General features: G+C 38.6%; 7 protein-coding genes, 2 long non-coding RNA genes and 1 other non-coding gene across 16 annotated transcripts in view; 3 read left to right on the top strand and 7 right to left on the bottom strand.

Moving 5' to 3' along the window:
- dhx38 (DEAH (Asp-Glu-Ala-His) box polypeptide 38) overlaps positions 1–9,166 on the bottom strand; it is a 17,684-nt gene extending 8,518 nt beyond the window's left edge. Inside the window, exons 1-20 of the mRNA XM_014987629.2 lie at positions 8,916–9,166; positions 7,690–8,021; positions 7,396–7,583; positions 7,009–7,170; positions 6,756–6,918; positions 6,414–6,532; positions 6,256–6,326; positions 5,995–6,150; positions 5,171–5,332; positions 4,801–4,908; positions 4,293–4,414; positions 4,061–4,198; positions 3,732–3,918; positions 2,717–2,902; positions 2,463–2,603; positions 2,031–2,141; positions 1,721–1,837; positions 1,528–1,635; positions 1,298–1,410; positions 1–204 (exon numbers count right to left, since the gene is read on the bottom strand). The exon at positions 1–204 is cut by the window's left edge and continues 5 nt beyond it. Coding sequence (XP_014843115.2) covers positions 1–204; positions 1,298–1,410; positions 1,528–1,635; positions 1,721–1,837; positions 2,031–2,141; positions 2,463–2,603; positions 2,717–2,902; positions 3,732–3,918; positions 4,061–4,198; positions 4,293–4,414; positions 4,801–4,908; positions 5,171–5,332; positions 5,995–6,150; positions 6,256–6,326; positions 6,414–6,532; positions 6,756–6,918; positions 7,009–7,170; positions 7,396–7,583; positions 7,690–8,018 — 2,885 coding nt within the window. The 5' untranslated portion in view covers positions 8,019–8,021; positions 8,916–9,166. The remainder of the gene's footprint in view (positions 205–1,297; positions 1,411–1,527; positions 1,636–1,720; positions 1,838–2,030; positions 2,142–2,462; positions 2,604–2,716; positions 2,903–3,731; positions 3,919–4,060; positions 4,199–4,292; positions 4,415–4,800; positions 4,909–5,170; positions 5,333–5,994; positions 6,151–6,255; positions 6,327–6,413; positions 6,533–6,755; positions 6,919–7,008; positions 7,171–7,395; positions 7,584–7,689; positions 8,022–8,915) is intronic.
- Positions 9,167–10,621: 1,455 nt separating this feature from the next.
- cyb5b (cytochrome b5 type B) lies at positions 10,622–13,732 on the top strand. 2 transcript variants are annotated; one of them, XM_014987630.2, is made up of 5 exons: positions 10,622–11,130; positions 11,963–12,091; positions 12,956–12,982; positions 13,071–13,102; positions 13,231–13,732. In XM_014987630.2, the coding sequence occupies exons 1-5, from the start codon at positions 10,939–10,941 to the stop codon at positions 13,325–13,327; spliced, it is 477 nt and encodes a 158-aa protein (XP_014843116.2). In that variant the 5' UTR covers positions 10,622–10,938; the 3' UTR covers positions 13,328–13,732. The 2 variants fall into 2 exon arrangements, with proteins under 2 accessions (XP_014843116.2, XP_014843117.2); XM_014987631.2 differs by having other exon boundaries at positions 10,624–11,130; positions 13,234–13,732.
- A 13,260-nt stretch (positions 13,733–26,992) lies between these two features.
- On the bottom strand, positions 26,993–31,864 carry LOC106918128 (histamine H2 receptor). Of its 4 annotated transcripts, none has more exons than XM_014987625.2 (3): positions 31,548–31,864; positions 31,013–31,400; positions 26,993–28,305 (listed from the first exon to the last, which is right to left on the bottom strand). In XM_014987625.2, the coding sequence occupies exons 1-3, from the start codon at positions 31,812–31,814 to the stop codon at positions 28,010–28,012; spliced, it is 951 nt and encodes a 316-aa protein (XP_014843111.2). In that variant the 5' UTR covers positions 31,815–31,864; the 3' UTR covers positions 26,993–28,009. The 4 variants fall into 4 exon arrangements, with proteins under 4 accessions (XP_014843111.2, XP_014843109.2, XP_014843110.2 ...); XM_014987626.2 differs by adding an exon at positions 28,397–28,496 and having other exon boundaries at positions 28,234–28,305; positions 31,013–31,864; XM_014987623.2 differs by having other exon boundaries at positions 31,013–31,864.
- Positions 31,865–62,210: 30,346 nt separating this feature from the next.
- On the bottom strand, positions 62,211–126,769 carry cpne7 (copine VII). Its single transcript, XM_088004296.1, has 15 exons — positions 126,055–126,769; positions 117,346–117,528; positions 117,013–117,087; positions 111,543–111,617; positions 106,097–106,180; positions 105,441–105,530; positions 104,271–104,369; positions 103,974–104,060; positions 103,566–103,625; positions 102,050–102,183; positions 94,494–94,548; positions 91,837–91,888; positions 90,910–91,043; positions 89,698–89,934; positions 62,211–63,166 (listed from the first exon to the last, which is right to left on the bottom strand). Exons 1-15 carry the CDS (start codon positions 126,226–126,228, stop codon positions 63,014–63,016), a joined length of 1,692 nt encoding a protein of 563 aa, XP_087860422.1. The 5' UTR covers positions 126,229–126,769; the 3' UTR covers positions 62,211–63,013.
- LOC148160214 (uncharacterized) lies at positions 66,453–88,947 on the bottom strand. Of its 3 annotated transcripts, XR_015762513.1 has the most exons (6): positions 84,416–88,947; positions 71,352–71,421; positions 70,889–70,960; positions 68,241–68,312; positions 67,234–67,295; positions 66,453–66,599 (listed from the first exon to the last, which is right to left on the bottom strand). It is a non-coding gene; the product is annotated as an uncharacterized LOC148160214 (long non-coding RNA). The 3 variants fall into 3 exon arrangements; XR_015762512.1 differs by having other exon boundaries at positions 67,234–68,312; XR_015762511.1 differs by lacking the exon at positions 66,453–66,599 and having other exon boundaries at positions 67,075–68,312.
- Positions 71,889–73,207, top strand: LOC106912893 (uncharacterized). The gene is made up of 2 exons (XR_015762514.1): positions 71,889–72,104; positions 72,815–73,207. It is a non-coding gene; the product is annotated as an uncharacterized LOC106912893 (long non-coding RNA).
- On the top strand, positions 78,796–81,132 carry LOC148160215 (uncharacterized). Its single transcript, XM_088004295.1, has 2 exons — positions 78,796–80,027; positions 80,738–81,132. The coding sequence occupies exon 1, from the start codon at positions 79,049–79,051 to the stop codon at positions 79,814–79,816; it is 768 nt and encodes a 255-aa protein (XP_087860421.1). The 5' UTR covers positions 78,796–79,048; the 3' UTR covers positions 79,817–80,027; positions 80,738–81,132.
- A 7,987-nt stretch (positions 126,770–134,756) lies between the features above and the next one.
- rpl13 (ribosomal protein L13) lies at positions 134,757–137,982 on the bottom strand. The gene is made up of 6 exons (XM_014987621.2): positions 137,919–137,982; positions 137,352–137,469; positions 136,656–136,797; positions 135,506–135,679; positions 135,237–135,293; positions 134,757–134,959 (listed from the first exon to the last, which is right to left on the bottom strand). Exons 2-6 carry the CDS (start codon positions 137,453–137,455, stop codon positions 134,801–134,803), a joined length of 636 nt encoding a protein of 211 aa, XP_014843107.1. The 5' UTR covers positions 137,456–137,469; positions 137,919–137,982; the 3' UTR covers positions 134,757–134,800.
- LOC148160213 (small nucleolar RNA MBII-202) lies at positions 135,034–135,113 on the bottom strand. The gene has a single exon (XR_015762610.1). It is a non-coding gene; the product is annotated as a small nucleolar RNA MBII-202 (small nucleolar RNA).
- Positions 137,983–141,337: 3,355 nt separating the features above from the next.
- gcshb (glycine cleavage system protein H (aminomethyl carrier), b) overlaps positions 141,338–144,179 on the bottom strand; it is a 2,934-nt gene continuing 92 nt past the window's right edge. Inside the window, exons 1-5 of the mRNA XM_014987620.2 lie at positions 143,950–144,179; positions 142,957–143,036; positions 142,129–142,192; positions 141,905–142,036; positions 141,338–141,759 (exon numbers count right to left, since the gene is read on the bottom strand). The exon at positions 143,950–144,179 is cut by the window's right edge and continues 92 nt beyond it. Coding sequence (XP_014843106.2) covers positions 141,662–141,759; positions 141,905–142,036; positions 142,129–142,192; positions 142,957–143,036; positions 143,950–144,100 — 525 coding nt within the window. The 5' untranslated portion in view covers positions 144,101–144,179 and the 3' untranslated portion in view covers positions 141,338–141,661. The remainder of the gene's footprint in view (positions 141,760–141,904; positions 142,037–142,128; positions 142,193–142,956; positions 143,037–143,949) is intronic.

Below are 144,179 nucleotides of genomic sequence, written 5' to 3'. Positions count from 1 at the left end.
TTGTCCAGAGCTCCCAGGATCCACAGCTGGTACATGGAGTTGAGCATGTTGTCCTCAGGCGGTGGGTCCATGAAGTGGAACAGGAGCAGGTCCTGGACCCCCAGAGACTTCAGCAGCAGCACCACGTTGGCCAGGTTGGTTCTCTGGATCTCTGGGATGGTGGTGGTCAGCATCTCATTCTTATAGGCGCTCTGAGTGTAAAGCCTTTGTGGAGAAGAAAACCACCAAATAAACTTTACCACGGCGGAGGACACCGTACTGTTACGTATAAACCTGCATCGTGATCATTATACCAGAGCAACAGATTTCAAATTAGATCTAATGCAACGTCAGATTCATAAAGCTGCAATTTATTAAAAGTCACACAATAACGTTTACATCTCTGCTATTCTTTTCACCGATTTTTTTTTTTTTTTTTTTTTAGCAAATAATGTGTTTTTGTACAAATATACAAAAACACATTATTGGTTAGTTTTTCTATTATATAACTTGTACAGTTTGAAAAATCTGCTTACAGCTGTTTCGTAACTGTACAGTTTTCTTACACTGTATTCTGTATATTCTGTTTTTGTTTTTATAATTATTACCAATTTGAAGGCGTATCTGTGTACTTTCTCTTTGGTGATTATACACTGGATTCCCCCACTGATGTTCTATTCTAATGATAAGTTATAAGGTGTGAATGTTTCATGTGTGAATCCCCACCCAGAATGTGTGTGATGGCTCGCAGCATCACACACATTCACAGCAACTCAACAACACATCAGATGTGCTTAAAGACAATCAGACTGAGGTTGTTAGCTTTCTGGAAGAATAAGGGGATGAGATTTATTATAAAATATGAACTTTCAAAAGCAAAATACATGATATCAGTGTCACTTAGTCTTTTCTGTAGGCAAAAGAGATAAAACCCCTCCGACATATTTGCCCAGTTTAAATGGATAAAAATCCTCAGGGAATCAATGTCCTCTCTCTTCTCTGCATTTACATCAAACAATCCTATAGGGAACCAAATACTTACATTTGATTCACACTTCTTAGTAAGAAAATAAATCGCAATTAAACCCCATTCCCTACATTATTTACAAATCAATTCGTTCTACAAGATTAGAACAAATAACATTTACATTTATACGCTTAAAACGCTTCAACAAGTCCTACTAGGGAAAAAAAAAAAAAAAAAAAAAAAAGGGTTCAACTTTAAAAAACATGAATTGAAAAGCTAAGCAGCAATTTCAGCTCAATGGCTACACGAGTTGCATGTCCCCTTTAAGAGCTGGCGAAGTGTTAGAGTCACCTGTAACACTGTCCTGGTCCAGTACGTCCGGCTCGGCCGGCGCGCTGGTTGGCATTAGCCTGGCTGATGGGGTAAACCTGGAGAGCATCCATACCGATCCGAGGGTTGAAAACCTGTCAAATTTAAAAAGATTTCAAAAAGAGGCGAGAGAGTCATTCATGCTGAACATTGTCTCCATTAATACTGTACACAAAAGGAGCAAAAAAAAATGACATCCAGGCTGTACGGACCTTAAGTTTGCAATAGCCTGAATCCACAACGAACATGATCCCATCCACAGTGAGCGACGTCTCTGCGATGTTTGTGGCAACAATGCATTTTCTAACCCCATCTGGAGCCTTGCGCCGCAAGAGCAAAATAAAGTCAATACAAAGAGAAAGCGGCACACAATAAAACTAATCGGCTGTGGTGATTGGTGCGAACCTTCTGGAAGATCTTCGCTTGGAGGTCAGAAGGAAGTTGTGAGTAAATGGGCAGCACAGCCAGAGCGGGAGCGTTCTCCAAGTCTTCCAGGCGTTCCACGATCTGATCCGATGTCACCTGCAGGAACGACGAGATCACACGCAAGCTGCAGATACGACTACACCGAAACGTACGTGTAAAACAGCCGCTTTTAAAGTCAGAGTTTGAAGAAGTTAAAAATGCGTTTGAGACCTCTTAACTTGTCAGTAACAAAAAGGGTGTAATTAATAGGTAATGGCATCCGACACATCGCAGCTGCCAGATAATTTACCTCGATATCCTCCTGTCCAGGCATAAAGATCAAGATGTCTCCCACCATCCCACTGAGGTGGATCTGCAGAGCCTGCTTCACTGCAGCCTCAACATAGTCCTCCTGTGGGGTCTATGCAACGCCAAATAAAGTCAAAATAAATCATAAAAACAAATTAAGAGCCAACTCAAACATTCTTCTAATTCACACCCTAACAAAAGGTCATTTTCTAAATTGAAATATTTTCCACTTTTCACCAACGAAAAGATGAAGATAAATCAGGCATGCCGACCAATGCGAAACATTTCAAATGGAAGAACAATGTTTTCTGTGCTAAAGTTAGAAGTTCTAACTTTTTTTTTCTTTTCAGAAAATTACAAATGAACAGGAATTTCTGCTCTTGATTACAGTCAGTAAAAATGCATTGCGTGAAAACTTGTGATTTTAACATACCTTGCTGAACAATATGTCAACTGGAAATGTTCTCCCTGGAATATGGAAAATAGGCACATTGCCAAAAAACGCTGCAAATTTGTCTGAGTCCATAGTAGCAGAGGTCACGATGAGCTTCAAGTCGGTTCGTCGAGATACAACCTGTCGTAAAACAGCGAACATGACTGGAATTAGAGCTGAACATTTCAAAAGAAAGTTTTTTTTTTTTTAATCTGCACATTTTATGGTTTTTTTGCGACATTAACAGTGCTGACCTCCCGCAGCAGGCCAAACAGCACATCTGTATTGAGGGAGCGTTCGTGAGCCTCGTCCATAATAACTGCACTGTAGTGGTCCAGGTCCGACTCCCGCAGAGACTCCCTGAGCAGAATCCCGTCAGTCATGTACTTTATCATCGTTTTCTCCGAAGTGCAGTCCTCAAAGCGGATTGCGTATCCAACCTATAAGGAAGGAGTATTCAAGATGTTTGTTTTTTTTCCTTCACCAAATCAGATGATTCCACAAGGTAAGTATTGAAAATTGTGTGATGTTTGTATTTAAATAATAAGAATAACATACTATTTCCATGTTTCCCATCATTCCATAATTTTTCTTACTATGATCTTCATTCTGTTCACATGTCAAGTTTCCCTTTCCCCCACTAGATGGCAGTATTGCATTACAGTAACTACTTAAAAAAGTGGCTCAAATTTATGAGACAAATTATAAAATGAACATATTTTGAGAAGCTAAATTGTTGCTTTGTAATGCAAATATCTATGAATGGCTGTCGCTTTCATTTCTAATAGAATATATCACAATTATTGAACACAGATTGAGGCCTGACTAAAAAGAAATAATAAAACAGTTTCCAGGAACAATGTCTAACTTCATAATACTAGATATTATTCTCTAAATATTTTTACTTATTATAAAGAAAAGGTTAATTGAGAAAGCTGTGTAGCCATCTAAAACATAAATGGAAGCAGGTATTTTAAGTGCAGCTTCTGAAGAAGCGTAAATTCTCCAAACTCTGATGATATCCTGCACCTAGATTCTTTTAGCTGCTTATTTTTTCTTTCTTCATCAGTAGAAATGCTGGTACTTTCATCTGAAGGCCCGACAGAAACAACCTGCATTCAAGTCTAAACTTGGAAAAAAAAAATTGGTTCCTGGTTATTTAAAACCAACTTCCTGTTCCCACGACAAGCCCAACCCACTCTGCATCCTGTGAGAAAGCAGCATGAGGGAAACGTCAGTGTGATGACGTAGAGCCAGGTTCCGTCTCACCTCCTCTCCGAGGTTGGTGCCGATCTCCTCGCTGACTCTTTTGGCCACACTCATGGCGGCCACTCGTCGGGGCTGAGTGCAACCCACCATCCCGTAGCGAGTGTAGCCGTCTTCATGCAGGTACTGCGTCAGCTGGGTGGTCTTACCGCTACCCGTTTCCCCGACAACAATGACGATGCTGTTGTCCCTGTAGGTTGCAGTACATGTAATGGTGAAACGGTCGCGATAACAGGAAAGATCTGATTTGATTTAAGACAACTTTTCATAAAGACCGTGGATGAAACACGACAAAAGGAGAGCAACAAGATTATATCCTTGAGTATTGATACCTTATGATATTGAGAAGTTGCTGCCTGACGGCAAAGATAGGCAAGTACTGCCTCTGCTCCAGAATGCTCTTCTTCTTAGCAAAGTCACTGCTGGCTTCGCTCTTCTCCTTCATGTGCTCAGCAAATTTCTGATCAGCCCTGTGCAATATGAAAAAGATCATTTCTTAACATGAGAATTTTAAGAAGTTCACACAAAAATATGTTTGAAAACTAAAACCGACAGTCCATTCACCTGTAGTCTACTTTGCCGTCCTCTCCCACCACTTTGCCTCCAGGCTCTTCATCCTCTTTCTTCTTGATACCCATTATATCGCCTAACTTGGTGCCTGCCAACTCCCAGTGTTTGTGCTGTGCCTGGAAAAAGATGGAAGTTTGATAAAATATTAGTGGAGCCTCTAATCAAAGAAAGAATTACATTTTCATAAAAACTCTTGGGACACAGACAGGAAAGCATCAAATGTTAAGAAAAACGTTTAACAAATATGGAAATCACAAAAAGTGTAGCAAATATTATCCAGTAATATCAATTGGTAAGAAAAGACATGAATTTAGCAAACCTTTATTTTGACATAAAAAATCAACATGACAGGCAGTTCACCTACAATTAAAGGTAACAAAAAAACAAACTAATAATCTGGGGTTCATTTCTTTTCTGAACTGCTGCTATGTATGTTGGTACACTCCTAAAAACAATCGCCTACAAAGTGACGTGCCTTTTCCTCGCTGTACACCCAAATTACCTTTTTGCGCTCCTTTTGCTCACGATGTTTACGGACAAGCTGGCTCCCCTTTCGAGAGATGATGGCCATGTCAGAGGTGGGATCTTTCACAGGGACGATGGGCTCTGGCTGCATAACAAAGAAAAGAATACAAATGTGATTCAACAAAAACAAAACGCCATGCAGAAAACTTTTTTTTTTTTTTTAATAAAAACACATTGCACATCAGAATATTTTCAAAATTAGGTACATTCAAAAACTTTGCTGTAAATGTGACAACTTTGTTAAGCTTGTTGAGTTGCCTTTTCCCCCCAGAAGAAGCAAGTCTGAAATAGATTTTAGAAATCTCTATATGTTGAAATCTATAGAAAGTGATCTAATTGTTGGTTACCTGCTTAGTGAAAACTATTCTTCCATCCAGGAAAGGAGGAACCAGATTGTGAACCAGCAGGTGGACTTTAGCAGCGTTGTCTTCCTCAAAGTCTTCATCCACCTCCAGCCTTTGCACAACACCACTGGTCAGCATGCGGTTCGTCTCCCAGCGTTCGTTATCCTAAAGAAAGAAATGAAGCGAATCTACAAATTAACTCAGAGTTCCTGCAAAGTGTTAATGTCAAAACTTAATATATTGTCCAGACTCAGATTTTCAGATTATTCCATCTGTTTTAGTTGGACTTTATTATCACTACAACTCATGAAACAATATAAAACTGAAGCTGACTTTATATTCAGTTTCAAAGTAAAAAACTGTTTTACTGCCTTAAATTATGACAGTATAAATAAAATCTGTACTAAGTATAAATAAAATCTGTACTAAGTAGACATACACAATCTGGCATGGGTTATCATACTTTGTATACTGATCCCTGGGCTCAAATCTTTAGATCCTTTTATGGCATGTCAGTGCTTTCTTTAGCATATAAAATCAAACCAAGTTCAAGAAACACAAATTCTAAGAGTGTCTAGAGGGAAAAAGAAAACAGAATTTTGAATAAGTGTGCTTTTATCTTTGGTCTGAATTAGTATGGAAGCATTTTATTAAAAAAAAAAAAAAAAGGGAAGGAAGCCAGGTTACACAGGCCCTCTTCCAAATTTGTACTGAAATCGAAGGAAATTAGATGTTTTGTCATTCTCAATTTTGCCATATCTATTCAAACTTGGAAAATTTTCAAATTCAAATTTAGCCCAAGTTTATCTGAAAATGTGTGGTTTTACCTCGTTGATCTGTCGCTTCTGCGCTGATATTCTTTTCTGAGTCTGCTTCTGGAGGATCTGCTCTCTCTTTTTCACATATTCTTCAGAGGTGGAGGTGAAAGGGTTGTGAAACTCATCATAGCCCTCGTCCATCATGTACCAGTCTCGGTCAGCTTGCTTTAATTCAAAGCCACAATAATCGATTAAGCTTTATTATTGGCAAACAAGAAATATGTTCAGTACTATAACTAATTTAATTAATAATAGCGGTATAAATGTCACCTTTTGGTCCTCCTCCCACTGTTCTTTCTCGTCCTCGTTATCAAAATCTATTCCTCCCTCACCTTTTTTGCCTAAAGGAAACACAAATAATATTGTATAATGTTCTGTCACCACATATTGCACTGGAATACAAAACAACTGAACTTGGAGAATAATACCTTTCCCTTGTGACAAACGAGGTGTGGAGCCTAAATGTTTCCTATCATTGGCCCACTCGTTGTACTTGTAGGACGGGGTGGGCAGGGGTGTGTCATCAGTGTAACGGCCTCTGACTGATCTGAAAAGTCACAGAAGGCAAATGTTCCTGAGCAGCTCCACATTGCACAGGATCGCAATTAATGATCATTTTAATTTTGAAAACTAAGAAAAACTGTGAATCATGAGGAGGAAAAAAACAACGGGACGAAGATTTTCAGTCAACTGAAAAACAACTGGCCAGTGTGAAATTAAAATAACAGTAAATGCTCAGGGTCATGCGAAATGAAGTGAATGACAGTTACCTGTCCCTCCTCTCACTCTCTCGCCCAGAACGGTGGCTTCTTTCAGAGCGATCGGACTCTCTGTGAGACGGGGCCGGAGATGGAGACTCCCACTGGGAATGCCGCGAGCTGCCATAACCGCTATCGTCCTCATCCCAGTTAGATCGGGAAGGTGTGAAGCCATCTACGTAAAGACAAAATGAGTCGAGTCAAACGACTAAACAGGAATGTTTTACATTTTATTTTTGTACGAAGACAAAGAAAACGAACTAACCTCGGGGGCGATTCTGCGGTGTCGCGGGTTCGTCTCTCTTACTCCCTCTGCTGATGCGTTCGGACGAGCCGTCTCGCTGCGAGCGCTCGCTCCTCTCACCGCGTTCCAAGCGCTCCGACCGGCTGCTGCTGTTGCCCCGACTGTGTCTACCGTCTCGATCATCTGTCAGAGAAAAGGGAAATTCAAGGTAAATGCGAGCAAGAAATTAAACTTTTGGATAATGTTGATCATGCAGCACAATCAACAAGTAAGCAGCACAAAATGCACAAAGCACACAGATTAAATAGGCTTTAACCAACAAATGTTTGAACTTTTTTCTCATGTTCCACACTAGACTGTAATCCATTGGCTGTTCTCATTAAAAACATAAGTGGTTTTAGGAATCACCTCTCTCACTCCGTCGCTCCCTTCCTTTATCTTTGCTCCTTTCTCTGTCTCTGGTCTTGTCCTCCTTGGAGGAGGCAAATACTCCCTGCTCACGCCTGTCTTTCTCCCGCTGCTCATGCCGGCGTCTGAACTCTTCGCTGACGCCTCCAGGATTGGAGGGAGTCTCAGAGCCTGTAACACGGTACTTCCTGCAGGCAAAAAAAAAACATACATCAAAAGTAGTTACTCTGCAATATACGCAAGACTTAATCAAAACAAAACAGACATTCCTCAAAATGTTTTGCTATATCTTACCTCTCCTTCTTTGTGGCACTACTTGTGTCATCATCCTCCTCATCAGACCCAGAGTCACTTTTACTTTCCTCCCAGTCTTTGTAGGAGGAAACCTTTGACTTCTTCCTGTTTCTTTCATTGCCATTAGACTCTTCTTGCTCTTTAATCTCCCGCTCCTTCCTTTTCTGCGCAGCCAGCAGGTCCAAGCCCAGCAAAGAGGTGCGTGGTGTAGGGGCCCGAAAAACATGTGGCTCTGAAGCAGCGCTCTTCTTCTTTACTATCAGACCTCCAACTTGAGCACCTGACTGAGTCCCTTCCAGCCTATGCATGGACACATCATCGTCATCCATAATCTATGGGAAAATATCAACATACAGATCAGGTGAAAATCTGCCATCCTATTTAACTTTTGTTCGTTAAAATAAAAGTGCTGCAAATTCATTTTTGGAACATAAATGTAGTTAATACACATTAACATTAGGTGTGGAGCGACTTGAGATTGGCATGACCCAATAAACTTTAGTAGTAATACCACAATCTAATGAAATCTTTATACTTGCATAAAAACGGAAAACAAGTTAAGTTTCTCACCATCCAACAGAAAGTGAGACTCTAAAGGTTGGTTCTCCAAGAAACTATGGTTCTGATTTTGTAAGAGTTAAATGTCGCATGTATTTATTCTTTTGTACTTTTCTTTTTACACAAAGAATTAAATCTAGACGCCAAAATAAGTACAAGCGCAAACACACAAACAAAACTCTCCTTCCCCCCCAAAAAAAATACTAAAGACTCACATAGCTATATCAAATCACTAGTTAGCTTTGGGTCAGTTATTAAAAAAAAAGTCAGAATGAAGCACTGGTTTAATAACTTTATGAAATAAAATGTGTTGCCCTGCAGTTTTTCTCAAAAACATGCCACTTAACTTCTTAAACTCAAATAAATTACATTTATTCTGCAAATTCAGCTTTTAATTGAGCATGTAATCACTATAATTCATTATAGTATTATTATTATATCACATTACTATAATTTACCTATTCCTGCTAACCACATCATTTTAAAGTAAAACCATCTGCCTCAATTCAGCCTGTTTCTGAGTAATAATGAATACACCAAGGCCACGTCTTAATAAGATGATGTAAATTCCCAGTGTCATACAAAATATAAGCATTTAGATCTACATATTAATGTTTAAAGTATTCCCTATAGCCCAGGAAAATTGCAGATGAATCGATATATCTTACCTTAGTTCGAGAAGCTAATGTTAGCTTGCCACAATAAAAGCAACAACACAGAAATAGCTACGTATTCCCTTGAGCATAAAAATCCAAAACCTCTTAAATAAAAGTCATTACTTCGTAGTACTCTAATGACAAGAACGTACAGTGGAAATACAGAATTAATGTCGTCCTGGAAAATAACTAAATCGCTTTCGTAAACCCAATGCGTATGTTTACAGTCAGGGAAGCAGCCATATTTCTCACTTTTCTTCTGCCGCGGCAGTAAGAAGAAAAGACGCGCTACTGCCACCTACCGGGCATTAGAATAAGTTGCCTAGTTGTGATACATTTAATCAGTGCTTTAAAATTTGTTTTATGGATTAATTGAATTAATGAATTGAATTAATTAGTTGGTGGATATGCCACATCTTTGATAAAATGGGTTAAGACTGCGAAAAAAAATATGACTTATGAATTTTCGTGTTGGCCCACTTCTGCTATGCATGTCCATTTCCTGTAAACCTGTAGGGATCAAAAAAGTTGTTTCTCGACATTAATAATCAATTATTCACTTCGAACTGATTAACCCTAACACCCCGCAGATCCGCCTTTTGGAATGCACTGAAAGATAAGGGAGACAAGATTCTGCCTTATCTTGTGGTTGCTTATCTGACCTATCACCAGAAGCCATATGGCTTTAACCACAGCCAGAGAACTGGAAGCTTCATTTTTGTGTAATTTCATGTAATTCCTGTTGGGTTCTTTGATCAGTAGTTAAAAAAACAAACATGCTAACTAAACCGTTGCATAAGCCCAAAATAAGCCAACATTTTGCACTTTGATTATACCAACGCACTCAATGAACCTCAAGGAGTCAGTGTACATAATCCTTAGCGGTTAGCCGGTGGTTAAGCCGGTGTGTTACTTATGCTTGTATGAAGAGGACGAACTGGAGAGATTTTCAACGACACGATAAACAGGAGAAACCGGTCCGAGTTTACTCTTTGTCAATATAAATTGACAACCATAAAGCATACCAGACACACACTACGATATAGTTACTGACTATGTTCAGCATAAGACATTTTGGGGTTAGAAAATAATTATTTCTGTTTTTATTATTGACCAACATTTTTGCTTGAATTCCAAGGCTTTGAAGTTGAAAAGCCTCCTTACCATCACCCTAATCTTTAGATTCCTCCCAAGATTCTCCATACACAGTTTAGTTACAAAAAATTGTTTTGATGTTAAATCTACTAGGATTTAACTTTGGACTTAAACCGATATACATTACTGCGCTGAACCTTTGTGTGTGTAAGCAATTTACCCTCAGTAAACCTCTCCAAGTGTCATTTAATCACCCGTTGCTTCAGTTTCCACTAAGTGATATTCAATATATTTTAGTGCAGTTTTAAAATAATACTTCAACATTGCATGCTTTGCTGTTTGCACTCCTTAGTCCCAGACACATAAGACATTTTTTTTCAGATAAAAGCAAAAAAAAAAAAAAAAAAAAAAAAAAAAAAAGTCGGATTTGTTCGTATAAGTCATGAACTCACATCTGAGTCACTAATATTCTTTTTAAAATGCTGTACGTCACCAATTAACACCGGCGCGCCAACTACCGAACCGGCTAAAAAATGATGCGCACCCAGAAAAGGTGACATGTCATGATCTGAAAAGACTCAATTTGATTGGCTACAACTGAAAAAGTCACTCCGCTATTGGCCAGTCTTGATGTGTTGGGCGTTAGGGTGAAATGACATAAACGTCATTGGTCTGTTTCACATGTCTGCTGATGTACCCGGTGTAAATGTTCGATAATCTTACTAAATACATCGGTCACCCGCTCTAGGTTCGTTTTCGTATCTGTTTTATATCGCCTTTGTTTGTTTATTTATGTTGTTATATCCTTGGACTCTTCTTTTATACCTTTGAACTCTTACCAAAAGGAAGAAAAGGCTCGTCTTGTTGGCTAGCCTAATACCGTGGTAACAGACGGTAACAAGAGCTATAGTCTAGCTGTTTTTTCTACCCAAACGTAAGAATGGGAGAGGAAATAAATGAACATACGGGCAGCGGATCTGTTAACACCAACAGTAATGAGAACAACGGAGAAACTGCGGACGGGGGAACAAAATATTACACGTTAGAGGAGGTCCGAGTGCATAATATGAGCAATGACACATGGCTAATCATCCATAATAAGATATACGACATTACAAGTTTTCTAGAGGAGGTAAGAAACACTCTATTTACATACACTGGTTGTATTTATTTTTACATCAATGTTCTATGAGGATATTTTACGCTACTTGTAGCCATGTGACGTTGTGTAAGCTTACTTCCTGAATCGCTCTTTGATAATGTCCTGCATTGATGTGTAAAGTTTGTTTCTTGTTCATTAATGCTGTTAACAGAGACAGAATGCAAAGTACTAAGTCTAACTTTTAAGTTTCCATCGAGTTTAATGAGATAGCTTTAAGCTATCTCTGTAAAATTGACTAGCACGAAGACATTTTAACTGCTAGCACTCAGTATAATAGCTTTAAAGAGACAGTACCGTAGTAACACGTTTATATAACTGTCACTCACAGGTAACTGTGCATATTCTAGCATTAAAAGACTGGATGTTGTCCGTTCAGAAATGAAGCAGATTTCTTAAAAACCGTTTGGTTATGAGTGTACCTCCATTGTGTAGAGGTACGCTCTACACAGTGGAGTATGTTCTTAATTACCTACCAGAAAGTATGTTCTTACATAATTACCTAGGGGAGGCACCTTCCTGTATTGCAGTGTTTGGGCAACATTCAAAATGCAACCAGTTCACCCAAACAACTTTCTTTGATTTTGACATCACTGTTCATAATTTACATTATGAAAGCATAATCTTATATAGCAATGTTTTTTTTTAGATTGTTTTTTTTTTTTTAAGGTATTATTTCTCATGACATACCCCTGCAAGGTTGGGATAATTGGCCCCATCCTGGTCCTCAGGACCCACTGTCCTGCAAGTTTTCGATATGTCCCACCACATTTAAATGGTCCCCGTTTGCTGCTCTTTGAATTAGCATCCTGGAGGTGAGGAGGTTTTGCTGGAGCAGGGAGGATCAGATGCCACAGAGAGCTTTGAAGATGTCGGTCATTCTACAGATGCCAGGGAGATGCTCCAGCAGTTCTACATTGGAGAGCTTCACATGGTAAGAAGACAGGTAGTTTCTTACCTTCTTTTTAGCTGTGCTTTGGTTATACTCATGGAGTTCTACGAGTTTTCTGTACAGTCATGAAAAGTATGAAACATAATTTGCGATGGATTCAGATTAAATGCCAAACAAAGCATTTAAATTGTATTTGGGGAAAGAATGGCATTCCTGATCACACTGTGAGTTAAGATCTGAATTTAATCCAGGATAGGTACAGTAAATATATTTGTAGTTACTATAGATTTGGAGTGATCAAAATTTATCCAGATGCCACAAAATCCGGACTGTGTTGTTTCATGATCTGTGGAATAAAACTGATTTTAGAGGAAGGCGAATGCTTTGCATTCATGTCCGTATTATCATAAGAAGCTTCCAGAAAAATGTAAAGAATCGGGTCAGGAAAACTAGGGATTATTAAAATGCAAATTTCACAAAAAACGAGCCTTTTCTATTAGATTATTTTCACAGCATCAAACTACCAGTCAATAAAAGCAAACAATTGGTCTTTGCATCACCTTAATAAAATGGCAACAATTTGTCATGCATATAGATTGTGTCATGCATGATATCAGGTTTTATAAGCTTTTTAAATGTTGATTTGTCACACTCCCTCACAAGTTTATCTTGTGAGCCGCAGTTTTTGATCCTGTGAGGGACAGCAAGTTGTTTAGCAAATTTTTGATTAAATTTAACGCATCACATATCAGTTTGTAGGGGATGCATGACTGAAACTTCAACTTTCTGAATTTACGTGTATATTGAATTATTAAACAAATGATCTTAACTGCACTTTCTTATGTTAACATGATGCTTGTGTGCTGCAACATTAAAAACATTAACAGTGAATTTATGTGTTTATAGTCGGACCGGAAGAAGGAGAACACAAAGGTAGGCACCAGTCCACTCTGATCAACCAACTTTTACATAATTTCAATTTTCGTTTTCAAAGCTTTTGTTTGAATTTCTTTTGCTTTAGGTAGCAGACGCTAAAGGTGCTGGAGAATCCAGGTGAGATCGTGTGTTTTATCAGACTTTTTACAAGTCTTATTTTGAGAAGTTATAAATACTATGATTAGAAATCTTTGTAAATATACGACAGATTGTAATACTTAGATGTAATTGTGCCTTTTTCTCAGCAGCAGCTCCTGGGCCATGTGGTTGATACCCACAGTAGCTGCAGCTGCTGTTGGTGTCCTGTATCGTTTCTTTATGTTTGAACACAAGTCTTCTTGAGAGCTTTATCTCAATCTTCTTATCTGGAGGCCTTGATTCTTTTTTTTTTTTTTTTTTTTTTTTTTTTTGACCAAACCCATCTCATGGTGAAACCCCCACCTCCCACAATTAACTGCATCTTCTGCTACAAGAAGAGAGAAGGAGCCATTTCATAAATATTTGTCCTTGTTTTGCTACATAGTGTGCATGAAACACAACGTTAAAAAGATTTATTAAAAGATATGCCTTATCCTTTTTATGTAATTATGGCGTTTTTCATAAATAAATGAAAATGTGGTCCACAAGCTAAACTTTGAAATTAATACCAACTCATTTCGTACTCAAGCGAAAGATTTTTTTTACATGTCCACAGCAAGAGACAACATGACCAGCATTATAGAGTGAAGATAGACAGCTTGACACAAACGCAAATTAAAAGCAGACGCACATGCATTTTATTCTGGATAACTACCATATTTACTAGTCCATTTCCATTCAGTGAGAAAAGTTACAGAATTTAATTTGGAAGGATGTGATTTTTCCTCAATGTCCGGTGTGCTGTCTAAGCCATGTCTGATTGCATCCGTCACTTTTCTTGCAAATACAATCTGTCCAAAATATATATGTCAGGTGTTAAATTTTGTTTGTTCCTTTTTTTAAATCATGGTGAAGTATACTATGTGATTATTTAAGACAGAACGTGCTTTCCTTAGTCTTGTTACATAAAATCACTAAGTAATAATATTGTTTTAGTTCCCTTATATATATTGAATATTAGTAAATTCCTGAGATGACTCTCTTGAAAAAAAAAGTGTTATTTGAGTTTATCCAGCACTATGCTGTTTAACTGATGTGTTTTTTTATTTCTTTATCATTCAATCCATTTTCTAAACTGGGTTACAGATAAAAATTTAATGAAGAGAAAATAGTTCATTAAGTTTAGCTTGAAAACTGGGGAACTTTCTCCTAACATCTGAATCATAAATGCGGGTCTTGCAGCCTACAGCTGTTTACCACAGATCATCATAATCATCTGTTTTCAGGTCATACATTCTGCATAGCATTTAGTTCAAGACGTCTTGAATTTGTTTTTGGTTTTTTTTTCACAAAAACTTCTTTAAGGATTGTGGTACTATATTTTAGCCTTTCATTAAACAACAGTAGTAGCATTTATCCTCAATTCATACTTGAAGATGTCCAATGAACATTTGCCAAGATAAGAGGTAAATTTTTGTCATTTTGTGCTCTTTGTCATTACTGAACATCTGTTTGAACCTAGTAGAAACTTAATTACTACATTCAAATTTGTAAACAAACAAATGTATGTTGAAATGGCATGATGTGATTAAAGACATTTTCAAAAAAAGGCTTCATTATTGACTAAACTATTATACATTATTTCTGCCTGTAGAGTGGAGGAACCTTTGTAAAATAATTTTTACACTTTTTTTTGCAAAATCAGTTCTTTTGCAGTTCACCTTTTCAAGAAAATCAAATACTATCATAATAGAAAACTACAAACCTTAGATTAATCACTTGTGGATTTTAATCAGCAATGCCTTGAATGTCTCGTCATCTTCACATGAATTAAACTCCACTTTAAATATTTTCTTAATCAAAATTTCACCCTTTTAATTGCTGTAACAATTGTTGACAACCCTGTGGCTGCTCTCTATATGCACAAAAGTATTTCCAAAATGGATCATCCCATAAGCTAAATTTTTGTTACTAAATTTACAGGTAGATCAAAATTATTCATAGCCCTGTCTTTAAATTATTTTCAGTCAACCAAAAAGTTTGTGTCCGATAAGAAATAGGACAGGAATCTATCAACAGTTGTTAAAGTAATGTAAAAAGTAGCATGGGGTTAGAAAATAATTATTTCTGTTTTTATTGTTGACCAACATTTTTGCTTGAATTCCAAGGCTTTGAAGTTGAAAAGCCTCCTTACCATCACCCTAATCTTTAGATTCCTCCCAAGATTCTCCATACACAGCTTAGTTACAAAAAATTGTTTTGATGTTAAATCTACTAGGATTTAACTTTGGACTTAAGAATATGAAACCGATACATATTACCGCGCTGAACTTTTGTGTGTGTAAGCAATTTACCCTCAGTCAACCTCTCCAAGTGTCATTTAATCACCCGTTGCTTCAGTTTCCACTAAGTGATATTCAATGTATTTTAGTGCACAGTTTTAAAATAATACTTCAACATTGCATGCTTTGCTGTTTTCACTCCTTAGTCCCAGACACAAAGGGAAAGATCCAGGTCAGTTGCATACGATGTGAAATAGTTTATTATGTACTGAAGTTGCTTTCCTAATTTAAGTGGGTAGTTTTAGCTGAAAATCCTCAACAGCAGATGTTCAAACATTGATAAAGAGACAGTTCATGTAGGGCCTTTGTTCTGTCAAAGCTGGTAAACACAAGCACATCTGAAGATAACTAGAGGTGTTAATTCATGAATATGTCTACATTGATAACACAGCTCGTTATAAAACTCCCAACTTTGTATACAAGTAAGATGTTAAATGATTCTACAATGAGAATTTTAATAGTTCTATTCCTTGGAATAATAGACTTAACTATAAACAGATTAAAAAAATAAAGTTGCAACACAGAATTTGATCAACTATTACTTTGCACTACAAGCAGAGTTAATCTACACTTTATTTCAAATGTCATTGCTAAAAAGTTCTTGTATCCTGCATTGTGTGAAGATTACATTACAACAATATAACCTTTTTATAGTCCAGCCCTTCTAAAAGCAAATAACATTGTGTCCTAGAGTATGTCTGTCTGCTCCTGTGAGCTACTTTCCTGGCATGTAAGTGGACTAGAGCAGGGAAAAACTCATTATTGAAATAAAAGCCTCTCCATCTGCACCCTCAACAAGAGCCCTCACAGGCTGGAGTTGCTATGGCTGATAACATCCACAGTAGATGTTCACACCCAGTGATTCACCCTTTTTGTGGCTTAAAGTCACAAAAAGGGCGACTGCATGTTTTATCATTGATTCTCTGGAATATTGAACACCCAAATACAACAAACACTCATAATACTTGTAATAAAATCGAGTCTTTCAGGAATTCTCTAACAATTCTGACATAATTGTTGAATTTCGCGTGTCTGATTTGCATTATTTCATGTAACCGCAAGATGGCAGTGTAAACCCAGGGTCTGAATGTTGCTGTTGCTTCCGTGAAAAACTACTGTATTCTCTACTGAAATGGCCAATTCCGCCACTGTGTGTTTATCTGCAGGTTTTCAGTGAAAATAATGAATCCATCATTGTCACACATGGTCTTTAAAACACTTAAGGATTAAAACAGCAACTCGCAAAATTGTGACTGGTATGCAACACAGAAAAAGACCAAACACGAGTTACTGTCATTATTTTATTTTTTTTAAAATGACAATCCACTGAAAAAGCTGGACTTTTTTTTAAACCTGTTTGGGAGTCTACTGTATGACAAACAAGCAAAATGAATTTTACTTTAGAAATGTACTTTTTTTCTACACTATAATATACAACCAATGCATTAGTTCTTGCTGCCTATAATTCCAGTCTTTCATAAGGCCATTAGGTATTTGATGGCCTTGATGCAACACTAAGATGACAGGCTCAGTAAAACAGCATGTTGCATCTGCAGGAACATCAGATAAACATTACTTGCCATGACTGAATCGCCTGTCATCTATTAGCAGCAATCCTCAAGGAGAACAGAGGGTGCTAATGGGCAACACTTCACCGTCCTCTTCAGAGACCTGCTTGGCAACAAACACAGGACAGCTAAAAAAAATAAAAAATACCACATTTGGATGCAACAAGAGCAAATACTCTGTCTATATTTGATGAAGAAGAGGGCTTGAAATGTCATGTCAACCTGTTCTTATCCAGTTGAAATTAAGCTTTGATAAATTGCTTTTGTCAAATATAGACAGACGTTTAGCAGAGACCAACAGTGTAATATTGCGTTTGCCAGGCTTGGAGTCTGCAGTTTTGTGAGTCTCCTAAAAGCCTTTCAAAAACACTATTTTGTCTGAAGGACAAGGATGCAGCTGTTGCTGGATTTCTGAGGTTAAGTTTTTAAAGTATTTTGCAGCTATTTAATTCTTACAATTTGTTTAAAATGCATGCACTGGAAAGGAACTGATTAACAGAGCCACAAAATTTTGTTACATTATAGCCATAAGCAGCTTGTTTTTCGGGCTTTTAGTGCCTGTTAATATTCCTTTCAATCCTCATACATTGTAAACACCTTCTGCAGTATCATTACCTGAAAGCCAAAGCAAAATATTACAAATAGAATATCAGTTTCAAATTATTTTGGACGTGTTTTTACTTAAAACTTGTGGCTTAACCTGTTATCTAACATGTTTCTGGTGGGCGTAAATTAGCATAATTCAATTCAGTACTCATCATTGTTCAATATGTTATGACACAAAGCACACTATGAATAAAACAAACAAATTGCATTATTTTTTTTCCCACATTTTAGCACAGAGGTGAGTATGCAGTTCTCATGAAGCAGCAGTTCGGTGTTCGTTCTGGTTTAGACGTTTCTCAAGTATGGTGGTAGTAGGTTATTGGGGTGTTTGAATCACTCTTTACAAGCCCTCTGCACTTCAGCACATTTGAAGTACGACTGTTGTAAGTTCACATGGTTCTAATGCTGCAGCATGAGAAAGCAATGGACTGATCTGAGGGGGAAAAAAGCAAGGTTTTAGACAATCCTTGATTGTTACTACCAGATATTTGGTCTGTTATTCACAGCATTCTACATCTCCAAATATGAAGACATGCTTCCCGAGCAGCAGTGAAACACATTCCTATCAGAAAGGAAAACATAAAAGGGGTTACTGAAAAAAAAAAAGTATTTGCTTATTATAGGACCAAAATAATAGTTTACCAGTAAACATGCAGCCAGAAAATAGGAACTTAAAAACCCCTCAAAACACACTCAAAGGTATCATACTTTATTTTGCATATCTTCCTCAAATCAGTCTTTGTCTTTATAAGTGTACAAACTAATATAGCAACATACATACAAAAGTCATTAACAGTTATTTTTTTCCCCCCATTTTTCCCCTTTTATAACAAGCAGCAATTTAAAAGTGTATAAAAAATGTCAACTCAAAAATCAACCTTTACCATGACAAAACTTTATTTAAAGACAAAAATGCTTATTGCGATGTTGAATACAAACACACTAAGCTGTTCATTCCTCCTGATTATTTATAGATTCTGAGCCCAAGTTCCTCCAAATACAAGTCGTCTCTTCCCGCCACGAACGTTGTGACCTTTCTGCGGTCCAGGTGCTTAATTACTTTTCTCCTTGCATGCGCTGAAATGCTGCGACTTAAAGGTTAACCTCTCTTCGTTGGTATATGTCAAATAGTTTAAAATGAACAAAGGTTGTGTAGTGGTATAGAAATGTATGTAATTCTACAAATAGTTTCCAGGTGAGGAGTTCCGGTTCTTAGGTGGGCGTGGTGTATATAAGGGAGCTGCAGCGCTCATTCAGCATGTGTCGTCTTTGTGCTCCCACTGTGTGGTTTGTGTCCGGTGGAATCTGGCAGCGGAAAGCAACAAATTGCTGGCTGGTGCATGTTGTGCTGACGATCTGGTGGTAGGTGTTCTCTCTCCCTGCACTTTAGCTGATCGTGGTCAGAAAATCTAAATTAAAGTGTGATTATAGGTAAAACGCCTCAGCGCTGCGCTCCTCTTCCTCGGTCTGCGAGTGTGTGTGTGTGTGTGCGTGTTTGTGGATCGGCAGGTAAGAAATTAACACCCATCTAGGCTCCGCTTTCTTTTAGTTTTAGTGACTAATCTGTTTGTAGTCCCCACAGTTGGACCATTGCTGCTCTGTCTACGTTCGTTTCCCGGATCTGCTCTGTCTACGTTCGTTTCCCGGATCTGCTCTGTCTACGTTCGTTTCCCGGATCTGCTCTGTCTACGTTCGTTTCCCGGATCTGCTCTGTCTACGTTCGTTTCCCGGATCTGCTCTGTCTACGTTCGTTTCCCGGATCTGCTCTGTCTACGTTCGTTTCCCGGATCTGCTCTGTCTACGTTCGTTTCCCGGATCTGCTCTGTCTACGTTCGTTTCCCGGATCTGCTCTGTCTACGTTCGTTTCCCGGATCTGCTCTGTCTACGTTCGTTTCCCGGATCTGCTCTGTCTACGTTCGTTTCCCGGATCTGCTCTGTCTACGTTCGTTTCCCGGATCTGCTCTGTCTACGTTCGTTTCCCGGATCTGCTCTGTCTACGTTCGTTTCCCGGATCTGCTCTGTCTGCATCCGTTTTCCGGACCTGCTCTGCTCCTGTCTACGTTTATCTCCCGGATTTCGGCACAATTGTTTTTAAAGTTGGACTGTGGCGTTATCCGCCCTCATTAAAGCGGTGTTTGGGGTGTGGCGTCAGCGCGCCCATTTCACCTCTCGCTGCGGTGCGGCAAGAGGACCACGCCTGGGCCTGATGTTTTAACTTGTATTATCTGTTTTCTATTTCTTTTACTTATTTTGTCTACAGCCTTTTTTTTTTTTTGTTCTTTATTTAGTCAGGGCTGATATTATTCTTTTTGAGATTATTATATTGGTTAACTGTCTGTTTTTGTTTGCAGTTGCTGAGGCCCGGTGGCGGTGTTGGTGTGGTGACGGTGTCCTCCTCGTCTGTGTGCTGTGATTTTTGAGTTTGGGGTGTCTCACTGCGTCTGGTGTTAAAAGGTTTTTTTTTTGGTTTGCTGTGTTTGGTGGAGGTCGTCCCCATAGCGCCCCCTCCGGCCGGTAACCTCAGCTGCTGCAGTTTTTTTATTTTCTTTTGACTTATTTTGATTTATTGTGTCATTTTTAAAAACATTTTTTAAAAAAGAGAATTTAATAAAACTACTTTTATAACTGTGAACTGTCTCAGATGTTTTAAATCCCTGCATAACCGAACCTGTGTGCCTCCGACGAGAGGTAATATTCCCTGGGTGAAATTCCCAGGGTGGCGTTGTTGAGCAACCTATTAGAACTAAAATCCCACAAAACCCGAACTACCATCTAGTGTCGCCACATTTTTGGCGTTGTCGGCAGGATTATGCTTTTTATGAACATCTGAGACCAGTGTTTGTGTTTTTCAATATTTGTGTTTGTGTATTTTTTTTTCTTTTTTTTCCCTTTTTTTCTTTTTGTGCAGATTGACCGATCCAGAAACAGAGCAGCAGTGGTTCCATGTAGAGCTTCAAAGTGGTGGGTGAGGTCTTAATAGTTTAACCTTAGGTTGTTTTTTTTTTTTTGCACTGCAGTAATCATAAGCTTGCTATAATGGAAGAAGAAATTCAGGAACTTAAGGACCTGGTAGCAAGCTTAAGAGCTGACAACGAGCAGTTGCGACAGGGTCAGGCTAGCTTGGGTGCTCAACCGTCCACTTCTTCGGCATCGGCTAATGCCCCTCCTACGCCTAGTCTCCCTGTAGCAGAGAGACTGATTTTTGTGCCTAGGGATAGGAAATGTCCCATCTTTAGAGGAAGGACAGGCATAGGATTGAGTGAGTGGATGGAGGAAGCAAAGGTGTGTATGAGAGCGCGACATCTATCTGTTGCTGACCAAGCATTTTTCCTGTTCGATCATTTGGATGGAGAGGCTAGGAATGAAATAAAGTATCGCTCTAGTGCAGAGAGAGAGGACCCTGCTAAAGTGTTTGAAATCTTACAAGAATTGTATGGCTGCTCAGAGTCATATGTTGCTCTCCAAGAGGCCTTCTTTTCCAGAGGACAACAAGAGGGGGAGAGTCTTCAGGAGTTCTCCCTCGCATTAATGGGTCTTATGGAGAAGGTAAAGCAACGCGCACCTGCTGGTATGTTGAATTCTGAGACGCTGCTAAGAGATCAGTTTGTTGAGCAGGTGTTGGATGGTTCCCTGCGTCGTGAGCTGAAGCAGCTGGTGCGCGCGAGGCCGGACAGCACTTTGCTTGATGTTAGGACTGCAGCAATACAGTGGGAGCGCGAAGGGGTACCTCATCCTGTGAGAAGCCGTAGTCAGTCGGTTCCTTCAGTTTATGGTGTCCAGTATGGGGTTCATGGTGGTCCTCAGGTAGCTTCTTTGACATCAGCAACAGAAATGAGTCAGATGAGGGAAATGCTAAAGCGTCAGCAAGAGCAGCTCCAACAGCTTAGTGAGAGCATTTCTCAGTTGCAGAATTTCCGTCGTACTAACCGTCCACCCTTTGCTGGTCCAGTTATCTGTAGGCGGTGTAATCAGCCTGGTCATTTTGCACGAGAGTGTGATGGGGTGCGTGCCCCTCGTCGAACCCAAGTTCAGTCAGATTCAGCTACTCGGCCCCATTCTGCTTCAGCGGCGGAAAACTAGTTCCCACCGAACTGCAGAGCCACAGTTTAGGTGGGGGTGCTACTGGCTCACAAGCCGTTATTGGGAGTTTGGGTGCTTCTAAATTGATCTCAGCTTGTCCTCATGCAGATGTAATCATGGGTGGTGTAACAGTCGCATGTTTAGTGGATACTGGTTCAATGGTGTCCACGGTCTCTGAAAGCTTTTTTCGTCAGCATATGGAGTCTTGGGGTTTGGAGCGTCTCCATTCGTGTCATTGGTTGGAGCTTAGAGCTGCCAATGGTCTTAAGATTCCTTATATTGGCTATTTAGAACTTGATGTACAACTCTGTGGCAAATTGATTCCCCACTGTGGTGTTTTGGTTGTTCAGGACCCTTGTGGTGAGCTCCCAACTAAGGTCCCAGGTGTTTTGGGGATGAATGTGATCAGGAAGTGTTATCAGGAACTGTTTGGGCTGCATGGTGTAGCTTGGTCTTCTGTGCCTGGTGTTTCTGAGACCCCTCAGTCCGTCATGCAGGCACTGCAGCAGTGTCAGTCTGCCTCCTTACAAGAGCCTCATAGTCCTGGAAGGGTTAAGGTCAGGGGTAAAAAGGGCTGTCGGATTCCTGGTGGAGTCATGAAAATTGTGGCTGCCACATGTTCTGATGGGTACTCAGGCTCTACTGCTCTGTTTGAACCCTTAGAGTCCGGATTGCCTTCTGGTTTGCTTGCTTCCCCTGCCTTGGTTCCAGTAATCAGGGGTACAGCTTATGTGCCCATTATTAATGTTGGTTTGACTGAAGTGGTGTTATACCCTCGCACTGTTGTTGGCACACTGAATGTTGTTAATGTGGTGAGTCTCCCGGCAGGAATTACTGAAGTCCCAGCAAAAGTAGCCAGGATGGGGTGCCAGACGGCTTCAGTTGGTGTGCAACAGCAGGTGAAGGACTTGGATTTGTCGTCTTTGTCTGTGGAAGAACAAGGTCAGGTGAGATCATTGCTCCATCAGTACATGACAGTTTTCTCATCTCATGATGGTGACCTGGGCTGTACTAGTCTGATAGCTCATGACATTCCTTTGGTTGACGATGTCCCAGTTAAACAACGCTATAGGCGTATTCCCCCTTCTGATTATGAGGTGGTGAAGGACCATATCAACCAATTGCTGACTTCACAGATCATTAGAGAGAGTAGCAGCCCGTATGCTTCTCCAATAGTATTAGTGAGAAAGAAAGATGGAAGTATTCGGATGTGTGTTGACTATAGACAGTTAAATAGCAAGACCCGAAAAGACTCTTTTCCTCTCCCACGAATAGAAGAGTCATTGGATGCCTTGTCTGGTGCATGTTGGTTTTCCACCCTTGATTTGGCTAGTGGGTATAATCAGGTTCCAGTTGTGGAGGCAGATCGTCCAAAAACTGCCTTTTGTACTCCCTTTGGGCTGTTTGAATGGAACCGGATGCCTTTTGGGCTCTGCAATGCGCCTAGTACCTTCCAACGGTTAATGCAGCGGATTTTTGGGGATCAACAGTGCCAGTCTGTTTTGTTATATCTTGATGACATTGTTGTTTTCTCTTCAAGTGTGGATCAACATCTGGAGCGCTTGAAGGTGGTGCTGGATCGACTTCTACAGCAGGGGCTCAAAGCAAAGCTCAGTAAATGTTCGTTCTTTCAAAAAGAGGTACGTTATTTAGGACATGTGATCTCTGGTGAAGGGGTTGCCACAGATCCTAGTAAAGTTGAAGTTGTAGCCAACTGGCCAACTCCCATTAAAGTTTCAGAACTTCGGTCGTTCCTTGGCTTTGCTAGTTATTACCGTCGTTTTGTGGAAGGTTTTGCAAAACTGGCAGCTCCTTTGCATAGAGCTGTGGCTCAGTGTGCTGGTGCCAAGGCTGGCAAGAAATCAGATTGTGGACTTACTGTATGTTGGACTGATGAGTGTCAAAAGAGCTTTGAAATCCTCAAGGCTAAGCTAACAACAACACCAGTGTTAGCCTATGCAGATTTCACTCAGCCATTTATCCTGGAGGTTGATGCCAGCCATGGTGGCCTGGGAGCAGTCCTCTCTCAGATGCAAGGAGGCAAGGTGAGACCGATTGCTTATGCCAGTCGAGGCTTGAGACCCACAGAGCGAAACATGGCAAATTACAGCTCCATGAAGCTTGAGTTTCTGGCCCTTAAGTGGGCCATGACTGACAAGTTTAGAGAGTATCTGTTGGGGAACAAATGTATTGTCTACACTGATAACAACCCTCTCAGTCATCTGTCCACCGCTAAATTGGCTGCCACTGAACAGAGGTGGGCTGCTCAGCTAGCATCTTTTGATTTTGAGATCAAGTACCGGTCAGGTCGGAGTAACACCAATGCTGATGCGCTTTCTCGCCAGCATCCACCTGACCTACCAGATGTGAAAGTCATGCTTCCGGGTACAGCTATGCCTAGAGCATTGCAGGAAGCTTTGGGGTTTGAAACAGTTGAGGCAACCCAAGCAGTCGTTGCAGTTTTGCCACAGCATACTACAGCTGAACTTTGTGCTTTGCAGCAGGCGGATCCTGTTTTACAGGACGTGTTGGTGTTTTGGAAGAAAGGACAGCATCCTAGTCGAGAGGAGCGAGCCCAGCTGTCTTCATCCACGTTGGTTCTGCTTCGACAGTGGAACCGGTTTGTCGAGAGAGATGGAGTTCTCTATCGAAAGGTATTTAGGTCCGACGGTGGTGATGTTGTGTTTCAGTTGGTGTTACCAAGTGTGCTAATTAAGGATGTTCTGACCCAAGTTCATGAAGAACATGGTCACCAGGGAGTGGAGCGAACTTTGGCGCTCTTACGGTCCCGGTGTTACTGGCCTCATATGGCCTCTGATGTGGCCCAATGGTGCCAGGCTTGTGAGAGGTGCCAGGTGGCAAAGGATGTCCACCCTAAAGCTTATGGTAACATGGGACATTTATTAGCATCACGTCCTAATGAAATTTTGGCTATTGATTATACCACCTTAGAGCCCACTCAGAATGGCTTAGAAAATGTTTTGGTCTTGACAGATGTTTTTAGTAAATATACTGTTGCTGTCCCCACACGGGATCAGCGAGCGGCCACTGTGGCTAAGGTTTTGGTGTCTGAATGGTTTTATAAGTTTGGTGTTCCAGCTCGGTTGCACTCCGACCAGGGTCGTAACTTTGAGAGCTCACTTATCCAGCAGCTGTGTAGCTTGTATGGTATTGTAAAATCACGCACCACTCCATATCACCCAGAAGGAAATGGCCAATGTGAGCGTTTTAATCGGACGCTGCACAATCTGTTAAGGACGCTGCCTGTGTCTCGGAAGAGAGATTGGCATGCCTGTTTGCCCCAGGTTCTTTATTGTTATAATACAACTCCTCACCAATCTACTGGAGAGTCACCTTTCCTTTTAATGTTTGGTCAGGAACCTAGACTGCCCCTAGATTTCCTGTTGGGTAGAGTTGAGAGTCCAGTTGGTGGTTCTGTCCATGAGTGGGTTCAAGAGCATCAAGCTCGTTTGCAGGTAGCCTTTGATGGGGCTAGAGAGCACCTGAAACATGCTGCAGATCGCCGAAGGCAGGCCCATGAGACTCAGGTGAAACATCTGCCATTAAAAGAAGGTCAATTTGTGTTTTTGCGTGACTTTACTGCTAGGGGGCCTCATAAGACCAGGGACCGATGGAGCTCTGTCAAGTATAAAGTGTTGAGGGCACCAAAGGACGATGGCTCTGTTTATACCATTGCACCTATGAATGACCAGACTAAAGTAAGACAGGTACACCGTACCATGCTGAAGCCTGTGGTTGGTGTTGTTCCTCCTGATCACATTCCTCCTCACAACTTGCCTTCTGTAGAAGAAGGACTGTCTGAGGATAATGGCCCATTTGATTATGATCTGTTTGTTTGTGAACAGCAACCCCTGGTGGTTGCTTCTGACTTACCTTCTAGTAGATCACAGCCTCAAGCTGCATCCCAGGAACCAGGGTCACCATGTGAACCAGTTGTATCCGCTGAACCCTCTACATCTGTGACTGTTCCACCTGTCAGCTGTCCTGAGCCAGTGGCCTTACGTCGTTCCAAACGACAAACTGCTGGACAACATTCTAATGTGTACCATCTCCCACGGCCAGCAGGAGATGCTCTTCCTGGAGGCTCTTCTGCATCCATGTCAAGTGTATCAGCTTTTAGACCTTGGATCTGATAGTTCCAGTTTTGAATTGGCCATCGTCGGGTCGACGATGCAAGAAGGGGGGGTAGAATGTAGTGGTATAGAAATGTATGTAATTCTACAAATAGTTTCCAGGTGAGGAGTTCCGGTTCTTAGGTGGGCGTGGTGTATATAAGGGAGCTGCAGCGCTCATTCAGCATGTGTCGTCTTTGTGCTCCCACTGTGTGGTTTGTGTCCGGTGGAATCTGGCAGCGGAAAGCAACAAATTGCTGGCTGGTGCATGTTGTGCTGACGATCTGGTGGTAGGTGTTCTCTCTCCCTGCACTTTAGCTGATCGTGGTCAGAAAATCTAAATTAAAGTGTGATTATAGGTAAAACGCCTCAGCGCTGCGCTCCTCTTCCTCGGTCTGCGAGTGTGTGTGTGTGTGTGCGTGTTTGTGGATCGGCAGGTAAGAAATTAACACCCATCTAGGCTCCGCTTTCTTTTAGTTTTAGTGACTAATCTGTTTGTAGTCCCCACAGTTGGACCATTGCTGCTCTGTCTACGTTCGTTTCCCGGATCTGCTCTGTCTACGTTCGTTTCCCGGATCTGCTCTGTCTACGTTCGTTTCCCGGATCTGCTCTGTCTACGTTCGTTTCCCGGATCTGCTCTGTCTACGTTCGTTTCCCGGATCTGCTCTGTCTACGTTCGTTTCCCGGATCTGCTCTGTCTACGTTCGTTTCCCGGATCTGCTCTGTCTACGTTCGTTTCCCGGATCTGCTCTGTCTACGTTCGTTTCCCGGATCTGCTCTGTCTACGTTCGTTTCCCGGATCTGCTCTGTCTACGTTCGTTTCCCGGATCTGCTCTGTCTACGTTCGTTTCCCGGATCTGCTCTGTCTACGTTCGTTTCCCGGATCTGCTCTGTCTACGTTCGTTTCCCGGATCTGCTCTGTCTGCATCCGTTTTCCGGACCTGCTCTGCTCCTGTCTACGTTTATCTCCCGGATTTCGGCACAATTGTTTTTAAAGTTGGACTGTGGCGTTATCCGCCCTCATTAAAGCGGTGTTTGGGGTGTGGCGTCAGCGCGCCCATTTCACCTCTCGCTGCGGTGCGGCAAGAGGACCACGCCTGGGCCTGATGTTTTAACTTGTATTATCTGTTTTCTATTTCTTTTACTTATTTTGTCTACAGCCTTTTTTTTTTTTTGTTCTTTATTTAGTCAGGGCTGATATTATTCTTTTTGAGATTATTATATTGGTTAACTGTCTGTTTTTGTTTGCAGTTGCTGAGGCCCGGTGGCGGTGTTGGTGTGGTGACGGTGTCCTCCTCGTCTGTGTGCTGTGATTTTTGAGTTTGGGGTGTCTCACTGCGTCTGGTGTTAAAAGGTTTTTTTTTTGGTTTGCTGTGTTTGGTGGAGGTCGTCCCCATAGCGCCCCCTCCGGCCGGTAACCTCAGCTGCTGCAGTTTTTTTATTTTCTTTTGACTTATTTTGATTTATTGTGTCATTTTTAAAAACATTTTTTAAAAAAGAGAATTTAATAAAACTACTTTTATAACTGTGAACTGTCTCAGATGTTTTAAATCCCTGCATAACCGAACCTGTGTGCCTCCGACGAGAGGTAATATTCCCTGGGTGAAATTCCCAGGGTGGCGTTGTTGAGCAACCTATTAGAACTAAAATCCCACAAAACCCGAACTACCATCTAGTGTCGCCACAGTTGATAGCCTCAGTAGTTCAAAGTGTTTGAAACCGGGTTGCAGCCTTCACAAAAATCTCACATGAGAGGGAGCCTAAATATCACTTTCTTCTGATGAGCTAAATGACAGATTGTGAACGACTGAAAGGTGTTGAGATAAGTTTCAGGTTGACGCATTTAAAAAAGAAAAAAAAAAAGGTGTATGCAGAATAATGACAGGCCTATCCGTGGCACAGCCAAAATCGATGGCTAGCTGTAAAAAATAACTAAAAAGGTGATTTAGGATGCCACCTTGGACTGAAAATTAAATCCCGACAATGGTGCATCTGTTTTCAGTTGGAAATAATAGTTTTAAAAAATAATGTAATTCATACTGATGCTGACTCACCATTACAGTCTCTCAGAATTTTAAACCATTTGCACTGCAGACAAGTTGATCGTTTATTTTTGCTCTCGTTTGTTAAAACACCAATAGCTGGGCAAGGATTTTAAAAGTACGCAGGTCACTGACCATGTCCTTTACGCTCTTGTTGTTTCTGGGTTCAGAGGCTTTAAGCCAAGCTGAGCAGGGTGCAGGTGGAGGACACGCTGGAGGTACGCTCATGAACCACGTTGTTGTTGTCAAAGATTCCCGAGACGAACTGCGCTGATGATGTGCTGCTCCACCCAAAGGTGTCTGCCAGTTTAGGACAGATGGCCAGAGCCAGCCTCTGCAGAATAAGATGGAACTTCCTGCGAAAGTTTTTGTTGATCCAGAAGTAAAAGATGCAGTTGAGGAAACCATTGGAGGTTGGGAGCCACACCACAACGAACTCAATCCACTCTGGTACTGTGCTCCCGGAGACTGCTGTGGGACAGAAAATGTTGAATAAATATGAATCAGCCTAGTGACAGAAGCAACAAGTGTGCACGGCTCTCGAATAAAAATATTGTCTCACTTTTGATCGTGTTATAATCGATGGCGGTTTTTGGATATGTGGGAAAAATGCCTCATTACCCAGGACGTCATCTCTGCGTGGGCAGCGTGAGGGTCATGCACTACTAAGAAATACGGCTAATGCTGCAGGAATCTGATATGAATATTCAGATTCTGCTCTAAATTAAAATTCTCTCTCAGTTTTTTCCACCTTCTGGGCTGCACTTTCTTGCCTCTACTTAAAATAATAGCGATAATTAAAAAAAAAAAAAAAGAGCATATTGTATGCATTTTTGGCACTGATACAACCTATAACTTAAGCATAAAAAACTCAGTATGTACACAGGTCAAGCGTGGAGAGAGATATTGTGCACCAATTACAAATGCCGGGGTTAGCAGTATGGAAGTGCATCCCCGCAACATTGTAAACGGCGTGTCTGGACATGGCGCAAACTAACTGCTTAACTGTCAAAGTGTCCTCTTTTAAGGCCTTAAAGGACATCAGGAAAATTATTTTAAAGGGCTGTTCTGTTTTTATCGGAACAGCCCTGAAAGAAATGGGGCCGTTTTATCAGGATGTATCATCCTTCAGCCGACCATCTACCAAATATCCATCATCTCTTTGAAAATTATTTCTAATGCCATTTTAGTGCTGTAAATTGCATGTACATTTTATACTGCACAATTTTTAACAAGTATGTTGTCGAGCTTCGCTTTTGTCAAGAAATACAGTTTTATGTAATATCTGCTTAGACCTCTTCTCTCCGATCAGTGGCAACATTTTTATTCGCAGGAACACAAATCAACCTCATTGTTGTGAAATTTGTCTCTATTATTATTATTATTATTATTATTATTATATACACAAAGTGCTTATTTAAAAAAAGAAACATTTTGGAAAGGCCTAAATCTCAATGCTCATTAAATCATCAATCAGAAACTGATGAACAAGTGACAAAGTATTATTTACATTTTCAGACACCTAGCATACCTCACCTGTTTCTAGTAATGACACCTACTATGAATAATTTAGAGCTTTACAGTAAATTAGCTCATGATCAAGTAGCTGAGACTTAGTGGAACCAAGCAAAGTGCTTTACTGTTAGGCTTGTGATCATTTAGACGAGTGCACACTTGCAGTTTAAATTAAGACTCTCGGCTTCACTCTGCAAGGATTTTCATCTGTATCTGATAGATTAGAGGCCTGCTTGAAAAAGAGGGGGGGAAAAAAAGGTCTTTACTTCTAAAAATATTCTGCCACAACTCCACTTTCACACTGATTACTCCAAACCCGCACATGATCAGGTTAAATTAGAAAGTCAAAAATAAATAAATAAATAAAAAAAGGAAGTCTGAGTCATCGCCAGCCTTTAAAAAAGTACATCATGCCCATGATTACATGAATAACTTTGACAGCTATTCCTCCCACAATCTTGGCAGAAACTGACAGATTTGATGGGGGAAATGATAAGATGTTTAATTTTGAAAGACAGATGTCTGTCTTACTTTGAAGCAACAAAGAATAAAATATTTTCTCATATGAAGTTGATATAATATGCAAAGAGCACATATATACACATGATCAATATCTGAAATAACTGTAACAAAAGCAGAAATCTGTTTTGTATTGTTCAATACATGCAGCCAAAAATGGCATATTTGATTCTACATGCTATGGATGTCTCAAGTCGTCACTGTGATACGCAGCACAACAACTCTGTTGGAGGAGTTACTGATGCAAGAGCAATAAGTGACATAAAGGTGCAACTCAATTTATTAGAATATCAACAAAATGTTATTTCAGTACTTCAATTCAAGATATGAAACTCATTATGTTGATTCGTTTCAAACAGAGCAATATGTTTCAGTTGTTTTTTTCTGTAGAGTTTTATAACCTTTGATTGCAGCTAATGAAAACCCAAATATAGGTTTCTTTGGAAAATGGGCTGTAACGGAATGGGGGATTTTCAACATTTGTTATGGAAATGTTTTGTCCTACGAAACCCTAAAGAAGACCACTGACTAGAAAGTAGCCTAGCAGACAGCGGGTGACCCATACATGAGAAGGGTAGTAAGGCACAATCACGGAAAGTTTAGCTGAAGGTAAGTGTGGGTAGAATAAGGGACACAGGCAACAGAGATTGCCACAGCTTTGAGAGGAACATAAGGTAAAGTCCATTCAAGCAAGTGAGGAAGATTCTCCGGGTATGAAATGTGGCTGAAGTTGGAGCTTCAAGTGTTCAAGTGCCATCACACACAGATGCAGCCATGATGTGGGTTGTTACTGATGTATTTCTTGTGTTAAGCCACACCTGAAACTGTGGTATTATCTGAAATATTTTGGATGTGACAAAAAAAAAAAAAAAAAAAAAAAAAAAACCGAGAGGACAGTGCCTAATTTTGATAAATCTAAAAGTCTAAAGAGCAAAGAGGCACACAAAATCTAAACTGCTTTTCCATCAGAAGTGGTGGAATTTAGTAAATACGTAAGACAAAGCTAAAATAGTGAAATAAAATATACAAAAATATGCTTTCTATAAATTTTAGTGAATGAGAGATGTGTGGGCAACATGTTTAGAATAAAAGTCTGTTCATATTTCCACATTAAACGCTGTTTAAGTTGTGATGCTTTGCTCACCGCTGTAGATCATAACCGCCACGCAGGGAGTCCAACACGTGTAGTACGCCGCCATCACAGGTACGAGCACTCTTGCGGCAACGTTGTGCCTGTTGCGCAGTGCACAGCCGTATTTGCGCAGTTTCAGCGTCTGTCTCTTGGCCGCGCACCACACCCTCAAGTTTGCATACGTCATGACAATGGAGCAGGGGAAAAATATCAAACAGGTCAAGCTGAAGGTGTAGGCAACGTTGGTAGAGTAGGACGGGTTGCAGACCAGCGACGCGGTGGAGAAGTGGACCTCGATGATGCCATCTGGGAACGTGATCGGCGACAGCAGGAAGAGAGGGAAGCACCAGGTGAAGGCGATGAGAAGCAGGGTCCTTTTTCTGGTCATAAGAGTGGAGTACTGCAGGGGGTAAAACACCGCGATGTACCTCTCCAGGCTGATGGTGGCCAGCGTGTACATGCAAGTGGAGTAGACGGTGGCGTTGCAAAACGCCACCACATGACAGAGAGCGTCGGGGCCCTCACTGTAATCCTTCAACAGACTCACCCAGAGGTTCAGGGGCATTACCAGCAACCCGAACGCAGAGTCCGCTGCGGTGAGAGACAGCAGGAAATACCGGGAGTTTCTGGACCAGCCTGCCACGGAGGAAGTGATGACCAGGAGAACTGCTATGTTTCCCAAAGTGACCATCACCCCCAGGATAATGATGATGCTTATTTTGACGGAGCGGTGGGTCAGTTCCTGCAGTGTCAGAGAGCCTGCATCCGACAGGTTGGAGTAGTTAGAGGTGGAGAAGTTAAATGTTAGGTACATTGTTCCTTATCTAACTGTAAGTAAATCATACATGGGGGGGGGGGGGGTGGAAAGTGTTGACAGGCGAGAAAAAGGAAACAAAACTATGAGTATAGATTGAGTTACACTGAAGAGAAAAAAACCTGCAGGTTTTTTTTTCAGAGGTGGGGCAAAATATCAGCTGCACACCTGCTGCAATCAGTGACGGGAAGCTAACAGCCACTGCAGCAGCGCGCAACCTGCAAAGTGCTTCATCTGCAGCGGTTCAGTCTGAGAAACGCTGTATGCAGGAGTTCAGCAAGTAAAAATATTTGCTGAATATTTTACTTATTCAGCAATATGTAAAATATTTAATTTCTGTTCAGGCTGAAGAGGAATGTTCCTCTTCAGCCTGAGAAATCCCTCAGCCACTGCAGCACATTTATGCAGAACCATAAATTATCATATATCCATGAGACTGTCTTTGGCCAGCCAGAAATATATCATATATAAATATTTCACGGTATTCATTTTTTTTTTAAAAAAAAGGACACAAAGAGAATAGTTTAGTTGGAACATTTATGAATATAACCTGTTTTTCTCCTTCATACTGTGCTCATTTTGAATGTCCATCACTGACTGAGCCATCATCTCACTCTGCTAACAATGAGATCTGCCACCCCAGTAATAAAAGTGGGTCCAATATGGTCACCCATTCGAAAACGTTCTTGAAGCACTGCCATACAAAATCCAGGTAAGAGTGTGCTAAATATCTTTTTTTAGCGGACACAAATGTGTTTCATTCAACTACCTTAAATGTTAAAGTTCTGACACCATTTTGCACAGAACTATGTAAACCTAATTCATCACTATTTTAAGCAGAATCTTGTCTAAATTGTTGAAGGATTACATATTGTAAACTTTTCAAATTTTGACATAGACTGTATGTGACAGCTTGTTTGCAGTGCATCTGTCCTCTGCTAAGTAAGCACGGAGATATTTCTGTAACAGCCCCACAGCAAAATACCAGGAAATGGCTTGACTAGAATCATTTACTAATGGTACCGATGGGCCTCTTCTCATTAGGAGGCATGGAGAATTGGTGTGATTTCCTTGGTACAAGCCTGCATTTTTTCCACACATCGTTAAAGATTTGTTCTATAATTTATTCAGGCAGCAAATATTGTGTTGGTGAGACAAAATTCACTCAAATTTTGTTAATAAAAAAATAAGTATTTATTTGGAAACTCCAAGCAAAAGGGAAATTTTACAGGAACTTGTCAGAAAGGAAATTTGCTTCAACAAACAACTTTTGTTTGAAAAACAATGACACACACACACACACACACACACACACACACACACACACAAAGAAAAGTCAAGCTCATTAAATGAACTAAAAATCATTCCACTTTGGATTAAATTAGACAGCAGGAGGTTACTGCTTATATCTTCTGTTAATGTTTTTGTCAGTGAAATCTTAAAAAAAATGTTGACTTTTAACACAGTTGTGTCTGGAAACATAATAGACCAGCTGCTTCGCCTTGAAAGTTTGGAGAATTTATCCACTCAGTATTTGTGTTTTCATCCTTTTGTTTTGTGAAACTGAAAGTGCAGTTGATGGCTGACAGAGAACAGCTTTTAACATTGTCAGTTCGGCTTTAAATGGTGCAATCTGTGATTTGTTGATGTTTGGAATGGTCCTGTGAAGGACATTTGGCATATGTTGTACCAGATACTACAAGTGTAATTCATCAATATTAACGCCTACAGAGATGTGCAAATGTTATGCTATGCAGCGTAACAGATTTCCGTCCTTCCGTCATCTTTACCCATTTGTCTATTCACGTTCACAGGGAGTGGCTGGTGCCGACCTTCATCTGTCTTTGGGCAAGAAGTGGAGCACAACATGAACAGGTCTATCGCACACAAACAGGACAAACAACCACTCACCCACACATTCAGAGAAATCAATTGGCTTAATGTCTTTGAACCCGTGTATGCACTGGGAGAACATGCAAACACCACAGAGAAAGAGCTCCACTCAGAATTTCAACCCAGGACAATAATAGTCAGAACTACTGAAAATCATGTGTTTGTCATACTGTTGCAAGTGCAAACTGAAGTCAGTTGGAGCAGTTGTTTAGGACTATATTTACACACCTTTCTTCAAAAGGTCCCACAGAAATTGCAGTCTGATGTCTCACAACCAATCATGCTTCAATTTCTGCAGTCAAACACCATCAGTGTGTTGTGTCTTCAGAGCTGAGAGGCAGCTGCTAGTGTGAATCTGTCTAAAAGACTTTATGGCTCCAGGGAACAACAAAAGGTTATCGCTGACCTTTTTCATATATTGTAATCTACCCATCTCCAGATATACGGAGATGTGTATTTGTGTATGTGTGTGTATTTGTATATTAGTGACATCAGATCAAAGTGTCATGTCTACATGAATTCTTTAGATTTTTTGAAATTATGCTCTGTGAAGTTATCAGTTACCTTCTTGAAGTAAACAGAAATGAAATCTCCTTGAGTTTGAAGGCAATTAATAGAGTGGCTGATACCAAGCAGCTAACATGTCTGTCATTTTACCTATTTAAGACAAATCAAACTTAAATGTTGAGAAATGATAGCGAATGCTAATTGTTTTCACTCTCACAACAGTCCACTGTTGTGTTTTCTCACCCTCACAACTTCCATGTTACTCCACTACTTTTACATTGGCAGAAGCTGCCAACTGTGTCAGTCCACCTGCTCAGCTGATCCTGAGTCCGTTTGGATAATTTCAAAATTACTGTAAAACCTGGACGGGGATAAAATGTGCCATCTTTGATTCCATTTCACAAATGACAGCCTGTAGCAACACCCAAACGTTAACTTCTCACATGGCAGCTCTAGGACAGGTGAAGTCATAGCTGATAAGGTTGATAAACACGGCTCACAGCTTTAACCGTAGCCACTTTGTCAGAGTAACACCAACATTTTTCTGTTGAGACAACAGGAGCAAACTTGATTGCAGTCTGTTGTGAAAGTGTAAATCGTTAAGAAAATCATGTTGAATCCAGTGCATATGAACACTTTCATTTAGATGGTTTATATGTCTGAAATCAAGCTTTCCAGTGCACAGTGGATTTTCTAGCATTTCTACAAATTCAGAGTCATATATTGGTGAGAAAAATGAATCATGACTTTACAGAACATGTCTTAAATAAAAAACCTTTATCAGTGATGGGTATTTGCTGTGATTTAATCTGATAATTACAGATTCTGGTATAGGTTTCATGAAACTTTATTCAATGTCCTAAATGAACCTGTTTTCTTCCCTTTGCATTTCTGCTGAAAAATGCATGTTGGATTTATGGGTGACAGTGGTAGGAGTTCGTCCTGTAATCGTGGGTTGCCAGTTTGAGCCCCCGCTCCATCTGCCTCTGTCATTGTGTCGTTGGGCAAGACGGTTCACCCGCCTTGCCTGCTATTGGTGGTCAGATGGCCCGGTTGTGTGAATGTGTGTGAAAGGGTGAATGACTGAATGAAGAGCTTTGGGAGTCCCCGGGACTTCATAAAGCTATAAGTGCAGTCTATTTACCATAAGATAATTTCTTTCTTCTTACACACTTTGATATTTGATTTATTTTTTCACATATCAACAGAAAAGAGAGAAAATAGATATCCTTCCTCTTTTAGCAGGAAGAATTGCTCATTCTGTGTCTATAAAGGATCTGTAATGTAGAAAGCAAACACAAAGTATAACATGTTTTCTTATAAATCTAATGAAGAAGTGAAAACGGCCTTATTAAAGTTTAAAGCCATACAGAACAATTTCAATGTATGCTTTTAGTATAGCTATAAAACCCACATTTTCTTTGCTGTTGTTAACCTCAGACACAAGCCCTGGAGGAGAGGACTGACTCATCTTAAATCCTCTTTAATCACTGGCAGTGATAAGATGTTACATAAAGTCAAGCTAAATATCCCAATTCCAATTATAGTCCCTCGATTTATGGTAGAAGTGCTGGTAATTTCAGTCAGTTTATTGGCTTTTAGGAGAAGAAAACACAATAAAAGATCTTAATTCATTTGTGAATTTTGTCTTATATAATTGAGAGTGAATTCTTCATACCACTGAGAGATTGTAAATTTCAAGAAATCCTTTAATTTTACCAATGTGTTCTATCTTACTGGAAGTAATATTAACATTTTGGAGTGCAACAAAGTCAGTAAAGTAAAAGTAGCAACTTGGTTAACACTAAAGCAGATGGGTAAAAACATTTATTAAATAATCAAACATTCATCTCTCCACACCCTTGTTTCAGCAACTGAATTTCTGTTGTGCATTCAGATGAACATGCGCCCAAAGACCCCAAAATTCATATATCCTACATAACAACACACTTAAAGGTCACATTTCCACATTCCCTGATTCACACTGTAATGATATGTTAAAGAGGCTTTGCTCATTTTGCATCTTCTTGTAAACAAATGTGGACAAAACTGAAGTTTTTACACCTGAAATGTAGATGAGTGGGAGTGCAAAGTCTCCACAGGAGAAAATCACTTTTAGTTGTTATCCCTACTCTGTTCATTGTAAATTTAATAATTGAATACACGTTGTGCTTCATAACAATGTTTCTTTCTTCCCACTCACTTGACATTTAATTGATTTTCAAACTGTTAAACCCAAAAGACAGATTGACAGAGAAAGTGTGTTCACTTAAACCCTTCCTTCTACATAGCAGAATCTATAAACAGCAAAGTTTGAAATATAGAAAATGTGAAATCTACGATTTTCTAAAAAATAAAAAATCTAATGGATAGGGATGGAAAAATGGATCTGCATGAGCTAAACTTGGGAGCATATTTTGGAAAGTCGCTATACAAAATCCAAATTAAAAAGTGGACAGGGTAGATTACAACAGATTTAATTTCTCTCTGTGCCGTTCACTTTAAAGCTCAATGTTTTATAGTGTTAAAATGGTTTGTGTGTTGAATCTTTTGAGGGCAAGAAGTGCACTGCAAACCATTTTCATTCATAAAACCAAAGACTTCGTAATAAACGCGAGGCAGCACTAATCCTGAGATATTTCATGCGACAGAGGGAGTGTGTTTTAATCTGTTTTTGTTTCTATGTTGGGTCTGCATGAGTGGGTGCCAAAGCCAAAGCCCCGCTTGCCCAAAGGTGCATGTTTAAATGTGGTTGATCCCAAGCGAACACGAGAGAGATGAAGAGAGAGGATGAATTCATACATGCTTGCAATTGAATATCCTGTGAGTGGGCAGCCTCCTCCTCTGGCCACCTACTGCGCAGCACTTCCTGATGTGGAGGAAGGTAGCCATCGATTTGATCTGTGCATGTGTGCTTGTGTGTGAGAGGGGCTGTGTGGGCAGTAATGCTATCTAATTCTACCAGCGAAAGATGATGCATGATGTTTGGTTGCGATAATGCAGCAGGGAGGGTTTGATGGGTGATTGCGTAAAAACTTGGAAGTCGGTGTTGACAGTACGCCTGAAAGACAACAAGACTGCTGGTGGAGACAAAACTCAACCCGACAGGCTCCAAAGTTATGTATGTGTTGTCTGTCTATACAGTGCTTTATTATATGGAATCAATACTGAATTCAATTACTTCGGCCTGGTCACAAATCAACCAGAGAGAATCCGAGTGAAGGGGAGAAAGCCCAGTGTGCTGGAAGTGAGAATTTCTTTCAAGCATAATTGCGCAGGAAGGAAATGGCAATGCTAGGTTAAAAAAACCAGACTATTTTAATTTGTTTTATTTATGAAAGTAAAGATTTTGATGTTTGGGATCTTTGTCATGTTGACGACTAATTGTGTGCCTTTTAAAGCCTCCCATTTGAGTCTAGAATGAAAGCGAAGCGCCCATATGTTTCATGACACCGTGTTTGTCAAACATGGTGTCATGCATTATGCACCAACATTGACTATCTGCCCACAGGACATTGTTCAAAGGCTTGCAATGATAAAGAGAGAGAAAAAAAAACTTTAAGTAATTTACTACAATTCTTTTCATTATTTTTAAATTACATACATTACAAATTGTTTTGTTTTATAAAGTTTCCTTTTGTGCAGTTTGCCAACATTAAAATATGTTTTTTTTTTACCTGCAGATGCTTAAAACATGGAACAATTACTCTATCAAAAATTTTCAGTCTGATTATGAGTCATCACTGATGGTAACAATCACTAGCTCTAATTGTCAAAAAGGGCACCAGTAACCTTGCTTATTTCCTGTTATTTCTTACATCACACATCCTGCATCTAGCTCATTTTGTAAGTATGCCAGATTTCAGTCAGAAGGTTGCCAGAAGGAGAATAAAATCTTTCTCTATAGCACTACTCTTACACCAACCAGTAAGGTATCCCCTAAACAGGAAATGATGGAGAATATGAACTGAGCATGCTTGTCTTTTTCTCGGCTAGATAATCAGTTCCAGGCTAAGCTCACAGAAAACCTGATATTAGTCCGCTTTAATCAAAGTGTCCTTTAAGCCCTGTCTGCAGATATGGCTGTGTCTTTTATCAGCTTGCTCCTGATGGATGTGCAGAGAAATGTTTATTGTGTGACGTCACTCATGTGTGCGTCAAACCTTTTGATGCCGAGTGGCCTGCAGTGAATATCAATGAGTCCACTGAGTGAAAACTGTGCCTGAAAAGCCAGACTGTTGCAATTATACCAATAATTTTCTCCTCTGTCTGCCACTTTCTCTACCTCGGAAAATACACCAGTCCCTTAGCATGCCTGCAGTTAACACCAATATGCAGCTAAACAGTTTTAGGCAATCAGGCGGTCATCACCAAGCATTCATATTTTCAGAATTGCTCTCTTGGATGCCGTGCACCGGGTTTTTCTGTTTCCTTCTGAACTACAGCCTGGAGATACACGGTGAAACTGTTACTCACTCACACCAATGCAATTGATATTTCTATGTAGCGACAGCTAATATTGCAGTTCCTACCAAAATCAAACCTTCGTGGAAGTCAGACTAGCTTGTACATATATATTAAAATTGGTACATGGGGAAAAAACATAACTTCAGATACAGAAATAATTGGAAAAAAGAAATACTTTCAACAAGAAATTTGATCCTCCGGTGCCATCAGCTAAATTCTCATCACAAAATAATTGTTGACTTTGGTTACAAATCAGTGCTCTGGATTAAAAAAAAAAGGACATCATATGGACATTTAAAGAAATGGCAACCAAATTCAGTTCCTTTGTAAAACTTCCAGCAAAAGGCCACGATGTTTGGCTCAGAAGGAGTATTTTATTTTAAGATATGGTGTAGAAATGTCAGAAATAAACTCCATAGAAATAAACCTTTTGAAGGACCTTTTCTGGGATTTCTAACTTGTTTTCTTCCTTGTGCTCTCTCTCCTTCCCTCTCTCTCTCTTGCTCTCTCTCTCTCCCTGGATTCAATTAAATGGTGTTAAAAGAATGAGACGGGTTATGAACAACTGTTGATGTTTTATTTAGAAAAAAAATCAATGTCTTCTTTCATGTAACAGGTTATGAAATTCATCCTGAAATGGAACATGTTGGCAACAATTGTGGTGCAGTGAAAACCAAGGAATATTCTGGAAGCAGTAAAACAAAATTACAGGTAAGTGATGTGCTAAAAGGTGGCAACAATGTGGTAGTCAAGAAAAAAGCCCTTTACATCTTCTCCTACAGATGGTAGAAGAAGAAGGTAGAACAAAATAGAATAAACAATATATAATGAACATACTATCATGCTACAATATACAGCAATCTATTTATCACATGTGAAATTTCCAACAGTACTCGATCATATTTTGGTAAGATTTCTTATAATGTTTCTGAAAAGCAATTTACGAAGATCTTATTGCATTTGGGTTCTCAATAGATACCAGCAGATAAGTTCAGGCTAAAATTGAGATGAGTATGATGGAGAAAGTTGTTTCTAGAAACTCAGAAAAAAACAACCACTACACCTCCTTCTCTACTCGATCTCCATGAAGAGTTAATATAAATACAATCAGATGACAAAAGCACTGAAAAAACAGTAGACTCATCAATATTAAACAAAAATACTTCGAGTTTGTCGTCTTAGGAAAGTTAAACTAAATATTTTTTATAGCTTATAGTGGACTGGTTTTTCTGTGCTTTCTTTGAGATGTCACCAGCTTGATTGTTACAGAAATTCATTCTTCAACCTTTATTTATCCAGGATAAAACTCACTGAGATCAAAGAGTTTCCTGCCAGCAATACGGCAGTTTTTGTTTGAGTGGAATGAATCATGAATTGTATTTTAAAGAGCAAAAAGAAACACAAGAATTAACGCATCTACTGTCAATCTTTAGTCGAAACATTACAGTATATCAAAGGAGGAAGAACTCGATAGATTTATCTTCACTCATAAAACAAAGCCAAATCTAATTTTAGGTGCCACAGATGCAATCTTACTAAAGCAAGGTCGATCGCATAAACACGTTCAACTTCCAAATTTATGACGAGCAGCAGATAGAGATGAGCAACGTCTTCCGCCTTCATCCATGGGCTCAGATGGACCAGCCTTATCTATCACAGGAGAATATGTTGTTTCAGGAACCCGCAGCATAGCCTCTCAAAGACCGTTCCACCTGCTACCAACCTACCGACAGCTGTACTACATCATAGAGGCAGCCATATTGTTTGAGGGAGTTGCAAATGCAGAAAAGACAGATGAACTATACACAGATATTCCCTGGAATGCTGGAACTAAAACATGAAGATGAAACTAAAAGAGTCAAACAAGCATGAGTAAAAAAATCAGATCTTCAATATTTAAAAATAAAAGAGTAACGATGAGTTGTCAGCAGCTGTCTTTACCAGAAGGCCACTAACACTCACTAGTGACATTATAAAGCAGCCCCCACTCCACCAGCTTCGCTCCCTAAGTCCTCGCGTCCCTTCAGTCTACACAGCCTCCTGTTCTGGATTCACTGTTGCATTTCTTTAAGTGAGCTGGGGGAGTTGTATGCATTAGGATTTTCTGGGATTTTATCCCCAAATGAAGCTTATTTACTTTTTCTGATATTAGTGTTTGGTCTATTCCCACAGTGGAAGTGAAAAATAAAAGGGCACAAGACGGATATCTTTCATCTAAATATTACAAAACACAGCTACCACTCAGACAATATTGCATAAAAGACTGACAGAAGAAAGAAAAAAACCCCTCCATGAACAGCTTGACAGCATAGCATTGTTGTTCCCTTGTTTGATAAAATTGTTTAGTTTATTTACTTTATTTAAAGCACCAACAGAACCGATCTCTCTGGTTGCACAAAGGCACATGCATGTGATGCGTGTGTCAGATTTGTTGAGAACAGACTGTCCTGTATTTCTTAGTTTTCTCCTGAGTCAGAGAATAGAAGAGTCTTTTATTTGTGCCTTAGAGGGGAATATTCACAGTTTATTAGCAACAAAGTGATAGGCAAAGAGAACACATCAAGATACTCCTTAAAATAGTACAAAAATAAATACAAATAATAACAGAAATATTTTTTCTAAATAATGGAAGTGAGGTAACCTGTTTTATTTTGCGTTGTTTTCCCAATGTTTGTGGAAAAAAAGAAGAGACCGAGGTTGCTGACTAGTGCTGCTAGAATACAGTATCAGGGAGTTGTGGTTAAAAATTATGGTAATACAGTTTTATGAAGAAATGTGCAACAGATAAAATATTTTAAACTATTTTCCAAACTCACACATAAAGACACATGCTAGCCTTCTGTTAGTGTCAACAGAGCTCTTTGTGTATTCATTATTTATACATGAATTTAACAACTTAATTAGGCATCTTGATAATCAAGCTTTCATATAAACACTTAAAATAATCAATTTATCCAATTGTTTTTTTAAGAAAATAAATAAGAAAAATGATTCTATAACAAACCCAAAGTTGCTATCACACTGTTCCCCATCTTATCATGCATGCTGCATTAAAAAAACAAAACAAAACAAAAAAAAAACACCTGTTGCAAAGGTTTAAACATGAGTAAATGAAAAACATTTTGTTGAACATCAAGAGATATCTCTGACATATGTGTGTTGCTTTTCATGCACCCCTACTGTGAAATGCTCATGTAAACAGGAATTATACTGGTGGAGTTCACAGCGTCCTGCTGCATCACGACTGGGTGTATAACTTTACTATGATGTCACTGTGACTATGTTCGACTAGTATTTATCTCATTATAAATAGCAAGATTGAAGAAAACTAACTATGAGTGTTCCCAAGAGGACAAATAATTATTAACTGAACTAATCAGACAGCTGAGATGGCTTAAGGAAAGTAAAGCCTCTACATACTGTGGTGTATGAATAGATGGTGCTATTACTGGGTCACTGCTGTAACATTTGAGTCATACTGTAGTTGCATTGAGTCTGCAGCAGTGATATGATCCCATGCAATAATGTGCGGTTTATGTGGCGTGTGAGTGTCTTTCCAACGCATTGAAATGAAAGGCTGTTGCTCAATAGTGTGACGAGAGTATAAGCTTTACAAGATCAATAATGGTGTTTATTATATTTTGAATGCAGCGTTCTGTATTTCAAAAAAACAAAAACTGATTTTTTTTTCTTAAAAAAATGTAGATTAAGCTTAATTTAAAGAAACAATTAGGAGGAATTAGAATGTGATATTTAAAGAAAAATTGATTTAAGTCAACCGTATATACCTCCCCTTTTCTTTCAAAAACTAGTCGGAGCATGTATGAATCCAACACATTTTTGTGTTCTCTTTTTTCTTTATCAGTTCTTCCTTTATGAGAAATCACAGGTTCTGGGTGAGTGGAAATGACAGTAAATGGAGCGAATAAAAGAGTGCTGTCAAGTCTGTGACACATGCGACGCAGGAACACCAGCCAGAAAACACATTCGTCTCTTTCTGCCAGCATGCCCATACCGATGCTTCCATTTGACAGAAGGGCTGCTGCCAACATCTAAACTTATCACTGCCAAGTTAATCATTCATGGACGGACTCATTGTCATGGTATCCGCTTAATGTTACTGCAAAAACACAAAAAAATGCAAAGTAAAAAGCAGAAAGAAATTAGTTCCAGAGTGTTTATCTTTGTTAGCTAGCTTAGAACTGTGTCAAACAAAGTTTTGAGAAAAACAGCAAAGCCCACAAACACTTCTTAGAGTATTCTTTTGATTTAGCTTCATTTATTCTCTACACAACATGAAGTTAAAATAACTTCTGCATGTGCAATTTGATTCTCTTGTGTAGCTTCACAAAAGATGTGCTGACTGACAGACGGGACAGCTCACCTTTCATCAGAAATGTTTCTGCGTGCATTCTGTGTTGTGTTAATCTGCTTTGCCTTTATTATGTTTTCTTGTTGGTTTTAGAAATTCAGTTTTTCCTCCTCTTTTCATATTGCAATAAATAGGTTTAAATGATGCCTCCAGCAAAACATTTGCACATAAAACAGTTTTAATCAATTACTGTGTGACAGCAAATAAGGGGATCATCACACAACTTGTTTTTGTGTCTTGGTATATTAATTATTTTCCTGCGTAAAAAAACAACAACATTTGAATAAATATTAGATTAATGCCTAAGAGAGATGGGTGTTATCGGTGCTGCAACTTTTAACATACCTGTGAAGATGAAAATAAACCATCTCATGAATAGCTCAATGCTGGGAGCACAGCTTACATTTGTTCGAAGCGCTCCTTTTGCTCGGGCTTTCATGAACTTTCCAGACATTTACATGTCAAAGCAAACTGAGTAGCCCTTTTCAGCTTGGTTAATAAAAATTTCATATGAAATAGTCCATATTCTAACTGTCGGACAATAAAACGACACAGATGTTCTTTAGGAAATAATTACTGATGAAACAAACAGAAGGAAGAAGGAAAACAGCAGCCTAAAATGAAGATGGAAGTAGCTGTGAATGGGAATGAGGCTATAATGAGAGACAGAGTTGTCTTCCACTGACCAATGGGTGTTTATCTCGTTACCCTAAATATGACAGCTCATTTAGCCTGACGGAGTGATTCACAGCTACGGGGAAACATATCTGCTGTAACTGCAGTGAAAGTCAATCTCACACGCACACAAGCTTAACACGTGTCAATAATTGTAACTATAAAAAGTCGACAGTAGGTTCACATTTCCTTCATGAGGCTCCATTTTTGATTGCCAATGTCTCCTTAGAACATTTCTAATAAGGAATTGCAAAGATGAATCATATTTGAAACTAGAATTTTACATTCGGTTTAACTAAAATAACCCAAACTTTGCAATTTGTTCATAGACCATGTCTCAGAGGGGGGATCTGACCTTTTGTGGCATTATTATCATTAAGCAAGTCCCCACTGTTTACCATCTAATGAAAGCGTTTCAGTACCAAAACTACCCATTTCTGACATTTAAGCCTAAACTGACTTTGCAGTCAACAGAAGGATATTTGTGAGGTTACGGTTGCTTGAGCTCAATATTTTAAACTTTGAAACATGAAAAGTAAAGTACTGTTTGACACAGACTAAAGGTCTGTGAAGATAGATGATAAAGACTAAATGTACCAAACAGACTTTTAGATACTTAAGTCGCTTCAAACAAATGTAAAGTGACCTTTAGTCACTTTATTTTAACATAAATAATATGATATAATGTGAAATCCAAAAGCACTGGGACACGTTTCTCTTCAGGAGAGAAATCCTCACCTCACAGTTAACTTGGGCAGGAACTAACACTAAAGCTTAAGCCAAATGTTACATTTTGAGTCATTTTCATTCAACTTCTATATGTCCCAAGATGCATTTTGCAGACAATAATGCCAAATAACACTGCAGAAAATAGCAGCAGTGCAATTACACTGGTGGTACTTTTCAGCTTTTATATTGCATTTTATTAATATTATTCATATTTTACACTTTGGATTTGATATACTCAATTGTAAACAATGGACCATTGGTGACTAAGCTTAGCTGACATTGAAACAGGTCAGATTTGCAATGAGAGTCTTTAAAGCTGCTGCATCTTACATGACATTCAGCTTATGGATGCAACAAGAATAAATATTTTAGTTCTTAATGTTGTTGTTGTTTTCCCCCCGCAATTTAACACAATCTATTTCCTTTCATATGCTTTGTGTATATGAAAGGCAAAGTGCAAAAAGGCAAAGTCTAAATATATTGCAGATCTTGGTGTCCTGGTTGAAGATGGGAGATTGGCATAATCTTGATGCCTTCCCTCCAGACAGAATCTGTGGCAGCGATAAAGCATCAGTCAAACCCTGCCAAAATGTCAGGCAAACTGATATGAGGGAAGGCGTAGGTGGAGCTCTGTTTGTACCACAGAGCGAATATAATAGGTGGAAGTTCAGGGATCGATTTTCCTACTGGAGACGCATTAAAATGCCTCTTAACACAATGCCCTGGCAACTCTGTCTGACACAGTTCAAAAACAAACAAGACCACATTGTGATGTTTTCTTTCCGTTTTTCTTCTTCCTGCCTCTCAAGCTGTGATGCTACTAAAATACTTTGTTTTATTAATAAATCGTAAACTGATTATTTTTGCGCTTTGCTTCAGTTCTAGATAAGACAGGGCATTTTTTGTCGCTGAAAATAAAAATTGAATTTCAGTCTTTTGTTTTGCTCTTTGCGTTGGTTCTCAACATAACATTTTAAGACTTCATGCCACCCTATCCTTTCTAGTATTTCTGGGTTTCCCATCAACATTTTTAAAACTAAAGGACACATTGCTACCATTCCTGCTTATCATGTCCTCCATGTTTAGTTAAGTGACTCAGAAGAGCACTCAGTGAGCATAATACCCACCTAATCCTATGCCTTATTTCACAATTTAAAAATGGAGCAGTGATGACCTACACCATGATTTTATAGATTGTTTTCATGCCTATCCTTTCATGAGACTCAGTCTTTTGCATAATCTCTGAGCTAAGCAGACATTCATTCATGAAGGAAAACAATCACCCCCATTTCAGCTCTCCCTTTCATGCATTATGGCTTTAGTGGCATGCCATGGGCAAAAATTGCATCTAAATTGTGTTTTCTCCCATGTTTACATACAGTTTTATCTCATCTCTCAGTATTTAATATAATCCTTTGTGTTTTACCCTTTTATTGCAGTAAATAGCGTCTGTGGAAAACATCAAATATAGCTGCCACACTAGTGTGGCCACAAAGTTGAGCAACATAAGAATTAGATGATAAAGTCGTTGCTGCAAGTTATGAAATCTGCTCAGTACCGAAAATAATGAGCAGCTCCAGGAGGTTTTTAATCACACACCGAACCGATATGACGTCATTGAATTTTTGTTTTATCCTGGATAAAATTATATTCGTATTCCACTTTGTCTTGCAGTTGAGTCTGACGAATGGTTATCAAAATACAATGTTGTAACCAGAGATCAACAGGCCTCTATATGTATTCGCCTGTTGGTCTTTCTGCCTCCCGTTGAACCTATTGAGTTCAACAACTTCCCTAAACATTTCACATTTTATCAAAGTGATGCTCCCCATTTTAACAACAAAATGCTGTTTGCTCACATCACAAAAATCTAAATCCTTATTTGACCTTGAGTTAAACTGTCTATTTTACTTCAAGTCACTTGGAATAACGTCATCGTATCCTTTTTGTGTATGTAGATGACTTCTTCGACACAGACGTTGACAGGAGCACGACCAAATAGACAGCAACCCCTAGAAAATGTTGGAGGATGCAAAAGATATGAAATCAAGTCAACAATATTCAGCCAGATCTACAATGGAATGGTTTAGATCTGGAAATATTAATTGTGTTAGGATTTGTCAAATAAAAGCCTAGACCTTAAACTAGTGGAGAATCCATGGCAAAACTTTAAAATCATAGCTAGCCAAAGGAAATGACGTTTTATAGTAGTATGTAAGTATGTGGAAAAATGGCCTTTAAATATATATTTAAAAACATGTTTATTGTTTTTGTCCCTTTACAATTATGCACTACTTCATGGCGTTATCACATGACACCCCAATAAACAACAGTACATTGTACTTTTTGCTGTGATGTAACAATGTGTAAAAATGTTCGATATGAATACTTTTGCAAAGCACTGTACATGCCTCAAAAGCCCAAACAAAGTAATTTTTCATGAACAAAATATACTGCTCAAAAAAATAAAGGGAACACTTAAACAACACAATATAACTCAACTATGACTTGCTGGAGGTCATTTTTGTTTGATTTTGTTGTCAGCACATTCAACTTTGTACAGAACAAAGTATTCAATGAGAATATTTCATTCATTCAGATCTAGGATGTGTTATTTGAGTGTTCCCTTTATTTTTTTGAGCAGTGTATATAGGTCTGTTTAAAATTGGTAAGGTATTCAAAGCCTTTCATGACAGTTTACATCAGGAATAAAAATCCGCCTACAACCAGCAACTACTTTGGTGGAAATAAAGCCGGAGAGTGAAGTGTTAGTATTCACAGCAGGTTGCTAAGTGTGTGAGCTGGTGATCTTTAAGACTGAGGGGTCACCCTTCTCCCAGATGGCTGCGTTTTGTCATTGTGACTTCCTTGACCTTACAAAACCTGCCTGTCAAAATGTGAATATTAAATACTTGCTAACTCAAATGGTTATATAAGCTTTCTTGTTGGCACTAGCTAATATAAGTCCCAGCTGGAAAAAAAAAAAATTGTTGTCCAAAACTTTGTAATTATTGAAGTGAAAGAAATAGTATCTGGCACAATCCGTATTCCTGGGGAAAGACATTATTGACTGCACAAATCCCTGAAGACTGTTTCTCTGCAGGAGCCTTGACTTCATGAAGCTGTTTGAACAGCCCACCGAAATTCACTAAAGAGCCTTTACTTTGCTAAAAAAATGTCTGTTTAGTTCATGGACTTTGTTCAAATGTAGTGCTGACATTTTTGCATTACATTTTGCTGTTTATTCAGAATAAGTTCGCTTGCTCACTGGCAAACACCTCAAAGCAAACAAAGAAACAAAAATCAAACAGTCTGTACAACAGATTGTAAAAGTATTGCTGCACACTAATTATGAAACATTATATCTTCCATGTTTAATATTGAATATATATGTATAGCACATGATTGGTCTCAGATAAATGTTTACTTACCACAGAAACAAATGCTAAGATCTTGTATGGCTGATGAAGGACAGCTACATTCAGAATGTAAAACTCACAAGCTTTTGTAACAATGATCAGTAATGAAGTTTATGTTTTAAAGAGATTTCCAGCTGGAAGAAAAGTCCCAGTTTAATCAAAGAAATACAGTATAAAAAACAAATATTGCCCTTGCGTTTCTAAAACTTTTAGTTTTATGAACAGATCTAGTTTAATAAAAATCTGAAAGCCCGAAGATCCACGTGCTAATCTGGATTTATTTTTACTTCTACTTCTAGATACATTGATTGAGTTTACAGCTGGTTTGCTTTTAGAGTTTGAAATCACAGCATTTTTTTGTATTATTTTTCTTTCTGTGCTTTGTTGCTCAGATTATTATAGAAAGGATAAAAAAAAATCTATATTTTATGCACCCAGCTGGTCTCCTTCAAAAACAATCGAAAGGGCACAACACACACTATGCATGTGCAGAAGCTGGAAGACGTTGCCTCTAAAGTTTCAGTCGATAATATCACCTCTTACGTTCTGCCGCTGATGTCTCAGGTCTCCCTACAACTGAAACACAACCCAGTTTATGCAAACTAACATTATGTCTTTATGCATCAGAATGTTTTTGGCTTTTTTTTTTTTTTTTGCTATTTATCATTTCTTTAAAGTTTTTATATTGGTATTTGTTGATGATAACACCACTAAAACCTTGATATTAAAACTGACATTTATGCTATCAGTGCCATTTTACTTACTGTAGCACCAGCTGTGCTACGTGTGGGACAAGTAAGGTAGAAATAAATGTTGGTGTTCATTTCTCTTTTTGGTCTTTTTCTTTCATTTATTCAACTGTGCTGTATGTGCATAGCTTAAATATAAATAAAGACACAATAAAACATGATCAATGCTTCTTAATTGCACATAAAACTTCAAACAATTAGGAATCTTGAAATATTGTCAGTGAGAGGAACAGACTGTTTTAATGTGCTCGAATAAAGACATAAAGCACAAAAATGTACATATACATTCAATTTAACTTAGTTAAGCTTGACACAACACATGCAACTTTTTTTTTTATTTTGTTGAGCTTATAACTTCTCAGTTCAATGCTCCTAAGAATGATTGGAAATGGTATGGATCCACAGAACATTTTTGTGATGAAGAAGTGCCAGAAAAATGTAGAGTTTCTTAAAGACATCCAAGGCCAGATCCAAGCCTACAAATTGCAAAGTCAATTTTTTATTAGGTTAAATTTGATATATACAGCATTTTTACGATAACTGAAGCTAACATTGTTACTTGGCTTTGCTATGAAATGTCTCTATGTGCCTGGAGAATACGTAATGCCCTTTAACAACTGACTTGAACCAGTGCTTTCTGACACACGACTATATGGCAAGTCACGTTCAAAAGAAGTTCAAAACGGCACTATAATTAATTTTAATTACTGGCTGATATCATGGACAGCAGCTGCCAGCAATTGATGCTGTTTATTCTGGGATAAATACACTCATTAATTGACTATTTTATTATATACACCATGCCTTTTGCTTTCAGAACTGCATTAATTCATTGTTACGTTCACTGAAACATTCCTCAGAGAATTTGATCCATTTTGCCATGAAAGCATCACACAGTTCCTACAGATTTGTCAGCTGCATGTCAAATATGTGTATCTCTCCTCACATCACATCACAAAGGTGCTCTGTTCGATTAAGATCTAGTTGTTGTGGAGACCACTGGACAAAAGCCATTATTTGTTGTTTGTCATTTGGGGACTGTTCTGCTGGAAGCAGCTATCAAAAGATGTGATAAGGAAGGAACGCACATGGTCAGCCAATGCTAAAATGGGACCACTGTGTACCAAGACAATATTTACCACAACACCCTTTGCTGTATATTATTTTGTGAAGTTTGATGTGTAAATGTGTTACACCTCATTTCCAAAGACTTTGGTTTTCATCCTGATTTGGGTCAGCTGACTCTTTTCTGAGTTTCTGGAGCCCTGACAAAATCAAAATAAGTTTGAACGACAAACTTTTTATGAGTTCTTTGAAAGCGTAAGTAGAAGCATGGTATTGGCTTGAAAGTCCTGTGGCAAACATCTCCTTTTTTTAACCAAAAAAAAAAGTGCAAAACGGCACAGAGGCAAGACAACCAGGTTTAACCAACTTCCATTCACATTATAGTTTGAATTAATTATAAGTCCACAACAAGTAGGTCTAGATATAGACTACTAGCACTGAGCCTTTCTCCTTGATCTGTTTCTAAACTCTAATACAAAAAAAATTACAGAGGCCAAAATAGTATTTGATCACCATGTAATTCTAATTATGCATGTTCCTTATAATTACTTTAATTACAGAGAACCCCCGGTATTCACAGGGGTTATGGAGCACATCCGCCCTCCAACAGCTGAAATTAGCTGGAAATGCTGCCAGCCAGTAGCATGTCAAGTAGCATTGTGCTTTGGTATTTCAGCTCCCCAAGTTGCATTTTCTTTCAGAGATTTCAGATATGCTCTATGGAAATATCCATGAATAGATTAATCCACAGATACTGGACTACGAATATGCAGCGTACTATTGTTCCCTCATTTAACTAATAGAACAATACCAAACTGTAAACCACAAAGCCATACAAGAGGTTCATTTTAAAATGATTTGTAAATAAAAAAAGAGAAGACTGATACACAGAGACACATAAAAAAATGTTTTGCCAGATGTGCTACCAGTTCCAGTATGGCTCCTTTATCACAGACTTTATTGTTACCATTAGCAGTCATTCAGACATGAGACATCTTACTTTGAATTTCCTCTCACACATTGATCAAGGACATTGGCTGAAAAGTGTTAAATGCATTGCTCCCACAATGAATGTGTTCGGGGTTTGCAGACCACTCCATCTTACAGACAGCACTGAATAAATACTACCAGACTTCTGTTTGGGATCATTTGTCTCCCAAGTGTTTTGCTTGTGTCCTTTTGATAACTGGATCTAAAAAAAAATGCAGCACTGACAACAAACTGCCCGCTGACTTAACAGATAAACAAAAAGTGTTTAATCATGAAAGTTATGACATTCATTGTGTGTACCTTAAGTCCTCTAAATCGCCTGTCCCTTCCTCCTCTCAGTAATGAGTAGTGAGGTTAAATGTTTTGCTGGTGCCTCATTGCACTGAGCAAACTCACCGCTTTACAGCAAATAGTAAACAATTGGCTAAGAGCGCAGGGTTTCACAAAGGTGACTTGAATGCACAGTAGTCTTTAAATTCACAAATTTATGCTAACGGGTATTTTGGGAAAAGCAAAGGAAAGTAGCAATAACGGAAACAGCCTTTGTTGGCTTTATACTATTAAAAGCATCTGCATATACTGTGTTGGTTGTATAAAAGGCTTCTCATTTTATGAAAAATCTGTCATGTTTTAATTGTTAGTATTTAATACTTCAAAGAAGTTCTTATATCAGGTCTTCTGGTGGTCTGTGAAGCATTTTCGCCCATCTCATTGAATTCCACATACTTGACTTCTTTATGCAAGTGACATTTCTCTCTCTTTTTTTTTTTTTTTACTACTCCTCATCCTGGACATCTGACACCAAGACAAGTAGTAAAAGAGAACTAGGGTCATTTATTTTTTACAACAAAAAGAAAAAAGGTCAGAGGAACAATAAGAAACCTCTGCATGAGCTCTCATAATAAAGTTTAATTACTTTTCGTACACTTCTGTGGAAACCCTGGTGAAATCTCTCTCTTTTTTTCCATGTAATTATCAGAGCTTGTTCCTCAGTCATTTTAGCACCTAACTGCCTCAGTTTTATGTTTGATCAAATCAGAGATGCAATTAGGAAATATCAATTAGTTTTATAGCATTTTGGTCTAATCTAATCAACATCAATATAATTCTCTATCTTCCATCTTGTTGGCAAGACTGGAATGCATCACCTCCAACAAAAGGAGAACTCCCAGTTCAACCAGAAGGTTCATGTGAAGATGGTTTCTTTCTCCATCATCGTTTGCTCACAAGACAAAACCTTAGCAAACCGTCTCAAATGTTTTCTTTCACTTCGAACCTGGGGGCACTTAGGGCTGATGGAGAAAAATAAATTTCCTGTTTCATATGATTTTATCATCTATTCTTGATCTATGACACCGCAGCGGATAATAATATGGGAAATAAATCCATTTATAGCTTTGCATTATTCATGATGCTTTTCGATCGCGCCTGCGAGAGGATAGAGAAATCCTGGTACCCCTGTGTAACAGAACTGCTTAGGCATTCTTATAAATGCAGTTATTAGTGTTTGTTTGTACGTTTTGCTTTGGTTCTCTGTTGGTTGGGAGTTAGAGCCATGCAGGCTTTGCACTGTGCAAAATTAAGCCCATCTATCCCCCACAGAGACAGTGATCCAAACAGAGTTTCATAATTTTCTCCTTAAAGTACACAGAGAACTCGTTACATAGTTATGTAGTTTTTTTGTGTATTGCGTTAGACTGTGTTACATTGCTACATACATATGTCGCCTCATACCTTTGTAGTAAATTAAGTGCCAGGACATGCTTTGCGTCACCCACTTTTTTCCTCTTCAGAAGGAGCTTCACTAAACAATTGTGATCAATTACAGCTCAGATTTTTACATACTGCTTTCTAGTTGGTCCCTAATTAGAAGCTCAACGGAGAAGAAAAAAAAGTGTCCACAGAGATGAGCAATTTTTCATCAAGGTAGATAGAAAAGATAACATTGTTTTCTTTTCTTAATTGCAGACAAATATGTTTATAAACGAGCTGCTTTTAATGTAGCTTAAAGAAAAAAAATGAACGAACACTGAGAGACACAGGAGGCGGCTGCCAATAAAACGGTTGAGCAGAAATCGGTGAAGTGGACTGTGGTTTTAGACCACGAAAACTACTTATCAGTTCAGAAAGCCATTACGAGCCACCAACTTTAAATTACAAGCGATCACAATTAAGAGTGCAAAAAGAAACCCCTGGATAAAGACAGAAGAAGAGAAGGGATGGAAGATTTTTAAGACATCACAAATCATATATAGAAAGGCACATTTAATGACTTGCCCCCAAATGAGCCATTGTTAAACAATAATAAAGAGCTTCATTAATGTCATTACAAATCAGTAATAAGTTCCTCCTGGGTAAGGTTTGATAGCCAATTTTTCGGAGTGGGTGGCAGTTTTTTTTTGTTTTTTTCTTGACTAGCTAAATGAAGTCACCAATCACCACAGAATCCTCATCAAGCCAATTACACAGACCATTGTATTTCTTTTCCATTTTTTTAAAGACTAATTTTAACTCCTGTAAATTTAACCTCAAATCAATGAAAGTGGAAGATCTTAATTGGAAATGCTGGCTTAGGGTCATTACAGACCCTCAAGAGGAGAAAGGACAGAAATCATTGAGGAAGCAGATGGGGGTTCAGTTTATTTTTTTTACTTTTAATTTCACAGAGGCTGCATATATACTCAGCCTCCTGCTTTTGGCAGAGGGACGCCAAAAGCAGCCTTTTGATTCCATCGCCAGTGTTTTAAAAAATATGTGTACATTTCATGTACAAACAGCGTTCTTGTGTCAGTTCTCTGTGGTTATGAAAAAAAAAAATGGTGAACAGAAAGTTAGAGCTGCCTCTCTGATGGGAAGGCCTAAACTGAGCTGAACGTTCTGGATTAATGCTGTTAACCAGCCTCTCGAAGTCAGAAAAAGCTACATTTTAGTAGTAAAATGTGTTAAAAGAGAAACATCACTACAATATTTAGTGTTTAATTGCTCATTTGTGCCGTGGCATATGTTTAACAAAAAGCCTCCACATAATATTTGAGTCCCCAGCTGGTTTTCCATTGATAAGTCACACTATAATGACCTACAACATTGTTTTCATTGCAAGCAGACACAGTCACATTTTCAGTCAAAATGCATACATCACCACTTGCCTACAAATTACTCACAACTGGCTGGACTTAAATGAAAGCACTATTGTAAAGATATTTGACATTATTTAACCCGACCTTTACATTTTTAGTGCCAGATTGCATCAGTTAATGATGTCTACGCCTTTGCAGAGTCATTCCTTTGAGTTTGAAGTCATTATTATTTAATATCACTTGGTATCATCTGTTTCATTAGCCTGCAGAGATTAGCTGTGTTATCACAAGTATTTTCCCTTCTGCAAGATTTGTCCCTGAATGAACATTAAATGCCACACAGCAAAAATAGTGAGCATGGGATAAAACAGTTCATGCCTATTCAAACAAAACTCACAGTGGTTATAAAAAGATAACTAATCTCCAGAGTGGCAGAAAATGTTAGGCATTTTGGGAATATCCACAGTAAAAGTCAGAAGATTACATTAATTTCCTTTATCAGAATATTCAGACCTTCGACATCAGAATATGAGGTGATACTAACGTGGAGCACTGAGCGAAAGCTGCACATACACTTTAACCGCAAAAAGATAAAGACCGAACCGCACCGCAATTAATGTAAAACGTTTACAAATGTGCACACTCCCATAACCGATTAGCACAATAGTGCTGAGACGAGTCCATTCAACCTGGCTATCTCATAACTGCCAATTATCACCGTGCAGCAGAAAATCAGTCGTGACTCCAAAGGCTCATTGTTGCCCCTGTTTTGTATTAGCTCAGTCTTTCAGTGTTCCCATGACAGTTGTTGCGTAATTTTATTGCTTGATATCATATCATTGCAGTATGTATTTCTTTTTTCTTTTTTTTTGTTCTTCAATAAATCAATTTTGTTAGAAAGAAATTCATGAATAGTTGAGAATCTGCAAGGCAGAACGGACATTTGGCTACAGAATATTTGTCTTTATATTAGTAATTTATAATAACTTCTCAGGAATAATTTGGTATCAGTTATGCAGTAATGTATACAATGGAAAACAGCAAGCTGTACAAATATATATTGGGGAAAAAATCATCACAAAGACACGGGGATGCTGTAAAAGGAAGTACATCTATAGATTGTCCTTCTAGAATTAGTGAAAATCTTTGTGGAAACAAAGCGTCTAAAAAACAATTTATAAATGTTCACTATTTTCACTGATGCAGTTTTTTTTTTTTTTGTAAGATCAACCAAAATGGCAAATTGTTGAGTTGAGCAGTCGGGGACTCAACAGCCTGAAACAAACTATGAATTACTTCAGAGTGTCAAAGAAAAAAATATCATGTATTGACAATTGAATGACAGGAAGATGTTGATTAGTTTTATTAGATTTTATTGAGACCACACCAAACCACTTATGGTGGAATATTGTGACCAAGAATTAGAAAAAAATATTTACATTTTAGTTTTGCTTTTCCAGACTTTTCCAACCTTCTTCTAAGTAGTAAAAATAGTTGTTTAAAAAAATAAAAAACTTCAAAGAATTTTGCAGCAACACTCAGCAAAGCACATGATAAAAAGTTACAGTTTTCCCTCAAACGTTTTGCCACCTTGTTATATGTTGCATCTTGATTGTTGTTGCTTTGTTCCGCTGGATGCAATCTCATCTTAATCTCTGCACTGATTACTCCAAGGCTCCAGCCAAATCTAGTCCAGCTGGTTCAGCAGGCCCTCTGGAGCTTAATCAAATTACAGTTTGTCTGTGGGTGTCAGAGGCATAAACAGGAGAGAATTAGGGTGGGAGGGATGCAGAGTCTGTGATGACTGAGCCATCTAAATGTAGACAGAAGAAGGAAAACATTTCCCAGTTATCTGGGGCTGATTGTAACTCTACTAGTTCATACTTTTTTTTCTTCTTCTTCTTTTTTAAATCTGGTGCACTCATCTGATCAAGAGTTCAACATAACATCATTCCTGTTGTCTGACATCAAGGCTCAAAGAGTCATAAAAACATAAGTTTTGGGATCATGCATAATAACTTGTTTTTTCATCTGATTTGAATAATGAATTTCAAAACCTTCATTAGGCAAATTTACCAGAGAAAAATATAGTGCAACAAGGAAGTGTTTGAATTAATTGACACATAGTTATTTTTTAAAAAAAGATCTACAAGAAGAACTGCATAAGGATACAAAATTATTTTTAAAATATGTGCAGTTTTTGTTATGTAATGGTCAGATTGATGTTTGGGTTTGTCGGAAACACACAGGTTCACAGAGTGATGAGGGAGTGTTCTTACAAGAACTTATCTTGTAAGGCTTTGTTCTTGTTTTCTATTCTGCACCTACAACAATAGCCGATGAGTCACTTTATAAGTGCTTAAACTTTAATGAAAAGAAAAAAAAACCTAGCAGGGATTTATATGAGGGTCCAGGAAATTAAGATGCCAAATGAATCACAGCTCAAGTCATTCGCTGTGCATCATTTTTATTAGGGTTAAACCAACTAAAAATCACCAGTGTGCCAAACTTGTCACTCTGCCTTCTTCTTGCTCTTATCAAAGGTGTGTGAATCTTTACTCTAGATGACTCATTTATTTACACCCAGTTCAATCAAGCTGCCTGCATGCATGACAGACCAAGGGTGCAAAGAAAGGATCTGCTGACAGGAAACACATTTCCTGAAAACAACACGATGTACTGGTTGTTACAAGACTGTGTCTCTTTTTTAGCAGCAAAAAAAAAAGAGCCCCTGATGAAAGCAGCATCTGTTCAAAATCTGCAGATACAGACAAAATCTCATAAATTAAGTACATTATTATCAAGAAGTTAGTTTTTCATCAATTCAGTTCAAAAAGAGAAACGTATACATTACACAGATTAATGTAGACTCCAGATCAAAACCTTAAGATTGGGGAAGAAATTATAACAATTTGCATTTTGCGCTTACAGATACTTACAGATACTTACAGATACGGCCTGCAGTCCAATAACCATAATATGGAAACATCATCTAAGGTCACCTCTGCCCCTACACCAAAACCTCCAAGAAAAAGCCAAAGATTGGAGAGAAGAGGGTCAAAAGAAAGCTTTATTTTCTCACAAAAAATAATCTGGACCATCCTGATGACTTCCCATTGTGTTGTAGTCAAGACTCCCTAAATTAAGACCAAACTCAGACAATGTGAATACCAAACTGATGAGAGGCCATTGTCAAGAGCGTTGTTGTAATTGAACTGTAATGTTCCTGCAGGAGCTTATTTGGAAGCTAACTAGTTGCAGTGGTGCATCAGTGTTTTTTTTTTTTTTTTCTTTTTCTTTTTTTCGGGCGTATGCATATCCTCAGCTACACTTACTCCATAAATCTGACTAGTTGGTAACAAGCCAAATAGACAAACCAGACAGCTGTTAAATGTGCATATGTCCAGCTAAACTAGTTCAAGTAACTAGCTTAGTATTTGTTGCAGGACTTTTTTAAGCACACTTATTCACAGCATACTATACTGCATTTGTTGCACAGAGAGAAAAAATAGAAACAAGTATATGCACAGGAAAATGTTTCTGTCTTTTATTTTCTCATCCCTCTCGTCTTCTTATCCTCTACATGCTGGAGCACCAGTGAAAAAAAAAAAAAAAAAAAAAAAAAAAAAGGCAGGCGAGCGACAATTAAGGCCAAAACCTTAAGATCATGGAAGTTCAGGCATATATATAAAATATTTATTTTTCCAACATCCTCTTTTTTTTATTTGTCCTTATGCAATATATCAGTGTTCAGAGAAAAATAATTGAAATACGTCACTCAACGTGTAATGAATTTATCTGATATATAAATTTCACTTTTTCTATTAAATTACTGAAATAAATCACTGTTTCAATGATATTCTGATTTACACACATGAGTGCAGCAGCTTGTGCACAGTCTAGCAAACGAGGTAGCTGGAATCATTTCAAACATGTGAGCTCATTTCACTGAGGCACTGGAGTGGAGATGGCTAATTACAACTGAGATATGCTGCGCTTCCTCTCTCACAAGGAATTTACTTATTAGACTCAGTCGTGGAGTATAAACTCAACAAGTCTTCCTTCTGGTTTTACATGACCCCAGCCATACCAGCACCAGGAAAGCGAAGCTGAGTTTAAACACTTTTAAATTGATCTGGTAATATAAAGGCAATCATGTGATTTTGCTAACCCGCAGGCTCTTGTCCCAGGGTAAAACCCAGCTGCGGAGGTTATTGCTTGTGAGTTTTAAGTGGTGGTGAATGTTCTTCAATTGCGTCTTTAAATCTGAAAGCTGGGCATGGAATGTTTTTTACAGAAAGAGAGCTAAACGGTGTATTTAACACAGAAACTCTTAGTCCCTCTGGACATTTAGTAGCCCTGCTAAACGCAGCAGTCAACAGAATCAAAACATCCTCTCTTTGTAATCATGTGCAGATGACCTCTTCTCTCAGCTCCCAGTGCATCCTGCAGATTCGTCCCTGATTCAAACAAAAAACCGAAGGTCTCTGTCTTCCCGCAAGTAGGTGTCACCATGGAAACAACCATCTTTCAGCGCGCTCAACAATAGCCGTTAAATGAAAGGAACTGTCTGATGGAATTAGTGTGTTTCGTCTCTCTTTTTCATGCAAAGTATGCACACTGTCAGCAAACGGCACAATGCAAATGCGTATATGATAACATAACCTACATTTGAAGATGGATTCTGTTTTCTTGTCCTGTGAAGTGTGAGTAACAAGAAGTTGGTGAGAGCTGACCGCTAAAAAAACAAACAAACAAACAAACTTAAAAACAGTTGGATCTGTTCATATGAAAGGAAATATTTTAAATTTTAAATCAGGTAGCAGACTTATAATAAAACATGAATTTAAACAGGAATGACTGTACAGTACGACTTTAGAATAATAGGAAGCATGTAATTAAATCAGATTTTTATTTTTATTTTTATTTTTTTGGCTTGAAAAAACTTGAAACCTGTATGACCTTCTTCCTGACTACACAGTCTGCAGTTCTGCCAAGTGTATAAAGTGGTTATGGACAGAAAAACCTTGTGGTTACCAATGAAGAGGTGAAAGTCAGAATGAAAGCGACAGGGAGAAACATTATCTGAATGGAAAACCTCAAATAAACTCATGTGGCATAAACTTCTCACATTCTAAATTTTGCCTGACTTCAGTGCACAAGTAGACAGTATCCATCACTGTCTACAGTTTTTTGCTTTTATCTGTGGTGCAAGACGATTTAGCAAACTGTGATCTTATTGTCTCCCATGTTTTATTGCACTATATTTATCCTTTTAGCAAAAATAGCCTTTTGCATGACTTTACAATCTAGATATTTCTGCATAAATAACCTAGACTAGATATTTTCCCACAGAGATGTTGTTTTTAGACGTGAGTGCACCATCTTGCACCATAAACAGGGTCGATCCATGGTGCTCCCCCATCGCCACCGTGGTCCATCATCCCATACCTCAGGACTCTGATGTTTGTTGTTTCATTCAAATTCTAATTTAATTCACAAATACTTTATTGATCTCTAAGGGAAATTAAATGTTCTCGTAACACATTTAATTGAAGATATGTTAGGGACTCAGATTTTTGTGTTTTTCATCTACACTTTAGACATTTGTTGTCTCAGCTGTTTTTAAAGTAAATCCTTATATCCAATATAGTTCGTAATTCAAGGTTGGTGGCACCAAAACATCCAACATCCAACAGAATAAATAAATCTTAATCTAGAGAAATATAAAGAAAACCGATTGCTCCTTTTGTAATATAGATGACTCAATGCAAAGGTCAAAAATTCATCCTTCAGACGGATTGCTGATCGATTGTGAGATTAATTGGTTTGTAATCTCAAAATAATTGAACATGACATGTTCTTGCTATGTCACGCACTTTTCTTATTTTTTTTATAAACAAGCCTGTGATTCGTTGCGTGCTCCTGCAGAGTATCATCTAATTTTGGCATCATTCCTACACTGCATTAAGCTAACCACATGGGGCTCAGCTTCAGTTGTAAGTCCAACCTCCCTCCAGGGATTTTCACATGCGAGTAACTGGAGATGGCTCCAACACCGGGTCTGCTGAATCAATGGGCCTCCTGCTGCGCTCCACAGCGACAGAGAAATCCTCATTATTTGATCTTTAAAAGAAGTTCAGACAACAGAAGCAGCTGTGTTTCAGTGAATTCAGAAAGAGTCAATAGCACATGTGTGTCTGGGATGGCCGGAGAGGACAAATCAAAGACAGATAAATGTTTTGTTCTTGGGGAGGATATTTGTAAGATAGCACAGCTGAAAACATGTTTTGCAAGTTGTTCTCTGCAGCTATTGGCAGTGACAGCTTAATTGTTAACTTTTACCTATTTCTGGATACAGTCTAAAGAATGTAACACTTTATTCAAACTTTAACACTGTGTGGTATCATTATATGTTTTTTAAAGCACTCTTTTTATGAAGAACTTTTTTTTTAAATAAGCCACATTATGTCAAACTATCTCTGATTAATTTAAGCCTGGGCTTTGACTAGACCAGTCCAGAATTTGAATTACATTTTTATTTCCTGAGGTGAACCTTGTATGATTTTAAGACTCTGAAATATGAAATAGTAGTCTTGAAAAGATAACCTCACAAAAAAAAAGAAGGGGCAAATACTTCTACATAGCACTGTAGACACGCAAAAAAAAAGAACAAGTGACAAAATAAAGCAAATAAAACCCAGCCTCTGTCCCTTTGATAGTTTAACGTACTTCAATAACAAAGGTAGCTGTGGTTTTCAGAGGCCAGAATCCTGTCTGTTTCAGGTGAGTCCCTGCTCAAACACACCTGAATAAAAAGGGTGAAATCAGGACTGAGATTTTAACACCTTTTCAGGTGACACTGATGGACACGCTGTGGTCTGGTTGGTGTCACTAATGCACCTAAAGTTCATTTACCAGAAGATGGATAGGATGTATCGAATACCATAAGTTGCTTCTGCACTAAGAGGTTTTTTTTTTTTTTTTTTTTTTTTCATAGACTCTGTGTATTAGCTCTAGCTTTAATGTCTTTTGAAAGTCACAATTTCTCATGAGACCCTGAACATTACATTATGTCACTCAGCCCTTACTGGAAAAGTACAGCTGAAGGTTAAATCTTTTTTTTTTTTCAAATGATGAGCTCAACAGAATAAAACAATCAAGGTTGCCTATTTCTCACTTCGGGTCAGAGTTAATTGGAAATTGAATTAATGGATTAAGAGAGCAAATTGCTCTTGGGAAGCACTCGTTTTATGGCAAGAAACACTAAAAGGAAATTGGTAACATTAATTTTCAAGAATTTATTATTCTGATGTAAATGAACTCAATATTAACATGTTACAGCATTAGCTGAGGATTGGCTTTTGTGCTTTGCTTTTGATTCAAACTTCTCACATCTTGAATGTTTTATTAAACATCTTGTAGAGTTACATTGCATATAAAAGCAGCAAAAAAGGTAAATCGAGTGTCTCTGCAAGACTAAACATACAGCAGATACATAAAGGGTTACTACCTGTACGGTGGCTCGCTAAGGGATGACAACAATACAATGGTTCAGAGATAACCTGCCATGGAGCGTGATTTTAACTGCTTACTGTGGCCACTTCACAACAAACCAAAAACTGATTCACTCTTGCAAAAAAAGAAAAAAAAATCAATCTTGGTTGTATTTTTTTTTTATGTTTATCTTTCAGCTCACAATCTTAAAGGGAAAAACTCACATAACTAGCCAAAGCTATAGTACATGCTGCAGATTTGTAAAGTTATACAGTTTCTTAAGGTGACACTTATAATCTACAAACATAAAAAGTAGCTGGTTGTTGGTTCCATATTATTTACAAATAGCCTGATTCAAAAAGTTCTATGAATTTTATGCAACTGAACAGGAATTTATGGTAACACTTTATTTGAAGGGGGGTGAATAAGACTGTCATGACACTTTCATAAACATGACGTAACACCTGTCATGAACATGAATAAGCCTTCATGAATATTTATGACTGTTGTCATAAAGCGTCATTCGGTAAATTATGACACTTTTAATACAAAGTTGACATTATTCAAAATGTCTTTGTTATGACAACTTGACATTAACCAGGAAATCATTACTGTTTAAACTTTACCTTTAATAACATAAAGTTACCTAATTTTTAAAGTGCAATCAGTAATACTTTTATAACAAATTTATATCAGTAATGATTTCTTGGTTAATGTCAAGTTGTCATAACAAAGACATTTTGAATAATGTCAACTTTGTATTAAAAGTGTCATAATTTACCGAATGACGCTTTACGACAACAGTCATAAATATTCATGGCTTATTCATGTTCATGACAGGTGTTATGTCATGTTTATGACAGTGTCATGACAGTCTTATTCAACCCCCTTCAAATAAAGTGTTACCGAATTGATCTTTTTTGCTTTTCTGTCTGGTGTTCAGAGATGACCTCTGTTAGGATTTGGTGCAATATAAATAGACACTGAATTCATCAGCACTGTTCGTCTTTTCGTTTGTGTCAGACGCATGTTTCGTAAAGCAGGTTCTGATTTGTTGTCAGTGGCTGGTGCACATTCAAACAGAGCTTTTATCGATATATTACATCAAGAAGTACACTTAAATAGAAAAATGAGACATTTACAGTGCATATTGACGTTCGTTCCCGTGGTGGAAATTGAAATTATGATCTATGAGCAGTTAGAGATGTTGGAATTAAAAAATAAGGCCAATTTTGCTGCCATACCCACCCTTAAACATACAGACACATCATGAGTCCCGCAATAAACTGGAGCACTTCTTACAATTCTTTTATCTTGATTAAATATTGTCTGATTGCATTAGAACTAATTCAAAGTTCTAAAGGGAGAGAAACCTGGTGAGAAATTGGCGCGAGGATAAAAAGGAAAAAAAAAAAACAAGCTTGTCTGATCACTAATCATTGTCACGGTCTCGGCCTGCATGCATAAACATTATGATGAGAAAACTTTACCCCTCAGGTTTTGTGTTGCTAAAAAAAAGCTGGATGGTCAGTTCGCACAGCCAGGGAGACTGTCCAACCCACACAGAGCACGGAAATATAACCCACAATCTCTTGTATTTCAGTCTTTGTGTAAACAATTTGTTTAAAATAAATAAGTAACAACACATTAAGAAGGATTTCCTCTTCAGTTCTCAGCTAGAGACATGCATCTTCTTCCCCTCTTCCTGTGCCAGACTGGTGCTGCTCTCCAAGTTGGGTTGCAGGTACGGAGCAGCTGGTTATTCTGTCGGGGTGGTGGCCACTGGGCTGAGGATAGGAGTCAGTAACTCCCTCATTGGGCTCATGGGTGAAATGGCCTTATGGCTGAAATACTCAACCACTTGACCAGGTACTTCTGCAAGAACGCACTTGGCCAAAGCTGCAGGAGAAGCCTGTAACAGAGAGTAGAGAACAGGTGGAGGTGTCAAAAGCGGTGAAGAATTGCTTAATCTATTTTCAAAGTATTTCAAGTAAAGCTCTGGGGTATGTGGGCACTGGCTGGAAGCAGAGCTATTTCTCTGCTTCAAGCTAATTACAAAAGATAAGTCAGGGTTTGACATCGTCGAAACTGCTGTGGGCAGTAGTCCAGAGTAAGCTTCTCATGTATTGATCCCAAAAGCTAAAATCACATTAAGTGTTTGCAGTACAGTGTTTTGTTGGAGTTAAATATCTATATTTCCTTTATTACACCAATATCATTCTGTAATAATTGGGTTAGAGTCTCTTGATTTTGTGTGCAAAGTAGGTTTTATTTTGCATGCATTTTTCATGTAAACAGCAAACTTAACCATGAAAGAAAAATGACAAGTTGAAGCTCATAAACATTTCAAGCATTTGTCTTGAAATAAAACAGGCCAGTGTTAGCTTCATACTTACAAAACTTAATTTTGTAAGCATGAAGATAATACTTGTAGGATATGACACTATCCATATTCAAGTTTTGTAGCTGTGCTCTTCTAAATTTGGCAGACAGCTTCATTGTATTTTGTGATAATGGGTTTGTGGAATTATGGCTTAAAAAAACCTTTAGTTAAAAAAAAAAAGTATTCCCAAGTAGGAGAGTGCTAAAGAGTTACTGGCAGAGTATATAACAGCAATTGTTTCAACAACAGGACAGAAAATAGTACAATGGAGGTAGAAATATGGAGAGCGGTTGAGTGGCTTCACAGCAGCTGATAGTAATATGCATGCGTGAAGTAAAAGGATTTTAATTGAGAGAGCATGTCAGATGCTGTTAGAGCATGCACGCTGTCACAGTCACGGCTTTTCTTTCTGCAGTTTAACTGTGAAGCATATTTTTCATGCATTAGGTAAGAGTGAGAAAAAAGTTCGCAGTGAAAAGGTACAGCTAAAACATTTTAGTAATTATATTCATGTCCTGAGAACGAAAATACTCTCAATTACAGCTAAGCCTAAAAGTATTTATACCTTGTAGATTTAAACATGTTTGTATTTGTCGAGTAATTTTTAAGTATTGGCAACAGGTTAAAAAAGTAATATTAACATTTTGGAGGGGCCAGTTAGAGGCCCAGCTTGAATCCAATAAAGACTGCACAGGGAGGAGCTAATTATGACGCTAATGACTAGGAAGCTTTCCAAAGCGAAATGCTTGGCACTCATTACCAAAGATGATCAAAATACCAGTGGAAGCATTCAAAGTTCACATCAGTGTATACATGCCAAAAAAATAAAAAAATCACACTGATTTTTGAGAAGGCTGTAAATGATTTTATACATGGCATTTTCAAAAAAAGAAAAAATCTAAATAAGAACTTTTTTTTCAAAATTCATACTCATTTTACATTATTTTGTTGTTTTTTTTTAGAGATAATATAGATAAAGTTGTGTTAAATTGTCACAAACATACTTCTTAGTTTAAGAAAAACTTTTTACAAAAATGTAAATAAATCCGCTAGGAGTATGATTAATATTGAGCTTAACTGTACAATATAGTAACTTCAATTTCTTTGGTGGCAGAAGATTTGTGAGTAGGACTATGCGAATTTAAAAAGCAGATGCTCAAATGGGGACATATAAATTTAACTATCCTACTGATAAGATTCATTTTATCTTGTAGTGCCTGTGTCTCCATTCTTTAATTAAGACAGGGAAGTCTGACAAGATAAAACTGGAGGATGCCTTACAAACAGATAATCTAAAGAACAAGAACAGTAGCTCCGTAGTTTAGTAAATATTGAGGGAGAAAAGGTATATTGGCAGGATTAAAATGTCTAGACAGTCACATGTAATTGCTCAATATCCAGGCTCCATTTCGCCCATATTTTCCCTTGGCAACAGCCTGGGTCAATCATTAGCAATCCTGCTGCACCTCATAGTCGGGTGTGTTTCAGGTTACAGCAGCGAGCTCTTTCAGGTCTCTCTGTGTCTGTCTGGGCAGCTTTCCTTCTCCAACATGGCACAAACAGCTTGAATCTGCATCCCTTTTCCACATACATGTGCATCAATCAATTCATTACTATAAAGATGCTGCTTTTTTAGCACACCTTAGACTTATTAATGATTTTAGACATTAAATAAATTTAGTTTGTAAACTAAATGATCTTTTTTGTGTCCTCCTATCTCTGCTATCCAACTGAACGAGATGGTGACACAAAGTAAAGAAATTAGCTTTAGAGCATTTTCTATAAACTCTTCCTGGAGAGATAACTTCATGGCCGTAAACATAAAGGATTCATCAGGTGTAATATTCTAATGAGCACCAAGAACCAGCAATGGAGAAAAATCTTAAAAGCTAAAGTGTCTCCATGGCAGCTTATTTTAAAAAGATGAAGAAAACATCAAAATGTAGCAGAAAAACAAGGTAATATAAGGAAAAGCTGCAACATTATGTAAATTAGAAGGCTTCATAATATAAAGGCAAAAGGCTCACAAACAAATTTTCCACTTGCATTCTCTACCATGAGAATGCATAAACAATAATCTCCCATAAACAATCCTATAAACAATAATCTCAACAGTGCAACTCATTTAAATTCAGGGCCAAAATTTCCAGGTTCCTGTTGTCACATTATATCAGTCATACACACAGGACTCTCAAGCCTTTGACAGGCGACATTATCACAATATTGTGTGAGTAACAAGGGAAATAGTAAGAAGCATCATGATCATAGATGGATTTACACATACTTAGGTAAGTATTTGCAGTTGATGTGGAGAATATATCCAATAAATTTCTACCAGAACCCCAATTAAAAAAAACTAAATATTCCTTTAAGATTGTTTTTAATATATTATTTATAAACATACAAAGCTTTGTTTTCCCACAGTAGTTTGAGTAATATCTTTTTGTAATTAATTGAAGGCACACCACGCACACACACACACCTATACGGGTTTATATGTATTAGCAGGACAATTTTTTCAAACCAGTTTTTTGCAACATTAAACGGACACCCCTTTCCACTTATGCTAGAAAGACGTAGTAAGTTGTCAAAAATCTTGTTTGAGCTACACAACATAGATCTCACTTAAAAATTTAGATACACACATCAGAACTCAAAATATGAGAACCTGATGCAATGCTGTATTAAAAGGACAAAAGATAATGAGGTGCTTGGCTCCGCCCATGACACCAACAGTAATTATCAGGGCCAATTTTATTTATCAGGACCACAGCATACACATACAAAAAACATACAATTTATGTGCAGTAAGAAGTCCAAACATGGAAATATGGACTATAACTGGTCCATATTTCTGTGCAGTGCATCTGTCATCCCATGAGATGTCTGAATCATCTAGGGAATCAGGAACATACTCCTCTTCTGATGATGTCACCTCACTTGAACTTTGTTCTGGACAGACCTGTTGATTAAAAACATATTTTGTATACATTGAAAGCATTTCAGCAAGAATATTTCGGTAACACTTTATTTGAAGGGGGGTGAATAAGACTGTCATGACACTGTCATAAACATGACAACACATGTCATGAACATGAATAAGCCTTCATGAATATTTATGACTGTTGTCATAAAGCGTCATTCGGTAAATTATGACACTTTTAATACAAAGTTGACATTATTCAAAATGTCTTTGTTATGACAACTTGACATTAACTAAGAAATCATTACTGTTTAAACTTACCTTTAATAACATGAAGATACCTAATTTTTAAAGTGTAATCAGTAATTCTTTGATAACAAATTTATATCAGTATATGAATACTGAATGATTGTTTCTAAAAAAAAATTAAAATAAACAATGTCTACCTAATGTATGAACCTGTCAAGTTGAGTATTACACAGGATCCATGTGTCTGTGTGCATCTAAATTTAACTTTCATTCTTTTCTACCTCTAATTTCAAAACTCAGTCTTCCACATTTCTACATCTTACATGATAAGTATTATACAAGACCTGTGTGTTTGAAGAGTACTTCATATTATTTTAGTGACTTTATATAAGAATCTAAGTTGGTTGTTGGAGAGCAAAATTACCTCAGGAGGGTTGGTTGAACAGGATCCGCATACATCCATGTCACCAACCTGACACAGTTCATCTTTGGAAATTTGAAATGTAAAGAACACTCAATAAATGTGAGTTTGTTGAAAATGTAGAAAACAGTCCTCCCTATTTCTGCACCTTACATTTTGAGTATTACACAGGACCTGTGTGTATGTGCGTTTCTAAGTGTAATTTTCTATCTTTTCTACTAGTAATGTCAAAACTCAGTTTTCCAAATTTCTGCAACTTACATGATGAGCATTACAAAAGACCTGTGTGTATGTGCCCTCCTAAATGTGACTTTCATTCTTCTTTACTTGTAATTTCAATACTCAGTCCTCCCTATTCCTGCACCTTACATTTTGAGTATTACACAGGACTTGTGTGTATGTGCGCTTCTAAAAGTAATTTTCATTCTTTTCTACCTGTAATTTCAAAACTCAGTTTTTGAAATTTCTGCAACATACCTGATGAGCATTACACAAGACCTTTTTGTATGCATGCTTCTCAATGTACCTTTCATTCTTCTGTACTAGTAATTTCAAAACTCAGTCCTCCTTATTCCTGCACCTTACATTTTGAGTATTACACAGGACTTGTGTGTATGTGCGCTTCTAAAAGTAATTTTCATTCTTTTCTACCTGTAATTTCAAAACTCAGTTTTTGAAATTTCTGCAACATACCTGATGAGCATTACACAAGACCTTTTTGTATGCATGCTTCTCAATGTACCTTTCATTCTTCTGTACTAGTAATTTCAAAACTCAGTCCTCCTTATTCCTGCACCTTACATTTTGAGTATTACACAGGACCTGTGTGTATGTGCGCTTCTAAATGTAGCTTTCATTCTTTTATATGTGTAATTTCAAACCTCAGTTCCCCCCTTTTATGCAGCTTACATATCAAGTGTTACACAAGACTTGTGTGTTTGAACAGTACTTAATATCATATCAAAAACTCTATTTTAGAAAATAAGTTGGTCGTTGGAGACCAAAATTACCTCATGAGGGTTGGTTGAACAGGATCCGCATGAATTCACGTCACCAACCTGACACGGTTCATCTTTGGAAATCTGAAATGTAAAGAACACTTACTGAATATGAGTTTGTTCCCAATTTAGAAAACAGTCCTCCCTATTCCTGCCCATTACATTTTGAGTATTACACAGGACCTGTGTGTATGAGCGCTTCTTTATGCAACTTTCATTCTTCTGTACTTGTAATTTCAAAACGTAGTCCTCCTTATTCCTTCCCCTTACATTTTGAGTATTACACAGGACCTGTGTGTATGAGCGCTTCTAAATGTAACTTTCATTCTTTTGTACATGTAATTTCAAAACTCAGTCCTCCCTTTTTATGTGGCTTACATATCAAGTATTACACAAGACCTGTGTGTTTGAACCGTACTTAACAGTCATCCCCAACCACAGGACCGCGGAGTAGTACGAGTCTGTGGACCAATTGGTACTGGGTCGCACAAGAAAAATATTTACATGTTACGTATTGTCTGAGTCTGGAGGATCCATTATTTTGAAAACCCTTTAACTGGATTCTCTCGGTTACGTCTTGTGCGGCAACATTGAGCCCACAATGAGTAAGAAAGCGATGTCTTTGGAAAGTTTCTTTGGAAAAGCGGAGAAAGACCACAGACAGGAGAGTGGATTTATCCTGAACCTGTAGGTGACTCCCATGTTCCAAGCCCACTCTGCATAATATGCACTGGCTTACTAATGAGGCAATGAAGCTTCAAACTGCTTTGCCATTACACACCAAGCACCCTCTGCATTGGGTGTCATCGTTTCCCAGGTGGGATCATCTCATTGCAGAGAAACAAGCTCAGGACTCCCATTAATTTATAGTTGTGAGTTAAAATTTTCATGAAAATAAATGTTCGTTTTTGTGGCATATTCAAATCTTATTTTGAAGGGATGTGTGAACGTTGCCAGAGCGACCAGAGTCTGAGAGCATTATGGCAGTTATCGAGACGAGAGAAATAGAGCTTGTAAGTCTTAAGTCTGGTTCACACGGCATGATTTTAGGATTCAGACGATTTTCCAAACTTCTGTGACCACAGAGCTGATAAAAGTACAACAGGTTCGTGTGTCCAGCCACATAACAGGAGCAAATCTTGCCATGTGAGCAGGCTTTAGTACAAAATAATGTCACGTTAATTTAATGGATAGCTGAAAAGTTACCGGGTTTATCAACTGTGGTAGCAATTTTGCTCCAACTCCACTCCTCATCATTTCTATGGATATTCTTTGTACGAAATGCTGAATAAACATTCATGCCATTTCCACATATCTTCGATGTCCACCGGACTCATTTGTGCATGTCTGCTCAGCTCTTTGGGATTCCCCTCCATGAGCTACGTCACCGCGCTTTCTGATTGGCTACCTGTCAAGTTCAACAGGTTGAGTTCTAGCTCCCAATCAAGTAAAAACCCTACAAGTTGCTAGAATATGCCTGATTTTAGATCAGAGCAGTCCCAATGTTCCAACGACTGGATGCGATCATGCCACAGATGGCAGGATGAACAGTTACAATTATCGTGAGCAACGTTCTAAGATTGCTGTAAGGGGAAATTAAGGGTAAAAAAAGAACCCGAGCCTCAGAAAAATTGCCAAGTCTTGACCGGTCCGCGGTGATAAAAAGGTTGGGGACCACTGGTACTCAATATAATTTCAAAGACTTTATCTTAGAAAATAAGTTGGTCGTTGGAGACCAAAATTACCTCTGGAGGGTTGGTTGAAATCTGAAATGTAAAGAACACTCACTAAATGTGAGTTTGTTCCCAATGTAGAAAGCAGTCCTCCCTATTCCTGCAGCTTACATATTGAGTATTACACAGGACCTGTGTGTATGCGTGCTTCTCAATGTAACTTTCATTCTTCTGTACTTGTAATTTCAAAACTCAGTCCTCCCTATTCCTGCACATTACATTTTGAGTATTACACAGGACCTGTGTGTATGCATGCTTTTCAATGTAACTTTCATTCTGCTGTACTTGTAATTTCAAAACTCAGTCCTCCCTATTCCTGCACCTTACATTTTGAGTATTACACAGGACCTGTGTGTATGCATGCTTTTCAATGTAACTTTCATTCTGCTGTACTTGTAATTTCAAAACTCAGTCCTCCCTATTCCTGCACCTTACATTTTGAGTATTACACAGGACCTGTGTGTATGCGTGCTTCTCAATGTAACTTTCATTCTTCTGTACTTGTAATTTCAAAACTCAGTCCTCCTTATTCCTGCACCTTACATTTTGAGTATTACACAGGACCTGTGTGTATGTGCGCTTCTCAATGTAACTTTCAGTCTTCTATACTTGTAATTTCAAAAGCCAGTCCTCCACTTTTATGCAGCCAACATATGTAGGATTATACAACACATGTGTGTTTGAACAGTACTTCATATCATTTCAATTACTTTATTTTAGAGAAAAAGTTGGTCGTTGGAGACCAAAATGTGCACTTCTAAATGTAATTTTCATTCTTCTATACTTGTAATTTGAAAACTCAGTCCTCCCTTTTTATGCAACCAACAAATCTAGTACTACACAACACCTATGTGTTTGTACTCTACGTAATGTCATTTCAATTACTTTAATTTAGAGAATAAGTTGGTCATTGGAGACCAAAATTACCTCAGGAGGGTTGGTTGAACAGAATCCACATGCATCCATGTCACCAGCCTGACACAGTTCATCTTTGGAAATCTGAAATGTAAAGAACACTCACTAAATGTTTGTTCCCAATATAGAAAACAGTCCTTCCTATTCCTGCACCTTACATTTTGAGTATTACACAGAACCTGTGTGTATGCGTGCTTCTCAATGTAACTTTCATTCTTCTGTACTTGTAATTTCAAAACTCAGTCCTCCTTATTCCTGCACCTTACATTTTGAGTATTACACAGGACCTGTGTGTATGTGCGCTTCTAAATGTAATTTTCATTCTTCTATACTTGTAATTTCAAAACGCAGTCCTCCCTTTTTATGCAGCTAACATATCTAATATTACACAACACATGTGTGTTTGAACAATACTTAATATCATTTCAATTACTTTATTTTAGAGAGTAAGTTGGTCATTGGAGACCAAAATTACCTCTGGAGGGTTGGTTGAACAGGATCCGCATGCGTCCACATCACCAACCTGACAGTTCATCTTTGGAAATCTGAAATGAAGGGATGTACACTGAATGAGTCCATACTTCTCAATAGAAAAATGAAGTCCACCTACTGTATGTGCCTGTCCACTTCTTGTTTTCAACTATAATGAAACCCTGTACTACAACTTGACATATCCTTCAAATATGTCTTCAGTGCTACTTGAATGATTTTTGATAGTATTTTCACACTTATAAGCACCTTTCTTCTCCATGGCCAGTCAAAATCACCATAATTATAAGTGATTTCTTCCCCTGGACCAATATATTTGAGTGCAAATAAACAGATGAGGTCTTCCATCCACTCTTTTAACTTTCATTTTGCTGTTTGGGTTCATCTGATCATTTACCAGCCTCCCCAATCATCCATCCTCTCTGGCAACATCAACACTAAAATATTAAGTATGAAAATAAGAATAATTATACCATGCAAGGGAAAGGATTTTGCATATTTGGTGTTTGTGTAACCTGCACAAAATAAGAAACCCGTATTTTATTTTGGCGGGTCAAACTGACAGCACCCTTTAAGTTCCGGGTCACAGGTGACTCGGATCTAAATTGCTGTTGCTGCTGTCGCTGTGGCCAGCTGCTCGTCTCGGCGTCTTCTAAACTTATAGAAGAATACGGCTGGATCGAGGCTTACTAAAACGGCCGAAGGATTAAATTGGGTGTTTCCTGTCGACCGCTCGACGGTGAGCCGTTTAATTTACGTACTTTGTTTTCTTTGAAAATAGAAATGCGGTGGCGACACGCCCACTTAATCTGTGCATTAACGACTGAAACGTTTATTTATTGATTTAAAAGGGCATTTTCTTTGTTAATTTTGTGGCCGAATAGATTATATATTGTTAAAATATTAAATAGGCCTTTTGATTTTTGTAGATTCGTCCTTTTAGGACAGTTTTAGTTATTTTTTTTATTGATTGATTTTTGCTAACGGCCTATAGAACTCTGGGCTTGGTCATTTGTTTTTTATTAGGGAGTTGCGCAACGAAATAAAATGAAAAAAAAAACAATTGTTTATTGAAACGATATGGAAGTCAATTAGGTTTAATTGACTGTGTCAATTAAACTTAGATGTAATGTGAAAGTGCACTTTAATTTGATCTGTACCGGTAACTTTAATTTGATCTGTACCGGTAACTTTAATTTGATTTGTACCTTTGACCGGTAACTTTAATAAGGTCTATACCCTTGATTTGAATCTTTATGTAACTTTGAATTTGATCGCGATCTTTAATTGGAAATTCATTTGAAAAATTCATGAGAAAACACTCTATGGAATATAGTTATTTGTTTATTTTTTAGTAATTGTTGAATGTTTCTTTATTTTGGATAACAGTTTAACAATGTTTAAACATGACAGCTAATTTGTTTTATTTTTATTCATGACCTTGTTTAGGTCAGGTTTTTTCCCACCCCCTGTGTCACGTCAGGATGGCGAGCTACCGGATCACCGCAGCTTCGCGGTAGGATTTAAATGAACCAAGCTGTTTTTTCATTCTGGACCTATTTGCTCTGGATCATGGACAAAAAGGAAAAAAAACAATCAAATATTGACTGATGGACTATTAATCACTTTGGATTCATGAATGGACCAAAATAGAAACTCTTGGGTGACATCAGGGTTTATTGTTTTTTTGTTGCCGAGTGTTTTTTTTTTTTTTTTTCCTTGTTGTGTTTTGGTTATATTATAGAAAATCACTGTTATTATAAATATTATTATTATTGCATATCTTTATATATATATATATATGAAAGAAAAAAACAAGTTGAATACAATAATTTAAACATACTTTTGTTTAATGGTATTTTATTCACACCCACGGGCTCCATAGCCGAATCTATCCGAGCGCCATTTGTTATATTTGGCCGTAGTCAGGCGCCTAGCCTTAATTAGCGTTACACGTGGCGAGCTAGCCAGGAGCTTGTGTGTGTGAATATTTATCATTTTTGAACATTTATTTCAGTCTTGGGAATAGAAAATTCTAATATTCAAACTAATCAACTTTTCTAAAAGGTAAAATATACAAAATAAAGAATAATTAATAATAATTAATAAAAAAACAGACATGATGGATCTTGTTGCACAATCTGGTATAAATATATCACAGTCAGTGATGATTACTGGTGCTACTAATACCAAAGCCGATGAAGAAATACTTGATTGCTTGAGTAGCTATGGCAAACTTAATCGCACTTTGTATGTAACTGATTCCTCAAGCACTTTTTTTAAAAACCTGATCGTTGAGTTTGCGGATTTAGCTGCTTTTTCCGCGTTACAACCGCTTCTACCTTATACTTATTCCTCTCAAACAAATACTGACCGTGTGTTCCGTGTCACTGCTTTGGCACTTGAGTACGCAGCCACAGAGGACAGCAGCAGCAGCCATCAGCCTAACTACATCAATGAACTTAAGAAAATTGCTGATCAAAGCGGCCATCGTTTTGAAGATGTTCTGAAGACAGTAATGAGCCAGATAGGCCAACATTTGCATGCATCAGGAGCAGATGAAAATTTTGATGATGATGATGATGATGACTATGACGATGATGAGGAAGAGGATGGAGTAAAACAGGAAGAGGAAGTGGATAAATTCACTGCTGCACAGCCAGTGCGACCAGGGTCATTATCCTCCCTTCCTCCTGCTCATTCCTCCTCGGACCAGGGAGCACGACCTCGTCGAAAGCAAACTGGACCAGCTCCAGGACTGTCGCTTTCCACCAATGATCTCAATCCACCTCAAATACAACGGGTTGTTGTTGAACATGTGGTTCGAAATACTGATTTGACTGGTCCAACCTCACTTCGTCTCCGTACCTTTTCAGGAAGGCTTCCTAAGCCGAGTAATGAAGCTGATTTTGAGTCCTGGCGCTCCCAGATTGAGTCTCTGCTTGCTGACCCCAGTCTTTCTGCGCTACACGTCACCAGACGAATCACAGAGAGCCTGTCATCACCTGCAGCTGATTTGGTCAAAGGTTTGAGCCCCAACACAGTACCAACAGTTTTGCTAAACATACTAGATTCTGCCTTTGGAACAGTGCAGGATGGTGAAGAATTGTATGCACAATACTTAAACATTCTGCAGAATCCAGGAGAACGACCATCCACTTACCTTCAAAGACTTCTGCTCACTCTCAACACTGTTGTGAAGCAAGGAGGAATATCACCTGCTGACATTAATAAACATCTACTCAAACAGTTTTGTCGTGGGTGTTGGGATAACACTGTCATCACAAAGTTACAGCTGGAACAAAAGAAAGACAACCCACCATCTTTTTCTGATTTGTTGTTGTTACTCAGGACAGAAGAAGATAGACAACATGCTAAAGAGTCACTTATGAAAAAGCACATTGGAACGTCCAAACAGAAAGTTCACATCCAGTCCCAAAGTGCCTGTTCTTGTGGACATTATACGTCCAATGAAGAGCTCAAGGAGATGAAAAAACAACTTCAGAAACTACAGCAGCAAATGTCTCAACTTCTGTCCAGGAAGAGTCCAGCTGAATTCAAGTCCGTGTCAAGAGAGAACAAATCCCATTCTTCTTCACCTCAGTTAAAAACCAAGCCCAAGCCTTGGTACTGTTTTAAGTGTGGAGAAGATGGCCATCTTTCCTCCTCCTGCACAAATAAAGCAAACCCCAGTCTTGTTGAGCAGAAAAAGAAACTGTTACGCCAAAAGCAACAAGCGTGGGATGCCAAGAATTCAACGTCATTAAACTAGAAACAGCTTCTGTAGTGGGACACACAGAAGCTGTGTATATGAACAGTCCCAAAGAACGTGAAATAAGAACACTGCCACGAGGTCTTGTCGGCACAAAGAGCACAGGTCAAGTTAAAATAAAAGGAGATCAGTTCAACTGCCTCCTTGATTCCGGCTCACAGGTTACCACTATCCCCTACTCCTTCTACAATACTTACCTCAGGGATCATGAAATCAAATCAATAAACAACCTGTTGGAAATAGAAGGAGCAAATGGACAAGCAGTGCCTTATCTGGGATATGTAGAGATCAACATGACCTTCCAGCCTGAATTTTTTGGTTTACCTGTGGAAGTCGACACACTTGCTCTTGTTGTGCCTGATAATAAACCAGCTCAACATCTGATTCTCATTGGCACCAACACCTTAGATGTTGCTTACAGCAAACATTTTGCTACTCATCCTGATGAGTCATTTCAACCTACAGGCTCTGGTTATATAGCAGTGTATAAGATCCTCCAACACCGCTATGCCCAGAGTTCGAATGAACTTACTGCAACTGTCACCCTGCAGTCTAGTCAGCCTCAAGTTATTACTGCTGGACAAACCACAGTTGTAGAAGGGTGTTTAGCAGCAAGATGGTGGCAGGAAGAAAAACAAGTCCTCCTCGAACATCCAAGTTCCTATGCCCTCCCTGGTGGGCTCATGGTAAAAACCTGCCTCATTGACTTGCCTCAACACCGGCCTTGTCATCTGCCAGTTGTTGTAAGCAATGAGTCTGACCATGAGATTCACATTCCAGCACGAGCAGTCATAGCAGAAATCAGCACTTTCCAGAGTGTGATCTCACAAGAGCAAACAGTCCAAAATTCAACTCAGTCTACAGAGTTGTTACAACCATCTCAACCACAATACAACTTTGGAGACTCACCTTTATCCCCAGAATGGAAGCAGCGAATCATTCAAAAACTCAACAGTATTCCTGAGGTGTTTGCAAAGCATGACCTGGACTTCGGCCGGACAGATAAAGTTAAACATCAAATCAAGTTGTCCGATCCCACTCCTTTCAAACAAAGGCCAAGACCAATCCACCCTCAGGATGTTGACGCTGTAAGAAAGCATTTGCAAGAGCTTTCTGATTCTGGAGTAATACGCGAGTCTGATTCGCCATTTGCTTCTCCAATTGTGGTTGTTCGCAAGAAGAATGGCAGTGTACGTCTCTGTATCGACTACAGGAAGCTAAATCTTCAAACAATAAAGGACGCCTATGCTCTACCCAAGCTTGAAGATGCATTTTCTGCCCTTTCTGGATCAAAGTGGTTCACTGTGTTAGACCTTAAGTCGGGCTATTATCAGATTGAGATGGAGGAAAAGGATAAATCTAAAACTGCCTTTGTATGTCCATTGGGGTTTTGGGAATTCAACCGCATGCCACAAGGGGTCACCAATGCCCCAAGCACATTCCAAAGGTTGATGGAAAGATGCATGGGAGAGTTAAATCTAAAAGAAGTTTTGGTTTTCATCGATGATTTGATCATCTTTGCACCTACCTTGGAGGAACATGAAGAACGCCTGATGAAAGTTCTCAACAAACTTAAGGACTTTGGGTTGAAGTTGTCAGTCGAGAAATGTGTTTTTTTCCAAACATCTGTGAAATATCTGGGACATGTAGTGTCCCAGAATGGTGTTGAGACAGATCCTGATAAGATCAAAACACTCACCTCCTGGCCAGTGCCCAAAAACCTGAAAGAGCTGAGGTCTTTTCTCGGTTTCTCTGGATATTACCGCCGTTTCGTCCAAGGATATTCAGCCATAGTTAAGCCACTGCATGACCTGACTGCTGGTTATCCACCATCCCAGAAGAAATTGAGACCAACTGTAAAACCAGAGAATTACTTGAACCCCAAAGCACCATTTGGAGGACGGTGGACACCAGTGTGCCAGCAGGCTTTTGAAACCATCATCGAGAAACTAACTTCTGCTCCTGTACTGGCATTTGCTGATCCACAAAAGCCCTACACACTCCACACCGACGCCAGCTCCACCGGTCTTGGTGCGGTGTTGTATCAGGAGCAGGACGGAAAGAACAGGGTTGTGGCATATGCCAGCAGAGGTCTCTCGCGGAGTGAGTCAAAGTACCCTGCTCATAAATTGGAGTTTCTCGCTCTGAAATGGGCAGTGACGGAGAAATTTAATGATTATCTCTACGGTGCTCAGTTCACAGTTGTCACAGACAGCAATCCACTAACTTATCTGTTATCCTCAGCAAAACTCGATGCTACCAGTTACAGATGGCTTTCAGCTTTGTCTACTTTCACATTCAAGATCATTTACAGAGCTGGGAAGCAGAACATGGATGCTGATGGATTGTCTCGACGACCTCACGGTGAGCTGTCTGATGATCCTACCTCCAGGAAGGAACATGAGCGAGTCCTAAAATTTGCCCAGCAACACCTCAACGAACCAGATTATGTCTCCATTGATCAGCACACCATCGAAGCAGTTTGTGCTCGTCACCTGGTGTACAGCTCAGATGTACATCTTGACCATGCTCTGGTGTTGTCTATGTCAACCCACGTCAACAGTCTTCCTGACAGTTTTACTGACGATGAACAGTTCAGCTCCCCTTCACTTCCTCGATTCTCAGCAGATGACATTGCAGCCAAGCAGCGTGACGACCCTGTTATCCGCCATGTCATAGCTCAGCTGGAACGAGGAGAGTCACCATCACCATCGGTGAAGGAAGAACTTCCTGAACTGCCTCTTCTACTCCGAGAAGTAAACAAAATGGAGCTCCAAAACAACCTTCTCATTAGGAGGAGACAAGTGGGAAGTGAATCCAGATGCCAACTAGTATTACCTGAGGAGTATCGAGCTGTTGTGCTGCACCAACTGCATAACCAAATGGGTCATATGGGAATTGACAGAACTCTAGACTTGGTCCGTTCCCGTTTCTACTGGCCCAGGATGTTCATTGATGTTGTCAATAAAGTTAGAACCTGTGAAAGATGTGTGAGACGCAAATCATTGCCTGAACGAGCTGCACCTTTGGTCAACATCAAAACCACTCATCCTTTGGAGTTGGTGTGTATGGATTTCCTCTCTGTAGAACCGGATCGCAGAATCAAAGACATCCTTGTCATTACAGACCACTTTACAAAGTATGCCATTGCTGTGCCTACTCCAAACCAAAAAGCTAAGACCGTTGCTAAGTGTTTGTGGGATAATTTCCTTATGCATTACGGCATTCCAGAAAAGCTGCACAGTGATCAGGGCCCAGATTTTGAATCACGAACCATCCGAGAACTCTGTAAAATGGCCAACATTCACAAAATAAGAACCACTCCATACCATCCAAGAGGAAATCCTGTTGAACGTTTTAATCGAACACTGCTGGACATGTTAGGAACACTAACTGAAAAAGAAAAAACTCATTGGACGGATTTCGTAAAACCACTAGTGCATGCTTACAACTGCACAAAAAACGATGTTACAGGATACTCACCATATGAGCTGATGTTTGGACGCCAACCCCGCCTACCGGTGGATTTAGCCTTTGGACTGCCATTAAATGAGGATGGATTTTGTTCCCACACACAGTATGTGCAAAAGTTAAAGTCCCACCTGGAGGAAAGTTACAAACTGGCCAGTAAGAACTCAGCTAAAGTGATGCAGCGTAACAAAACCCGATTTGACCAGAAAGTTACTGCATCAGAACTAAATGTTGGAGACAGAGTTCTAGTAAGGAACGTGCGACTAAGGGGGAAGCACAAACTCGCAGATAAGTGGGAGTCGTCTGTGTATATTGTGGTGAAGAAAGCCGGCAATCTTCCTGTGTACACAGTCAGACCGGAAGGCCAGAACAAACCACTAAGAACCCTGCATCGAGACCTTTTATTACCATGTGGATACTTACCTGTTCCTGAGGAAGAAATGCCTACCAGAGATAAAAAGAAATCTCCTGTGTCTTCTCCAGTATCTGCCGATGATGAAGAGGATCCATCAGAGGATGAACTAATTGATCCACCTCTGTACATTCCATCATCTGTTGAACCTGTCAAATTTACAATTGATATTGACCTGCCTCCTGTCGAGCAGTCTGTCCCAAGCACTGAACAGGTTGTTCCCGTCACACAATCTCCAGTACCTGTAACTGAAGAGGACAGTGATGCTGAGGATGATGAACCCAAACCTGTGGAAGGGGAACCTATGACTGTTAAAGAGGAACAACTAGCAGTAGACAGTGAGGAAACTGAAATTGACTCTGAACAAATCAATCCTGCTGAAGTCTCCAGAGTTGAAGGAAGACTCTCTCCAGATCCTGATACTCCAGAGTCTGACAATGCAGGACTTGACACACAAGAACCTGATGTACCTGACATTTCCAGCCATGCTGAAGAACCTCACTCACCAGTAGATTCAGTATCTCTGGACACTGAGGACCAACCTCTGAGACGTTCCAGCCGCACAAGAAATCCACCTGATCGACTGCAGTACACTAAACCTGGCAAACCATTACTGAAAAGCATTCAGGCTTTGCTCCACGGTTTGAGCTCTGCTTTCTCCTTCGCCCTCCAAGAAGATGAAGAACAACAGTTAATTGCTCCGTACTCCAGTCAGCAACCTATTTGCTGCCAGCCTGGTACATGTACGAGGACGTACATGGGATCAGGAGGGGAGGGTGTAACCTGCACAAAATAAGAAACCCGTATTTTATTTTGGCGGGTCAAACTGACAGCACCCTTTAAGTTCCGGGTCACAGGTGACTCGGATCTAAATTGCTGTTGCTGCTGTCGCTGTGGCCAGCTGCTCGTCTCGGCGTCTTCTAAACTTATAGAAGAATACGGCTGGATCGAGGCTTACTAAAACGGCCGAAGGATTAAATTGGGTGTTTCCTGTCGACCGCTCGACGGTGAGCCGTTTAATTTACGTACTTTGTTTTCTTTGGAAATAGAAATGCGGTGGCGACACGCCCACTTAATCTGTGCATTAACGACTGAAACGTTTATTTATTGATTTAAAAGGGCATTTTCTTTGTTAATTTTGTGGCCGAATAGATTATATATTGTTAAAATATTAAATAGGCCTTTTGATTTTTGTAGATTCGTCCTTTTAGGACAGTTTTAGTTATTTTTTTTATTGATTGATTTTTGCTAACGGCCTATAGAACTCTGGGCTTGGTCATTTGTTTTTTATTAGGGAGTTGCGCAACGAAATAAAATGAAAAAAAAAACAATTGTTTATTGAAACGATATGGAAGTCAATTAGGTTTAATTGACTGTGTCAATTAAACTTAGATGTAATGTGAAAGTGCACTTTAATTTGATCTGTACCGGTAACTTTAATTTGATCTGTACCGGTAACTTTAATTTGATTTGTACCTTTGACCGGTAACTTTAATAAGGTCTATACCCTTGATTTGAATCTTTATGTAACTTTGAATTTGATCGCGATCTTTAATTGGAAATTCATTTGAAAAATTCATGAGAAAACACTCTATGGAATATAGTTATTTGTTTATTTTTTAGTAATTGTTGAATGTTTCTTTATTTTGGATAACAGTTTAACAATGTTTAAACATGACAGCTAATTTGTTTTATTTTTATTCATGACCTTGTTTAGGTCAGGTTTTTTCCCACCCCCTGTGTCACGTCAGGATGGCGAGCTACCGGATCACCGCAGCTTCGCGGTAGGATTTAAATGAACCAAGCTGTTTTTTCATTCTGGACCTATTTGCTCTGGATCATGGACAAAAAGGAAAAAAAACAATCAAATATTGACTGATGGACTATTAATCACTTTGGATTCATGAATGGACCAAAATAGAAACTCTTGGGTGACATCAGGGTTTATTGTTTTTTTGTTGCCGAGTGTTTTTTTTTTTTTTTTTTTCCTTGTTGTGTTTTGGTTATATTATAGAAAATCACTGTTATTATAAATATTATTATTATTGCATATCTTTATATATATATATATATGAAAGAAAAAAACAAGTTGAATACAATAATTTAAACATACTTTTGTTTAATGGTATTTTATTCACACCCACGGGCTCCATAGCCGAATCTATCCGAGCGCCATTTGTTATATTTGGCCGTAGTCAGGCGCCTAGCCTTAATTAGCGTTACATTTGCATGTCAGAAGGATATTCCTCTACCAACTAAAACTACTTTTACTGATGAAGCTGAAAATGTTTACATCACTGTATTTAGATGTAAAATAAAAACACAACAACCTTGAAACAGTCGCATACCAAAGCTTTTGTCCATTGAAGTTGAAATCAAACATAAGAACCTCGAGTGTATCATGGTAAACTTTCAGTCGGTTTTCTTGTTCCTTTCTACTTATGACTTCTCTGTACTCAATAAGGAAATCTGCTTTTTGAACACACCCCAACCTGTAGGTACACATAATAAGTAGGATAAACTTTAAACAATGCAGATATATCAAATAGTAGCAATTGAAATTAACATTTTTCAAAATCAGTTAATTGATCTAATTGGATGTCTTTCTGTGGTTACTTAAACATTTTTTGTCAACTGAATGCAACTCATTATTTTGTACTTGTAATTTCAAAACTCAGTCCTCCATATATTTGTTGAGGACAGTTACAAGTACCTGGGAATACCACAAGCAAATGGCAACCTCGATGAGGTCACAAGGAAAGGAGCCACAGTCAAATACCTCCAATGAATAAGGCAAGTCCTGAGAAGCCAGCTCAATGGCAAGAACAAGATCCATGCAATAAACACCTATGCCTTACCAGTAATCAGATACCCTGCTGGAATAATTAGCTGGCCAATGGAAGAGATAAAGGCCACGGATATTAAGACTTGGAAGCTACTAACCATGCATGGAGGGTTCCACCCCAAATCAAGCACCCTGAGACTGTACACAAGCCGTAAGGAAGGAGGCAGAGGACTAGCAAGTGTGAGAGCCACTGTCCAGGATGAAACATCCAAGATCCATAAATACATCAAGGACAAAGCCTCAACAGACGATGTGCTCAGCGAATGTCTCAGGCAATGGGGAACAGAGGACGAAGTGCTAGAGGTACCATCATGGGAGGACAAGCCCCTACATGGGATGTACCACCGACAAATAACTGAAGTGGCTGATATCAGGAAATCCTACCAATGGCTGGAAAAAGCTGGACTCAAGGACAGCACAGAGGCCCTCATCCTGGCTGCCCAGGAACAGGCCCTAAACACCAGAGCAATAGAGGCTCAGATCTACCACACCAGACAAGACCCAAGGTGTAGGTTGTGCAAGGAGGCCCCTGAGACAGTCCAGGACATAACAGCAGGGTGCAAGATGCTGGCAGGGAAAGCATACAAGTAACGACATAACCAAGTGGCGAGCATAGTGTACAGAAACATCTGTGCAGAATATGGACTGGAAGCCCCAAGATCGAAGTGGGGAACACCCCCAAAGGTGGTGGAGAATGACCGAGCTAAGATCTTGCGGGACTTCCAGAACCAGATAGACAAGATGGTAATGGAGAACCAACCGGACATTGTGGTGGTGGATAAAGAACAGAGGAAAGTTGTTGTGGTGGATGTAGCAATACCAAGTGACTACAACATCAGGAAAAAGGAGCATGAGAAACTGGAGAAATACCAGGGCCTCAGAGAGGAACTGGAAAAGACCTGGAAGGTGAAGACCACAGTGGTGCCTGTGGTCATCGGGGCCCTCGGGGCAGTCACCCCCAAACTGGAGCAGTGGCTAAAACAGATCCCAGGAACAACATCAGACAGCTCAGTCCAGAAATGTCCAGTTCTAGGCACAGCCAAGATACTGCGCAGAACCCTCAAGCTCCCAGGTCTCTGGTAGAGGACCCAAGCTCAGAGGATGAAAGAGACCACCCACGGACGATGAGAAGGATATATATATATATATATATATATATATATATATATCCATGTTTTCATGGATATATGGATATATATATATGGATATATGTGCCTTACCAGTAATCAGATACCCTGCCGGAATAATTAGCTGGCCAATGGAAGAGATGAAGGCCACAGATGTTAAGACTTGGAAGCTACTAACCATGCATGGAGGGTTCCACCCCAAATCCAGCACCCTGAGACTGTACACAAGCCGTAAGGAAGGAGGCAGAGGACTAGTGAGTGTGAGAACCACTGTCCAGGATGAAACATCCAAGATCCATAAATACATCAGGGAAAAAGCCTCAACGGACGATGTGCTCAGCGAATGTCTCAGGCAATGGGGAACAGAGGACGAGGTGCTGGAGGAACCATCATGGGAGGACAGGCCCCTACATGGGATGTACCACCGACAAATAACTGAAGTGGCTGATATCAGGAAATCCTACCAATGGCTGGAAAAAGCTGGACTCAAGGACAGCACAGAGGCCCTCATCCTGGCTGCCCAGGAACAGGCCCTAAACACCAGGGCAATAGAGGCTCAGATCTACCACACCAGACAAGACCCAAGGTGTAGGTTGTGCAAGGAGGCCTCTGAGACAGTCCAGCACATAACAGCAGGGTGCAAGATGCTGGCAGGGAAAGCATACATGGAACGACATAACCAAGTGGCGGGCATAGTGTACAGAAACATCTGTTCAGACTGGAAGCCCCGAGATCGAAGTGTGGAACACCCCCAAAGGTGGTGGAGAATGACCGAGCTAAGATCCTGTGGGACTTCCAGATCCAGACAGACAAGATGGTAATGGCGAACCAACCGGACATTGTAGCGGTGGATAAAGAACAGAGGAAAGCCGTTGTGGTGGATGTAGCAATACCAAGTGACTACAACATCAGGAAAAAGGAGCATGAGAAACTGGAGAAATACCAGGGCCTCAGAGAGGAACTGGAAAAGACCTGGAAGGTGAAGACCACAGTGGTGCCAGTGGTCATCGGGGCCCTCGGGGCAGTCACCCCCAAACTGGAGCAGTGGCTAAAACAGATCCCAGGAACAACATCAGACATCTCAGTCCAGAAATGTGCAGTTCTAGGCACAGCCAAGATACTGCGCAGAACCCTCAAGCTCCCAGGCCTCTGGTAGAGGACCCAAGCTCAGAGGATGAAAGAGAGGGTGAGAAGGGAATTTTTTTTTTTTTATTTTATATACATACGCTTCTATTGTATTTTGAGCAGTTGCTTGTCTCCTTCGGAATAAGAAAGATGTTCTGATTATAATGATCATCGATCATGATCTATGCTAATAATGTGCAGTATAAAAATAGTTTAAAAGTGAAAAAGTAAAACAAAAGAAAAAAAATGATCATTTAATAAACTCTGGAATCCTGTGCATAATATAGTCACAACTCACCTTTAAATGAATTGAGGTATTTTACATCAAATCCTTCATCTTCACCTAAGGAGCAATAACTGGAATCATGTTTGCTCTCTGAGACCTTGTTGTTGACATCTCCTGCAAAGATCAGAGAATACAACATGATACTGTACACCAGGGGTGTCAAACTCCAGGCCTCGAGGGCCAGGGTACTGCAACTTTTAGATGTTTGTCTGGTCTAAAACACCTTAAGTATATGACTGAATTAGCTTCTCAGTGCAATCAAGTTGATGACCACCCCATTTTATCCAGCCATGTGGCATCAGAAACACATCTAAAAGTTGCTGGACACCAGCCCTTAAGACCTTGAGTTTGACACCCCTGCTGTACACAATATGATTTGATGTTATTGTATGTGAAAATGTACTGAAGTACACAGTACTACATAATTGACTTTCTATTGACAGATTCTCAAAATCTTCAAATATTAAAACATTATCTTAATACTAATGATTATTACCTAGGATCATTTGTGCCTGTGAAATAATATCACTCACTGATATACAGAAAATGACCAAATACAGTTTTATCTAATTCTGGAGTGAGCCACCTTCCCTTTAAACTCTGGTACACTGACTAACATGGTTGGTAATTACTAGCTAAAATGCTGCAAATCAAATGCTTTGGTGTATCCAAGCATCAAGTAACCTACAACATTCAGCAAAATTACAAAACTATATGTACTTAAATGTCTTAAGAGATTCTGTATGAGTCTTACCTCTTTCTCCACGCAAAACAAATGAAACAAGTTCAATTAATACTAATGGCTTGCACCTGGACTTGACGGATTGTACCACGTTGACAGAGGAGGAGGGGTACAACAAAAGGATTATTCCATTTTGTTTCTGAAGCACACAAGGTCTGATTTTTTTCAGGAACAAGAAAATTTTGAGTAATATTTTGTAACTTTCATTCAATATTTCAAAGTTAAATAGTTTATCATACATTTTTCTTTAATTAAGAGGCAACAGTTAGATGGTATCTCCCACCAGCAATGTTGTCACTTCCTTTAATCATTTCTGTTCAATCAATTAATCATGTTTATTTGTATAGCACATTTCAGCAGCAGGGCAGTTCAAAACACTTTATATCATAAAAACAAAAACTGTTGTCTAATGGCAGACACAACACCTGCAGAAAAAGATTGGCTGATGTACCTGCCAATAGACAATTTAGACTACCTAGACAATCTGCATGTATGCAGAGTAGAGACATTGAGATAACGACAAAATATCAATCTTTAAATTTTTGTCTTAACAGTAACATAAATAATCATGATATTTTTGGCACTTTAAATATTTTTTAAATAAACGATTTTTATTTTTATATTTCTAATTCTGTATTACTCCATGACTGGTTATCCCTTCTTTCAAATTCAAAAATACTTCATTGATCCTTGGTCTTCACAGTATATTAGCAGTTCCCAAAGGTGTGCTTCTCTGTATCAAGAGGTCTGATCTATCTCCAGGTATTTGTTTGAGCCAGTCTTCCAGTTTAGGGGTCATTACCCCAAGGGTTTCAGTGACCACAAGCACTACTGTTGCTTTCACCTTCCACATTTTTTGTAATCTCCTAAGACCCAAACTCTCACATGGAGTGCATTATTAATTCATCTATGGGCTGATTGGGACCTAATGATTCCAAAAACAAAGAATTATTGTTTTACATGATATGTGGACAACATTTTTCTCAGAAAAATACTTATTCATTTTAAATCACCATGTTTAGCACCATGGTAAATATATGCAGTTGCTAACTTTTGTAAACTTACACAACAAAAGAAACACTGAACATCTTGAGTCTAACCTGTAATGTGTTATAATCTTCCACCACCACCAAGTCATAAAATAATGGCCTAACATGTGGACACCAGACCCCATCTAGAGCAAAATTTAGTATTGTGGACTAGACAGCCCAAAATAAGTCAACCACTCAAGTTCTAGGAGGATGATGGGGTTTTTTAGCCTTTGGTATTTCTCTAGTTTTTTTCTGTACCTTCTGTTCATTCAGGATAGCTACATCATAACAACTGCTTTGCTCTGCTGCTCAATGATCACCATGTTCAGTTGGTTTGCTTTTCCCATTTTGTCTTCCTGTATATGGAAGGCCCACAGGATCTTAGCTTGTTCGTTTTCTACCACTTTGTGTGGCATTTCCCATTTTAACGAGGTGTGTTCAAGGTTATATTCCCTTCAGATGTTTCTTCACACTATACTGGGTACTTGGTTGTGGCGGTTGTGGTTCTGTCATTGGACTTGCCTTACTATTTGTACAGTGGCTTTCTAAAGTATCCATAGCCCTTGAACTTGAATTTCCAGTTTTGTCACAACTGGAAATATATTTTCACAGAATTTTATGGGAAAGACAAACACAAAGTGGTATATACTTGTGAAGTAGAAACAAAACTAAACATGATTCATAACAGTTTTTACAAATAAAAGCTAAAAAGTGCGGTGTGCAAAAGTGTTCAGCCCCCTTTCCCTGAATGCAGCCAATTGCCTTCAGAAGTTGCCTGATGACTGCAAATGGTAAAAAAATTCAACTCCTCTATGACTGCCTCAAAAGTTGGCTAAGAGAATATTGGGGAACAAACAGCATCATGAAGTCCACGGAACACACCAGACAGGTCAGGGATAAAGTTGTGGAGAAGCTTAAAGCAGGCTTAGGCCATCTCACAGAGTACTGTTCCACGAATCATCTGGAAATGGAAAGAGCAAATCACACAGCTGTGAACCTACCAAGAAAAGGCCATCCACCTAAACTTACAGGCTGAACAAGAAGAGCACTGATCAGAGATACAGCCAAGAGGTTCATGGTGGCTCTGGATGAAATGCAGAGATATTTCTGAAATGCAGTATAGTATAACTATTAGTCATGCACTGCAAAAATGTGGTTTTATGGAAGAGTGGCAATAGAAAAGCCATTGTATAAAGAAAACTATAAGAAGTCCCATTTGCAGTTTGCCAGAAGCCATATTGGGATACAGCAAAAACGATAAGACAAGACCAAAATTTAACTTTCTGGGAAAAATGCAGAGCACTATTTGTAGTGGAGAACAAACACTGCACATAACTCTGAACACACCTTCCCCACTGACAAAAATGGTGGTGGCAGCATCATGCTCTGAGGGTGCTTCTTTTCTTCAGGGACAGGGAAGATTGTTAGAGTTGATTGTAAGATGGATTGAGCCAAATACAGGGAAATCTTGGAAGAAAACCTGAACACTCCTGAACCTGGAGTCTGCAAAAGACTTGAGGCTGGGGCAGAGGTTCACCTTCCAGCAGGACAATTACCCTAAACATAAAGCCAGATCTACAATGGAATGGTATAAATAAAAACATATTTCTGTGTTAGAATGGCAAAGTCAAAGTCTAGACATAAACTCAGTGGAGAATCTTTGGCAAGATCTGAAAACTGCTGTCAAGTCAATTTTATTTGTATAGCACATTTCAGCTGCAAGGCAGTTCAAAGTGCTTTACATCAAAGGACTAAAAAGTGATAAAATTAACATACATTTACCGTAAAAAAAGAAAAACATAGAAATTAAATTCAAAGTAAAATCAAAATTAAAATCATATACATTAATTATATTGATACATGTACCAATGATTAAGATTTAGAAACAACTGTAAATTGTTGTTTTTTTGGGGGTGGGGGTGGGGGGGTGTTGCCTTGATTTAAAGGAATTCAGCTGTGTTGCAGTTTTCTGTAAGTTTATTCAAGATTTATGGTGCACTGAAGCTAAGTTCTGCTTCAAAATGCTTGGTTCTGGTTCTGAGGATGCAGAGCAGACCAGAATCAACAAACTGTTAGCAGTAGTTTGGTGAAAAAAATGGCTCTCTTATGGTTTATATTTATTTTAATCCACACACTTATTCCACACACGTATTATTCATAATATTTTAAATAAAAAATATTTGATCAAAAATATATATTAATTTCTGTATATTTTTAGGTGCCACATACACCTTTTGTCCAATGTAAGGTTGGACAAAAGGTTGGGTTTAGGCATCCAACTAACCTTTATAAAATATTCAGTCTTATAGCACAGAGTAATCATATTTCCAACTCATCCCCAGTGTAAGAGTTGGCAATTTACACACAATTCATGTGTGTAAACAGCGACGTGAATTAGAAAGACACTGTAGTAATTAGCGGGACCTTCCGGCAGACAACCAATCAGAACAAGAGCTTGTGTGAATATTCATAAGGTCCTGCTATTACACAGAGTTGCCACCGGGGGCACTGTGGCGATACACAAATTATACACAAAATCTGGTTTATGTGTATTAAACGGACATCTCGTTTTTTTTGCATTTTTGGGGTTATTGGACCAATAGAAACCTTTCTACGCTTTTAGATTTTTGTCAAAATTAGCAGGACACCGCCCCTGTCCCGTTAATTCAAAATGTCCTGCTAGTGTTGCGTGTATTCTGACGAAATGTCCTGCTAAACCACATATACCAACGCACACACACACACACACACACACACACACACACACACACACACCCACACACACACAGCTACTGTGTCATTTCCACACTGTGGAAATGAATCAGCTAAGAGTGAAGGAAGGAACTGATAGTCCTTCAGAGATCTGGAGGCCCTTGAGTTCAATTCCCAGATGTCTCAATCCACCACACTTATCTGTTCAAACAATTAAATGCGAACATAATGCACAAGACCTTGCAGGACTTCTAGATCCAGTAGGTGATGGCTAACCAACCAGATATTGGAGTTGCAGAAAAAGCAGAAAAGAGAGCAGCAGTGATAGGCAAAGTGATCCCAAAGAATAGCAAAATTAAGAAGAAGAATTAACATGAGAAAACTGAGAAATATAGAGTGGTAAAAGTGTAAAGGGAGAAGGTTTGGAGAGCCAAGGCTTCAGTGGAGTCACTGGTACTCTGTGGCCCCCAAACGGAGGAAGTGGCTGCAGCAGATCCCCCAAAACAACCTTGGTCAAGACCACTGAAACTCTAAGAACAGCTAAGATTCTGCACACAACCATCAAGTTCATGTGGCAAAACTCCTTTGCTCAAAAGTTGTAATCCACAAAGCAGATTGCGTTTGTTTTGTTGTGAAGCTTGGCTTCCTGTTTACTCTTTTTAAGTTACAAAGTTTTGATGACATCACACGGAAAAAAAAAAAAAGTTCAGATGTGCAAAATCCTCTTTGGCTCAACAGTCAGATGTCGAACAGTTTGAAAGCAAACAAATAAAGACGAAAACAAACGACAGATGGAGAGACCCACTGACCGTTTTGAAGTCTCGGAAAGGGACGAATTGCACAATGTCCCTGAGGACAGGCTCGCCCTTCGGTGACCGCAGGATGCCATCGTCTCCGTCCAGGATCTGCATATCTGTGAAATCTGCATTGCCCACTCCGACAATGATGATGGAGAGAGGCTGGTAGGACGCTCGGACAATGGCTTCACGTGTGTCTGCCATGTCTGTGACCACGCCATCTGTGAGGATGAGCAGGATGTGGTATCTCTGCAAGAAATTGGGAGAAAATTATTTCATGTCAAAATTAGCCCCATTGATCTTACCACCATTTGTTCTTGAACAAGGACACCTCCCGGCATGTGAGGGAGGACTTTCAAGTTTTCTTGAGGGATTATGCGGACTTGACACAGCCACAGCCAAACGTGGCCCTGAACTACAAAGCACTCCACTATTAAACAGTACATAAAAACATATTAACCAGAACAAATGGTTATAAGCTCTTTTCCTGAATAGTTCAAATTGAAATTTTCTGTCTCTCTGCTTTGGGTTCTTCAGAAAAATATACCCCAGATGAGTAAGCTATCTAGATAATGGAAAAATTGTGATTCATTTTTCCCCATCACAGCAACACGGTTATATTTAAAAAGTTGTATCAGACTCTGCTGCCTTAGCAAAGAATCGATTTAACTGTAATAACATAGATTAAAGTCCAAACAGTTATGTATTTTTCTTTGGACATTAACCTTAAAGACATTGCCCTATATAATGTGATACTTAATCCTACCTTTTTATGTCAGGATTTACATTTTTTGGTTTATATTTTAGGACTTACTTTTGATCCACTTTGCTGCCTTACTTAAAAAAGAAACTTTGCTGATGCACATATCGCGGATCAAGTTTGTGTGAAATCAATTTCAAGCTGCAAATATTTTTTTGCGTAGCATTACAATTTAAAACTAGAGTAAGACTTTGCTCTTTAGCATCCCAAATGAGTTTATCTGTTTGAATAAAAGTTACAGAAGATGTAAAGAATCTCAAAAATAAATACCCAAACAACTAAACTACTAATCTAACACAGAAAAATCTGAATTGTAATATCATATTCATCATAAAATCTTTCGTTTTTTGCCATCTAGATGTGCTACAACAACACTGGGAACCAGAAGCTGCTGATCTTTGAATCTCGGTGAGAGGAATAAAAGCAAAATCTGCTAAATCCGTGTATATCACAGAGCTACTCACTGAAGCATCTTTAATGTTGCCATCGCCTGCTGCCACCTTGGCTATCCTGTTGATGATTGGAGCAACATTGGTTGGCCCATATAATTGGATCTTAGGAAGGCAGTTCTGGTATGCCTCGACGACTCCCTGGATCCCTAATCAAACAGAGGAGGAACCAAAAGAAAAGAAACCTTTAACATATTAACTTACTCTTATACAGCATATGCTGTTCAGTTCACATAATTTCAGTGCCCTTTGACAGTATTTAAATACCTAGAATTTTGTCTGATTTTTCCATGTTTTTATGATTGATTGCAATTCGGTAGGATTTTATGTGTTAGACCAAGATAAGTAGTGGTGGTTGGGGAGAAGGTGAATGCTTTGCAGAAGCCCCTTTCAATGGAATGCAACAGTAAATATTTTGGGGCATGTATTTACCAGCTTCATTGATTTGAAGCCTAATAAATTTGTTTAGCATAATAATAATAAAAAAGATCAAACTCAGTGAAATTAGATGCAGCTGTTCTGTGGAAAATGAGGTCGTCACAGAAGAACTGAGATTAAAATACAAACAGGGGTATTCTCCATACCAATTAAATGTTTTTAAAGGCTATTTGTTGCACTGGGTCTTATCCAGGATTATCAGAGTAAAAGTGAAATATGACTGTATACCACTCTCCTCAGATTGCTACTTTTAAAAATATGTAAAACCCATGTATTGTTTTCAGAATTATTTGCTAATTTACATCAAGATGTCACATAAAATCCCAGTGAAATACTTGAAGGTTTAGCACTGCAATGTGACAAAACATGGAAAAGTTCAATGAACATGAATATTGCTGAGCCTAATGATTTTTGATTATAAAATGTTTGCTAAATCATACAAATCTGGAAAGAGGAGTAAAAAGCATCCTGTTCTCTGGGATCGGCATGTGGAGAACTCCTTACCTTCACATTCATCATCCTCTGGGTTGAAATTTATGGCAAAATCATGGGATACCTGCAAACAGAGAAAGGAAATGAACAATGATAAAACTGTGCAAAAATTAAGCAAGTAAACTGTATTTCCTATTTTAAAAGCTTTCTTATTGCAATAACATCATCATTCATTTATATAGGAATGGCTTGCTGGGGAAAAAAAGTAAAGGTTAGTCTTTTACTGCATGGGCTTTGTTCAAATATCTTTCAACTTATATTAATTTAAATGATAACGAATTGAAAGAACAAATTTCATCCGTACACGTCAGAGCACAAGAAAAAGTCTCTTCTCTTATTTCAGTATTATTGATTTGGCATGAGTGTTCATTGGTATTAGTTAAGAGAAACACAAAGGATGTGAAACATGTTTGCGATTGGTGTCTTAAAAGGTTTAGGATGTGTAAACTGTTCTACCACTTTGTCAGATTTGAGCTTTGTTTATTGGATTTGATTACAGCAAAGGAATCTTAGCATTTCTTTTTTTTCAATTATTTGGTCTATTCTTGTCATCCAAGCTTCATTTGGATTCTGTTCATCACTTAGTGTTTTAACTGGCAACCCCCCACTGTGTTGCTTTCCACTGACTAGAAACAGTCTTTTCTGGAAGCCCTGACTGTCTGCCAGACCACTGACAATTGGTTCCTGTCCAGCTGGCTCCTATTTAAAGGCTTTTAAAAAGGACTTTAGAAAATAAATAACTGTGAAGAAATTTAACATGAATGACAACTTGGCTTATGTGAAGGAAGCAGATTTAGTTTTAATCTGTCTTAACAGCATATTTTGCATCTGACCTTCTTAGATGAAAGCAGGAAACACACTGCAGTGCAAGCACTCTTGTCCTTGCTTTATATGGATATATTGTCCTTTTAATTAATCAAATAAAGATGATTAAGACTACACAAAACTCTCTCTTTTTGTGTAGTCTGTTTTTTTTTCTGGTCCCTTAAATACACCATACGCAAAAAAAAAAAAAAAACACTCAAAGAGAAGTACAGTCCCATCACAGCACAGTTTTAACTGCTTGTATTCCTACTTCAACCAGGGCACATAAAAACACCTGCCGTGTTTGTGTTGCCATAGACACCGAATGATTTACATAAGTACATACACAACAGTTTGCAATCAGCAGATGGATCTAACAGCAGTCATAAAAATGTTAAAATCACTAATGTGCATTCAGTACTACCTACTGGTAATCAGTGTGACACATAAAGCAGTGAAATGCACCAGACAATCTACGTTATTTTTTTATAAAACGCAGTCAAAAGTGTTGGGTTGAGGTCTGCTCAGATCCTTGAAGGAAAAAAAAATAAATAAACAGCCTTACTTGACAGTAACTTTACACAAAGGCTGCAAAGGTCACGTTTTCATAGTAGAAGATTCTGACAAAAACACTGTCAACTGTAGCACTTTTTAGAGGAGCACGGAAATACATAAAAGTGTCTGCATCACAGTCAGAACATTGGTATTGCTGTTGGTGATGTTTTAAGACTACAATCAGTGAGGCCCATTAGAAAGGTTTCTCCATCAGTGAGAGATAAACTCTGGTTTACAGGTTTGAAAAAAGGAACGCAACTCCTCTTCTGCCACTGATATATCCATAAAAAACATAATCTGCTGGTCCTAATGTTGTGGAACAGATTCTCCCCTCGGAGCTGTCTTCCAGCACATGTGGCTGCGGCACACGTGAACCATAATTACGAACGTCAGAGCCGCTTGAGCCCATATCCATCAAACTTGCACACCTAATGCAAGAGAGCTCCTAGCTTCTAAGTTCAGAGAGCATTTCATGATTAGTATAATGACTTAATTAACATTCAACGGCAACAGCAACCTCAATGTGTCAGCAGCACACGGTCTGACAAATATGACGCCGAAAAGGCGAGGACTGTCATGGTAAATTCAGAAACCCGGTTTGCATTTGCTCTCCCGCAAATTCTGCACGATTGAAATGATAATTATTAGTGCAACACACCAGATTACAATATTACATTAAACATAGGCCAGTCTTGTTTGATATGTTATCTGAGGAGTGTTTCATCTGTAAGTGAATGTGTGTGTGTGTGTGTGTGTGTGTGTGTGTGTGTGTGTGGGTGTGCGTGTGTGCGTGTGTGTGTGTGTGTGTGTGTGTGTGTGTGTGTGTGTGTGCGCGTGTGTGTGTGTGTGCACTCATGCACAGTTTTTCCTCACAGTGTAACTTTCTCCCTCAGGGTACTAACTGGAGTAGCAAACAGCTTTCAGTTCTTAAAGGGCAATTTTCTTACACATACGCTCTCACAGTTGTGAATTCTCATGTAAATTTTGCGTCAACAAGCTACGACTTCAGTTCTTGACGAACAGGATATTTTCTCAGGACGGCTTGATATTTTAAGACAAGGGTCTCATGAATAAAACCACACTTGATAATTAGTTTTAAATATGAACGTTTGACGGAATGACAAGGTGTTTCGCAAAGTAGGTCATGGAAATCATCTTGGTGAACATTCAGTCTCAGGGTGAAGGAAATTACCAACATCTCAAAGTGAGTACCAAACAGTCATACTTTATGCACCATTCATGTTGAGGGAGGTAGGGCTAGAATAGATGGTTAAAAAACCCCCAACTAATTTACGACCAGACTTACTCACCTCGTAATTTGGAGGAATTCTGGCACCAAAACCCAAAGCTGAAAACCGCTTGTCACTAAACACAAAATGGAAAAATCTTTAATTAATTAGAATTACTTTGCAGTTTTGACAAAAATCAGTGAAAAAATATTGTGCCCATCTGTTCACATTTCCAAGGACACACCCCACGCTTGTTTGCATTTCATAACATGATAAAAGCCTGAATAACAGCTTGGAATCAGTCCCCCGGTCCCGGCAGCCAGCGTTTGCACCTGTTCAAAGAGCTTCTCTCGCTCTTTCATCTCTTCATATTTCCATTGTACCGTTTGCATGAGTTGATATAAATGCGAGAGACTGCTGTGCTGGAGGGAGCACCCCAGTCAAAGGCCAGGCAACACAATTTTGAATAAATAACAATACAAATTCAGTGTCTGGGCTGACTCCCTTGTTGCAAGATAGCAAATATATTTCCAGTCTACTGAATTGTGTGGCTTAAATTTGAAGATTAAAATATGTCCATTGTCTGTTTACTGCTTTCTGATAAAGTACCAGAATAAAATAACCACTTCCACATATACTGCACGTAGAGGGAGAATAACAAGCAACTATTGACACAGTTCTCTCCTATCTGTTGACAGGGTGTATTTAAACTCTCTCAAAAGTCACCCACATGGCAGTTTAATAACACACAGCACCATCCAAATATTACTCATCCTTGTTATTATGACACCATTTAAATTATAGAATTTAGCACATAAAAAAATTCCCTTCTAAACAATTAAAGCAAATTGTTTTATATGTTTTTAAAATAATTTTCTAGCTTTCTTCTGCACACCTGTTTTACAATTTTGATTCCTCGTCTATTCCATTGTTTTGATGAGTGTTCATGAGTCAGGATAAAATTAGAGCACAGCATCATCCTAAAATGATGTTTTTACTTCACCCCTTTAGTGTGTAGTAAAAATGAAATGTGTTGTACAATTTTAATTGTACTTGCACATAACATGTCATTTCTAAAGTAGCTTTTCAGCCCAAAGACTAAAAATATTAGTGTTACCATGAAACAAATATAAAATCATATTCTGAAGACACAACAACAAATAACAGCAGCAATTGTTTTAAATCTAAAATCTGTATGTGTTATTTTGCTTTTGATATTCCCCGTTTAAAAGTGTGAGTTATCTATGGAGCATGAATGCATTGAATGACCAAACTGAATGATGAGATGTCCTTGAGTTTACACCAGAGAGCTTATCATCTGTTCTAGATCTTGATTTTATTGGTTTTCTTTGCATGAAAGACTTTAAAGATGTAATGAAAAAGCAAATCATGTTTTGAAAACCTTTTCTTTCATTTCCCGAATATTGAATTTTACAGCTTCAAACCCAGTGAATACGATAAGTCAGTACTGGGTTTCTTTTCAGCCATGCTGTCAAAATTTGCTCTTCGTATCGCATTTTCTCAGTCTCAAACACTAAAACTCTCGTTATAGAGCACCTTTGTTAATTAAATAACAATGTCAGAAAACACACGACTTAGTCAATTTAGAGCCTCCAAATGTGAAGTCAACTTCGCAAAAAAAAAATTAATGATGTGTGAAATGGATACTGGTAGTAACAAAGGAGGACTATGAAATTATCTCAATGAAACTTTTTTGTAGGCATGTCTTATTGCTGTTCAGATGTTTGACCTGATGAAGATCCAGGTAGCATGTAAAATGCAGCGAAGGTCGAGTGTGCAGGTTTCTCTCTATCCATATCACAAGCTTTTGTCGTCCTTTATATTTGTGTGACAAAAAAAAAATCCTTCATTCAGGAACAAAAGAGGAAAAAGAACTGAATTTATTTGTGATCCAGTCAAATTAGGACGTAAGATGGACGGATTGAACTTAACAAAACAGAGCTGCATTTTCTTCAAAAACCCTCATATAAACTGAAATTCAGAAACAGTTGACTCAGAGAGGAGTATGAGTGGTAAGGAGGGGTGAGGAAGTTGTTCTGTAGGGCTACATAAAGTACTGGAAACTGCAAAATTAGTGCATGCAATGTTAACATTGCATCTATTGGCTATTCATGTCTTGTAAGCTAATAATATATTCAGCCTGCTGGATGGAGCTTCACAAACCCGTTATACTTGGTAGCACTCCAAATGCAAAAGGTCGCAGAAAGTTATGGAAGTGTTTTAATGACAGAGAAAATTGAGGAAAAGGTGGGTTCATTGCAAATGACATCATTGCAAAATGCAACAATAATGAAGAAAACCAGTTTACTTAATAAGGTGCTGCCTTAATGGTCAGGGAAAGAAGGTGTGTATGACTGAGGTAAAGATGATTAGATGAGAGAAGTACTTTGCAACTGAAACTTAATGTGAAGTTTCAGTTGAAACTTTTAAATGATTTAAAAGTTTTTACTTTGAAAATGTCAGCACATCCAGGTGTGCCCCTACATGCTGAGGATGAAAGGATTAGAGGAATGCAAAGAGCATAAACACTGGAAATATTCAGATGTCTGTACAACACAGGACAGAAGGACAGAAAAACCAAAAGTCAGGCATGGCTGTGTGTCTAGATGATCTGGATTTATGATATGGTTTAGCTTGCTATGTGCAGCAGCAAGTGTATTAGTATGATTATGGCAATGTCTTTGCAAATGGTCTGTCATTGGTTTGGTCATGAACTTAGTCTCCTGGTCTTGTCTAGGTGTCAGATTAGGTGGTTTTGACTGCAACTCTAGATGGGAGGGAAGGACTGGGAAAAGGTGGGCAGCATGGGTGACTGAGCGACAAGTAGACTTGCCTGTTATTGCCATTCCATCCAAGTTTTGTTTTCCTCTCCCTCATCCCCAAGAAATGCCTATTAGCTCAACTGTATGAAATCTTTAGAAATGAGTGTTTGTGAATGTTTGTCTCTCTAGAGCAGAGGTGGCCAACTACCGTCCTCGAGAACTACTATCCTGCAACTTTTGCATTCCTGCTCCAACACGTCTGAATCAATGAATTCTCTTCATCAGCATGCCATTCAGCTCTGCAGTGCCTGGTAACATTCATTTGATTCAGATGTGTTGGAGCATGGATGCATCTAAAAGTTGTAGGATAGTAGCTCTCAAAGACTGGATTTGGAGCTTGTCCATGGTGATACCCCACCTCTCACCTAATGACCATCAGGATCAATTCCCAGATCCCATGCATTTCTGCACAGACATAAGCAGCAATGGATAGATGCTGGATGATTTTAATTTACAGCAAACCCAGAAAACTATGTTAAAATCCTTGAAATTACTGAAATAAAGCAAAATCTGACACTTTCAGATAAAGAACAGAGCTGTCGCATCTTGTTTTCCATCGCGTCTGTGACAGTTTGCCCACAGACAGCTTTTCTAATGGCCGCCTCTTTTATCTAGGCATTGACTTCATTTCATGCCCCTTTTGACAACATAACTCTCCACATTCTCCAGTTCAGAGAGAATGATAAATGCTATCACACACTCTGAAGAATCATAGTTTGGGGCACAAACACTGGAGAAGAGCGGATGAAGTACCTGAATAAAATTTACCGTGTAAGCAGGTGATTAGTTTGTTTTTTTGTTTGTTTTTCTTCTTGGTTGTGATTGCTGGTGGAGTAGCTAATATTGCTTTGAGGCAACTTTTCAGATATCACAAGCATTTGATTAGCTGCGATGGATGCTGGCTTGCATAAACACTGGCAGAGAGATGGCTTGCAGAGTGAGTAGTCTGATAACGTTCAAGAAAATTAACTTCAAACTCATCATTTTTTTTAGTTTCAAACCATTGTATTTACTTTTTCTGCTGGTAGTTTTTTGTGTTGTATTAGCAACAAAACTAAAGAGACCAGATTTACTTTTATTGCTGCAATTTTTTTCTGGCAGTTTTGATTGTACATTATTTACAATGGCTGCAAGATGTAAGAGCACATCTCTGTGGTTTCTGGATAATTGGATCTCTTTTTTTTCTATCACTGCTTGGAATATGATGTGCTTTGACCTTGTGTTTGTCGCCGTTTTTCTCTGAAAGAAACATCTAGATGAGTAAAAAGGTTCTTCTCTTTCATTCAACCTTTCCACTGGCTCTGGCTAATGCAGTGTATTGTATCGAGACATAAATGCATTTCTCTAACATTGCTTCCCAGAAACACCCACAGACGTCAATCCATTTACAAATTTTTAAATGAAATTTCATCCATTTTCATCCAAATAAAACAGTTCCACTAAAGAGAGGCTGAACTCTCACTGTTATTGACATTTCAAACAGACTGAATGAAAAAAAATGCTTTTGGTTTTGGATCAACTGTCTTCAAGTGGAACTGTAGCTTTTTTTATTAAATAATGGGAAGTGAAAGGGAAATTTTTCATGCATAGGATTTCTCTGAACCCATACTGTACGTTTGATGTTGCTAGTAAAGCAAATCTAGATGACTCATTAACTTGAGTATTTGACTTAAATTGACAAAATTACTAAATTACTTGAGAAGTACTGTTTGTAATATCAGGATTTCATAAAACTAAAAAGACCCAAACTGAGTTGTATCTTTTCTAAAACCAAAAACAACAACAACAACAACAACAAAAAACAAATGTGCATTACTGCTAAGCAAATACCACATTACTAAAGTCAGAAGATGTAAAGTACAAGCTCATAACAAATTTGTATTTTAAATTAGTAAAAAATGTGTTTTGCCTGTAAAGGCCAATTCGTATACTTGCAACCTTAACAGAAATAATTGGTCAGACGGATGGATAGAAAAGGTGAAAAACGTTATTGTGGACACAAAATTTCATAAATTCAAATCGCTATCATTCACCCAGTTTCTAGATTTGTCCTACTATTTGCACTATTGAAATAAGTGCGCTGACAGAATCACTGGGGCCAAAACAAAATGAGCTCAGAGAAAAGAAAGACGCTTATATTCTGGGGAGATGAGTGGGCTCTGCTCTTTACTCAGAGCCCACTTATTGATGTAAGTAAACAGTTTAGACAGGAGGGATATGGCAGCAGTGTTAGTCAACAAGTCACAGACGGATGAATGGATGGAAGGATGAATGGACGGATGGATGCAAAAAGCCTTCATTGCTTCCTCTTAGTGCTCCGTTATATGGGAATGAGGGATGTACTGGGGTTTGTAGGGGGATGCTACATCCTCAGCACAAGGCAACAATGAAGACTATTCCCAAGTCATGTTCATTGTAAGTTTTACTGTCAAGTACATAGTGATCCTTCTCGTCTCATTTTGTCAGCACCAGAGAGGAACCACACGGAGATGGAGCTAGTGTAACAACCCTCTCAGAGAGGTAACCGAGTCTCTACCCACACAGACAAAAAACTAGTCACTCCAGCTCCATCATGCACTCCTCTGCAAGGACTCGAAAATCCCACATCACCTATGTTCACTAAAGGCTAAAAGGTTTCCACGCCTACTCTTTACACCACGGTAACAATTCCAACTTTAAAGGGAAGGGCCTCCTACACTTGCAGTCCCTATTAGCCCACAGGCATGTTTCCATGCATGTCGAGTTCGTGTGAACATCTGAAGGATAACGCTAGCAGGATCGGCTGCACGTTACCAGGCAGGTTCTCTGTCTCTCGGATGCTATAATTAGCGAGACAATGCTCCCCTGGTATTCAATAGGAGGAGCTGCATAAATCAGTAATCTGAGAATTAAGCCTCATCTGGATTGGACCGCTCACCAAATCAGATCATTCTAGGTGTAATTGTTGTTAATTAACTACCAGCAGGTCTGTAAGTAGTCATTTTTCCAAACGTTGTTTAATGAAAAGCAAATATTAACCAATCAGCTGTCTCACCTCATTTTGAACACACAAATGCAGACAGATCTGGCTTCATGCTGCACCTCTACGGTTTTTACATCAGATTTGACACCCTGCTGATGTTCCCTTGCCTCCCACTTCTGTCTGGAGTGCCTGCTACGCTGGTGTCAGCCCCTATCTTATCTGGAGAACGATGTAATGAGCCTATGCAGACTAAGAAGGAGAACCAGTCGCTGCAACTGCTGCTGAAAGCTACGACTGTGAGAGAAGGCGTGCGCACAGTCAAGCTGTCAGCTCGCACATCATCTAAATCTTTCTAAAACAAGAAGAATAATGGACATAAATAAAACAAACAAAAAAGAATACTTTACCATCAAACAGAGCCCCTGGAAGTTGTTACTTGTTGTAAAGTTCAACACGTTTGTTTGCTTCTACCACATTAAATTCCTTGATTATTCATTTTAATCCAAGGTTTTTTAATTGGTATGTTTCACAAAACTGTTAGTGGGCTGCACAGTGGTGCAGTTGGTAGAGCTGTTGCCTTGCAGCAAGAAGGTTCTGGGTTTGATTCCCAGCCCTGGTCTTTCTGCATGGAGTTTGCATGTTCTCCCTGTGCATGTGTGGGTTTTCTCCAGGTACTCTGGTTTCTTCCCACAGTCCAAAAACATGTCTGTCAGGTTAATTGGCCTCTTCAAATTGCCCCTAGGAGTGAGTGAGTGTGTGTGTACATGGTTGTTTGTCCTGTGAGTCTCTGTGTTGCCCTGTGACAGACTGGCGACCTGTCCAGGGTGTACCCCGCCTCTTGCCCGGAACGTTAGCTGGAGATGGGCACCAGCAACCCTCCTGACCCCACTAAGGGACAAAGGTGTTTGCTTTTCAGATATGTTTTTTCACTAATTTCCCTTTCCACCTCTTGTCAAAGCTCAATCTGTCAGTCTCACAAACACCAACCGGTTTTTAATCTGCATCTGATTTGTGGCTTGCACCATAACACATCATGTAAAATTATGTACTTAGTCGGTATGTAACAAATAACAGAAGTCATATCAGAACATTATTTGGCCGCACTGTAAAAGGAAAATGACAGCAGCTGCGTATCCGCCCGTTGATTTTCTGGTTGCAGACATGAAAAAAAAAAAAAAAAAAAAACCTGTAACCACATGTATATTCATTTGCACCTTCAGAAAAAATATCTTAACCTTTACTTTACCTTGTTTTGTGAAAATAAAATGTAATGATGGAGAAATATGCACAAATTACGCTCTGGGAGCTGATAAGTAAAAAAGGTATTTTTTCTTTCTCTGGACAGATGGAAAGTTGATAAATTAATGGAAATTTTAGAAGAGGATAAAAAGGATGAAATACCACAAAGAACATCACCTCGAAAACCAAGTCAAAGTTTTTGTTGACCTCAATTGCAGTCAAAAATAATATTATGCATATCTTATGCAATGAAGGCCAAAGATTATTTTCTATAGTCTTCCACATTACCTAACAGGAAGCTTAACTCTGTGACATATTTGAGCTGCTGAGGATGGTAATTCAAATATTTCTGAGAACTATTGAAAGTATGTCAGCACATCCAAAAAATGAAATAAATGAGCTGCTGAGTAACACTTAACTGGGGAAGCTGAATCACAAACTAGTGAGTGGGGGAAGTTGACAATTTTCATTACTGTCCGTTTTACTGAGGTTTACAAGTAGTTGCACATTTTACTGTGAGTCCCACTAAAATAGCTTTCAATTCAAAAACTTGTTCCAGAGAGCCTTTCGCAGGAAGTTGAAGATTGACAAACCTGTCATAGTCTTGACAGATCTCGCCCACGGCTATCAGGGCCTTTAAGTACTCATTGGGTTGGTACGGGTTAATGTAGTGCAATGAGCAGCTGTTCCTGGGGTCTCCATTGGACGCCGTGAAGTCAATTGCGACCTGACGGGAGGAAATGACAAAGTAGGTGTGTCACAAATGTGACAGAATAAGGCGTTCCTCTAAAATGCCCACATAAAACCACAGGTCTAGTCAAAATATCATATTCACACATATTTGGACTTCCCAAATATGAGAAGCATTCTAAGTTATTCTACCAATTTCACTGTTAATTCCGGTCAATGTCAAAATACTTCTTATATGAATAAACTGATTTTGGAAATTTGAAAAGTCAAAAAATCTCACGAGGCAGTTATATTAAATCCACTGACAGATTGTTGATATATGGGGGAAAATGTGGAATGAATTATTTTATTTGGCCTTTTGATGTAGTGTATGGCTTGTGTTCCTCTGAGTACTCCTTTGATTGGTTAATTGGAACCTCATGACCTGAAAACACAGGCGTTACCTGAGCCACCTGTTAACCTCATAAACCAGAAAACACAAGAGAACTAAGGTAGAACAGCTGTGTTGAACCAAAATGAGGCTTTTTTTTTGGGTTCTGGAGGTTCTGGTGCATAACAGACAGATTAATGTTGGTTCCACACTTTGGTTCCATCTACTTTTTTCAAGAAAATCTCATTAGATTCTGGTAATTCATAGAATCCAGTAATTAGATTAATGACCATTCACCCCCACTCATAAAACCATTCATTGTTGCTTGTTAGCGTTTATCTTTTTGTAAGTGTATTTGTTTCGCTCTGTTTAACACTAGAAAATTGTTTGATTGTGATTGTATTGATTTATCTTTAATTGAACTGTAATTAATTATGATTATAAATAAACTGAGGAATTTACAGGAGTCTACTTGTGCTTTTTTGCAGGCAGATTGCTCAATGGAAAGCTCACAAATTAATCATTGATAAAAATTAGACAGCTACACGAATTGATTTACAAACATTGATATAGGTGTTGTTTGACAGAACCTATTATCGGTACACTTGGCAGACCTTTATGTTATTTGCGAGAAAATATTTTAGCAGTAAGGAAAGCCAGAATAATCTTGAATTTATTGGAACAAATTATGATAGAAGGTAAATACTTCAATATTTTACTTCTACATAGGCTGAAGAAAAGCTACAGCTCCCATACATTGTGCATGCAAATAGCTGCTTTCACCACATCCAGCAACAACAGGAGAAGAAGATTTACAGAGGGCAAAGGTCACGAAACTGAAAAAAGTTTCTGCATCGCCTTGAGGCTGCTAACAACAAAAGTAGCACTACACATAAAGAAAATTCTGTTAGGAGTCAGAACAAAGCATGCTGTGTTTTCCTAATGCAGAAAATGTGTGGATATTGTTAAATCTAGATAACTTTGCAGAATTATGCCACTCTGTAGCCATGCGAAAATTGCATCTTGTAAATACAGATTGCACAGCTCACCGTGAAATGAATCTGGCATCCTCCCATGATGTAATCCAAGAAGGAGTAGACTCTGTGAAGCTGAAAGGAAAACAAAAACACAAATGAACATTTCCATTATGTCAATCCTCAGGACAGATTTCATTAAAGGTTTATGATCTGCAACAGAATGATCACCTACGCTAACAGGATGTACGCTTCAATAAAGCAGAATTAAACTTAGAATTGGGCTGACTGTAATGTGGGAAAGCAGATAACACTGCTTGTAAAAACAGTGAATCCAAATGTATGAAGAAATCTGCTTTTAAATTACTTTTTTGTTTATAAAACATGTTTTATGGTGCAGATTACAGTTAGACGGCAACAGTCTGAGACGGTGACTTCTTCTGAACTGTGTTGATATGATATGTTTCTGCAGCTGATGCCTACCTTCAAGTCACTGAGAATGACAACTCCTGAATTTTTATAGTTTCTCTTCTTCTGTTTGTACTTAGGATTCACGCAATCCCACGAAACCTTCAACAAACCAAGTGAAAGACAAAAAATATATTAAAAAATAAAAACAAACAGAGTAATGCACTCTAATGACATAAAGGCACCGTAACATTTGGTTCATGTCAGATAGATTTCAGCAGCGTGAAGTGAGAGGCTTGTTGGAAATGTTACACAGCCGACTCTCCTCTCTTCTACTTCCCTCTGCTTCGTTCTGCCTCTAAATTCACTGACCTTATTTCCACTGGAAATTTTCTGCATTTCCCTGAATGTGGCATAGAACTCGCCGATGAAATCATGCTTTCCTCTGGAGTCATAATCCCACACTAGGCACTATGACACACACAAAAAACACTGCTTACTCCCTCAGCTTGGCTCTGAAAAATACAGTAATTACACAGCGCATCGCCTGACCAAAGAAAGAAAGCCAGAACTGAGGCAGTGAATAGCTTTGCATTCGTTAAACAGCACACATCTTGCACATAGAGCTATGTGGAAAACATTTTAATTTAAAATTTTTAAATTGATTTTGCTTAGCGATGCCTTAAAAACCTGCCGCGTCCTTATTTGACTGTATATTCCTAAATAACAGCACTTTCTTATACGCTCGGACATATGTTTCGACGACTTGATTGGGCATAATGTTTCTGAATCTCACACTGGATTCAGGCAACATTTTATTTTAACTTTAAAGATAAAAGCGTTTTGAGTTCACGTGTGTTTTTGTTGAAAGAACATTTGAGTCAGACAAAATTCGGATCAGTAGATGGAGGCCTGAAGGAAAACTAGAAATCAGTACTGGCCAGTGAAAGTCTGACTTTAATTAAACAAACAACAACAAAAAAGAAGACAACTATAAAAAAAGAAAAAGGTTACAAGCTGTCCAGTGCATATAAACAATAGTACTGAATTGTGATCTTTAGATTTAAAAAAAAATGGTTGTAAGAGAATCTACAGTGATCATGTCAGAAATGACACAAAAAACTGTAAAAACGCCATGCGCTTTACGAGTCCCAACAAGAGCAGCGGGCTGAGTGATGCAGCCATTATGCTGGGTGTTTACTGCTCCAAGCTGTGTGGGCAGTGCTTTAATGTGGGGCTGTTTCACTTGCAGGTTCAGTCACATTATGTTCCCAATAAGTGAGCTCTTCAGAGGGCATTAATACACAGATTGACCATGGTTTCAGACAGCAGTTTATTTTTTCATTAAAACGAATTTGTGATATTGCATAAACGTACCAAATACATTGCGTCTTATTAAGCTGCGCTTTTTTTTTTGTTTTTGTCGTTCTCGTTTATTTGGCCAGGCGGCGTAAAAAACAAATGTGTCCGTCAAACATAAATCAAAAACAGACTTTCAGCTCTACAGTGGTGGACATTTAGAGTTCCCTCACTGAGCATTACCTTGAGTTTCCGCTCTTCGTCGCAGCTGCACAGAGATATGAGTGACACTTTAAAGGGCTCCCACACTGGATTCAGGTTGTTTTTTATCACCTGTTAGGATGATGACAACAGCTCGTCAGAACCGTAATGACAAAACAGCTTTACACGTTTCCCTCTGTGATGTAGCCCAACCGCTTTGGTACAACTGGAAATTCTATCCAACAAACATAAAATGTGAAAATTAGCTTTGTGTTTCTGATCTTAGTAGTTATTTATTGCCACATCAACAAAAAAAGATACCTGCTGTAATTTCTGGCATTATTTTTGACATTTAATCCCTGTCCACTTCCATTCTGTGTCATCAAAGGTACTTCAAATCATCTGTTGCATAGTGGATCAAAACACATTTGAAGTCAGCAGATGTGACTTGATTCAATACAAAGCACCTTGTAGTGAATAACAGTTTACCTGGCACATAGTGATCAATGAATGATCTGCTTTATATGTAAGGTACAAGCAACAACAGAAGACACACCAGCTTTTTAAAGGACTGTACCGTTTCACAGCAAAACATTTCACTTGCTTCTCTTTGCGATTCTTAATTAAACAAAGGACAGTACTTATCACAGCTGTAGGGTAAACTCCAAAGTGAGATTAATCCAAAACGCACTGACTACCTCAGTTCTGTGGACAAGCTGTTCTGTCCCATCGTCGTTCATTCGAAATATTTCCAGAAATGGGTCTGACTTGCTGAAGAGATCCTGCGACAGAAGACACAAGAAAACTGGTAGTCCAGTGGTTTATGTGAGACTTGATGTGAAATTTCTCAGAAATCAATTTCTAAAACACCTTCAGTAATTTGTTTCCCAGCTTTTGCCTTTTAAATCGGAGGCAAAGTTCTGTTTGGCATAAGAACAAATGACCACGTCCAAACTCTGATCTACAGCATATTTCACACAGTTAATGAGATAGTTTGACAGACGGCAGCGTTGAAACTTAATGGTTATTTCTCCTCCCCTGCTAAAATGTTCACTCCTTCTGATTTCAGGCGTCTTGACACAAAACCTGCAGCATAAATCATAAAACTAGGTGGAGGAGTGAAGCAGCAGCAAAATGACGAACTCGCTAAATTTTGGCGAGGATGTGGATAATTTTTCTTAAAGTTGCAAGACACAGAAATGGTAGTTGACAGATTAATTTCCTGCTCTGAATACTTTATTCAGAGGTTGATGGAAAGTTTGCCTGAAATGAAAGAGAAATTTACAGATGAACTGAATGAAGGCGAAGACACACATATAAAGTTTATTGCACACAGCGTACACCATGTTGAGATCTGAGAACTTCTTATTTTTAACTGAGGCTAAATTTTAGTTTGATTTTATATTTAGCTTCTGCTCTTTTTCTAACTAAATCTGAGCACCCTGTAATCTACAGGTGCTGGTCATAAAATTAGAATATTGTGATAAAGTTCATTATTTTCCATAATGTCATGATAAAAATTAAATTGTCATATATTTTAGATTCATTGCACACCAACTGAAATATTTCAGGTCTTTTATTGTTTTAATTTTGATGATTTTGGCAAACAGCTCATGAAAACCCAAAATCCCTGTCTCAAAAAATTAGAATATTATGAAAAGGTTCTCTGAACGAGCAATAAAAATAATCATCTGAATCAACAAAGTAACTCTAAACACCTGAAAAAGATTCCTGAGGCCTTTAAAAACTCCCAGCCTGGTTCGTTACTCAAAACCGCAGTCATGGGTCAGATTGCTGACCTGACTGCTGTCCAGAAGGCCATCACTGACATCCTCAAGCAAGAGGGTGAGAAACGGAAAGAAATTTCTGAACGAATCGGCTGTTTGCAGAGTGTTATATCAAGGCACCTCAGTGGGAAGTCAGTAGGAAGGAAAAAGTGTGGCAGAAAACGCTACACAACGAGAAGAAGTGACCGGACCCTGAGGAAGATTGTGGAGAAGGGCCGATTCCAGACCTTGGGGGAAGCAGTGGACTGAGTCTGGAGTAGAAACATCCAGAGCCACTGTGCACAGGTGTGTGCAGGAAATGGGCTACAGGTGCCGCATTCCCCAGGTCAAAGGTCAAGCCACTTTTGAACCAGAAACAGCGGCAGAAGCGCCTGACCTGGGCTACAGAGAAGCAGCACTTTGGACCACTGTTGTTCAGTGGTCCAAAGTACTTTTTTCAGATGAAAGCAAACTTTGCATGTCATTCGGAAATCAAAGTGCCAGACTCTGGAGGAAGACTGGGGAGAAGGAAATGCCAAAATGCCAGAAGTCCAGTGTCAAGTACCCACAGTCAGTGATGGTCTGGGTGCCATGTCAGCTGCTGGTGTTGGTCCACTGGGTTTTATCAAGGGCAGGATCAATGCAGCAGCTATCAGAAGATTTTGGAGCACTTCATGCTTCCATCTGCTGAAAAGTTTTATGGAGATGAAAATTTAATTTGGTCTGGAATCGGCCCTTCTCCACAATCTTCCTCAGGGTCCGGTCACCTCTTCTCGTTGTGTAGCGTTTTCTGCCACACTTTTTCCTTCCTACTGACTTCCCACTGAGGTGCCTTGATATAACACTCTGCAAACAGCCGATTCGTTCAGAAATTTCTTTCCGTTTCTCACCCTCTTGCTTGAGGATGTCAGTGATGGCCTTCTGGACAGCAGTCAGGTCAGCAATCTGACCCATGACTGCGGTTTTGAGTAATGAACCAGGCTGGGAGTTTTTAAAGGCCTCAGGAATCTTTTTCAGGTGTTTAGAGTTACTTTGTTGATTCAGATGATTATTTTTATTGCTCGTTCAGAGAACCTTTTCATAATATTCTAATTTTTTGAGACAGGGATTTTGGGTTTTCATGAGCTGTTTGCCAAAATCATCAAAATTAAAACAATAAAAGACCTGAAATATTTCAGTTGGTGTGCAATGAATCTAAAATATATGACAATTTAATTTTTATCATGACATTATGGAAAATAATGAACTTTATCACAATATTCTAATTTTATGACCAGCACCTGTACTTAACGGCTCAATATTCAAGATTCACTTGTTTAGATTTTTTTTTTATATATATATACCTTTCATCATGTTCCAGGTAATCAAATTAGCTCAGCTGTGGCTTACATCATAGGTAAATAAACCCAAATAAACCTGCTCAAATATATACGCATGACACATTTGGCATGCTTTAGCAGTACTTGCGGTGGCCTCTTATTATCTCGTCTGCAAGGTGTCTGAGAGCGGCAGCTATGCAGATTATTTAGGTCAATTGATTCTTCAGGGAGGAAAACAAATAATTACAGTTGTGCACGTCTGCTAGTGTGTATGTTTGTGTGGCTGTGGCACATGGATGTACACGCCAGGAGACAGTTAAGGACGCATTTCCCGCCACATTAGCCAGATAGGTCTCCTGAGGGGCAGTGGGGAAAATAAATGTGAAAAATAAAAATGCTGAGCTTCTGCGTTGCCATCGCAACCAGTGGCCAGTGGGCTACAGCTCCATGGGCTGATGGGAAATGCATGTCATTTAATCTCTGACCAAACATGACATTAATGCTAATCATTAGCCTCTACCACAATCCATAATTAAACTCTCTGTTCAACAGCCCATATCCTTCCGACTTGCTTGAAAATGCTTTAGGATGAAGTAATGCAACTGGAGAAGAGGTGAAAGTTAACTGTTTTAGTGATTTAACTATTAAATGCAGGTGTTTGTGGAGAAATGTCTAAAGTGTCACTGTTAGTTAGAAAGATGATGCAATGAGACGTTTGTAGTTTGAGCTGGAGATCATTATTTACCTTCATTATTAGAACAGGCTTACCAGAGTGATTAGATTCAGGATTATGTTTAGGTCAGGGGTCAGATACAGCATTAACTCACAAACCAAAATGTTCGAACCAGTCTGAGTGTGGAAAAGATGTGTCACTAGCAGAAGTGTTCATAAGTCCTAGTTAAGTATTTTTGCTTCAAGTCAAAGTCAAGTCTCCATTGACTGAAATAAATAATTTCTCATGAAATTCATGAATCTATATTACGTATGCCTCTTATGTTGGTGTAGGTCAAGAGAGCAAGTCCTTTACTTCGTCTCCTTAATTCCAACTTTACAACTTCAGCAGTTTTAAAGTTTTAACATTTAGTTAAACATGCAAACAGCTGTCATTTGCTGCTTTACATAATTGTGAAAATCACATTAAGAAAAACATTTATCTAATGTAAGTAAATAAACAACGTGTTTTATTTTTTAAGATTTTTATCTGCTAACCCTTGTTCATTCTTAGCACAGCAGAGCATGTAAGCATGCTATTAATTGCAATGTAAATAAGGAGTAGAGCAGGAAGAAATGACAGACAATGTCTGAATGAAAAACACAAAGTCATTTAACTCAGCGTTCAGCTGGGGAGACATCTGTGCGGTCATTATTATGGAGCCACTGCTAACATGAACACATTATTATGAAGCTTTAATAGCCTTCCTTCACAGCAAAATATGCAAAACAGTGCAGCAGCTGCCAGAGCTGTTGGTTATGGTTTACAGACTTGCTTGGGGTCATTCCTGGTTATTAAAAATCTGAACTGAGTCTTTATTTTAGCAGCTTCAGTGTAACTCAAGTCTGAGCATAAGGCTCAAGTCACTTTTGCAGGCAACAGGACAAACATCAGCCGGGAAAAGGACAATTTATTTAAAATGAACGGAAAACTCACTTTTTGAGCCAACTTTCTACAAGGATGTCAAACTCAGTCAGAGAGAAGGCCAAAACTTTAAACATGGACTAGATCTCAAGCCAAACAGTATTAATGTCCATTCATAAAAGTAATAAAAGCAGTCCTTTAAATGAACCAAGCCAAGTATCGATTAAAAAAACAATATGGAACCTAAAAATAATTTGGAAGTTTACGGCACATTTAGCTGCCCTCGCCTTCTCTAATGTTTCAGCATCCATGTTGGGTTTGATCACCTCTGGTTTCATCTGCCGTTTGCCCCTCCACGCACCGCTACTGCTGTATTATTAGTGGAGTAAGTGGCAAGAGTAAGCATGCACCTGTTCACTGGTAAGCGGTAAAATTTGCAACATCAACATTCATTGTAATTCACAAGGTCATCTTTAGTGACACAGCAGTCTTTGTTTAAATAAAAACAGATAACTGGAAAAGGTGGATCATTTTTAGAGATGATGAGTCACTTCTGCCATTTTGATTCCTACCTCCTTCCTTGTTCTCCAACTCTCTTATCTAACAAAAATACTCAGATTGCTTGAACGGCAACAGCAGAACAAGCAAACACTGCTGACATTCAGGTTTGCTGCTGACTGGTTTGCACAGATAAATGCTATACCTGCTCTTTATTCTGACTCAACACAAAACAGCACATTACAATGAGTAAAGAGCAAGAAACTGCATGAACAAGACAGACCAAATAACTGCGAAGGTGAACCTCAGTGCCTTAGAGGTATATTTTGAAAATTTCAGAAGTAATTAGTTTAGTTAAGGTAGTAGGTGACCTCTTCAAAATTTAAATTAACATTTTTCCTGAAAAGAAATGCTGGGCTTCATATCAAATATGCTTTTTATTTTTTTATTTTTTCCCATCGCTGCTGCCCGCATGTAAGAGTTCAAATAAATTTCCCAGTCAGAGCTTCTGCAAATTTCTTGCCGCAACACCAAAGCAAAATGCACCTGCCGTCTCGCTGTCCACACCTTTAGGAATCAAGGTCACTCCATGAAGCTGCTCTCCCAGGGCCCTTTTCCGGAGAACTCAGTGTGACTTGAAATCATCAGAATTGTAAGTAGATGTGAGCTCCCGCTGCCTTTTTGATTGAAATGTGCCCAGGGCAGAGTTTGAACATGTGTGGGCCGGAGCAGCTGAGGTCAGTAACATCCCGCCTTAAAATGGCAGCAGATAAAAACACATTTCCCTTTCTGGCAATATGCGATGGGTAGCATTTTGATTTATAGATTGTTGTACTGACATTGATACTGCCATAATCACTTTATTATAGTACTGAACTTACTGGCCAATATCATAACAGTATATTATTAGTGCAATATTATTTGAGCTCTTGTGATCTGCAGTGCTTTCTCCCATATTTAGTTAAACAAGTGTGATTCTTCTCACCTTATCATCCAGCTTCTTAGCACAGAAGGAGAGCTCCACATAGCCATTGTTGCCAGAAATTTCTTCAGCATGTACCTGAATGAAAAATAATAGTTCAAGATTTATCCATTTTTTCCCCCCAGATAAAACATTTACGCTTTCGGCATTTAATGGACGGTAAAGATGAATGCCAACATTTTAAAGACAAAGGAGAAAATAAGTAATCACTTTGTCATTCAGATATATGAGTTGAAAGAGCATAAAAGCTCATTTGTTATTGAAAAAAGCATCTCAGCCACAATATTTAAAAAAAGAAGCAGAAATTACAGCTATAAGGGGAAAAATATTTATGTGATGCTTCTTTATTAACATTTAAGAAAGAACATAGCAGCTAAGTGCTGCTGTTCAGATGCTCTCAAATAACCGATGGTGATACAGTGGAAAGACATCTGCAACTGTCTAAGGAATGCAACTGCTGCTAACTAATTGAAGTGAAGTGCTTAGAAAGATTGGAAAAAAAGAAGAAACCAAGAGGTACATGTGAGGCTCCACTGGCTTCAGCCATCATGTCAAATGTTTACAACCTTAGATTCAGAAAAAGACAAATATGTTGTTGTTTTTTGGGTTTTTTTTAGGAAGAATGACAGAAGAAAGCCTGCTTTATATAAAGGAATATGGGAGCATGACTAAGCATTGGTGTGTATATAATTTGTTTCTTGAGTGGCTAAGCAGGGACACAGATAGTAGAAGGGTGGCACTCTAAAATTACAATTTTATCTGCATTCTTAGATGGCAATAAACAGCAGGCCAACATTTGAAATTAAAAAAGGGAGAAACACGATTTTGTATCCTTCAGTATAAATTGGTTTTCAGTATGGAGTTTCCATTTGGAAATGCTAATCTATGTGCTCTACAAACAAAGTGATTGACAGCCCTAAGGGTGGTCAGCCACGGTGGCCAGTCAGATTTCAGGGTTTAGTTGGTGTCTCCTTTCCCCTCTGACATCTGTGACTAAGGTTTGCCGTCTAAACAAACTGCAATACTTTTTGAAAATAAAAAATAAAAAAAATTGATCAATAGTATAAGAACGTCACATAAAAAATGTCAAGCAATATGGCAGAGGAGTGATGACTTGATCCTACATTTTTAAAAATTACAGTAAAATAACTGATAAGTTATTGCTTTTTAACACAGTTATATACATTGCTGAATAGTGCGGATGTGTTTAGTTTACCCATGGCTGTGTTTGCTGTCATGATGCTTTAAAAATGTGTTTTAGAGAAATTTCAATGGAAGTTAAAGGCATATTTTCACAGCTCCACACCTTTGAACCCCTATTTAATTCCTGCACTTTTCATCACATTGACAAGTTAATTCAGGTGAAATTTTGAAATGCTTTTACTTAGCTTGACTGCATGTCCTACCAAAATGGGAAGCCATTAGCGGAAAACTGCGAGACCCCCACTCCCACAGGTAACAGTCTCAACCTGCATCTATAAATCATGAAGAAGTCGAAAGTGGACTGTCCAGAGCAGAAGAGTAAAGCTGTTGGAAACTTGGCTTCTAAAAGCTTCCTGTTTTCTTTCTTTAAACTTGCTCAAAAGAAAAAAGTTTGGGCCTGTGGTTTTCGAGAATCAGCGAGCACCCTCTGCTGCTCCCACTGTGCTGCTTTTCTCCCACGCTCAGAACCTCAGTTTGTTCTCTGCTCGGCTGTGAGAGACTGACAGAAACCTGACATCAAGCTTCAGGAAGTGGAGCTGTGCAGCAAGCATGACCGAACCCAGACAAAACCTGACAGTGATGACTTGCATAGTGGAAAACTTGTTTTTTTTTGTTTTTTTTATCAGAAAGCATAACAAGACATTGCAATGAGCAACAAGGGAAGGTGAACAGTTTTGTAAAACATGAAGGTACAGGAGGTAGAATATTGTGTATTCTGAAATTTCCGTCTTTGCTGGGACTGAGTCTCTGTAGTTAAAATGAGGTTTTGCTTGTTCGTGATGAAGGCTGGGATTGTGCCTGGCTCAGGGTTTGATTTTCTGAGTAAGGCAGAGACACCGAGGTAGTTAAAAAAAGAAAGAGAAAAAAGTTTTGCTGCTTCCATGCAAACATTTCTTTGTAAGTAAGCAGCAGAGCTGATGTGTGCCTCATATGTTGTTTTCAAATGTGTGTGTGTGTGTGTGTGTGTGTGTGTGTGTGTGTGTGTGTGTGTGTGTGTGTGTGTGTGTGTGTGTGTGTGTGTGTGTGTGTGTGTGTGTGTGTGTGTTTTATTTGAGTATTTTATCTCCTTGATCACATACTTATAAACTATACATTTGGTTAGATTTAGTCCTTTAAAGAACAGACACATATTTATGCTCATCTCCTAATGTGGTGAATTTTGATTTGTGATGGTACAGTTCATACTTCCCTAAGTTGCCAAACGATTACTATAACTTTTAGTCTTTGGCTCTGGGGTGAAATAAAAAAACAAATCTCATAACATGTGTGGGTTCTGACAGATCACTTTCCCACTAATCAAAGAGTACTGGGGCACCTGGCAGTAAAATCTGGACAGAAATATTTTTTCCTTGACCTTATAATTTAAATATTTCTGCTTTAAAAATGCTAAAAGGAACTGGACAGACTGACTACCTGATTGCATTCAAAAACTGGAAGTATCATAAAACAGATAGCAGGAAATTAAGGAAAAAAACAGAAAAGCAGTAAAATTCAGGTTTTTTTAAGCTGACATGTTGTTGGTGAAGAAAGCCAAATAAAATAAAGTTACTTGTTGCACATGTGGAACAAAGCCAGTCAAGAACAGAAAACACAATATATAGAATCAAATTCACATTGCTGAATATATCAATGTAATGAACTGCAACAATTTATTTGGTTGTTTATTTTTTTCTTACGTTTGTACAAAAGTAATGAACAACTTTTGCTGAATTTGTTTCTAGAGTCCACTGCACTGCACCTCTGTCCAATTTTAGGCGTTTTATTGTTTATTGTTAGTTTTGCTTCCTAGTTGAGCAGTTTATGACCGTAACTATATTGTGTGATGTTAGCAATGATATCAGCATCATTGCAACAAAACGGAAAATAATAATCCAAACTGAAATTAATTTAAAAACACAAGAAACAAATGATACAAGAACTAACAGAACAGTTGATCAGTTCAACAAAGAGGAAGCACTTCTGAAAACACACTGCTCATACAAAACTAACAATTTCAAAAACATAAACTTTGCAAAACTACTTTTAAGATCAAATGAGCTTGAGGAAACCTGGAAACATAAAACAAATTTCTACAAGCTAATTTAACATGTTGCATCGTTGAACATGTCAGCAGACATAACTGAGACTTTTCCATGAATTTTCTCAAATTGTGATGTAGTTTTCTGAAGGTTGTCTTCACAGTGCCGTTGTTATGGCTAAGTCAATTTAATTCAATTTATTTATTATATATTTATATAATGATGACACATTATAGCCACTGTGAATACTATAAACAAAACAACACAAAGCTTTTAACAAGAAGGCAACAACGTTGCTAACCAAAAACCATTTTTTGCCGACAATGTTACCACATAAAACTATCACTAATAACCACCGCTTGGTGATTTTATCTGCTTTGGTTTGTGTGAGAAAGTTCCAGCTGCGTCTGGTTCCCTATTAACCTATAAAAAGATATTAATTCACGTGTTGAATGAGACTATCTCTATTGTTTTTCGCACAGGTTCATTAACTTATGAATGATTACTTTTCACACCTTCCTCCACTGAGTTGTTACAGGCTTTTTCTAACGGGGAAATGGCTATTTTGACTCTCATTTAATGAGCTCACATTGTATCTCACAGCACAACTAATGATCTACAAAAATATCCTCCCTGTTTATATCTAAATTGCCTCTGCTGCATCTGAGGAGACATCCATTCGCTAAGATATACCTGATATAATTATCTTCTGCCTATTGCCTGGTGCACTGTGTAATAAATGCCTCATGTCACTGGGGGCGCAAAAGAATCAACGTTATGAAGTTGCTCTTCCTATTCTTCCATTCCCCAAAAGGATCAGGAAACTCCCCTCCTTAATATTTCAGCGTTAATCTGAAGACCTACAAGAGGTTAAATTAAATTCTTGCTCTGGTGTTAGCTCATGAAGTTAAGATTTAGATTTTCCTCTAATAATGTCTCATGCCAGCTTCAGCAAAGCAGCCTGATGTAAAAATTTGAGATATCAAGCCACACATGATATTCCCAAAACCGATGGCTGAAAAACTGAATTGTTTGAAACAATCCAGCCTTAGGAATAACAGTCCCATCAGACGTGAATGGACCTTTCACCATCTCATTTGCACTAGATTTATTATAACAATGGGCCTTGTGATGCAAAGTGCCATTAAAACGGTGCTTAATCAACCAAAAGCATCTCTCTTCCTTATAACAGCACCTTGTTCAAAGTATTTATAACTCAAAAATCTTTATAAAATGCTGTAATGTTTTAATGACAAACTTCAATGTATTTGAATAGGATTTTGTAAGACAGACCAATGAAAAGCAGCCCATAGTTGATGAGTGCTTCCAGTTTTCCTCAAGCCATAAAGGAAACGTGTACATGTGGAACATGTGTCGAGATCCGGCTACATGTATAAGATTGCTATTGTGTAGCATCATGGTGAGAGGATGCCTGTTTCCATAAGAGATAAAAAAAAAACTGTGTGGCAATGGATGAAGCTAAGTAAAGGGTAAATCTGGAGGAAAACGTGTCAGATGCCTTCAAAAAGATTTGGTGTAAGTTCAATCTAGAGTTAAATCTTGTTCAAAATCTGTGGCAAGACTTAAGAATTTCTGGTCACTGGTCAATGCTTGCCATGCTTTGTGATGCACTTTCAGCTCTTTTGAAAAGAAAGAAACATAGTTAAAAATATGTGTCTCTACATGTGGAAAGCATTTAAAAACACATTCGAAACACCTTTCCGTTGTAATTGCAGTGCAAGACAATTCTACAAAGCACTGACCCAAGGAAACTGATCACATCCACAACATACTTTTCAGAATTTCTTTGGGGAGAAAAATTGAAAACAGTGTTTCCTTTTACTTGTGTTGATTCATCATATAAAATCCTAATGAAATGTCACAAAAGTTCAAGGTGCATAAATATTACTGCACCTTGAAGTGTCCGTAATTTCTCATGGACGCTACTGACTTCCATGAGCTGTGTGGTGGAGTGATTGATAGGAATGAATCTGCATGGTGCAAAAACACTGAAAGGATCATTTAGAAAGATATTGATCTTCAGGAACTCTTCATAAAAACAGTTTGGAGGTCCATTAAAAAAAAAAAAGGAGAAAAATCTTCAGAAAGAAAGAAACACAGAGTATGACCACCTCTTGGTGTGAGTGTAAACTGGTGACGGCTTGAGAAAATAAAAATCTGAATAACATCATTTTTGCCATACAGTAATTCAGTACGCAGGAAGGGTCACAAGCACACAGGAAAACGCTTACTGTGATGGTCGACTTGCCGGCATATTTCCCATACTTAAGCAGCAATGGTTTTATCATCTTCTTCTGGGCCACGATCTGCAACAAGCAACACAAGCAAAGCACCTTTAAGCCCGCCGCAGTTAGCAGGAGTGTAAAAGGGTCTGAGTCATCACCAGCAGAAACTGTTATCAATCATAAACACTAGACCTGCAAGCAGCCAAACACATTATCAGGTGTCTAACATCACAAATAAGGAATACGAGCCTGAAAGAACTGAATCTGTCATTCTTAGCCATGTTATCTTTCTATAGACCATCAACAAACCGACTGCGTAAAACAGAGGCGTCTGCCCACCTGACCGAGCGTGCACTCCATGCCTCCCAGGAAGTCATCGTCGCGCGTCCCTATGCTGTGAGTCCCGTGGATGTCGTAGACCTCGAATCGCAGCTTCTGCACCTCCTCGAAGTAGTAATCCAGACCGAAAACCTTCGCGAAGAGCGGGTGTAAGTTGCTCTTGATTACTTCTGTCCTGTCCAGCTGAGAGCAAACACATTCAAAATCAGGCGTCCAACAAAGATGCTTAAGAACTGGAATATTCTCCACTGTAATCACAGTTTAATCATCAAAGCAACAGCTCACTGCGAGGAAATGAAACCAATTTGAAACCAATTTCACAGACTGTTTGTGACATCAGCCTTTAGTCTAAATCAAAAAAATATATATATAACTTGCAGCACATTCATCTTCCTACTTATTTTGAAGAACTGCAGAATACATGGCCATATGTTATTAAGCTTCCATCCGGGGAACGACACGAGAGACGACTGGAGAGCTCTGACATTTAATCGCAGCTTGGAAAAAAAAAAATCTTGTCTGTCTTTGACTGACAGACAAGAAGAAGATGAACTCACTTAGACCCCATGTGCTCAAGATGTTGGTTTAGCATTCACACTTGAACATTTTTATGCGGCATAAATCTTCATAAGGACAAAACTAATTAAAAAAAAATTCTAGTCTGTAGAACATAGTATTAAAAAAGGTTTTGTCTTCCTGATCTGTAAAAATTCTTACAATCTTTGATAAGAATGTTGTATGTAAACATATAAATCTCCCAAAATGGAGGGAAAACGGTCTATTATGAGGCCAAGAAGAGCTCAGCCACCAGTAAATTAGAAACGTCGAGGGTTTCAGCGGTCATCTAAAATGTCACTTCAATATCTGTCAGTTATTTCTGAGTCATTTCTTCAGTGTCAGTGAAGCAGGTCCAGACTTTGTCGTATGAAGACTTTAGAATGGGGTGACAGAGCTCTCTTGTCTCTCATTTCTCGCTCTGGTGGAGATAAGATAAGACAGAAATACAGATTTTCGGCTTGCCATGATTACACCAGCAGTCAAGGGTTTCTTGTAAGACTTTTTTTTACCCTATTAGAGGGATGATGATCTGTCTTCTAAAATTGCCTGCGCTCCATAAAGATAGAAGAGGAAAGCACTGTCTAACATGTCACTTTAAAATCCCCGGACATCTCTCGGGGCTCAAGCGCGTTTTTAAAGCCACAAACGAGATTTTACTTTAGAGATCAATCAAAGTCATTTTAAAAATACTGTGTCTGCTTCAGAACAAAGTCAAGGTCCTTTCTATTTGTTGTGCTATTTTGTTCAATTTTTTTTTAATTCATCAAGATCAACCCTCCTGCTTCAACATGCACATGTTTCTAGTGCCATCACATAAAGCAACTGGTCAGTTTTTTATGTATAGTTTTTTTTTTCTCCCCTATAGTCACATTTTTCTTCTTTAAAATTGTTTTACTGTCTTACGTAGCAGCACAAAGTCTGGGTTGCATGCAGAAAAACTGCAAGGATTTCAGGAAAGTTCTGCAGCAATAAAAGCAGTATGGGGAGAGGAACATCACTGACTTCAGTAGCAAATTGTATTATTAACAATCTTTATAGCCCTTTTTGCCAAGTTCATACAAAAACTACTTATAATCTAGTAGTTGCATCCTAATGTTGTTTTCCTCCTGAATCAACCTCTCCGTTTGTTGAAAATGATAGCCAGGCAGAGCGACTCATAATGAGCTCGATCCAGCATGTCTACCTCTGCAGTGCAGTTCATACCATAAGTAGGAAAAAACTTAAATTGTTTAGCAGCCGAAAAGAAAGAAGTTGATCGAGAAGCTGTTCAGGTAAGCTAAGCAGTTCAGGTTCAGGCAAAATGCCATGTCTGTGTGAAAGCAAAACACCTAATTATTTAAAGCTGCAGTATGCAACTTTCATTGAAAAAGTATATATATATATATATATATATATATATATATATATATATATATATATATATATATATATATATATATATATATATATATGTATATATATATATATATATATATATATATATATATATACTGTCACTATGTCATGGAGCATGATACCAGACAGATAATTTGTAGAAAAAAATCTAACTCTTCTACGTTGTTTCTGCAGATAGCTATTACTATCTGCAGAAATGCACTGCGCCCAGTTTTAATGATACCAGCTTATATTTTATTTTATTTTATTTTATTTTATTGCTGTTCACACAAATTCACACAAAACAGAATTAGCTGGGAGGGTTTTCATGTGAAGGTGGTGAAATCCTGCAGTGGAAATCTATACTTTGTTGCCCAGCTACATTTTTGATATTGGTGTGAGTGAAATAAATATATCTCTGGACAATATGATGAGGAACCTATTTTTATGTCAAATGTTGCACCTTTACTCTAAAATATACAGGTGCTGGTCATAAAATTAGAATATTGTGATAAAGTTCATTATTTTCCATAATGTCATGATAAAAATTAAATTGTCATATATTTTAGATTCATTGCACACCAACTGAAATATTTCAGGTCTTTTATTGTTTTAATTTTGATGATTTTGGCAAACAGCTCATGAAAACCCAAAATCCCTGTCTCAAAAAATTAGAATATTATGAAAAGGTTCTCTGAACGAGCAATAAAAATAATCATCTGAATCAACAAAGTAACTCTAAACACCTGAAAAAGATTCCTGAGGCCTTTAAAAACTCCCAGCCTGGTTCGTTACTCAAAACCGCAATCATGGGTCAGACTGCTGACCTGACTGCTGTCCAGAAGGCCATCACTGACATCCTCAAGCAAGAGGGTGAGAAACGGAAAGAAATTTCTGAACGAATCGGCTGTTTGCAGAGTGTTATATCAAGGCACCTCAGTGGGAAGTCAGTAGGAAGGAAAAAGTGTGGCAGAAAACGCTACACAACGAGAAGAGGTGACCGGACCCTGAGGAAGATTGTGGAGAAGGGCCGATTCCAGACCTTGGGGGAAGCAGTGGACTGAGTCTGGAGTAGAAACATCCAGAGCCACTGTGCACAGGCGTGTGCAGGAAATGGGCTACCGGTGCCGCATTCCCCAGGTCAAAGGTCAAGCCACTTTTGAACCAGAAACAGCGGCAGAAGCGCCTGACCTGGGCTACAGAGAAGCAGCACTTTGGACCACTGTTGTTCAGTGGTCCAAAGTACTTTTTTCGGATGAAAGCAAACTTTGCATGTCATTCGGAAATCAAAGTGCCAGACTCTGGAGGAAGACTGGGGAGAAGGAAATGCCAAAATGCCAGAAGTCCAGTGTCAAGTACCCACAGTCAGTGATGGTCTGGGTGCCATGTCAGCTGCTGGTGTTGGTCCACTGGGTTTTATCAAGGGCAGGATCAATGCAGCAGCTATCAGAAGATTTTGGAGCACTTCATGCTTCCATCTGCTGAAAAGTTTTATGGAGATGAAAATTTAATTTGGTCTGGAATCGGCCCTTCTCCACAATCTTCCTCAGGGTCCGGTCACCTCTTCTCGTTGTGTAGCGTTTTCTGCCACACTTTTTCCTTCCTACTGACTTCCCACTGAGGTGCCTTGATATAACACTCTGCAAACAGCTGATTCGTTCAGAAATTTCTTTCCGTTTCTCACCCTCTTGCTTGAGGATGTCAGTGATGGCCTTCTGGACAGCAGTCAGGTCAGCAGTCTGACCCATGATTGCGGTTTTGAGTAACGAACCAGGCTGGGAGTTTTTAAAGGCCTCAGGAATCTTTTTCAGGTGTTTAGAGTTACTTTGTTGATTCAGATGATTATTTTTATTGCTCGTTCAGAGAACCTTTTCATAATATTCTAATTTTTTGAGACAGGGATTTTGGGTTTTCATGAGCTGTTTGCCAAAATCATCAAAATTAAAACAATAAAAGACCTGAAATATTTCAGTTGGTGTGCAATGAATCTAAAATATATGACAATTTAATTTTTATCATGACATTATGGAAAATAATGAACTTTATCACAATATTCTAATTTTATGACCAGCACCTGTACATGAAACAATGAAAAGCAACAAACAAGTCCTCCAATTAAAGTTTTCATTGAACTGATAATTTTCACTGTAAAACCAAGAAAGATATTGTTGAAAAAAAAAAACAATATCTTGCTTGGAAATATAAACAAAGAAGTAACATATTTATTAGTTTATATTTCCTGAAACACTCTTGACAAGAGCTTTATTTTTGTATGCTTCAAAGGTTGAGAGATGTATGTTACAAGTTATGTAACCTGCTAAGTTGACAACACAGATTTTTCCTTTTTCTGGGAATACCAAAATAAAAAAAAATCCCCAATTTGGATTAGGTACAAGTCTGTGTCACTTTGACTATGATTATGTAACTGCCATTAACTTTATTGATGCAAAATGCAAAGCAATTATCCTTTTGGTTTGCACAGAAAATGACAAACAAGCAAGTAAGAAATATGTGAAGTATTCGGAGTACCTCTTTGGATTTTTAAAAAGGTCTCTTTCCAGATGAAAAAAAAAAAAAAGAAAGAATCTGAATGAGGATGTTAGATGAACACCGAGCCAGGAGATGAATTACTTCACTGAGACAGTGATAGATCGGCTTAAATTAACATATTTTAGCCCCTATTCATCAATAAAATTATCTGCATAGAGCTGCCTTTCACCAAAATGGAGTGCTTTCAGAAAGAAAACTGGATAATGATGGATGGATGGATGGATGGATGGATGGATGGATGGATGGATGGATGGATGGATGGATGGATGGATGGATGGATGGATGGATGGATGGATGGATGGATGGATGGATGGATGGATGGATGGATGGATGGAAGGATGGATGGATGGATGGATGGATGGATGGATGGATGGATGGATGGATGGATGGATGGATGGACATTCCCTGGCATCAGTCGTGGTGATCATATAATAATGCCTCTTTCTTGTAATATGCTAATGAGTCAGAGTGAATGGCTCTATACTGGTACTGATCCAACCCTCCAAGAGGAACAAAACAACAAAAGGCCTCCTACTTGCATGAATGCATCCATACATCTCTTTCTATAACAGCACTTAGCATCTAGAAATATCTCACTCCGCTGTCTTTGTTCAATGCAATACACTTGACGTTTATGATTTTGATTCAAATTTGTACCACTTGATTGAAAATTTGCAACATGCTGAGAATAAGCATTTGCTCCAAACACTTGAGTAGCAAGTGATTTGATTGAAGTGCAGACCTTCTATTTTTTTTTTTTTTTTGGTTCTGTAGTTTTGAGCCTTTGGCTTTTGCCTGCAATCTTCTTTTTTCCGTACATGTTAGCGAGTTTCGAGGGAAAATGAAAATGTAAACTCTACACTGAAAGGCTTACCAACTTTCTACTACTCAGATTGTGTAAAAGTAACACTGCACATTAATTTGACTTGCTTGAATAAAACAACAACAAAAACAACAGGTGTATTTGTTTTAAGAATACTGAGACTTGGTGTTAGTAGGAACTCTGGATAAACACCCATCCGTGCGAACAAACATTGCATAGAAACAAATTAACAACCAGCTTCATTTGTGCCATTAGCACTTAACGTTTTTTTTTGTTTGTTTTTTTTTTCCAGCTATCTCTCTCTCTCTGCGCCATCTGCATGCACAGATTTGGAGCGAGTCTGTTTGCTGATGAAGAATAATCAGAATCATATAAGACGGGTTGTGATGAAGCCTGTGCTGCCGGCTTGTTGCTGGTGTGAGGCCGGAGCCATCCATAAAGAGACAACCCTCACATGAGAAATGTGTTTCTGTAATGAGCTCCAGCAGGAGGGTCCAACATTATGAAACACCAACAAACAGATCGGATTTGGGTGAACTCCCGGGAGCACACACACGCAAGGAGCAAAAAGGGGGTGTGGGGGGGGAATGGTTGGTGGCTGCACAAAATTTCATAAAGTCACATAATCATCATCATCTGCCCTGTCTTATATGTCCTAATGAGATAAGTGCTCTTTTTCAAATTGCCGTGGCCAATACAAGCATAAGCGCAGAGGGGTAAAAAAAAAGAAAAAGAGGCTTATATGCTGGGGATGTGAGTGGGCTCTGCTGCTTACTCAGTTATTGACGTAAGTAAACAGTTTACACAAGCAGAGGTACCTCCCAGATGTGAGGGATTTGACAGCAGAGTGTCAGACAACAAGTGCTTACCGTCACAAGTTAGACAAATGGGGATGGATGGATGGATGGATGGATGGATGGATGGATGGATGGATGGATGGATGGATGGATGGATGGATGGATGGATGGATGGATGGATGGATGGATGGATGGATGGATGGATGGACAAACTTATCATGTGTGAATTAGTTCATATGAATCTGCGTCACAAAGGGAGGCTAAAAATATCCACTCATAAACTTATGCTACACTGAACCCACGATGCAACCATACAGCTAATTGTTTTTATCTGCTGTGTCTAAAAATAGCATCTTGTGATTCCCTGGTCATACATCCCCAAGCATTTCCTACAAATACCTCCCAGGTGAAGAACATCTGGCAGAGGTTTACTTCAACAATTTACCTAAAACATGCTATATGAATATATATATATATATATATATATATATATATATATATATATATATATATATATATATATATATATATATATATATATATATATATATATATATATATATATATATGATTAGATCAGGCATTCTCTGCAACACTTTAACACATCGTTCACTTAGCAGAGCCCTGGGTTTTAGCCTCCTCTCATGAACATAAATTGCCTAATTAATAGGTAAATAAGAAACCTGCTTCTCAAATTTCACATCAGCTTAGGTTCAAATAAAGACCATCAAATGTTAAATATGCAGTGACACTAAAAGAGCTCACAACATCATGTGTTTTTTAAACAGTGAAATTGCTGGTGCAGACAGTGTTACTTAACATGGAGACCTCATTTGCCAGCTGTATGCAATTATGTTTGTCACAATAACAGAGGGACAGCTGGAAATTCACTGGATTACAAAAAGATTACATTCTCTGAGAGAATTTTTACATCTTATTTGATTTTGAAATGACTGAATGTGTTTTATCTGCAGACATGATATCTCATGATATATAACTTAAACCAGATGTACAAAATAACGTTATTTTATACAACTGGAAATTGTATTCAAGTCAAATACAGTTAACCAGTTTTTTCTGTTTGTTAAATGCCCAAAACAGTCATTTTTAGGATAATTACAATTACTTTCTTTGAAATAAAAAGTTTAATTACAAGTTTATTACCAGGCATTTAAGCAACTACGGAAAGCCCAGGTGACTGAAATATTTTTCAGTCCCAGAATTGAGTTAAATGAAGGCACAACTGTGAACGCAATGTAAGGCAACACCTCAAACAGACTGCTTTCTAGTGTGACATCATGTGAAACAAAAGAAATTACTCAAGATATCAGAAGGAGAATTGTGGACTTCCACAAATTTGCTTTATCTTTGGATGCAGTCTGCAGACACCTGAAGTGGCAATGTTCACCTCAAACAATTATAAGCAAGTATAAACCACATGGAAATGTCCATTCCTCATATAATTTAAGAAAGAGACAGGTTCCCAGTGGATTTTACTACAAAATGTGTGTTATCCACAGTGGAACACGTTCTGTACCAACATGGGTTGGAAGGTCACCCAGAGAGTAAGAAGCCATTACTTCATAAGCAACTTAAATGCAAGATTACAGTTCCAAATATGCTCAAGGACAAAGACCTTAAAGTCTAAAATAACTGTTTGACACTAATGCCTGTTGGAGGAAAAACGGGGAAGCCTGACAACACCATCCAAACTGTCTGGGAGTAGCAGCATCATGTTGTGAAGATGCTTTGTTGCAGGATGGACTGTTGCACTTTGCAACATCTCACACATTAGCCAGAAAGTTGCACACAAATCGGTTTTCCACATGGAAAATGTGCCAAAGTATTACCACAGTATTACTTACAAAAGTGCATTAAGGGCAACAAAATTAATGTTTTAGAGTAGCTGTCCCTAAGCCATGACGCAAGACCTGTTGAAGATTTGTGGGCAGGAATGAAAAGGTGTGCGCAAGCAAGACAGTATACACATCAGATTTAGTTGCACTAGGTTTGTGTGGGGGAATGAGCCAAAATTCCAGCAAACTATTATGAAAAGCCCGTTAAAGGAATATTTCACCCAAGTCGTGGCTCAAGACGAGAGGAGCTGCCAGCAAGCAGCACAGTTTAAAAGGTAATTTTAGCAAATAATGAAATATATGCAAACTTATGAACCTGGAGGGAAAAAGAATAATCTAGAATAATATATTATTGATTAATCTGGCACTTATTAAATACAATTAATATTTCAGAAGTCCTAAATGACCTGAAACATGAAACGAAACATCAAATGTCAGATATTGAGAATCAAATTATGTGTGACTTTTTAAACAGTGCAAACGTGTAAAAATGTTAATATCTGGTTTCAACTTGATGTCATTGTGAAATTCAAAAGTCCCTTGTTTTTAAATTAGAAGGATGCTGGTCAGAGCAGATGCCCTTCTGTTTTTCCAATGGAAAAATATTGTTTTCAGATTGACCCACTATGCTTATCTCTGTTTCTTGATAAGTCTGGGAGACAAGAAGATGCCACCGATACTCTGATCCAGAAGTCTTAGCGGCATAATTGCCAGAATGAGAGAACAGGAGAAAACAAGAAGAGAGCCTCACCTCAATCCACTGCCCATTGTTCTGCACCATGAGCACGACACAGGGGTCTGACTTATTCAGCGTGTCTCGGTCCAGCAGAGCTTTGCAAGACACACGCAGCTCAACTTTGGAGACACAGGTAGCCGGACCGCTCAGGCTGGTCGCAGGGGAGGTCGCCTCCTGAACTTCATTCATCGCGGCTCAAGACGAGAGGAGTTGCCAGCAAGCAGCAAAGCAGTGTGATGTGAAACTGTTGGTAATAGCTCCAGGAGGGAGAAGAGAAGATCAAGCGATTGGCTGCAGGAGCTCAGCACAGACTTGGCACACTCACAGGAGACAGGACCCTTTTGGCTCGGTGCAGATGTCACAAAAAAAAAAAAAAAAAACAGGGATTCTTGCAGAGTCCCAGGGGAGTAAACCAAAGCAGAGTTGTTATGACTGTCTGCCAGAGTTATTGTCTTGTGAGGAATCTCATCTCACCTCTCTTGTGATGTGAAGTTGGCAGGGTTGGATATTAGACATCTGGGTCAGATTCCTGCAAAGATTGAGTTATTTAAAAAAAAAATAAAAAGAAAGAAAGAAAGAGAAAAGACAACCTGACTCCATTTAATATCAGAATTAAAAATGGAAGAGTCAATCTGAATCACAGTCCTTTCTATTGAGATGCATGAACGAAATAAGACATCGTACAAATTGGTGCGCTGCAAATGTTACAGAAAGAGAAAGCAAACTCCAACATACAGGTGCTGGTCATAAAATTAGAATATTGTGATAAAGTTCATTATTTTTCATAATGTCATGATAAAAATTCAATTGTCATATATTTTAGATTCATTGCACACCAACTGAAATATTTCAGGTCTTTTATTGTTTTAATTTTGATGATTTTGGCAAACAGCTCATGAAAACCCAAAATCCCTGTCTCAAAAAATTAGAATATTATGAAAAGGTTCTCTGAACGAGCAATAAAAATAATCATCTGAATCAACAAAGTAACTCTAAACACCTGAAAAAGATTCCTGAGGCTTTTAAAAACTCCCAGCCTGGTTCATTACTCAAAACCGCAATCATGGGTCAGACTGCTGACCTGACTGCTGTCCAGAAGGCCATCACTGACATCCTCAAGCAAGAGGGTGAGAAACGGAAAGAAATTTCTGAATGAATCGGCTGTTTGCAGAGTGTTATATCAAGGCACCTCAGTGGGAAGTCAGTAGGAAGGAAAAAGTGTGGCAGAAAACGCTACACAACGAGAAGAGGTGACCGGACCCTGAGGAAGATTGTGGAGAAGGGCCGATTCCAGACCAAATTAAATTTTCATCTCCATAAAACTTTTCAGCAGATGGAAGCATGAAGTGCTCCAAAATCTTCTGATAGCTGCTGCATTGATCCTGCCCTTGATAAAACCCAGTGGACCAACACCAGCAGCTGACATGGCACCCAGACCATCACTGACTGTGGGTACTTGACACTGGACTTCTGGCATTTTGGCATTTCCTTCTCCCCAGTCTTCCTCCAGAGTCTGGCACTTTGATTTCCGAATGACATGCAAAGTTGGCTTTCATCCGAAAAAAGTACTTTGGACCACTGAACAACAGTGGTCCAAAGTGCTGCTTCTCTGTAGCCCAGGTCAGGCGCTTCTGCCGCTGTTTCTGGTTCAAAAGTGGCTTGACCTTTGACCTGGAGAATGCAGCACCTGTAGCCCATTTCCTGCACACGCCTGTGCACAGTGGCTCTGGATGTTTCTACTCCAGACTCAGTCCACTGCTTCCCCCAAGGTCTGGAATCGGCCCTTCTCCACAATCTTCCTCAGGGTCCGGTCACCTCTTCTCGTTGTGCAGCGTTTTCTGCCACACTTTTTCCTTCCTACTGACTTCCCACTGAGGTGCCTTGATATAACACTCTGCAAACAGCCGATTCGTTCAGAAATTTCTTTCTGTTTCTCACCCTCTTGCTTGAGGATGTCAGTGATGGCCTTCTGGACAGCAGTCAGGTCAGCAGTCTGACCCATGATTGCGGTTTTGAGTGATGAACCAGGCTGGGAGTTTTTAAAGGCCTCAGGAATCTTTTTCAGGTGTTTAGAGTTACTTTGTTGATTCAGATGATTATTTTTATTGCTCGTTCAGAGAACCTTTTCATAATATTCTAATTTTTTGAGACAGGGATTTTGGGTTTTCATGAGCTGTTTGCCAAAATCATCAAAATTAAAACAATAAAAGACCTGAAATATTTCAGTTGGTGTGCAATGAATCTAAAATATATGACAATTGAATTTTTATCATGACACTATGGAAAATAATGAACTTTATCACAATATTCTAATTTTATGACCAGCACCTGTATATCTATAAATAGGGTCAGTGGTTTTCCGTTCTCTATAACAGATAGATAAAAGCAGATTAGACATGCAGATTATCTGCTTTGTTTTGTTTTGTTTTTTTTATTTCCCAAAGAAAAATATAAACCACCCCCCGAGTTTTTTTTTTTTTTTTTTTTTTTTTTGTTTTTTTTTAAACAAATGTCAGTAGCAGCTGCCTAGTTTATGTTTCCGTAAGCAAAGGGATTGAATATGTGAGAACGGGCTGAAATTTATCCTCCACAAAGTGACACAAACGAGCTGCAGGTTTGCCTTTCAGCACCACGGACAGTGGCAGCGGCGATGTTCGAAACACTCGAGCTTTTCCAACAACACTCGGCCCAAACTTTAAACTCCACAAGGCAGCAGGTATCATGAGATTTAAAATGCCACCTCCTCTGTTTCATAGAGCGAAACTTTGACTATGTTAACGAACAAAGAAATGTAAGTCCAGTGAACAAAAGCTCTTGAGCGCTTAGTTAATAATTCATCGCCGATCGATTAACTAAAAATCTACATTCTTGTGAAAACAGGTCCAGTCAAGGTTAACGCAAAACGATTGATCCCACATTTTCTCCTTCAAACACAGTCAGCCTATTTCTACTAATAAAAATCATCACTGATTGAGTGATCATTCATTTTAGAACAACCTCCAGTTTAACGGGAAAACACGTCAATAACAACAAACTCAGCGGGACATTTCCCCCCTACCTGCTGTTGTTCTTTTACTCCCGAAAGAAAAATAACACTTGTTTAATCCGCTCTTACAAAAAAAAAAAAAGAAGAAAAAAAACCAGATTGGTTTCCGTTTTTTTTTCTTCTTCTTCTTCTGCTCTCTCCTCCGAAACTCATTGGCTCAAGCGTGGAGGAGGGAGTGGGCTCGGCTCAGAGAGGAAGAGAGAGGAAGGAAATGGAGAGAGTCCAGCAGCCGCTGTGATGTTTACGGGTTGGCTTTTAGCTGGGACGCGATTATTTCAGTTCAAAACCCGAGTCCATAAAAGGAGGAGGAGGAGGAGCGGAAAGGGGGCAGGGGGAGACAAGTCTGTGGAAGTGCAACACAGAATGACATCTGATAGCTCACACAAAGCTCTAAACCAGAGGAAGATCTGTGCAAAGCGTTTGAACGCATTAAAGCTGTGACCCATGAAGAAATCCATAAAATATGATCCCCGCTCCTTCTCTCCCCACAAGTTAATCTCCGTTGCAAATGGGACTTTAATTATAGATTCAGACTAATATGCCTGCCAGATATTTCTCCAACATCAGCATGTTATACATATATAAAATGACTCAATTTGCTGCAGTTGCCCACCTGCCTACCAACAGGTTCTGCTAAAAACCACAAACAGGAAAGCCAGCGCACATACAGACAGCTGCATCTGTGAAATGATGGCATGAATTTCAATATAAATTGTGTAGATTTGGCTCCATAATCGCACACATATGCTTCTAAGTGTACAACATTGTCAGTCTTGACAATTAAAGGAAACTGATGTGTCAGAAAGTTGAGCTGGAGTTCAACATGTCATCATTGAATCCAAAACGTGTCTGCTGTGATCGTCCAATGAGGGAGAACACACGTAGAAATCTATTAGTTCGTCCCCAGACTCTTGAGTCCAGGAAAATAATCTTGCAGGTAGTCAGTCTCATGAAGGTATCCATCCATTGGCTGTTTCTACTTGCCTTCCCGGGTCACAGGGGGACCGCGTAGAGGCAGGACACACCCTTCAAATAATTTGAAGTCCATCATTCTGCAGTTTGAGAGTCATGCATGTGAATGGCAGATGCCAATTTTAATACGAGTGAAGATCCCTGCAAAATCTCTCTGATATAAGATTGCACAATATGATTCATCTTTGTCGTAGTACCTTTGGAACAAGTACTGTACATCTTGTGTGAATGTGTTGCCACAAGCAAGATGTCTTCTCTCTATAAAAAAAAAAAAAAAAAAAAAAAAAAAAAAACCTCTGTTTGCAATTCTATATCTGAAAGAAAAGGAAGACATCTGGAACAATGTCCTTTGGACAGATCATTCAAAGGACATACACAATATGCATTGTTGTATATTTTACAATATCTCTACTTAGGTAGAGATATCTACCTAAGTATCTCTACCTACTTAGGTAGAGATATTGTACCGTAATACACAGTTTAGTGAAAGCCAAATACTGCATATCAATACAAAACAACTCATTTGAAGTCCCAACCATGGTGGTGAAAGGATGATGATTCAGGGACACTTTGCTCCCACAGACTCCATACGTCTGACCATTATCTACTTTGTACACCGAATAAATACATAATTCACTTAAATGTGAAGCCATCTTTCTAGCAGCTGAGGCTGGGTCATCAACAGGTCAACAATCTCCAGACTCTACAACAGAATTGCTAGGAAAACAAAAGAATAAAGTCCAGTTAAAAACCATTCTGAAATCTGAGTAAAGGGTTGCAAATCAAACCTTAATAGAGTCTGGTACAACTGAAAGTGCATAAACTCATTGAACTGAAGCGATGTTGAATTTCTCCACAGTGATGTGAGAGTGATAAAGTCATACAGAAAACAACCAATTGAAGTTGTCCAGATAAAAGTCGGCACGATTTTTTATTTATTTATTTAGTTTTGGCTTTAATTTGATAAATAACAACAATGAGGAATTGGCTGCGTGATTTTAAAGGCTTGACGTTAGACATAGATAACTGCAGAAAACGGAAAAGATCATTTGTGTTGCTTAGCGCATTAAACACCCCAATGACTGAAAGAGTGTACTTTCTTTTTTTACCATGACGACATAAAGTCCTTGAGAATCTGATTTATACTGTAGATTTTATTTTTCCAATTCACCTCTACCGTATGTTACATAATGTACTGTTCATACACAATGTTTGCGCTTCAACCTTTTCTTAGTCCACCCACAAAACGTATTACATTGATGAATGCGTTTCCAGATATTGCATAACATCGGTGAACTGACAAAAACAGAATCCACTGAGTTTGAGAAGCAGCAGGACCAAGGAGCTCTAATAAATTAAATTAGAATTTAATTATTTGCATTTCTTAATGAAAGTATTTACACATTCAAAGTCATTTGTGTGGTTGTTTGATTTTAAATGCTAAAACCTCAACATGTCCTTCAAGCAAACACATTTTTTTTTTTTATCGTGGCAGAAGCTTTAAGAGGCACTCAGAGAAGACATCAAGGTTATTTGAGTCTTTCCAGCAACATGAAAGAGAAAAATCTTAGTTTTCTGCTTAATATTTATCTGATATGTTGAGTTGATCATTGTGTGAAAACAAAATTTTCTGTCAGAATTCCCTCACAGCTTGATATCATACCTAAGATTTCTTAAAAAAAAAAAAAAAAAAACTATGTCTGGATTTAAACTGTCTGTTGCTTAAACATCATCTAGTCTCAGCTCTCTTGGGCAGTTTTCACCCTCATTGCCTCTTCTTTTTCCGTGGGCTCTCAGACTTGGTAAGAAGCGTCTGCTCTCGGGCGCACACCTGAGCCCTGTTACGCCACAGCTCCAAACAACAACCATCTGCTGCTGCTGCTGTCAGTCCAGCACCTCACAGAACGTTCCCTGGCGTTTACACATGGATTATCTATTCATGCCGCCTCTTCCCCAGTCGCATCGACAGCGCAGCTTGGTGCTGCTGACCAAACCGCATGCGAAATAAACCCTAGCAGGAGGACTTGAGACTATGGCCTAAGGCACAGGCGTCAAGTTTTCTCTCTGCCTGCGTGCCATTATCGACAGTCCTCTACCTGCAGCTCCCCTGAGTGGAGGTATTTTTGGACGCCGGAAGGATTTTGCTACCAAGGACTATTGTGTCTAAAGTTTCTCTCACTAATAAAGTTGGATCAACAACGAATGATGGACATGTATGTGGAAAAATAACCTTTGGCGAGCTGACAATGATCGACTGAATCTGACTGGCTTGTGTACCACGACTCAGTGTTTGGTCAATTATTTCTTTGCTGTAAAATGTTTCCCATAAATAAATCTTGTACTGTTGAAAAGCCTGTTTATTTATTTGGTGTGTGTTATGCCCATAAAATACTTTAACACATCTATGGTATTGCCAAGTTTACTCTAATGGAAACATGCTAGTTTCTTGATTTGTTTAATAAAATGTGAAGAAACAGGAAATATAGGCAATTTATTATTTCTTTTACAAACAGTATAGGAGAACCACATACAATCAGGATCGTGTGGCTCCTCCTCCTCCTCCTTATACTGGTCACCAGACTGGTAACACGCTGCTGTCGGATTGCATTCCAGTCCTCAGGCATCATTGGTTTGTCACACTGCAACCAACACCACACTCAATTTAATCCCACTAGTGTCTAAAGGCTTTGACTGAAGTTAGTCCTGACCTCTCCACTGGTAAATTCTGGAGGCAGTGTCTGATGAACCCCATTCTCTGGGACAAAACGTTTGCATCTTGAACAACAGACTTCAGTTTCAAACACTGAAAATATAGGACTGTCTCAGATTAGAGAATCTCATCTTGGTGTCTCTACATTGACATTGCCTTCAGTAATAAAAATCATCCTTTTTCCAATGAGCGAGATGACAGCTAACACAGTTGCACTGCCTCCAGCAGAAGCCGTTAGGAGTTTGCAAAAAGGACATGATGTGGTTATCATGGTCATCCACTCGGCTCTGTTGCTCGACCCATAAAAGGACCTTAAAAACATGGAGACATTTAGGGGAAAAGAAGCAGCTCTGTATGTAAAGCATTCAAAACAAACAATCCCATAAATATTATGCTAATATTTTTCTTAAATTCAGTCATTGGAGCAACACTTTTCAGGAAGTTGAGCTGAAAACGAACACGGGTGTCAGTCTTTCAGCTGATTTCAAAGCTGCTACCAATGAAATTAGTGAAATGGGCAAATCTTTATCCATTTATAACATTGTAGTAAACACCACATTGAGGAAATATAGAAACATTTGTTAAACCATTCTTCTGAGTAAAAGATCTTCATACGTCAATTTGAGTGTTCAGACTTTACAATAAGCAAACACATAAAATCCTCTGAACATCCATCCATCTTCCTTCACCCTTGTCCCCCAGTGGGGTTGGGGGGGGGTGCTGGTGCCTATCTCCAGCTCATGTTCTGGGTGAGAGGTGGGGTTCACCCTGGACAGGTCGCCAGTCTGTTGCAGGGCAACACAGAGACACACAGGACAAACAACCATGCACACACACACTCACACCTAGGGGCAATCTGGAAAGGCCAATTAACCTGACAGTCATGTTTTTGGACTGTGTGAGGAAACTGGAGAACATGCAAACTCCATGCAGAAAGACCGGGGCCGGGAATTGAACCCAGAACCTTCTTGCTGCAAGGCGACAGCTCTACCAACTGCGCCACTGTGCAGCCCCTCCTCTGAACATGATTTGGAGAAAAAGACCACATTTGTCTAGGCAGGTCTAAATTCAGGCAACCTCTCTCCTATACAGTGTATTTGCACCTCAGTCACTTTATAATTTGTCTAAACATATTAAAAACAAAATTACTTCACACGTTTAGAAATACACACGACCCCTGTAGTAGCAGTAGATGTTAATAGTTTGGCAATATTTGCTAGCACATTCGTTTGTGCCTAATTAAAATTTTGTTTTGCCTCCCAGCGTAGCAACAAAGTCGCACTGAGATATTTTCTTTCCGCTGCTCAACCCTGATTTAATCTCTACATTATCTATTAGCATATGGTAAATTACACAAATCTTTAACAATTACAGTATGCTGAGTTTGGCAGAGGTTCTTTGGCATTTAAATTAACATTTTTTTTCTCTTTCACCAGTTCAAATAAAAATGAGTCCACTCAGCCTCCACATACTGTGTTCTGGGAATGCATCGGATCATTAAATAAAGAAAATACATGAAAATTGCTTTAAACTTGGCAAAATAAGCATCTTTACAGAATTACAGTTCAATTTAAGATTACACTTACATTTGAGACAAATTTGAAGGTGTTATTGTGCCCCCTACTGTTGGACACAGCAAACTACACTGAATCAAATTTCTGCCACTTCACTACAGACTGACCCTTTAGATTTCATCGTTTTCACTCCTCAGTAGTCTGGATACTCAAATGTTTAAGTACTAACATTTCAATCACCATGCTTACATAATTCAAATGAAAACTTATAAATAGGAAACTTCCCAAGTGTCTGAGATATTTTCAATAAAACCTTCTCGTCGATATACATTTGCTCCACAGAAGCAATTCTAATTCCTTTCAGATCTGTTAAATTGTATCAAAAGTTTTCTACATCTAACCTGATGACTACTACAGACCTCTCTGTAGTAATCATAGTAGAGCTCACTTAAAAAAAATCTCAATCTCACATTGCTCTTTTTAAAGACTTTATTTTGCAAAGTTCCATAGTGACTATTTTCACTTTTTCTTCTCCACGTCCTGCTCAGCTGCCTCTTTGGCCCTCTTGGCGCGAATGCCGAAGAGACGAGCGTTGGCTCTGGCCATACGCAGGCTGGCAAAGGCCTTGAAGTTCTTCTCATCCTCAGAGATAACGTGGGCCTTCTCCTTCTTGTAGACCTGAAGAAATACAAGCGAGGACGTGAGATATTTCACACAACGTACAAGACTGCAATCCCAGAATGCTTTACAAAAATAAAAACGGAGCAGTCATCAGAAATAGGGTTCAAATGTTTCATCAAAGTAGTACAGAGATTCCGGAGATTTGTCATCAATTGACTGCTGCCATGGAAAAGTTGGAATAAGATCACCAGCCAGTTATTACGGAGCACCACAGGTCACGTACAATTTCAACTGGTTTAACTCAGGAGCATCTATTGCAGGAATTGTGACTTACAGTTTTGATGGGCATAACTGGGCCAGAGAGCTGAGTGGCCATCTTCAGTTCCTCCTCCTGGAAAAAATAAAAAAAATCAATACATCAAACATTCAACCTCAACTGATCAAAACAGCACCGATGTAAGCAATTTTTAAGAAATCAAATTACAAGGTTTCCTATTCAGTAGATAGGAATCCAGTTATGGGGGGAAACTGAACAACACTGTGCGTTAACTTTCACCGTCTTTATTTTTCAGGTTTGCTTACTCAGCAGGAACAGACACTTACAGAGCTGTCTCCCTTCTTAGGTGCAGATGCCTTTCTGGGGAACAGGATGAGTTTGGAGCGGTACTCCTTCAGGCGCTGCACGTTGGCCTGGAGAGATTCTGTGGATCTGTTGCGGCGCCGGGGGTCAACAGCGATGCCGATGGTGCGGGCCGTCTTTTTGTGGATTCCAGCAGCCTGAAGAAAAAAAAACAAAAAAAACAGCACATTTACAATTTGAACATCTAAAGCAAGTCATCCTAATAGTGTTCAGATAAAGCTGTTTCATTTTAGCAGCCATCATATCTGACTGCAGGAACGAATAATCTTGATGCATTTGACCACAAATGACAGTCATAAACATCCTTTATTTTGCCTCAAGTAAAAAAAACGAGAGAAGCAAATAGCAAACAGTGCTCTTTTAATCGTGGTTAAAGAATTATGGGAGAAAAAAAAATGACAAATTGTCAACAGCATCATGCCTCAGCTGCACTTTTCTTATTCCAGCATCAATTACTAATGATTCACAGTGAGAGGTTGGGTCTGTTCTTTCACCATCTATGGGAACAATAGTAGTTTGGATATGAAGATGAGACAAACCTATGTTTCAGGACATCCTGCCTCAGCATGTGAACACATTTCATACCATAACATAACTACTGACGATTTGGGTTGTTCATATCTGCGATAAATGGATTGTTCCATTACATAAAACACTTAACATCTATTATTAGAAAGGGTATGAAGTGCTGACTTAAACTTGAACATTTTTTTCCATTTTCACGTTTCTAAACAATTTAATGAAACAAGCGACTGAAGTGCGGTGTATTGCTGTTTTGTTTAAAACATCTTTGTTCTTCAAACAGTCAAAGATTTGTTTTCTCAAATACTTTACTTGAGATGCAAGCTACATTTTGACTCAGTCACGAAAAACTCACTGCTTCAGAAAGCAGTGAGTCCCAGCTCCAAAGAGAACAACCAAAGACCATTAATACTTAGCGGATTTCTAAAAATAAAATAAAAATATCTGGACAAGTTACAAAAAGAGTATGCAAAAACTGCAATGAAGTTTGACTATAGGCATGCAAAATGAAAAGAAATCAGTGACTGAGTACTCTTGAACAGTACATCAACAGCATTAAGATGGCAACCATGAGTACATTTAATGCATTACCTTCAGTTCCTCCAGGGTGAACCCACGTCCGGCACGAACCTTGGTGTGGTACCTAATAGTTGGGCATCTAACCTGTGGTCTCAGTGGTCCAGCAACAGGACGAGGAGCAATGCGGCGGGCTTTGGCCTGGCGAGCCTTTCGCCTGGGGACAAAAACATTTTTCTTATCTTCAGCAAATAAAGCGATCCAAGAGTAGGATAAAAGCTCCTACCCACGACGCAATCATAAAATATTGCTGTTGTACAAGCTTTAATTGCTAAAACTAATGTTCACAATATTTAACAGTTTATTATCGTCAGAACTCAGTTACGTTCTAAGATATTCATGTTCCTGGGAATAAAATTGATTTCTAGTCTTTCCAGCTCTCCATTATGCGAATAAGACAGACCTTAATCTGTCTTAGTATCCTGAGGAAAAATAGAACCGTGGATGTTTCCATTTCAAAGCATACGTTTTGATTTTTACTACTGAACAAGCTGATAAAATATCTTCCTTTTGGCAAATGTCAGGGAATACCTGCAGTTATCTCAACAAAACATGTTGCAAACAAGCAAGAATCCCATCTCAAAGAAGTTAAATTTACATGAGCATTGTATTTTAGGTAACATTCTACTGAACCGTAGTGATTGTGTTTTTGCTACACGTCCATAAATCAGTGGATGCTGCATTAGCATGTGTTCGTATCGCTGCTCTCACCTGCGGACCTTCCTGGCAGGTTGGTTGAACCAGGTACGCACTCTTTTCTGCCAGTCTTTGTGGAAATGGGGGTTCAAGATCATTCCATTCCGGCTGGGGGCCATGGTTGGCTAGTTCCCTTCAACACAACGTGGAAAACAAGAGATGAGCACAGTTAACACCGGCACGCCGATATACGAGGCTAAGTGCTACAGGCTAGCACGTAAACTGAACTACTGAAGCTGTGCTCCATTCCTCTACAATTCTCCGTGACCATACAGTAACTTGTCCTAATCACTTTTTAACGCATTAGGTCTATATAAAGATTATTCCGAGGGTTACAGTCTGACACGTACGAATTAAAGGCTGAATTATAAGGGCAATGCTAACAGCTACCGTTTGACCCAGTAGCTTCGCTAAACATGTTGTTTTCAGCAATTCAGCGGGAAAAATTATGATAATAATTATATTATTATAAAGGTGAAAATCCGTACTATTTTATTCTGTAACAGAATATTACCGATTCCCTTTGAATATGGAGGATTATGGCAGATTGTTAGAAAATATGGACAGGATAATTTCTCATACCTATGAGGGAGGAAAATGGCCGAAAGGAAAAAGGAAGTTGAAAGGCGGCGCATTGTGGGATATGAAAAGACCAGCCAATGGCAGAGCAGATGATTTATCAAAGAGTAAATGCATTCAAGAGAGTTCACCCCATGTACAATTAAACAACTTTACTAACAATGTAAGGTGTAACATATTAACGTTTTTCATATCCTAACATAAAGGACAGTATTCCTATTTATGTCAGCAGATGATTTCAATTATGAAACAAGATAAATCGAAAAACAGAAGTTTTTTGTTGTTGTTTCTTCCTTTCTTACATGTACCGAGCCCTCTAAGGGACTCTGTAATATAGAGTTTCTTCCTATCGATTTTATAGTTAAGAAAGCATTATTCTTCAAAAAGACCATGGGAAAATTATGTAATCATGACCAGTCCTGTGTGGGGATAATGTTTTAGCCTATCTCCAATAAACTGTTTCAAAACATTTTACCTTATGTACTAAATAACTGCAAATAATGTGAAAGTATACAAATATTTCTAATGAGCCAGTTAATGAGCTGTTGTTATATATTTTTGAAATATTGTATAGTTTCTGTGATGCTTTTGACAAGCCAAATTGGTGATCTGTCTCTATATTCAAATATTTATTTTCTTATTTTTTGTAAACATCTATATGAAACTTTGGAAAAATCATTTCTTACAGTATGAAGTGAAGTTTTGTTTTTTATACTAGATGTAGAACTACGTCTGCATAGACGTATTCAAATTTCTTTTGAAAACAGAAACAATATTCCAACCCTAAACTGACTTTTGGTTAGCAAACAACCTGTCAGTACAATTCTCTTAGATGGTGGCCCTGGCTTTATCAAGATCCCTATAATAACAGCCAGGTATCATCTGACAAAACTTGACTTTCAATATGAAAAGAAAATATCTGTTCTACGGTATATTGACCAGTAATAAAAAAAAGCAACCTTTTCAGACTTCAAGCTTAGAAAATCAATTTAACAGATTTTTGCATTACATTGCCCATTATCTTGCGAATGTTGGCCTAACTATGCATGGAACTCTGATCATGTAGCTTTAAGTCTATTTCATTGCTGTACAGGCCCCACTGTGGCTACGCAAACCAATATTCTCTTTATTAGAATGGAACAAATGTTTCAATACTGGAATCCTCTGGAAAGAAAAATCCTCACAGTGCAGGAGAAACAACAAAAAAATAAACATTTTTGTTTCACTGAAAACTAACTTTGACTAGCAGCAGGTGTCACAATAAGACAATTTCAGAACCCCATCTTCTGGTTATTTAACCCTGAAATTTCTCAGAAAAAGTTTATACACTCTGGGAGTGACAATATGTCCTTTAAATCTTTTATTTTCCTTTTGCCAGATGTTGCATATCGTCACCTTTCTAAAAATAATGGCCTAACAAATTTTTTACCAAAATATTTTTTTGTTTTCATCAATCATCTGTTGGCAATAAAAAGGAGGTGATTTTATTATTATTATTATTATTATTATTATTATTATTATTATTATTAGTAGTAGTAGTAGTAGTAGTAGTAGTAGTATTGTATTGTCAAAATCACTTTTGGCTAAAAATGATGTAGCCTATTATTTCAGGAAGGTGATATAAAAAAATACTTTATATCATTGTAAAGCATGGCGGTTGTGGAAAGGTAATGCATCTATCAGACTCGTTAGCACCTTGATAAAAATGTGCTGCAAATCTTCAAATAAACTATTGAGGGATTTACAGCCTTTAAAAAGTCCAATATTAGGAATTTTAATTATATTAAATTTCTTTACATTAAATAATGTGTACCACAGTAACCGGCACTTGTTTCTTATTATTGTATGAGTTAGTCTTCCTCTACATTTACCTGAGTTACCCAGGAGTTCTCTTCAGCACACTTTGGGGTCCTTTCTTTTACACCAAACCCACAATTTTTATTGTAGGATTTAACTCCTAAGAATGAATTCACAATGGAAGAAAACTGGTTTTGCCATGAATCATTTCAGTTTATTCGGATCATTCCATCTGCCAAAAGACTCATCGTGAAGCCATTTTCAGCCTTATGGTAGGGCCCACCAAACTGAATGTTAAATATTCTGACTTTAAGGACCTTATAATCCTGTGAACTCTCACAAGATTCCCAACTCCCTTTAAGGATAAACAGGCTCACACGGCATTATAGATCCTAATAGCAGCCGTGGCATGCTTTTTCATGCTCAAAGTGTTTGTACTGAGATTGAGGATGTTAGTCTTCATCTCATTAGACCAAAGCATTTAGTTACAGTTAAATTCTCAGCATCATTTAGCAAACTTCACATGTTTACATTTGAGGTGTTGGGCAGGGAAGGCTATTTTCCAGGCCTGTCTCGCTAAACACTAACTAGCATGGAGGCGACTTTGAGACTCCGACATGTCACGCCTTGCGGCGGTGCTCTTACTGAGGTTGGCACATTTTCTTTCCTCTCACTATTCGTCTACCGGTGTTTATTCAGCTTTCTCCTGGTTGTAGGTTGTTTTTTTTCTAATTCTTTATTTTTGCTCTGGCTGTAGATATGGGGAAGCTTAGAAGATATATCATGTTGCAGCTTCCTGCTTTAAAAGATTCAGTAAACATCTGCCTTTCTTGAATGTTTTCTTGTCTGTACAGTTTTCAACAAGAGATATAACCATCTTTCTCTTAGTGTACGCTCTGATCAGTTAAACAGTTTGCGTTGAAAATACCTGATCAGTGTTTTATAGCATAAATTGTCAGGGGTCCCAATAATTGTGACAAGTCTTTTTGTTAAAAATCAACTACCTCTTAAGACAATACTTTTCTCCTACTGAATAAAACTACTCAACAATAAGGGTTTCACTTTATTAAAAAGTTTTAGTATTAGGTTAGTTCATAAAGAAGTAAAGTATAAATGTAAAGATTTTTTTTTTCATAGCAACCAGTGATGTCAATAACTGTGGTGGGTGTGTTCTGCATTTATAATAGGATTTTTACATAGACACTTTGCTTTAACAAATACAGAGCAATCCAGTTTACAGAATATGAATAAACTAAAACTATGGAAGTATAAAGGTTGTTTTTAGCATAGCATCTGTAATTTGAAATGTTTGAACTGTTTTTGAACACAGTCATTAAAATAATTAACTTAAAGCACTAACTGCAGCTTTTGTCAATGGGTTTAAAATCCTAGTTGGATTAATTATTGATCAACTAGCTTCAGCAATCTCAGCCTATCTTCAACCAAGTGGAAAGGTCAAAGTGTGTGGAACTAAAATTAGGACAAGCAGACGGTATGACCTGTCACCATCTGTACAGCTGCGACAGGATGTGAGCATATCTGTGTGCGACACATCATAAAGATATACTGTGCCTTCTTGAAACACACAACGCATCAGATTTCAGGCAGATTAAATCAAACTTAAAGACTTCTCAGTGTTTTAATAAACCAATTAGAAACTGAATTTCCCAGCATTTTAATACATCTATGCACTATTTAAAAACAGAGCAAAGATCCAATAATACTGACAAACCTTAGTATAAAAGCCCTTTAGATTCACTGGTGAATTATCCCCACTTTCCACATGAAAAATGTTACTGGGTATTTAGAATTTTGCAGCACACTAGAAAGTGTTCATAACATAAATAAATACTGCAAAGGATGATGTAGGTCACTGCCAATGTTAGTAACCCAGTCTGCTAATATTTGACTGCAGCTACATAACAAATAATCACAATAAATTCGTTGACTTATTCTTCCAGCGACTTAATAAATTTATCGTAAGCAGGTTGGTCCATGAGCTTATCGAGTTCTTCAGGCTTTTCGATGGTCATCTTGATTAGCCATCCTGAAAAATAAAAAGGAAAACTTGAAAGTAAAACGTGGACATGGCTCTATTTTGGCAGCTTTTCAACTGCACTGGTGACAAAAGCAGTGGAACAGGTTTATAGGAATAACAACAAAATTCTATGATGAGCAACACTGAGACTTACCGTCTGCGTAGCAGGATTTATTCACGAGCCCTGGATTTTCGGCCAGCTCCATGTTGATTGCTGTCACTTCCCCTGTCAGTGGTGAGTATAGCTCACTGGCAGCCTTTACACTTTCCAAGGCACCAAACTCCTCTGCAGCAGAAATACACACAACACAAAAAAGATTACATTTATTGCACAGCTATCAACACTTACTACAGGTGTAGTATATTCCCTGATCTCACCCAGCTGTTCAAGTTTTTGGCCAACCTCGGGCAGTCCACAGTAAACCACGTCACCTAAAGCTTCCTAAAAATCATCAAATAGTAATGATTATTATATTTACCACAAAAACACAGTGCATGTGAAGTATTAAAGTATTAACATGAACAAAGTGATTTACAACAACATCTCCTGTTTAGAGGATTTGTTCTGACAACAAATAACCTCACATTTGGGTGTTGCTCCCAAACTGCACAATTGGAGTATAAGCAACGCCAAGCAGTTGGAGTTAGAACATGTTGAAACAAGCTGTTTGCACCCAAGTTTCAGATGTTGTCTGTTTGGCAGCATAAACTGTCTTTGGACTGTTTTTAAGTCAATAACTACAAGGTCTCTGAACAATAAACATTATAAAAGGATTTCTATTTTTCTGTAAACTAGCTTAAAATGATTTTTTTTCTGCCTAATTTTAAAAGTTGCATTTAATTCTTAATTCTAAAAACCTTGCATAATATTTATTGAGCGTATCTTATGCTCGTCTTATGCTTTATCTCAGAAGCTGTGGCTTATTAGAACAGGAAATGTTCACCATGGAAAACAATAAGGCCTCAACTGCTTCATTCAGGTTTAGGATAATAAAATTCTGCTTTTATTTACCGCTTGGACAGCTACAGTCTGAACCGCTTGGCGGTTATCAAAGAATAATCATAAAGCAATGAATTACCCTGATACAGTGGACATGCTGAGAGCAAAGTGCAGCTCTGGAGAGCTTTTAGACCGCCATCAGGAAAAGTCAGAGTAAAGAGTGCTATAAATCAAAGATTAGAAGAATGACTAATTAAAAAGCAGACCTGAGCATAGTTACTGATTCCCACAGTGCCGATTCCACTCTCCACCAGCACCCACTCATGCTTCTCGGTGAACTTGAGGGCTACAGGAAGAAAAATAATTGCATATTAAAAAAAAAAAAAAAAAAAAAAGGTTATATGAACTGTGATTCACAAAGCAAGTTAGTCATGCTAGAAAAAAAAAAAAAAACACCAACTGTGTTGACAAAGAATAAAAATATGTGTGTACTGTGTGTACTATGGACCACAGCCGGACGTCAGGCTCTCAGTTATGCAAGACCATGTGCAGAAAAATAAAGTATCAGCTTACTGTGCGTTTCTGCAGGTGCATGCAGTTATGCTTCCAGGAAAGGGGCTCACAAAAAGCAAGAACAACTTGTGTTCACAGTCATGCCCAGTGTTGAGTTGGAGCATTGTGCTTCCAGGCTCATGCTGTCACCCCGAGGGAACAACTGCAGGCTAAAGCCTGAGCAATGTTCAGAGCTGGCGTCAGAAAAATACAGTTTTGAACCAGATTTGTGACGATGCAAGATGCATAACTAGAGTCATACAAATAACTAAATGCCCCAAACGCTTTTTCTGATCTTAAAACGGGTACATCACGGCAGCTGCTGGGTGGATAATCACTCTATCGATATTTATATTGCACAACTGCAGCAAAATGGGTGACATTTGCTGGAACAGGCTGCTTACTGGTGCACACGGGTTTCCTTTAACACCCCAATCAGGAGCTCGTTGTTAATAAGATAAAGCACGCAACATGCGGTCAAATTTACAGAAATAAAAACAAAATAACATCCAAGTTAAACAGCACATGTCTAGCTGCCCTTCTTGTCTTTTATTCCTCCATTTCATAATCTACATAGTTATTTATTTTTGGAAGCTGATTATAATGAGGAATCTGTCCACATGGGGAGTGGAGTTCATCCCCCTGTTCCGTGGTTCTTCTGTTTGGTTTGTATTTCTTCCTTTTTTTCTTTTTTTTTCTTTTTTTACCTGTGCACTGGTCGGAGGTGGTGCTCAGAGTCCGCGGGGCGCCGCTCCGGCACAGCAGCCGAGTCGCAGAAACTTGCGCTGCGGACGAGAGTTGCGGCAGCCTGGGAGAAAAGTTTACAGAGAGGCACCGCAGCGCTGCTCTCATCGCCATCTTCACTCACTCTGCAACAGGCAGGCACCGTGTAACTCAGAACACACACACACACACACACACACACACACACACACAC

This window comes from Poecilia mexicana, unplaced genomic scaffold (assembly GCF_051168715.1).
Source record: "Poecilia mexicana isolate PSO_F unplaced genomic scaffold, ASM5116871v1 scaffold_3, whole genome shotgun sequence".
NCBI classification, from domain to species: Eukaryota; Metazoa; Chordata; class Actinopteri; order Cyprinodontiformes; family Poeciliidae; genus Poecilia; species Poecilia mexicana.
This window is presented reverse-complemented; position numbering and strand designations above follow the sequence as displayed.

Coding starts and splice junctions, on each gene's coding strand:
- cyb5b (XM_014987630.2), top strand. CDS start 10,939: ATGGGAGAGGAAATAAATGAACATACGGGCAGCGGATCTGTTAACACC. Junction 12,983..13,070: donor GGAAGAAGGAGAACACAAAG/GTAGGCACCAGT, acceptor CTTTTGCTTTAG/GTAGCAGACGCTAAAGGTGC. Junction 13,103..13,230: donor AAAGGTGCTGGAGAATCCAG/GTGAGATCGTGT, acceptor CCTTTTTCTCAG/CAGCAGCTCCTGGGCCATGT.
- LOC106918128 (XM_014987623.2), bottom strand. CDS start 31,814: ATGTACCTAACATTTAACTTCTCCACCTCTAACTACTCCAACCTGTCG. Junction 28,306..31,012: donor GGCGGTTATGATCTACAGCG/GTGAGCAAAGCA, acceptor TCTGTCCCACAG/CAGTCTCCGGGAGCACAGTA.
- LOC148160215 (XM_088004295.1), top strand. CDS start 79,049: ATGCCTACCAGAGATAAAAAGAAATCTCCTGTGTCTTCTCCAGTATCT.
- cpne7 (XM_088004296.1), bottom strand. CDS start 126,228: ATGAATGAAGTTCAGGAGGCGACCTCCCCTGCGACCAGCCTGAGCGGT. Junction 106,181..111,542: donor CTAAGAAGCTGGATGATAAG/GTGAGAAGAATC, acceptor CTTCTGTCGCAG/GATCTCTTCAGCAAGTCAGA. Junction 104,370..105,440: donor ACGAAGAGCGGAAACTCAAG/GTAATGCTCAGT, acceptor TGTGTGTCATAG/TGCCTAGTGTGGGATTATGA.
- rpl13 (XM_014987621.2), bottom strand. CDS start 137,455: ATGGCCCCCAGCCGGAATGGAATGATCTTGAACCCCCATTTCCACAAA. Junction 135,680..136,655: donor TCACCCTGGAGGAACTGAAG/GTAATGCATTAA, acceptor TTTTTTCTTCAG/GCTGCTGGAATCCACAAAAA. Junction 135,294..135,505: donor CTAAGAAGGGAGACAGCTCT/GTAAGTGTCTGT, acceptor TATTTTTTCCAG/GAGGAGGAACTGAAGATGGC.